Here is a 144,179-nt window from a genome sequence, read left to right as displayed (position 1 = left end):
ACACACACACACACACACACACACACACACACACACACACACACACACACACACAGTATCTTGTAGTTCCAAGCAATCGAGGCACTTATTTTATAAATGAGGCCTGTCTCAGATTGTTCACGGAGGCTTTGCAGCAAAACCACAATCTGCCTAAAGCGAAAAGCCAAAGAGGTAAAGAGCTCTGGCTGCAATATTTATTTTTCCCTGCTTTTGTTCTTCCTTTTTTGTCTTCAGAGGCAAAAGCTTACATAAAAGAAATATTAAGTTTCACATGTTCTTCTTTCATTGTAACGCTTCTACCATACAGGACTCTCAATTTTGGAAAACAGATATATTTAATGGGTAAATAATGTCAACAATTTAAAGTTCTGTATAGGCATAAATACTTTAGGTATTTAAGGCTTAACTTGCATTTTACCAATCCTTTAAGGTTTTGAATGCATACAATCTACTTCTTCTTTAACTTAAAGGGCCCATGTCATGCTTTTCTGGTTATTACCCGTCCCCTTGTGTGTTATGAAGGTTTGTCTGCATGTAAACGGTCTGCAGAGTCACAAACCCTCAAAGTACACCCTGTAGCGAGTAAAACTCTAACACAGAAAAGACCTGTCTATGCTGCCCCAGAACGCCTCGTTGGAGATTTCTCTTTTTCCATTTGTTTCTTCCGGGAACCAAAATGGACCAATCCGCGGAGCTCCTCACACACCAGGACCTTTAGCGTACATTTTCAACTAACAGGGAGTCTCATTGACTTGACCTGGTTGGTAATAGACGAGTTGGGATCGTGGAGAAATGCTCTCCGCAGACCCATTCTCACAGCGTTATAAACCTTTTTCTTACTCAATATCAAGCCACACTTATTGTTTTTACTTTGGCTGTGAGTGTTTGTGTGTGCTCACCAGGAAATCACACCAGTAAGCCAGATAATTGAGCAGCGAGCCTCGCAACGTCCCGACCAATCAGAGCACACTGGGCTCACAGGGAGGGGGGGGGGGCAGGAGCTCCAACAAGCCGTTTAGGACAGAGAGTGAATACACATACTATACAGAGATGCTGTATGAGAAACCAATGTGAGTTTGGAAAATTGCACAATATACATCTATTTTAGTAGACCTCAACAATGGAATTATGATCAATAGAAATGGCCATGACATGGGACCTTTAAACGTAGATGTTATCTTCAAAAGTCTGCACAAATAATTGCTTGAGTTTCAGACCAAATTATATTGAAGATTCATAATGTTTGTAATGTTTGTATGTTGATCCACAAATAGTGGTGGTTCAAAAAGGCGGGGTAATGCTTGATTATGACATTTTAGGTTTGAAAAATAATGTAAAACAAAGACCAGATATATTATTTTTGCCGCACTCATGCACATAAGAGTTACAAAAAAAGAGACTTAATGAGCCAATCACTTGACATTACCTAACTAGAATTCTGGGTTATGAAACTCTTAATGCTACCGTCTCGTTTAAAGACCCTTAAAATGACAAGAGCCATTCCTGGAGTCATGAGGATGAAAGTTAGCAGAACATTTGGAGTATAGACGGCCCACCGGTCAACCAGAGACCCATTAGTACTCAGCACAACAATGGAGAGAAGGCGAGTGATGATGAAAAATGGATGTGTGTAGTGGATGCGTTCCATATGCTCTCTCCTCTCAGACGGGAACACCAGGCCTGGATCAGGTTCCCAAATCCAAATCCTAGACCATCAGCGAGAAAAACAGGAAAACTGACCACAAATCAGCTTCGAGGGTTTCTTTCTGCGCCGCCATCAAGCGTTTATGTATTGCATTTATGCATGGGCTTCATGTTTTTATTCAACGTGACATACAAAGAGAATTAGTGCACCAGGGTTTTTCTCAATGGCAATCTGACACTGCTAACTGCTAGGGTAAGAGGTCCAGCTTTTTCAAATAAAAAGAGATATTATTCACAACGTTGTCTCCTAATTCCAGCTCATCCCTACTATTGTAATGTACTTTTCAGCATCTGTCTTCGTTTCTCATGAATGCTGAAAAATTACTTGAACCGTGTGCACAGATTTCTTCGCTATTTTGAGCTTCACATAAAAAATGTTTTAGAAAGGTCGGTAACTCAGGGTAACATTTTTGTTCCATTATTCACATACATTTGCTTGAACATAAATAGACCCATACATTGTTGAATGCCAATGAAACAGCCATTTTAAAACAATCACAAGTATATTTCATGCTTACGAGATGCAAGATGCTCCAGCTAAGATGTACAAGTGAGTGAAGCAATCCCCCCTAATGTCATAGATTGGAAAGAGTTGGAAAGCTGGAATATGCAAAAACAATTATTTGACATGCATTAGCAGGAAAAGCACGGAAAACATGGATAAACGATGGAAGTGCTTCCTTAATGTTTATCTGTTAGATTCCTTAGATCTGGGACAGCTTGAATAGATCAAACATCATGAATGAATGCAGTAAAATACACCTGTTATTTTCCAGTGTGAGGTTTATCCCAGTGTCCACGTTAGCAGACTGACGCTAGATTACAGTATGACTGAAAACCCTCTGTACTGTGATGTGTTTTTTGTAATCTGCAGCGTATCCCAGCCCCAGGGTTTGGTCCGGAGTGGGGGTTTTTTGGGGCCGTGTTTGGACAGAAACAGAGTGTCTTTTTTCCAGTGTTTTTCCTCCGACTGAAGTCTCAGATACTGCAGCTTTGCGGTGAATAAAATGGAAAGAACAAATTGGAGCAGATAGGCAAAGCTCCAGGTTTTCCTCGCACCATTTGTGATCAACGATTTTCCAAGCCATTGACCAGTTTATGCAAATAAAGAACATGAAAATGGAACAGGAGATGTGTGGTGGAGATAGCAGACCTCAGTAATAATGGGCTGGAGGTATGAGCCAATTTAAATAACAGAAAAACTCTTTTCATCTGGAAACTTTGGACACACACACACACATATATATAAGCATGCACATAATATTTAAGTATGTGCACACAGTGGTGCAGCACATATAGCATCAACAAACATTTGCTACTTCACTTGACTGGTTCCCTGGAGCCACTGGAGCCAAGCTACAACAACTGGGCTACTTCAGTAAATTTGGCGAGTCAAAGTTAATCTGCATCAGTCGAGCTGCAGGAGCCAAAGGATGTTGGCACAAACTAAAAAAGAGAAAGTAGTGCAGAAATGTCCCTGCTGCTAACCGTCCCTTCAACACTCGATCAATTCATCGGTTAAACGTCCTTATCCTTCTCACTGAAAAATGATGATTAATCCCATTTAATGATGCATTTATTTATGTTTTGGGGCACATGGGTATTGGTAAATGCTGAAAACACCACATTGAGTTATTGTTAGCTTATAAAACTTGTATTGCGAGCCGAACTGTTGACTATTCATGCATTCAGCAGTCATGTAGCAACGTTAGCGTTAATTTAGTGTCAGGTTTCTGTACGCTTGAGAGACAAACCCAATATGAATTCTCATTTTGCGTGTGTTGGCTCTAATATGTTTGCCAGCAGTGGGATTATTAGTTTTTTTAACTGAATACAATGCTCGTTGCTCCAAAACTGGGTTGTTGGGAGCTGAGTTTTTTGGCCCAAGAACCAAAACAATGACACTAAAAGACATGTAAGCGCTAAGGAGGGGAACTGAGTGGTAATTAACTTTGCTAGTGTGTTATTTTTTAAGCTATTTGTCATCATAGTGTATGGCTTGATATTAATGAAACTTGCGTAAGTGGCATGATGAAGCACTGGCCAAGGAAAAATTATTTAAATGATGGCCTTGGTGTAGTTTGAAATAGGAAACTGTCAGATTGTAAAGTGGTATAGCAGACTGATTTAAATGCAAATGACTTTTTACTGTCTTACCTTCAGTTTCAGAAATACTTACAGACTTAGCATTTCCTTAGGGATTCATTTCTCTCTGGCTCCATGTGTACAATCTGTTGCTGTTGTGAAAATAAAAGTGTTTGGACACTGATAGTCCTGCCAGGCTTTAACCACTTTATTCTGCCCTTCAACTACACCCTCACTCCTTCCTTTCACCCTTCTTCCAGCGATGTAGTTATTGTTGGCCTCCATTCCTCCATCACTGGCACCAAGCTGACTGAACATACTGGCATTGGACTATCTACAGTTGTCAACACCCTTGTTATTTTGTTGTTTTGGTGGGTTTCTTCTGACAAACAAGAAGTATTTCAAGTTTGGAGACAGAGGAAGAAGAGAGCTAAAAAGACACCTGCTTGGATTCAAACCTCATTATCCAAATATTAGGTTCTTGAAAGAAATGAAACTCAGCTTAGCAACAGAAATGGAGACAAAACACAACACATAAAGAACTCAAGGGCCTCTTTAACAGACACGCACACACACACACACACACACACATACACACACACACACACACACACACACACACACACACACACACACACACACACACACACACACACACTCTCATAACTAGCTAGACACACTTATGCAATCAAATATGAATGTAGTCCTACAAGCAAACCCTCACACACACACACACACACACACACACACACACACACACACACACACACACACACACACACACACACACACACACACACACACACACACACATACAGAGACCATGCAGGTGGCCGACCATGATAACAAACAGCATAATTAGGAACAGGTGAATGTTATAAAGGCCATTTCTACTGCACATATTGGACAAAATGAACCCAGAGTAAGTTGCAGTGATCAGGAATATCATCTAAACCGCAACAATTTGCTTGATGAAGTAGCGTCTGGCTGAGTTAATGACAGAAAGGTGAGGTCGGGGGGGAAATGGGATCTGAAAGAAAAAATAATAACTGGTCCAAAGCCACATTCAATACCACTGCGTCCGGAGCGAGAGCCAAAACTAAATGATCTTTCAGTTTCTCAAAATAAAAGCTTGAATGAGATGATGGATGGAATTCAGACTCTCGCTTAAAAAATGTAAAAGAAATAAATGAAAACGGAACGAGATGTTATCAACTATCGTCCGTATTTTTGTGGAATGTCCCAAATTCATCTTGTGGTTTAACATTTTAGGACATACTTTTTTTCACTGCACTTTTTATACAAGATTTAAGTGTACTCTAAATACTGAACAAGAGCCACAAGGAGCGATTAGCTTAGCCTAGCATATAGCCTAGCATAAAGACTGGAAACGGGATAATAGCTATTTTCTCTACTTAATTCTACATGTTAGTACAAATTAAACAATCAAATGACAGGGGGTTTAATACATTAGCCTTAAAACTTACTGTTAAATGTATTCTTACACTTCAGAAAGAGACAAATTAGCTGTTTCCTGCTTCTTTTAGTCCTTGTGTTAAGCTAGGCTAATCACTCTCTAGCTTTAGCTCGATTTTTCGATTTAAAGGTTGAGATCACCTAAACTTTTTACTTCAAAGTAGTCGGTTTTATTTGAATAATATATATATATATTTATTTTTTTCAGTGGCCTTATAGTCTTGCACTCTTCTGTGTAGACAGTTATCATGCACACACATAATGATGCATGCTTGAACACAAAGTATGCATTAGCACACAGTTAAACATTGTGGACATCCTTTTACCATTCAAATATGATATAGTAAAAGGGAAGCCAATTCTTAATGTATGGAAAGACGAAGCAGGGAGTCCTTTAGTCTTCACCTGAGCAGCAAATAGTCTCATGAGCTCTATTGGAGCTGATGAGGATATCCTCTAGTGATCGTAATGGCTCCAGTGAGCATTAATGTAATACTCCTGTCTCAAATATGGCCATGAAGGCTTAGTGAAACCTCGCTGCCTCAGTCTAAATCTTCACTTTTCTGTCTCGCTCTGTCGTTTCTTTCCTTTTCACTCTCTCTTTTCTGTCATCCCCTATCAAAGTATTTCATTTCTCTCATTAGTCCTTTTTCAGTGTGAACACTTATTCTCAGCCCGCCCTACTTTAAAATGTACTTCACTATATTCTGACTGTTTTATGAAGCAGAGATTTAAGAGAAGCTATGTCAAGATTGACCTTAAAGGGAGTAAAGGAGGGAAAGGGTTAGGATAAAAAGGCAGACAAAGAAGTTACATATTTGGAAACACCCAAGGTTTTTTTTCTCATTCTCTATATCGATAGATGTGAAACCAAATATACACATTTTAGGAAAATGCAAATGTGCCCTCATACTGGACAAAGTACACTGATAATATTGTCTACAATGCGTGTTAATCTGGTAATTTGCCTAAACAAATTTGGCAGAAATACCAAGTTAGGAAGTCACATTTTTGGGCTGTGTGCTCAAATGTGCACTCAGTCAGTAGGGGCTTGGACTGTGAGCCGCAGGGTCGCCGGCTCAAGTCCCCGACCAGACCTAAATATGGGGTGTTTCTCAATGTCGAGCTTGCTTGCACATGTCTTCCGAGTCACTTGCTTCAGAAGCGAGGCAAGAATACTTTCTGGCATTCGGAAAACGAAGAGTGGAAGTGTGCAGGTGTGCGTCACATGAGAGGCCCCGCCTTACATTTTCTGCCACCGATTTGGGGAAATTGGTCCATGCGCAAAGCATTTTAAGACCTACACATGTGCAGCCTCGAAATTTCTCGCTACGAAGTACGCCGGGCTCGGTATAATTCCAAGTATGCTGGGCATTGGAACAGTACTTCGGCGGCACTCGATGCCGTAGTATGCTTGAAATAGTGGCTCTGGAGCAGCTTTACTCGACATTGAGAAACACCCTGTGTGTGTGGACTGCTACTTGGAGAGGTCCCAGTCCACCTCCTGGGCCCTGCCGTATGGTAGACTAGACTAGTGTTTGAATACAACTAGATTAAGAGACTGAGCATTAACATTATTAAAGGTCACCTATTATGCAAAATCCTCTTCTTCATGTCTCTTCTACATCAACATGTATCCCCTCTTCTTCATGTCTCTTCGACATCAACATGTGTCCCCTCTTCTTCATGTCTCTTCTACATCAACATGTGTCCCCTCTTCTTCATGTCTCTTCTACATCAACATGTATCCCCTCTTCTTCATGTCTTTTCTACATCAACATGTGTCCCCTCTTCTTCATGTCTCTTCTACATCAACATGTGTCACCTCTTCTCCATGTCTCTTCTACATCAACATGTGTCCCCTCTTCTTCATGTCTCTTCTACATCAACATGTGTCCCCTCTTCTTCATGTCTCTTCTACATCAACATGTGTCCCCTCTTCTTCATGTCTCTTCTACATCAACATGTGTCCCCTCTTCTTCATGTCTCTTCTACATCAACATGTGTCCCCTCTTCTTCATGTCTCTTCTCAACATGTGTCCCCTCTTCTTCATGTCTCTTCTACATCAACATGTGTCCCCTCTTCTTCATGTCTCTTCTACATCAACATGTGTCCCCTCTTCTTCATGTCTCTTCTACATCAACATGTGTCCCCTCTTCTTCATGTCTCTTCTACATCAACATGTGTCCCCTCTTCTTCATGTCTCTTCTCAACATGTGTCCCCTCTTCTTCATGTCTCTTCTACATCAACATGTGTCCCCTCTTCTTCATGTCTCTTCTACATCAACATGTGTCCTCTCTTCTTCATGTCTCTTCTACATCAACATGTGTCCCCTCTTCTTCATGTCTCTTCTCAACATGTGTCCCCTCTTCTTCATGTCTCTTCTACATCAACATGTGTCCCCTCTTCTTCATGTCTCTTCTACATCAACATGTGTCCCCTCTTCTTCATGTCTCTTCTACATCAACATGTGTCCCCTCTTCTTCATGTCTCTTCTCAACATGTGTCCCCTCTTCTTCATGTCTCTTCTACATCAACATGTGTCCCCTCTTCTTCATGTCTCTTCTTCATCAACATGTGTCCCCTCTTCTTCATGTCTCTTCTTCATCAACATGTGTCCCCTCTTCTTCATGTCTCTTCTACATCAACATGTGTCCCCTCTTCTTCATGTCTCTTCTACATCAACATGTGTCCCCTCTTCTTCATGTCTCTTCTACATCAACATGTGTCCCCTCTTCTTCATGTCTCTTCTACATCAACATGTGTCCCCTCTTCTTCACGTCTCTTCTACATCAACATGTGTCCCCTCTTCTTCATGTCTCTTCTACATCAACATGTGTCCCCTCTTCTTCATGTCTCTTCTACATCAACATGTGTCCCCTCTTCTTCATGTCTCTTCTACATCAACATGTGTCCCCTCTTCTTCATGTCTCTTCTACATAACATGTGTCCCCTCTTCTTCATGTCTCTTCTACATCAACATGTGTCCCCTCTTCTTCACGTCTCTTCTACATCAACATGTGTCCCCTCTTCCTTATGTCTCTTCTACATCAACATGTGTCCCCTCTTCTTCATGTCTCTTCTACATCAACATGTGTCCCCTCTTCTTCATGTCTCTTCTACATCAACATGTGTCCCCTCTTCTTCATGTCTCTTCTTCATCAACATGTGTCCCCTCTGTGGAAAGAGACTCTGAAAGTTTCAGGAACAAAGATTCTCTCTCTTTTTGTCCTGATCCATTTATATAAAAACCTGTCTGAAAATGAGCTGATCAGATTTTGGCCACTTTGTGATGTCATAACGATGTTTTGGCTTGTGTAACCATCAGCCAATCACCAACCAAGGTAACCCCCCCCCCCCCCCCACCTTATCACCTGAATCTCCTCCTAGAGCACCATTGTGTTCTTTGTAACCAAATCTCCCTCAGAGGGGCGTGGGGAGGGGCTCCTTATTTTCATCTAAAGTAACAGACAGAGAATCAGCACTTTGGAAACAGGGCTGAAACAGAGGGGATTATGGGATGCTGCAATGATCTGTTTGGTGTTTCAGCCAATCAGAGACAGGCTCTGTATATATCTGAGACCTGTGATATATTGATGAAGAACAGGATAATAGGGGACCTTTAATAAAATCAGAGGAACATTTCCCTAAACACACACCTTTGTAATAAGCCACCTAGCAGCTCTTACTGATCTGAAACACAGAGCTATGTGCAGAAAGATCACGATGATGATGATGATGATGTACTCAGACTTTTTTTGAGTTCTGGCTTTTCTGGTTTGGGCAGGTTGCAACAAAAGCTTTGCAGCATGTGATGATGATGATGATGTTGTTCCTGGACACGTGATGGGAAAAACCTTTCTTGATGATGTGCCTCTACAAAATCTATCTGTGTGGTTCTGTTGTAATTGCACTCGCCATAACTAGAAATAATAATCACTAAAAGAGGAAAGATTTCTTGTTTGACCGATGTTTAATTATCCAAGCACCCTTGAGGCTTCGTTGTACCAATAATCCAGAACAATGGAGACTTGAGGCTTTGCATTTCAAGATCCATTGTCTAATTGTGGAGCATATAGTACAATAAACCCAGTAGATGAGAAAAGGTATCAAAATGATCAAAACTTTTCACTTTTGAGGGTCATTTAGACTGGAAATGAAACATGTTTCAATCTTATAGACTAATGTAGAGCTTTGTATCTGTTATGTGTCTCGTGTTTTTCATGTACTGTATGCATGTGTTGCTCAGTAATACTTGATATTAAAAGTTGAAAAAGTTCTAAAACAACACATCTTCAATATCTCATAAGGCGCTTTCACACAGCAGTACTTTTCCCACAAAGGTTCATCAGAACTTAGTTCATGAGAACTCTTTAGTTCTCATGAACTAAGTACTGGGACTGGGAACTGGGACTCCCAGCAGCTACTTTTTGGGAGTTTTACGGGGCGTGGTTTGCAATCCGCCCAGCCAATCAGAAATAGGAACCTTTTTCTCCCACGAAAGTCCCTGCTCTCTAGCATGGGGGTAAAAAGGTTCTCATGAACTCATTTTAGTTCCGGATTTTTTTGGTGTGAACGCGACATTTCGGAACTATATCAGAACTAAATTGGGAAAAGTACTGCGGTGTGAACGCGCCTATAGAAGTCAGTGTTTATGAGTTGAATTTGTATCTATGCAAAGTGTACTTCTGCAGGTCTCCCTTGAAAAAGAGATCATTGATCTCAATGGGATTTCACCTGGATAAATAAAGGTTTTTAATTGACTTCATGCTAAAAAAAATTGTTTTTCATTTTAGTTTCACTTATAAGTTCAGGCTCTGATATCAATTTCGGTTTAGTTTTCTCAGATATGGATTTCCTTCAGGTAAACAAACCTGACTGACAGATAGCAACCCCAATGTTTACTTTCTCTTTAATATTTAAAGTGCGTTTGAATGACAGATGAATGCTGGAATGTTTGACGAGAGTCCCATGTGACTGAAGTTCTCTTTAACAGGAACAAGCATCGGACCAAAGAGACAGAGCACTTTGCATTTTGTGAAAAGACACAGACAACGGAGAGGATGAACCATCATGTAAGTCATTTTAAATGAAATACATTCATATGTTTCAATTTTCTACTAACTTACTCAATTTCCTTCAGTTTAATGTGTAGTGACGTCTTGTTTTTTTATAGATGTCAATTTAATACTATAATATATAGTAATAATAAAAAGTAATGCCCTGAACAGCCGATTAAATCCTTTGAAAATATGATTAAATTACATTTTCTTAAAATATGAAACTGGCTGAAGTTACGTTTGTTTTATATATTATGTGATGTTAAGTTAAAATGTTATGTTTAAGATTGCATGATCATATTGTAAACGACTCTTTTGTTAATTTACTTATCTCCTTATGTTATTTCAATTTCTGCCACAGAAACGACCGCGTACTGCGCTGAAGACGTCTACTTTTAACCTCAAAAGACAAAAAGGCAATATTTACTGCTAGTTAGCACATAGCCACAGAATAATTGATAAATGTTAGCGTGTCTAAAGGAAACAAATGGATAATGAAATGTTCTGTATTTTATCTTTCAGTGATTCAAGGTGACAGAAAGAAGAACTTCTAAAGCGACAGTGAATATCCTATGTGACATAACCTTCATGTGTAAGTAGCCCCATTTAAACAGCTCAACACACACACACACACACACACACACACACACACACACACACACACACACACACACACACACACACACACACACACACACATTATCATTGATGTCACTTCTGTTTTCGCCTTTGGGTCGCTGTTGAATTGGGTTTTATTTAAAGGAGTCCAGATATGTAGTAAAACAATTTTTTTAAATGGTTTTCTGGTAGATGTTGTATCTTGATGAAATTGTAACTAATAAACCTCCTATATAATTACAGGTACTGTGAAGGATCTGAACGACAATCAACACAAAACACCCACTAAATATTGAAGTCTATCACCTGTAGGCCACATAAATCAGCTTTAAAAAGACACATCCAAGCAGATTGAATTGGTCGGAGTCATTCTAAAAAATGCCCGGACAGCTTCCACCCCAGTTGTCCGGTCTGCTAATCAAACTCTCTGAAACTGGGAGACTATTAGTTGAGGAGTATGAAGGTAAGAAAACAAGAATGCAAGCCATTGCAGATGAACTTGTATGGATATCTAACAATTTCAAAGTTGTGCAGGACACAACCAAGACAACCATACTACATGGGGCAGCTTTAGGAGGACTTGGAGTAGTAACCGTGGGCGTGGGGTTAGCTCTACCTTTTCTACCTGTTCCTGGAAAACTGGCATTATGCCTCGCAGGAAGCATAGTAACAGGCTGTGGGGGGTGGTTTGTTGGTACAGCAAATGCTACCAAGGCCATGACAGAGAAGAGCAGTAGGGATACGGTTAAAGATTTGGGGAAAGAATTCATGCAAATCATTGAGGTGCAAAAGGGTCTCCTGGTGGACATTAAGACGGTGTCTGAGGAGTTGGAGGAAAAGTCCTCCTCCTTAAGGACCACAACGGGGAACCAGGCAAAGATAGGACTGAAGAAAACGGAAGACCTTCAGCAGCTTCTGAGGCAAACGGCTACACTGTCAGAGAAAAGCAGGTAAGTCATGGACGGGACTCTCAACATGCTGAGGCAAGTGAAGAAACTGTTAGACTTCATTATCACTCTCACCAGAATCACTCTTACGGCTGAGGAGGACGCGAAGCTCAGAGACTTCATCACAGAGGCAGCTCTGCTGTGCAAGAACACCGTGCTGGAGTTTGCAGAGATGAGGAACACGCTCAGGGACTACGAGGAGATGCAGGCATAGTAGGAACGTGCTACAGGCAGATCACGCAGACTGTGTGGGGCCTTACCTCGCGGAGGGGGCCTCATCTTGGGGAGGGTGCTTCATTTTGCGGAGGGCGCCTCATCTGAAGTGCAAATACGGCGCACCTACACTGTAAGCGCGCCACAGCTTCGCCGCTGCGAGGCTCCACTAGCACCCCCCCGTCAACGCTCACGACACAGAGGGCCTCATCATATAACTTTGCATGGAGCCACAAATTGACCAGGGACGACCCTGAACGTGCACCTCCATCGTTGAAGTAAAACACAGTGCTGCACCACAACTGCAAGGAAAAGTCCTTCAATGAAATGACAATTAATCTCAATTTGCACTCAAATATAATACTACCATGATCATAAATACACTGTTAAAAGGTTTATATCCGAATGTAGGAATACAAATACTTGGAGTCAAATTGCATTTTTATATTTTTTGGATTGTTAAGGTTTTTTTATTTATATAAACCATTACATGTTCGTAACCACGACTGTGTTTACTGTATATGTCATCTGTGATTGTTTTTTGTGAGTGTAATAAGTACAAGTTGAAGTAATAATATGTTAAAATAAATATCTGAAATGTTCTTTCTGTCTAAAGCATCTGAAGACGTATTGCATTGCAGGCTGAGCACAGGCAGGAGAGATAGTTGACGCTGTATTCTACATATTTTACAGACAGGTTTGTACGTGGTGTTCAAAAAGTAAAGACCACACTCTCAACCAGAGCAAGGACAAACTCCAGGTCTGAAAAGTGAAGACAAAGTGGAAGTGCCTTTCTCTCTAGTAGTCCGGATGGAGGCGACACTTATACAGTGATATCGTATAGAAGTCTATGAAAGGACTTCTTTGACCTATTACCTTAGTAAACATTGTCCTAATGGGTTTATAGTTTAGATTACTGATCAATCATTTAAAGACTTCTTGAATACTGTTTTGAGTTCATTTTGTCAAGATTCAGAGATTTCATGTGAAGGAACCAAGTGTTAAAATCTCTGAAGAATGTTTTTACCACCAACCTTTTTCAATATACTGCTTTTTGGATATGAATGAACTGACCAATCCACTGATACATTATGCTTTGTTAGCTGTGATCAAGACTTAAACAGGGCGGCAACATTTTAGGATTATTGCCAAATACTTTCACTGCTTACTTAGTCATACCTGGAAATTACTGTCCTTTCATTTTCACTTCGGTAAACAATACATTCAATGACTAAGATAGCTAAGAATACATCACATGAATGCTAGCACAATAGAGCTAGTTGCTGCTAGCATTCCCACTTGCTGCCTTTCAGTAACAATTGCATTCTGCCTCCATAGCCCGATATATTTGAGCAGATGTAATGTAGATAAGAAATGGCAAAATGTAATAAATAATACACGCTGTCACTCTTATGTCTTGAGTTAAAAAGAGAGTATTGGCCCCATTCCAGTCGTTATGCTAAACTTACAAAGTGTACTTCATGCAAATGTTAGGTTTTTTTTCATTTTAGTTCACAATCTGATATTACTTTCAGTTTAGTTTTCTCAGATATGGATTTCCTTCAGGTAAACAAACCTGACTGACAGATAGCAACCCCAATGTTTACTTTCTCTTTAATATTTAAAGTGCGTTTGAAGGACGGATGAATGCTTGAATGTTTGACGAGAGTGCCATGTGACTGAAGTTCTCTTTAACAGGAACAAGCCTCGGACCAAAGAGACAGAGCACTTTGCATTTTGTGAAAAGACACAGACAACGGAGAGGATGAACCATCATGTAAGTCATTTTAAATGAAATACATTCATATGTTTCAATTTTCTACTAACTTACTCAATTTCCTTCAGTTTAATGTGTAGTGACGTCTTGTTTTTTTATAGATGTCAATTTAATACTATAATATATAGTAATAAAAGCAATAATATTAGTCCTCATTTCAAGAATAATTCATCATTCACATTATGCAGATGAGATTTTGTTTTTGTTTGTAGTAATAAAAAGTAATGCCCTGAACAGCCAATTAGATCCTTTGAAAATATGTTTAAATTACATTTTCTTTAAATATTAAACTGGCTTAAGTTAAGTTTGTTTCGGTATAGATTATGTAATTTTAAATGAACATTTTAGATCATATTAGATGAACAGGACTCAAATATTTATGTTAGACAATACTTTTTTGTTAATATACTTATCTCCTTGTGTTATTTAGACTGCAGATGTTGTCATCTAGTTGGCACATAACCACAGATTTATTGATTTATTAAATGTTAGCTTGTTTAAAGGAAATAAATGAAAAATAAAATGTTCTGTATTTTATCTTTCAGTGATTCAAGGTGACAGAAACAAGAACATCTTAAGCGACAGAGCGAATATTCTATGTGACATAACCTTCATGTGTAAGTAGCCCCATTTAAACAGCTCAACACACACACACACACACACACACACACACACACACACATACATACATACATACATACATACACACACACATATTATCATTAATGTCACTTCTGTTTTTGCCTTTGGGTTTCTGTTGAATTGGGTTCTATTTAAAGTAGTCCAGATATGTGGAAAATTATTTTTTAAATGGTTTTCTGGTAGATGGTGTATCTGGTGAAGTGTAACTAATAAACCTCCGATCAAATTACAGGTACTGTGAAGGATCTGAAAGACAATCAACACAAAACACACTGAAGTCTATCCAAGCAGATTGATCGGAGTCATTCTTAAAAATGCCCAAACAGCTTCCACCTCCGTTGTCCGGTCTGCTAATCAAACTCTCTGAAACTGGGATACTATTTATTGAGCAGTATGATAGAAAGAAACCAAGAATGCAAGCCATTGCAGATGAACTTGTAGGGATAGCTAACAATATAAAAGGCGTGCAGAACACAATGAACACATCCAGACTAGCTGGGGCAGCTTTAGGAGGACTTGGACTAACTGTGGGGTTAGCTGCAGCTTTTTTACCAGCTACTGGAAAACTGACATTATGCACCATAGGAGGCATAGCAGCAGTCTGTGGGGGGGGGACTGTTGTTGCAGCAAATGCTACCAAGGCAGCGACAGAGATCCTCAGTAGGGATAGGGTTAAAGATTTGGGGAAAGAATTCATGCAAATCATTGAGCTGCTAAAGGGTCTCCTGGTGGACATTAAGACGGTGTCCCAGGAGTTTGAGGAAAAGTCCTCCTCCTTAATGACAACAACGGGGAACCAGGCAAAGATAGGACTGAAGAAAACGGAAGAACTTCAGCAGCTTCTGAAGCAAACTGCTAAACTGTCAGAAAAAAGCAGGGAAGTCGTGGACGGGACTCTCAACATGCTGAGGCAAGTGAAGGAACTGTTAGACTTCATTATCACTCTCACCAGAATCACTCCTACGGCTGAGGAGGACGAGAAGCTCAGAGACTTAATCACAGAGGCAGCTCTGCAGTGCGAGAAAACCGTGCTGGAGTTTGCAAAGATGAGGAACTTGCTCAGGGACTACGAAGAGATGCAGGCATAGTAGGGACGTGCAACTCCATCGTTGAAGTAAAGCACAGTGTTGCATCACAACTGCAAGCAAAAGTCATTCAATGAAATCACAATTAATCTCTACTTGCAGTCAAATATAATATTCACATGATCATAAATACATTGTTATAAGGTTTATATCCAAATATATATATATATATATAAAACAATTGCAGGTTTCTGACCACGACTGTGTATACTGTATATGTCGTCTGTGATTGTTTTTTGTAGTACAAGTACAAGTTCAAGTTATAATATAATAAAATAAATATCTGAAATGTTCTTTCTGTCTAAGGCATCTGAAGACGTATCTGAGTATTTGTTTTCATGTCAAGGAACCAAGTGTTAAAATCATAGACAGGGCGGAAACATTTTAGGACTATAGCCAAATACTTTCACTGCTGAGTCATACCTTGAAATGACTGTGCTTTCATTTTCACTTCGGTATACAATACATCCATTTATTAAAAGTTCAGAAATGTAGCTAAAAATACATCACATTAAGGCTAGCACCGTCGAGCTAGTTGCTGCTAGCATTCCCACTTGCTGCCTTTCAGTAACAAGTGCATTCTGCCTCCATAGCCCGATATATTTGAGCAGATGTAATAAGTAATGGCAAAATTGAATAAATAATACACGTTGTCACTCTTATGTCTTGAGTTAAGACCAGAGTATTGGCACCATTCCCATCTCAGTGTACCTTCTCTATGATTGCATGTTTCCAGTTGTTATTCTAAACTACATATACAGGTCAAATACACTATTTCCTTGCAATGCAGACTTTCCTCCAGTCCTCTAACAGCTCCGGTAACCTCGACACCAGCTCTCAGAGCCCGGCTGACCCTGCTTGTTTGTGGTCAGAGCCGATAGAGATGCATTTCTAAAAGCTCACGCTGCTTCGGGCTGACTTTCGACACCCTCGTCATGTGTTTCCACTTTTGCTGCGATTGTATTCCTCTTCATTATTCATTCAAACAGCGCAGCAGCAGCAGTGGCCAGCACTTGTAGCAAATGCTTTCCATGTGTTTCTAATTGCCTCAGTCGAGGTGTTTTTAACACAAGGTGAAGTCATTAACACATGGGCACACTCTTCAGATGTAGAGCCAGGCGGCCGCGGGTGAGAGGGTCGACAACAGCTAATGCACCGATACAGAAACACATGCAACGTGCCGTGCAGAAACTCTAAGGAAATACTGCAGATGACTCAAATTAGATGTAGAACATGTAGAGAAGACTGGACTAAAAGATCTGGAAGACAAATATCCATCTATGCCATGAAGAGAAAAGGCATCCTGATAAATAACATGTGTCTTCAGAGGGAAATCAAAGATGTGTCAAGGAAATATTTGACACTTTTATGCAATTCTTGGAAAGTTTGCAAGCACTTTTAATACAAATGTGCTATGTATTAATATTACATTTAATTTATGATGTAAAATGTGTTTTTCCCTCACTATTTAAGGGTCGGAGGAGAGCATCTTCACAAATTGCATTGTATGTATGACGGCTCTTTCTAGATCTTCAAAAACAAAACAAATAATTTTACAATACATAAAAAAATATATTAATCCACATTCAGGATTCTTAATTTCCTTTAAATGATGTACTTGAGACATCACATAGCCTCACTTTGAAATAAAACGATTGGCTTCTGCTATTTAGCGTAAACGTATTTATGAGTTAATCCAAACTCTGCTGTGCAGAAACTCTTAGGGAAAATACTGCAAATGACTCAAATGAGATATAGAAAATGTAGAGAAGACTGGACTAAAACATCTGGAGGACAAATTTCCATCAATGCCACAAATACAAAAAATAAATCGTGATAATTAACATGTGTCTTCAGAGGGAAATCAAAGATGTGTCAAAGAAATATTGGACACTTTTATGCACTTCTTGGAAAGTTAGCAAGCACCTTTAAAAATGTTTACTATATCTCTTAATAGTACATTCAATTTATCATGAATTCAGAATGTGTTTTTCCCAGTATTTTAAGGGTCGGAGGACGGCATCTTTACAAATGGCATTGTATGTATGGCGGTATATGTTATTTTTCATATGTCATATTATAATCCACATTCAGGATGTTCAATTTACTTTGATGCTATATACTTTAGTATAGACATCATATAGCATCATTAAAGAAAAATGCAATACAAGCAACATGTATTTATGAGTTCATCCAAACTCTGCTCAGGATATCATATCATAAGGTTTGCTTATGGACACAATTATAAGGTTCATTTAAAGTTATGAGAGGCTTACACTTAAATATTACATGGCATTTAAAACCACTTAACTAAATATGATCATAGTTATTTATTAATCATCAGGTACTGAGTGTAGATGGATCCAGCTCAGATTGTTTTCACCAAACATAATCCAACAGCTCCATCTAGTGTTCAGTGGAGAGTACTGCATGCATACAGGAGCAACCTGAGGAAGAGATGAAAGCAGAAGACATCCATCCATTAGTGTTGAGTCTCATAAAGCACTGACACAGTTCTGCTTATACAGTAACATAAGGGGAAATGTTCATATCTAATGTTTTCAGAGAAGACATATTGATATTTCACAGTAAAATCACAAATAAAGTTATTGATTATTGATGGCTGTCCTCCCTAAAGGCAAGTCAAATTGTATTACAAAACATACCAAACATTAACAGAAACTAGTACACACACAATGCCTTCAATAAGAACAATAGCAGATATTTAGAATAAAATGTAATAAAAAGATTTTAAATTAAGTTCAAGTTACAATGTGCAATAAATACAATCAAATAAAAATGTTTCTATAAACATCTTTAATACATTAAAATATAATAAAATGTAACCTAGATAAATAATTAAAAATACATCTGTATATAAATAAAAAATTATAAAATACTCAGCCACTGCTGGTGAAGCCCTGGATCTACGTCAGAGGGCTTCCCTTTAAGTCTATCTGCATCAGCACATGGGCAGGGTAAACATTTGAGGACACCCCACACCCCACACCCCACACACACACACACACACACACACACACACACACACTGCCTCATATACGTTCACATGTCGCACGTCATACAAAAAACACACAGACGGCACACGTGTAAAATCCCATACATCACAGGCAGAAGAAGAAGGGATATCTTTACTGTCATCATAATGGGTTCAACAACATTTTGTAGGCTTCTCTCAATGCAGTAAAATAAATAAAAGCAGTAGTAAAAGTGGTAGTGAAGCTAAGAGAAGGCCCTAGTTTGCTCATACATACAAATAGTACAAAACTACACAAAGCCAAAATGTAGTTTTATTTTATAATAAAACATTCAAATGTGCTACAGCTTGAATGTCTTCCTTAGCATCTCATTTCCTTAGTTTGTTGCACCCCCACACACACACTGTTTCCCCTCCTGTTACAGTCCATATCCTCTTGTTTGTCATTCGCATTTAATCACATATATCGGTAGTTATTTTCCCACTGATAACAAAGTTGAAAGGTTAATATTTTAACATAAAAAGACAGATACAATGCAGATAACATCACATATAAGTACTTATTTGTTCCCATGATAACAAAGGCAAAGTGTTGACATAAAAAAGGACTTGAAACAAATGAAAAACAGATACAAATACAGTTTTTAAAGCAAATCCAATCATCATCTGCTGCTGCTGGTATCTTGCTGTTTGCAGAGTGTATGTCCTGTGCTCATCTGACATTGAGGCTGCTCAGTGATCTCAGAAAAAGGGAACAATTCACAAAACGTTGAGTAATGGCCCCTAAATGAGGGGATCATCATTCCTGTGTAATTTGATCAACAATAGTGTTAGTGTTGTTGATCAGTGTGATCATCTTGGGAATCTGATCCCTTTTGTTCCAGCTGATTGATTGGAGATCATCTTTAACGGAGGAATAAACACTGATCTGCGTGTTAACTCTGAGTCACTTGACAAACAGTAATGGAGGGGGTGGGGGGGGGGGGTAAGTGGTAGTTTTGTGGTAAATGTGCGCATTAACAAGCAGAGTAACGCGCTGCATCTGCGTCACAGCTCTGCTCTTCGTTTGCTCTCTCGCGACTGGCCTCGTGCTGATAACAGGCAGAACCACATGATGACAAAACATCAACACGGGACAACTTTATTTGGTCTGGCCCCGTTTTATGAAACACTGTAATGCAGCAGTGACAAAACACCGGTTTCTCTATATTAAAGTCCTTCATATTTCATATTAGGAAGATATATTTAAACGTGTATAATTACCGATATTACATATTTATCTAACCTTTCTTGCTTGTTTTGTACATTATGTAATCTCTAATTCTTATTCCTCGTTCTTTTTGTGGTTTATAGCTACTTTTAAATATAAGCAGATTTAGTGTTTTTGCAACTAAATGTGCTCAATAAATAACGCTGATTTACCCAAAAGTGCATCGATGTTAAACATACATTTATTATGTTGTGTGCCAAACTGTCACATATTTGTATCCTGTATATTACAATTGATAAACAGATAAAGGTTTTTTATTAATTATTATAAGTTGGGTGAAATAAGACAAATGGCTTTTTCTTTACCCTAGAAATACAAATAAAGAGGAATTAGTCATTTATGTATTGTTTATTTATCTGTATGGGCTGACTCTCGGGTGATTTTCACCTTTCCTTTGTCTTGTCCTCGCTCCATCATCAATCACCAATCATGTCCCGGTGTTAAAGCTGAATACAGGGGGGGGTGGGGGGGTCATCAAAGGCATCGGGGTGGCCGTTATCACCCGGAGTCCCGCAAACCTCACTTCACTTTCTCTGACAATGACAGCAGGAGCTCTGCACCTCTGGGTGCTCCTCGCGCTCCGGATGAGGTGCGTCACCCTCCTCGCGCTCCCTCTGGACAGGGAGACGGCACCGGGGAGGGAGCACGGGGTAGATACTACGGAAACGGTGAGCAAAAAGCTGGATGGGTTGTTACATTTGAAGGATTTACCGCGAGGACCGGCCTTGGCTCCGAACAAAAAGGCGCCTCAGTTCATGTTGGATCTTTTTAACGCGGTGACGGTTTCCGAAGGGAGACCCAAGAGCCAGAAGGAGATTCTGGAAGGAAATATAGTGCGGAGTTTTGAAGATAAAGGTGAGTCAAACTGACATACGTGCCTGGTTCTTCCGTGTATTTGAAAAACAAGTTAAGTCGTGTAACAACAGCATAAACGGTGCGTAATTGTGACCCATATGTGCTTTTACGCACGTTTACGCATGACAAATGTCGAATTTAAACAGCTAAAATTAAGGACTTTGCTACATTTCTTATCAGAACAGTATTTAAGCTGTGTTTGCTATTTTTTCCTGCAGGTAATTCTGGAGAGAGGTTTCACTTCTTCAATCTGTCCTCTGTGGGCAGAGAGGAGAGAATGATCAAAGCAGAGTTTCGTTGGTTCAGAAAGAAACAGAAGTTTTACCTCGGAAAGTCATTTGGGCCTCATTTCTACAAGGTAAAAGTTGTTTTGCTGACATTATTTCATCTGTTTTAATGTAGATATTTCATTTCATGAGTATGGAAACATCACCAGAGAGTCATGTGACATATATATTTAGTGAGCAATATTTTAGTGAGTAATCATAACTATGACCAAAAAGAACCATCATCTTGCTTCATAGTCTGCAGGTTTTTGTAGATACAGTGACTGGCTTTTTAAGGTGACAATTTAGTGAACTACTGTAACAGCTCCATGTTGTGACTCTCAGGTGGATCTGTACGAGGTTCTGGACAGCCGAGTGAAGCCATGGAGAGGAAACCTCATCACCTCCAGACTGGTGCCTCTGCACACGCAGGGATGGGAAGTCTTCAATGTCACTCAAACGGTAAAAAACCCTTTCTTGTTCAAGACGAGACCATGCTGGCAAAACAAATGTTGTAATGCACTTATCATGTCTGAGAGTTCTTTTGTTTCCATAACATGACTTCTGTCAGACAAGTGTAAAGAAAGCATCCAATAGAAACATTAAAGGGTTTTTTTCAATATCATGTTGTATATTTGACTGCAAATTTCTCCTTAATTCACCAAAATATTCTCATTTGCATCTTTATATGTAAAATACAGAAAACTTGTAATATCTAAAAAAATATCTTAATGTAAGTAATCAAAGTGGGAAGTTTTATGATGATATGTATCAGTTTTAAAAAATATATTTTATAATACATATCACTGGGTAAGGTACGTTTCCCCAAAACAAATGTTCACGTACTCTGAGCCCGAGTAGTTATTCTTTAAATGTATTTATTTATCTATCTAGAGAGTTATACAAAGATATATCTCCCAGTGATTTCCTTGAATGTATGCATAGATGAATTAAGATCAATGTGAAAGCATTGACATGTACACTAAATAATAAAATATAATACAACGTTTATGAAGTATTTTTGTGTGTAACCCGTCCATTGTGCTCTGAATGTCAGGTGTCAAAATGGATCCGCAACAGCCAGGAGAATAACGGCATCCTGGTGGTGACCACGCTGCCCTCTGGGAGCTGGATGCAGTCAGCGAGGTCTCCGTCATCCAAGAGAAGCGGAGAGCTGACGGACACCAACGCCTACCTCGTCCTCTTCTCCGACGACGGGAGGACAGGAGCGTCAAACCAGTCGTTCCTGGGTAAGAAAGAGTGTGTGTGAGACAAGCTGATATTTAATAAGCAGTTCAGCATAGTCATAACATATGGAACTCAAAAATGATCATTATTAAATGATTACAAAATCTAAGATAAGAAGTACTTGTAAATGTTTGTATATATACAAATATTAAAAACATTTTTTTAAATATAATAATTTTGGGGGGTCCAAAAAGACAAGACAGTCAAACATTCAAATTAGTTTTGTGACAGTTGCTCTGATTTCAAATGAAATACAAATAGAAAAAATGCAATAAAATGGCTCATCTATGAATATCTAAAATGCCAAAAATGTAATACTTTATATAAATATTGCTCTTCTAACCCGATATGCCCCCTCCTCTCTCTACAGGTCAGCCTCACCCTGCGGCCCCTGAGTTAAACGATCATCACAGCAGGAGGCGGAGAGCGTCTCCAGGTAAAAATATACGATAAGAAGTACTTTATTGATCCCAATTTGGGAAATGTGTGTATGTACAGTATACAAATATAAAAAAATATATTTTAATTATAATAATTAAAGACAGTCAAACATTCAAATTAGTTATGTGACAGTTGCTCTGTTTTAAAATCAAATACAAATTGAAAAAAACAAAAAAAACAGCTCATCTATGAATATCTAAAATGCCAAAAATGTAATATTTTATATCAGGGGTGTCTAACCCATATAACCCCTCCTCTCTCTACAGGTCAGCCTCACCCTGCGGCTCCTGAGCTCCAGGACCCTCACAACAGGAGGCGGCGAGCGTCTCCAGGTTTCCCCCCCCACTCCCGCTCTCAGTCCTGCCAGCGAGTTCCTCTCTTCGTTGACTTCGAGGAGATCGGCTGGTCCGGCTGGATCATCTCTCCCCGCGGATACAACGCCTACCACTGCAAAGGATCCTGCCCCTTCCCTCTGGGGGGCAGCCTCAAAGCCACCAACCACGCCACGGTGCGCTCCATCATGCACGCCCTCAAACTGTCCAGCGACGAGGTGGAGGCCCCCTGCTGTGTGCCCGACAAACTGCAGTCCATCAGCCTGTTGTACTTCGACGACGACGAGAACGTGGTTTTGAAGCAGTACGACGACATGGTGGCGTTAAGCTGCGGCTGTCACTGACACACTGACTCCTTCACACTGAGACAATGAGACCACGCTTTGAGTAAAACACTGTATTTTTTCGTGCATATGTGTAGATATTGTATAACGTTGAGAAATAAAACGATTATTCCTCAGATTTTAATCGGCGATCCAGTTTAGTTTAGTCCTGGGATTCCAAAACCGTCTCCTGGAGTATTACCAAATAGATTTGGAATGAAAAACTATCCATACTTGAGATGATCTTTTGCTCTTAGTAATTATATATTGAAGGTACTAACTAACATCATTTACTCGGGTTCCCATGCACCTTAAAGTCTCTAATGTGCACCGGACTTTGATTTGTTGATCGCTTAGCCTATATGTTAAGGTGTTTATAAATCACCTAATCTCATAATCTTCTCTAGGACTAATCTTTTTAGTTGTCTCGGATGTCATTACTTGGATTTGGTTACATCTGAGCAATAGTTGTTGTTGTTTAGACGTCCTTAACCTAAACAAGGGTATGGATCGGTTAATTGCATTTGATCACGTTGTCAAGTTGTGACGCTGCAAGCCAAAAAGATGTCGTAAGGCAACATTTAAATAGCATGAAATGAACAGAAATGTAAATAGTCCGAATGAATACCCAATGCACAGGCGAGCGAAAAATGTTGAAACATAGGTTAGAAACATTAATTAGTGTTCAGATGTTCTAACATTTACAATAAAAAACAGAGCTGGAAGAGTAGCTGGAGTGTGGATAAGAATCTGGCTTTTTTTTAAAGGTCCCATGTCATGCTTTTCTGGTTATTCCCCGTCCCCTTGTGTGTTATGAAGGTTTTTCTGCATGTAAACGGTCTGCAGTCACAAACCCTCAAAGTACACCCTGTAGCGAGTAAAACTCTAACACAGAAAAGACCTGTCTATGCTGCCCCAGAACGCCTCGTTGGACATTTCTCTTTTTCTTCCTGGGTACAGTGACGTGACCATACCCAAATGGACCCATTGGCACGCTTACACTGTAGGGGCGCCGCGTTTGGGGGTGCGGGTGCGGGTGCTAGTGGAGCCTCGCAGATGGGGGTGCTGCAGCCCCCTCAGCACCCCCCCCTTCCCGCGTCCATTCGCAATGTCTCGCTGTCTCGCAGACCCCACGCAGCAAGCAGGAAATGAACCCAGCTCACACTGTCCGCTCCTCGCTGCAGCGAGGCGCGCAACGTCCCGCCAACACGGCCCCCAGACCCCACGCAGCATTCTCATCTGTTTGTCATTACTGGTGTCATTTTCTGGTTGCTAACGCCATTGTAACACATAAACACTGATGTTCCGCTGTAACGGTGGTGGACTCATCAGAACAGAGTGGGCGAGCTGACCAATCAGAGCACAGTGGGCTCATAGGGAGGGGGGAGGGGGGGGGCAGGAGCTCCAACAAGCCGTTTAGGACAGAGAGTGAATACACATACTATACAGAGATGCTGTATGAGAAACCAATGTGAGTTTGGAACATTGAACAATATAAATCTATTCTAGTAGACCTCAACAATGGAATTTTGATCAGTAGAAATGGCCATGACATGGGACCGTTAACCTTTTTTTCTCTAAAATTGTATTTGTGTTGGTATTTGGACAGGCCCATATTCACTTTCTTATCTATTTACTGCAGTTACTGACCAGCAGATGGCGAAATAGAGGTCTGGTTGTAGATCTCAAATCACTCCATTCCTGTACATTTACAGAATCTGGATCAGATTATATTTAGAAAAACAATCTGAAAATACACAACAGATAAGGCAAGGGAAATTATAGAACCACATTAAACCTGTTCCACATTGTCCACTCAATGAATTTGCATTATCTTATTAATTAAAAATGAAAATACCCAATGGTTTGCAAACATTTGGGTTCAATAGCCCGCCAAGATAATTATAAAATAATAATGACCTCTACTTTAAAGGTGGGGGAGGTAAGTTTGAGAAACCGGCTCGAGATACACTTTTTGTTATATTCCATGGAATGCTCTTAACATCCCGATAGCAATGAATATCTGAAGTGCTTTGACAAAAAATCCATAAAAAAATGTCATCTGTGGAAGCCGTGGCGCTGTGAAAAGCACGACCAATCATCTGAGCCGGCCCGGCTAAAGTAACTGGATGGCCTACCTGCCTGTCAGCCTTCCATCTGTGCACAAACTTATCTCGTGCCCTCATTGGTCATGTGCGCGTTCGTGTGTGTTGGAGGAGGGGCTGTGTAAGGAAGTGGCAGATTTTCTCCGGTTGTGTATTTTCAAATTCTAGCGATCTCGAGCTGGTTTCTCCAAAATGACCTACCCCACCTTTAATTTGACTCTAATTAAAACACCAATAACACCAACTTCAATCAATTATATTTAAAATATGTTAGATGAAGAATAACAGTGAAATGAAAGACAACATAAGAATAAAACTCTGTAACAACAGTTGTTTTTTATTGGAATGGATCACAGACACAATACAGCCCTGCTTTATTCTAGGTTAGAAAAATGCCAATGCAACAAACGTGCAAATCCAAATTCTCCGTCATGTCTTCTGCATATTAAAAATTGCACAAATGCCAGTTCAAGCTTTTAGGCAATATAAACAAAAAAAATAGTTTTGTATCAAACACAACTGTAACTGCAATTTCAACTTTAGCATGCAAAATGATTTGAGTGTTTAGTCGTGTTGACATGATCAGTTCAATTCATTTGTTGAGCCAGTTCTGTTTGTTTCAAGTATCTCTAATGATAACTTAAGTGACTGCAAACTGTGGTGAAAAAGGAAATCTCAAGGCAGGTAATAAAACAAAATACCTGAAAAGAGGTGGAGACCCCAAAAAACACTGTAGCAATTAAAATAAATATTCCACATTTACATAAAAGCTTTCCATCTCTGTTTACACTTTAATACATTATGCACCCATGTCCCGTATGTTTGTCAAAAATTGTACATTATCCTTAAACTTGCATTCAAACAACAGCATACGACAACAACTATCAATAATTTACAATTCTGTCAGTTCACAATCAAGTCAAAATCCTCACAAACCAACCGGGGCCTGCACAGCTTCTTTGTCTCGTGTAATTCAAGGCAAGAAAAGAAATGCAAGGATCAGAAACTTAACCTAAAGGAGAGAATCCACCCTTTAACTGTTCAAAAATGATTGGCAAAAGAGCATAAGCGGAGGGTGGATTTCTCCTTTCATATCTCATGGCCTATCAGCTTGGACAGTCAAGCTCCTCTGTGCCTAGAAACTCTCCTAACATGTGGTCGGGTTGACCATAAACAGGCTCTAAATATTGATGTCCCTCATTACAGTGCATTTGCCTCATCCTTGGCTCCATGTGAGAGGCTTGGATGGTAGATGCATGAGTCATTGGAGACAGTGGCACCGGTACGAAGCTGTGGTAAACGACCATAGGCTGGGTCAAAACCTCCAAGGTGGATGCCTGAGGAACAGCGCCCTCTGGTGGCTGGACTGGAAGCTGCACATAGCTTCCTGTTTCTGGATCAAAGAAGGTTTTTGTCTTGACTTGTACGGGCATGTCTACAAAGAAGTACTGCCCGGTGTCAGGGTCCTGGAGGATCTTACGTTGGGTCATTGGAAAGGATTGTGTAACAATGGCGTGCTCGATGCTAGACTGGCGAGAAAGCTGGCTGGTGTGGCTGCTGTAGCTCGATTGACGCGAGAGATTTGCGGGATTAGGGTTAGGGTTAGGGTTAGGGTTGGGGTTAGGGTTGGGGTTAGGGTTGGGGTTGGGGTTGGGGTTGGGGTTGGGGTTGGGGTTGGGGTTGGGGTTGGGGTTGGGGTTGGGGTTGGGGTTGGGGTTGGGGTTGGGGTTGGGGTTGGGGTTGGAGTTGGAGTACACATCAATACTGTGACTCCTCCTGGTTGGGTTATCTCTGCTCGGCTTTTCTTTGGCTCTGCCTCTCTGCTGAAGCTCGTCCATGATGGATTTTTCGATGCGTTGGGTCCTCGTATCAAGCTTCTCGTTCATAGACGTATCGTTGCTAAGCCTGCGCTCCACTTTTCCCCCTAAGTACCTGTCAATGCTTTGTGATCGGTTGAATGGCCTGTCCGTCGTGGGTCTATCGCTTTGCTGAGTTTTGTACACAGGTACGTTACTGATGACCCTATCACTACTGTAGTGTCTTTGCTCCGGTTTATCTCGAATGTGCTTATTGCTGCTGCGACCTGGCCTTTCTGCTTCCACATTGGGAAGTGCTTCATTGTTCTGGCTACTGCTTTCCACAGCATCATGGCTCTGTCTCCGAGTCTTTTGGCGCACGTCTGTTTGATTTTGATGGCGGTTTTCACTTCTGTCGCCTCTTCTATCACGGGGTGGTTGCTCACTCTGATCTTGACTGTGTTTGCCGTGGTTACTTTCATTGTGACGATGACCATCTTCAGTCTTTTCTCCGTGGTTTCTCTCACTGCTCTTGCTACTTCTACTGCTTTTGTGCTCAGACTTGTCGCTCTTGTGTCTCTCCGCTCTGTGTTTGCTGCTGCTTTGAGACGGCTTGTGGGAGGTCTTCTGTGCCGCCTCCTCCTTCTTAATTCTTCTAGTTGTGATCTTAATGGCTTTGAGAACAGCCTTTTCCGATTTGGGTAAGACAACTGGTGGTTTAGGAAACCCTGTTTGGCTTTCACTTCCACTGCAGGTGGACCCAGACCGCTCGCTGGGAAGCTTCAACACCACAGCGCTCATTCCCATCTCATCAGCGGTGTCTGCTGCGCTGGTTGAGAAGCTCTCCACGCCTTCAGATAACGGACTTACCCCAGACAATCTGTCCTCCTCCGGTGGGACAGTGAGGAACCCTCCAACCTGTGGTGTCTGTGGGCTTTCGCTTTGTAGATCTGACGGAGAAAGCGGCATGGGAGATGAAATCTGTAATTGAATTTCTTCAGGTTTGAAGATTTCATCTGGTATTGGTGTGCAGCCCCTGGTGTCAGGTTCCTTAGCCAGAAGAAGGTCTAGATTTTCATTTACTTGATGTACCTCCTCTCCCTTCTCTGAACCACTCAGACTCCCTCTTGGTGACCATGGTTGAACTGTCTTTGACCTCATCTTATTGGTGAAAGTGTTGTCTTTGACCTTAAATAGGGCAGGGATCCCCAACGTCGGTGAGATAATATTGAAAGGTGACATTGGGGTCTGATTATTTTCATCATCATCGAAGGTTTCTGTAGTAGTGTCTCTTTCCTTGCTGTCGGTGAACAGTACTTCTGTCTCTTTTTGAGGAGATTGTGTTGCTGCTTTTACAAGCTCCGGCTCGTTTTCATGATCACTCAAAGAATAATATTCCAAGTCCATCCTATCCGAATCTTCTTTTGTGTTTCGTGAAATATTCCGCGTGTCTTCATCAACCTCATCCTCCTCTCCAATCAAGTTCTCCAGAGAGTGGTAGACATTTGATTCTGTCTCAGTATTTCTGTGCAGTGCACTCTCCACAGAGAAGTAAGATGACTTTGAAGACAAGCTGCCTTGATCAGGTGGGCTCTGATTGATGCTAACACCATTTACAAGCAGTAAGGGTGATATTATATCCCTGGGAATGTCTCCAATAGCCTCTGCATGCCCATTTGTTTCCTTCGCTAGCTCTATTTGTCTTTTCAGGTTCTTCTGCCACTAAATTATTAGTTACGTTGTCATCTGGTGTGTTTAAATGATCTGGTCTTAAAGGAGCTTTTCGCTTAACTTTCTGTTTTTCCTGTGCCCTGGCATTTCTGTTCTCAAATGTGGCGTCCCTTGTTGGACTCATATCTACTTGCAAGTTTATTGGATTATTTTCTTTAACAGGACTAGTTTCACTTTGAACAGGATCTCTTTTGAATAAGTCACTGTCTACTTCTTGTTTTACCAAGCCCGTACTCCTCAGCTCATTAAATTGTGCCTCTTCATATTCATACTTTAAATCTTTGTCGAAGATATCCACATCTTTCAAACTATCCGTGTCCTTTGTAACACTTCCTCCGCCACTCCCTCCCCTTTTGATTCTAGGAGGAACAGGGGGGGCATCTGTCTTTTTACCTTCATTGTTGCTCATCAGACTATCTCCACTCTCTTCAGATATCTGTCTCGAAATGTCTCTCAAATTCACCTCTTCTGATTCATAGCTAGGGTCTTCACATTTTTCGATGCCAGGGAGAGCAAACCTACCACCTGATCTGTGACTGTCACCGAGTCCTGGTTCTGTTTGTGAAAGGATCTGTCTCATGTTATTATGGTCTCTGAGATCACCTAACCTCTCTTTTAGTGCAACAGTGCTGCCATTTTGTTTTCCTGTCACCTCTGTCGTAGATTCGCTCATTGCTTTTTTACGTAGCTCTGCCCTTGTTACATAACTTTCATCAGCGTCCTCATCAAACATTGAATTTGCATCTTGTTCTGCGGGTCTATATTTTCTCTTCTGCCTGTCTGAAATAATCTCTTCGAGTGCCATTTTTGCTCTGTCATAATTGTCATTTATAAGTACTTTATTTACTTTGACGTTATTGTCAATCTTTGTGAAAGTGTCTTCCTTGCTCTGATCCTTTTCTTTCTGTAAAAAGATGTCTCTCTTAGACATCGTGTTACCTCTCATAGACAGCATACCCTTCTTAATATTTCTTAGCTCCCTTGAAATCAAATCATTCTTAGTTTTCGTCTCCTCATCTAATCTAAAGGCACTTAATTTCTTCTTTGCGTTCTCCAGAACACGATCGCCAAGCCTTACTCTCCCCAGCTCTTTCAAAGCATGCAAATCACTAATGATATGCTCACTGTCCCTCATTTCTCTGGGTGAAATGGCTTCCTCCTCCACTTCCCTCCCATTGTTCACTTTCAGATTACTTTCCTCAAACTCCCCTCCTTGTTCTTCATCAGTCACTGCATATCTTTGATTTTTTATGTAGTTGTTTTGTCTAGCTGAGAATACATGTTTGGGTTTACGCTGTTTCTCGGTAGTTTCCTTTTCATTAAAAGCTAAATCTAATTTTGCATCACCTGAATCGCCATTAGTGAGCCTGTCAACGTTATATGTTAGCTGGTTATCAAGAGAGAGTTGGATATCAGATATAGCAAAGTTTCTCTTTGGAACCGGCGGGGGCTCTTTTTTGACAAAACCTTTTATGTCTACCGGTGTTGTTTCATTTCTACTTTGAGATAAAACGTTGTTGTTTTCTGGTACTGAACTCTCTCTATTGCTGCTGAACATTTCTTTAGAATATGACCTCCTATCCATGTCTCTCTCCCTCAGTTCTTCTATATCTGAAACAGGCTTATTGATGCTATCTGACTGAGCTGAAGACAGAGCTTTATTTTTGGCTGCATTAATTGCTTCCCTTGCTGCTCTGATCACATCCTTTGTACTGAGTTGGCTACTAGAAACCTTTTCTTTAGAGCTTTCTTTGATGTCTTTTGCAGGTCGCTTGGCTTTTTCTGGTACATTTGGTGTTCTTTTCCCTACTGATGCATTTGATGACAACCCCTCTTTCTCAAGTGCAAGAGGGGAAATTTTAGGTGAACGATCTTTGTTGACATTTAAAGTATTCGGTGAAAGCCCTGTGTTTGTTGGCAGTGCTTTTGGAGAGAGCCCTTCGTTTAGCGAGAGTGGTGAAAGGTGATTTGTTTCACTTGGTTCGTCTATTTGAAGTGGAGCACCAGGGCTCGGAGGGACTACAAGATATTTCACATCACTGTCAATAGGGTTGGCTTTCTTGTACAAATTCAGGGACGGATAGTTTTGCTTTTTAGCTTTGGGACTCCTTTTTGATTGTATAAAGGGGGATATTGGGTTATCCTCACCAAGACCACCTGATGCATCCTTTTTGCTTAGCAGTAGATTTGCTAACAAATAATCGTCTGAAAGAGGTCCATCTGTATCTTGCTTAGTATGACCAACTATTGGGGTGCTGTTAGATTCCAAAATGGGAGTGCAGACTGTCAGTCCATCTTTGAAAATGGCAGGAGTGCTTAATCCTGACGCGTAACCCTCAGAGCCAGCTTGTGGATATTTCAGATTATCAGAGCGTGGGGATTGGGTGCCACTCTCAGGCACTTCTAATGTTTTGAATTTAGGAGGGCTGTAACGGCTTTTCACCCTTTTCCTGTTGTCTTTGAGGTTGAAGAGGATGCTAGAGGCGAGTGATTTGTAGCTGTCCCGTTTGACTGCAGGTTCAGGGGTCATTTTGGCCTCAGAGTGCGGTCTTAGTGGGAGGTCTAGTGCAGATGGCGAGAGGACCATTTGAAGGATTTCTGATGTTTCTGTAGCTTGTCTGGAGGGAATAAGGGGAGTCATCAGCTGGCAGATGCTGAACGGAGTAGATGCCAAAGAGCTGACTTCCTCAACTGCTTTCACCTCCACAGATCTAGTTTCTTTCTTTGCCAACCAAAGACTTTCCTCCAATGTTTTTAAGCTGTGTTCCTGGATGGGTGGCCCAAGCTGGTTGCCTGGAATCACACTCGTTGCCCTGGATCTGTTGCGCCTCCAGGGGGCAGTACATCCCTCCCCTCCTTCTGATGAGCACCTCTTGCCAGCAGGAGTGGCTGTTGGCTTTGGCAGGACTTTTGGAGGAGGAGGGGGAGGGATGGGTTTAGGAGCAGTGGGAGGAGGGGGGTCCGGGGCTGCTTTATGGCATGACTGCACCTCCTCTTCATGCAGAGTCTCTTTTCTGTGGGCCTCTGTGAGCTCCTTGTAAAAAGACAGGTCGCACCATTTTGGGATATTGTCTGTGGGGAGAATAGAAGTGTCCTCTTGGCCAAAAGGGAACTGGTTAAAATCCCTCCAAGCTTGAAAAGGGCTAAACTCGCTGTGGAGGAAAAAGTTCTTGATGTTAAGTTTCCTTATTTTGACAGTAGACTTCCCATTTTTGCTCTTTGAGTACAGGCTAGCATCCTTGCCTGTTGTGTTAGATGATCCATCTCCAGACTGATGCGTCTTGTTATGTCCATCTGGAAAATTGGTGTGATAATCCGTGGAGAAATCCGATAACTCTCTCTGTATGCTGCGAAGTGCAGACTTATCCCATGATTCCCCCTTAGTGTCCGTCAAACCTCCATTTTTGATCAACATCCCATCACAGCTTCCCTCTGTTGCACTTAATGCCTTGAGGAAAGACGACATGTTGGATATGTTCTTCTGTTGCTGCTGTTTCCATGGCTGGGCAGTTTTGTTTTGCTCTTGCTTTGCAGGTTCCTTGTGATGACTCTTTTTATGAGGATCCCCCACCAAAGGTTTGTGGCAGCTGAAAGGTGAGAATCCATACAATAACTCGTCATTGTAAACCGCGTCATCTCCAACGCAGAGACTTCGAAAGGCCCGATCGGTGAGAGTGCTGACCTCTCGATCGGTCTCGTCCATGAACAAGTCGGTGAAGCCATTTGGGAAGCGATGGTGGAGCATGCTCCCCGTCCGATGGCTCACGTGTCGCTTATCCACACAGGTCATGATGCCAACAACCTTCGTTCTGTCTCATTCATCACCTGTCCTGCAGCCCCTACAGCTCCTGCAGCTCTGTAGATCCTTTGGTTTTCGTCCAGCTCAGGTTAACATTGGGGGAGTGGTGGGATATGTAAACTTTCTAAAACGAGAGAAAGTGAAATCAGTGTCAGTTGCAAACATTTAACTCACACATTGTAAACAGTTATCAATCTAGAATTTGTGCATTTAGAAAATCCCCGATATAATGAATGATCTTTATGAACGTTTTTGAACTCTGTGATGACCTTTATATACCCGACATGTGTCTTCGTTGCCCGTGCTGTCATTATCCAGGCAGCAGACAAACACTTCAAGCCATGCGCTTTGCTATTTTAAGCCCTGTATAGTTCCTAAAGCTGTGAGCACTAATCATACTGTGGGTAACACAGTATGATATGAGAACAGTCCATGTATTCAACATTGTCATTGAACGTATCCTTTGCAAATGCAATCATATCTGTTTCATGTTTAATTGGCTGATAAATAGACAGGTTATGTTGAGCTCCAAGACAATATTCATGTCTACAGGTTGACACCACGGAGAGCAGGAAACGTAAATCAGCACATCAGTCACACAGCAGCTGCTCTACTGTAGCTTACTTTAGCTATCTGGGTGAGGTCTTAGAATAGCTCATTAACCCATTGATGTGCCCTGACCTGGGAGCATTGCTACTGGCATATAACTCAACTGTTCAACAATCGGCATAAACATGACTCTCCTTATAAGCAGATGATGTTGAGACAAATATAAACACGGACGTTCAAAGAAAATTGTGTATTTGTATCTGTACACCGAAACTTCATTTTCACTGTCAAGGGTAAAAGGAAGTGCAAGAAGGTATGTTTACAACAGCCATAAGACAAAGGATTATTATTATTTGTATTATTAATATTGCAAACCATCAAATCAGGTAAAATTGCTAGAAGTAAGAGGCGTTACTGCATCTTAAGCCTGACTCGCAGAATGTTTTGGCTTTCCAGGAGACTTTGTTTGCCAAAAGTCTACCAGCTCTCATAACCAGATATCAGTTAGTAACCGCGGTACTTTCCCAGCATCTGCTCGTATATTTATACCCGAGGAATGAGGAGCCCAGATAACTGCACTGTATATAGGCGTGAGCATTGGAATATGGTCATAAATCCTCCTCATAGACGTTTAAATAGTGTGGTATTGATTTTATAGCAATGAAATAGAGTGGTCTTTGTGCTATAAGTCCTTTTTGACACTAATGTCAAAAGTAACTTCTTATAACTTATATTCTGTAGGCTGGCCTGAAGTATGATTCATGTCTTTGTGAATAGCTTTATTATTACACTGCTTCCTTACCTTGGTGATGAGTCGTTCATGCTGATGGTAACCGTCCAATCTAGACTGTGGTATCAAACGCAAATCCTCAAAGTAGAATCCAGTGCGAAAACACCTGCTGAAAGTAAGCTCTCGTTACCGCTTGTCATTAATGGTTAACAGAGTCCTTCACTTAAAGTTGAAGAAACAAAGAAAACTCACCAAAGTGAGTCAAGCACTCAGATCCATGTTCAAATGTAGTGGTGTGGCCGGGGTCCTGATAGCCAGCTCAGAAGATACCAAAATAGACGCACAAGTCGGTGTGGCCAAACTGAGCAGCAACACAGCTAGCTAGCTCACATTGGAATAACCAGTGGGTGTCGAGTGGCAGGGCAAGGCAGGCCAGCCGGATGAAATGGACACTGTCATTGGTTATTTTTGTAGCCAAGCAGTAAAGGCTGATAAGCTCCCTCATGGACCATTTTTTTAGGAACCTTTAAAATATTACATGTCAATGAGGATGAGACAATGTTTGTCTTGTTGGAGACGATACAGACGGTTCGGAGTATACTGACCATTGGCTAATAATATGCTTGTCTCCCAGGGAAACAGCATTCTGATATAGACCATTGCCTCACACACATTAGCCTGACAGTCCCTAAGGAGGAGATTATTATCCGTATGTCTGCTGCCTGACTATAGCTGGGCAGGGCTAACACTTGTTGCCCAAGCTCTGTTTACAAGACTGTGATGTGGAAATGAAAGTGTATGACTGGGTAGTCTAGTTTTAGGACCAAAGCAGCTGTTGTTGCTGTGAGATTAAGCTAAAATGGAGGGAAGCGTTTTGTTGATTTGTCACCACATGTGAGTCAGAGAAAGTCAATGGATGAGGTCATATGTGAAGGTTGACCTTGTGGATTACCTAAATGGAGAAAGTGGAAAGTTAAATAAATACTGCATGGTTAAACTTGGTTTTATACCTCATGAGACATCACAATATGCAAAGCCCACATCCTGTATTAAGCATCACTGTCATCTGTATAATCTGTTTCAATACAGTGTTGCCCACAAATGAGATCTAAAACCATGAAATGACAATAGCTGTTGAGCCCTCTTTGGCCCCAACAACAACTCCATGGCCTCTGCATCCACAGGGAAGCTGTGCCCCATCAAGGTGCCATATATAAACTGGTCTATTTCTGTCATGTTGTATTTCAAAAGGTAACAGCCTGCCTCTCTGACAACTGCCCCTTACACACTTGAGCTTAGCAGTTGCATGTTAACCTTGCACATGTTAGTTGACTAGCTTCAAGCAGTAATGTACAGTTTTTCTGCAAAAATGTCTTCAGATTGGCGAACTAGGTTTACTTTAAAGGGGACCTATCATGCAAAATGCACTTTTGTACGTCTTTTATACATGAATATGTGTCCCCGGTGTTCCAGGGAACTCATCAAGTGTCAGAAAACACAACCCTCTCTATTTTCCTCCATACCCAAATCTCTAAAAAAGGGGCTGCAACGGATCTGATAAAAACTGATCCAGATTTGAACACTGTCCTGACGTCAGTAAAGTGGCGCTACGGCTATTGGGCCAACTCTCCACCTATCAGGGGAATGTGGGGTTGGGCCACGGCCGGCCATTGCCGCTCGAAAGCGCTGGAGACGCTGTAGTACATATGCTAGGCCTGTAAGTGGCGCTGTAGTCTGCCACAAAAGCAGCGAAGAAGACTTCCCGCCCATAGTTACCATGGTTACCCTTCTGTTTATTCTCCGCTGTGGCTTTTTTTCTCCCTCCCAGAGGCAAGCGTTTGCTCCCGCTGCTTTAATTCAATGCAATCCCTCCCCGTCGAGGCAAGCACTGTAATTCTCTCCGGTTAGTCCACCAGCAGATGACAAACACCCACCTCTCCGCCTCTTCCAAGGAACGAGGGGACCGTGCGGCAAAGTTTCAGTTTCAGTTTCTTTCGCCGGTCAAGATGTCCGTTAAAGTTTAAATCTTCCGGACAAAATTAGAAAAGTGCCGGTCAAAGGTCTTCTTTGTTATTTATTGAGCTTTAAAACAAATGAATAACGACTCTATATAATAAAACACGGAGGACGGAGATCTTTTTTTCTCCCCCTCTTGACTTCATCAGAGCACGGCTCCCCTCTCCTGCAGGGGGGCGTGGTCAGCAGAATCAGCCCCGTAGACAGCAAACAGCACATAAAGCGAAATGAGGCATGGCTAAAATGCATGATCTGTTTGGTATTTTGAAAACAGAAACGTATAAATATACCTTATATAGGTATGGCCCTACAATATATCATTTAAATATAGCATGATAGGTGTCCTTTAAACTGATGCATACTGTATGAATAAGGTTAGAAGGTTCACTCGAACTGGATATAAACACTCAATGATTTCACTCGCAAATAATGTTGTGGGGAAAAGTCCCTGCCTTATTTTGGAGAGATAGACTTACTTGCTGTTCAGAGTTCAAATACCATGTAGTGAGCACGGATACTGAGGGGGCATTTCCCTTTTAATGTCTGCACAAGAGTCTTGCCTAGAATAAGGCCTTACATGGACCTGCCCCTTCCTCATTTCTTTTGCCAGCTACACAGTTAGCTAATAATCAAAGATAAAAGTTAACCATTTACAATTCATGCTTTGTCCCATTGGAGGGTCGGTTTGTTGTTTTTATTATATTGTGTCTTCTTAGCAAGCTAACCAGCTAGCTACCTACGTAAGAACTGACTACAAAAACCAAAACAGGCATTTCCTTGCTACTGTAGCTTAACAGATTCAGTTATGAGAGTTAAGGATGAAGACTTTTGGCTCCGAGCATATATGTGCACAGCAGAGAATAAGGTTATGATATACAATTAGCTAGCAAACTTTCAACAGGCTAATGTGTATAGCTCACTAGCTAAGTTGTCAGAATGCAAAACAATGAACAGAACATGAACAGGCCAACATGACAGTCCACCTCATTCATAAAAGATTTGACAAACATTTCTCATTGTCTGTCATTTCATTTAATTTGATTTGTTCCGTTCATGGTATGCACAATGTATAACAATTATTTATGTCTCTGTAAACACACCATACCCGAAAATGAGCAGGGAGAAGAAAATAATCTTGTATTACTGTACCTGCCTTCTCAAAATCAAAATAGAAATAGATAGTCTGTCGTTCACATGTTCTTATTCACAGCCAATCATTGGGGGGGGGGGGGGGGGGTTACCTTGGTTGGTGATTGGCTAATGGTTACACAAGCCAAAACATCGTTATGACATCATAAAGTGGCCAAAATCTGATCAGCTCATTTTCAGACAGGTTTTTATATAAATGGATCAGGACAAAAAGAGAGAGAATCTTTGTTCCTGAAACTTTCAGAATCTCTTTCCACAGAGGGGACACATGTTGATGTAGAAGAGACATGAAGAAGAGGGGACACATGTTGATGTAGAAGAGACATGAAGAAGTGGATTTTGCATAATAGGTGACCTTTAAGTGTACTTTAAAAGCAGAACGAACACAGAATTAACACACAGACCCCCCAGAGTGAAGTCCAGATCACCGGGGTCAAGATTCAGTCTTTGTTTGTACCCTATGACTGACACCCACATGTGTTCTGGTTGGCTGTGAAACCAAAGGGAGCTGGCAGGCAGCCCTGATCATGCTCATTCATGTCCACTGAGAAAGACTGGCCTTCAGGACTGACAGGCTAGTAAACCACAGTATGGTAACTCTAGAAGGCAGCTTTGGAAGATCATAAACAGAAGAATATTGAAGATGTGGTGAAAGATAAACATTGTAACTAGGGAGGCTGTGGCTCAGTGGATAGTGTGCTGGACTTCGAATTGGTGGGTAGCAAGTTCGAGTCCCACTGCAGTCAGCATGTCGTTGTGTCCCTGGGCAAGACACTTCACCTCAAATTGCTTCTGTGGAGATTGTCCATTGAACTGAATGTATGTAAGTCGCTTTGGATAAAAGCGTCTAACAAATTACATGTAATGTAACGTAAATGCATGCAGATAAGTGTGCAGTATTATTACATGTCACTTGGTAGACGCTTTTATCCAAAGCGACTTACATACTCAATACTGTGGGCAATCCCCACAGGAGCAATTTGGGTTGAAGTGTCTCAGGGACACAACGACATGCTGACTGCAGTGGGGTTTGAACCTGTGACCCCCTGATCCGAACACCAACGCACAACGCACTGCACCACACACCTCCCAGTATAGTCAACATAAAGGCTACGTGCTAAGTGAGCTAACGTTGTGTTTTAGATGACCTGTATTATCTATCACACTGTCGTGGACTCAGATATTTTATATATATATATATATATATATATATATCCTTTATTTAACCAGGTAAAAGTCTCATTGAGATTAAAATCTTATTTGACTTAAAGCAGAAATCCCACATTGGAAAGATACTCTGTTACAGGTAAAAGTATTCCTAAGTTAAAATTATCAAAATGAACTTTATATTAAGGAAAATCAAGGTTTTAAAAATTGGTAGATGGGACAAAAATGTCCACGTTAGAGAATGGAAGTAAAACTAAATGTTACATTAGTTATCAAACGTAAAGCCAAGGTGCGCGATCTTTGGTTGGGGAGATACAGTAGTTTTGGGTCATGTTAACTGATTTTATGTTCAGGAAATGCTATAGAGTTGTATTTGGTTTAGTCCAATAAAATAAAATAATGTCCAACAGCAATAATAATAATTTCTTTGCCCAATGGTTAAGTGTCAATTAGATCAAATAACATAATCATGATCCAATAGGTGTGAAAAAGAATATGAGGACTTAATAACAATATTGTTCTTGATTACTAAGTTGCTGTCTACGAATGCAAAAAACATCACAGGGCCGGCTGTTATTTGTATAGTGTGAGGGGAGTGATGACAGCAATGCAATAACTGATACCATGAGGGCAGATATGGCAGGTGCCGGACCAATCAAAGCAGAGCAATAACACGTTGCAAATTCAGATACAACATCAGCGCGTGAAAACGGTAAGATGTTAAACATGGTGGCAGAAACCTACTGCCAGACACACAATCACAAGAACTATAAATTGAGCCTAAACCGTGACCTTGAGATTTTATTGTGAGTAATAAATCTGAGAAGCATCGTGTCTGCCGTGGAAACATCTGGCCTACAAATCTTTCCAAACCACAACAACACCAGTAACCTATTTCTAGTTTTCTATGTCAACAAGTATCAGTTCAAACCATTTAATGCTGTTCGTCGGTCAGAAGGGGCAGGTTGAAAATACATCAGAGAATACTTAAATTCAAAATTGTGCTTAAATTCTTGAAGTGTTTTTCTTACTTATTCAGACCTAAAACGCACCCCATTAAATGTGAGGGGCCATGTGTTACAGCGGTAGTTTCAGAAAGGTCTGATAGGCTCATTATCTTTTCATCAGCAAAACCTTTGAGCCCACAAGGTTCAGGAAATTGCTCAGCGTTATGTAGAATAAAAGGACTAGCAGTGCATCAAAAAGTCAGTAAACTGCGCAAAACCCCCCGAGAGATGTGTGGGTGTTGGTCTGCTGTCATCAGGGCTGTCCTCGTCACCGGTGAGTACAATTCACAGAAGTATGCTGTAGTAAATATGATTTCTTAGGCTAATATGAGGTAAGTACACCATGTTTTGTATTAGCAGGATCTCAAAAGTGACATGTCAGCCTTTTAATTGTTAAAAATGATGAAGGTAAAGACCATTAGATGTCAGAAAGGTCGTAAGGATACATACACTGCACTATGAATCCATCTGTAAGACCATTTTTATATCTGTTTCACTTGATAAACTTCATAGAAATCAAACAGCACAGACAACTACATATCAGAGCTAAAAAAAAACTAACTATACTGAAGGTTATGAAGCTAGTATTTCTAGTGAACAGCCAAAGCTAGCCCTAGCTGATGCCTGGAAAGTCAAATTGCTTATTTTTTCTCTCCAGCTATTGTGGGTATATGGTCCATTTTCATGAGAAGTTATTTTGGTTATTCAGATATAGCTCTGTCACACAGATAATAAGGGTCAGACCGGGGTTATCTGACATGTGTTCAACCGTCTTTTGTTGTTTCAGGCAAGCCAGTAAACACATGTTTATTTGTGTTCATGATAATTCATCAGCGAAGCAATGTATACAAATTAGCTCAGTTGCTGGAAATGTGCGAAGTGATTTACACATCTGGAGTATTACAGAGAGAGGGAGTGAAAGTGTGTGCAAAAACATATAATGCTCAAATAGAACTAATGAGTATAAGGGCCAAAAGCAGAGGTCCAACAAAAACCTGTGTATGCAGATTGATGTGTGTGAAAGCGAGTACTTTCATGCCTGTAAGGGGCGGACTGGCCATCGGGACGTTCGGGACGAAGCCCGATGTGCCGTTACTGAAGTGGGCACGATGTGGGCCGGTCAGAGAAGTCACTAGCAAACCCCCCCCCCCGTTGACAATTTACTAGCGGTAATTACTTGCGGTACCGAGGTGGGCCGGCGGTACCGAAGTGGGCCGGTCGAGAGTCCCGGGCTGATTTGTAGTCCCAGTCCGCCCCTGCCTGTAAGTGTGTGTGTGCAATCACTTTTTACCTATTCAGCTGCTCCTGAAGGTCTCTGCGTTTGTAGGGAAGAATTACAATTGAAGAAATAAAAGCATTCAACTGAATATGTCAAAGAACTCAGGTTATTTGTACCAAAGCGGCAACAATTTCATATATTTTAGCGCTGTAAAAGTTGTAATAATCTCTGTGTGCAGGACATGTATTGCTGGATTGGTGGATGATTTAATGAGGCCCTATTCAGAAATGTAGGGTTTTTCCCATTCCTGTAGTGTGTTATATGGGTTTTTGTGCATGTTAATGGTTTGCAAAGGCTAAAATCCATGTGTTCCCTCCAAGAGAAGTTTCTCTCTCACACACACAATAACCCCTTCAGGTTATTTGTACCAAAGCGTAACAATTGGATATATCTTAGTGCTGTAAAAGTTGTTATATTGTCTGTGTGCAGGACTTGTATTGCTATCTTGACCTGTGTTGTGCATCGGAGCGGCAGAGAGACTGCCTCGCTCTGCTTGCTGGACTTGACACATTATGTAAAAGGTCGTGCTCTGGTCACTGGAAACTTTATCTCTCCCAACACTCTGCTAGGCTGAAATTAGCATAGACTGATACATAACACATAGATTGTCCCATGACTGGTCACAGGTTCAATCTCAGCCACAGTCAACACTTTGAACTACTATTTATGACCTTCAGCAATATACTTGTAAATGCATGTTTCTAATCCTGCAAGGAAATCTAACCCTTCACTATGCTGGCAGTAGAATGAATGATTGTAGTTATTTAGTTCCTCGTTATTGAAAAGCTGATTACTTCTGAAGCTGTATTTAATTTAGGTTATTTTATAGTCTCACGTACAGTAACAACAGAGCTGGTCCCAGAGCTGTCAGAGGTATGCGTCTGAGGTTGTTAAAATGTAAGATAGCCTCTTGCTGAGTGTGTATGCTCTGTTTCAGTAACACCCTGCCCTACTTTCAGTAACAGTCAGACCTCACCACCCAAAGTAAAACTCCTCTGTCTCTTGAGGTCTGAACAGGAGTAGCCTGGCTCAAGGGTAGCTTGGCATACATGGAAACTTACTAGAGTGGTGCTGGAGTTAGCATCGCAAGGGTTCCCTCGATAAAAAGCAATGGGATTTTTCCAGTGGATTTCAGAGTAGTGCAGAAAATAAGATCCTTGGTCTATGATACTCACACATTTTGTTCAGCAGGATAATCTGCACATATTGACACCACTTTAGGATTTTTGAAGTAAAAAGCTAACTTTAGGCTATAAAGGAACTACAGCACGGTCACATGACTTCACGTCACCACCGCTAAGCTAAAGGTGGCTAATGTTGGGCTATAAAGGAACTACAGCACGGTCACATGACTTCACGTCACCACCGCTAAGCTAAAGGTGGCTAATGTTGGGCTATAAAGGAACTACAGCACGGTCACATGACTTCACGTCACCACCGCTAAGCTAAAGGTGGCTAATGTTGGGCTATAAAGGAACTACAGCACGGTCACATGACTTCACGTCACCACCGCTAAGCTAAAGGTGGCTAATGTTGGGCTATAAAGGAACTACAGCACGGTCACATGACTTCACGTCACCACCGCTAAGCTAAAGGCGGCTAATGTTGGGCTATAAAGGAACTACAGCACGGTCACATGACTTTACTGGGTTCCTGGGTTTTTTAACTAATTCCTGCACCACTCTATTGCTGTCTGTTTCATTTGTGTGTCAATGGTTATGGGAAGAAATTTGAATGGCCTTTGTGTCTGAAATGTGCTCTGAACTAACCCAGAACATATTGTACTAGCAAGAAATCCGTAACAATACAGCATGCGCTCGAAAGCATCACTCCGTGTGCAAGTGTAAAGGAAGTGCAGTGTGCAGAGCGCTGACACTGATCTCTGTGTAATCTGATTGACGACTCTGTGGTGTTGACTGCTTCCTGTCGGTTTACGTGACCTGAAAATAATAATTCAGTGAAAACAATGTGTTTCAGAGTATCTGCTGCTGGCTGTGAGAGGAGATGGATCCGACCCTGCAGAGGAACTAGGTGGGTCAACAGGTTTCGCTGAACACACAACAATTTAGAGGTTAGTTTTAAAGAGTCCATATACGGGTTACGTGTTGAAACACCCACAGCATGACCCAAAATACCAGGGTAGAAACATTTTGAAATACAACCATGCAACTTTAAGGACTTGTTTGTCCTTAAGTCATGTGTAAAAGTATTACATTTCAGAGCAAAATCTTAAAGGGTAATTTCAGTTAAATTACAAAATGTATTTATTCATCTAACCCTATTGTTATCCAACCATTAAGATGGGTTTGGTTTTTATGTTTCGGTGTTTTTCGGGTCTGTGAATATTAACATTGTTCAAGAGAAAAATATATGTGTTTTAAATTGGTTCATGAATCTAAGGCTTTGTCCACATCGAGATGTTTTTTTTTTACGTTGCTTTTCAATCCGTTTAGGCCTTTTTTTTGTATATTCCTTATCTATTTTCAACATGGCTGCCAGGTCATACCCTTCCTCATTTAAAAAAATAAATGATACACATATATGGGGAGATATAGACACTGCAGTAAATTCATCTTGAATGTGATTGTTTTATTTTTATTCAGGCACAAAGGAATCTTTCAAAGGTCATTAGGTCAAAATTTCTCGAATATTTTCCAACCACTTATTTGAAGTGAATATGCTTCATACAGTATGCAGAAATATGTCTATACTATACTGCCATTGTTTTGTTAAAGAACACAAACACTCACATTGACAAACACTGACCCCCCCCCCCCCTCTCACTGATTCCTGGTTGTTCTGGATTCATATTGCAAACACACTTGATGCAATGAAGTTTTCAGAAAGCAGCGTGATACCATGACTGAGGATTTAATCTGCCATGGAGTAAACAAGTTGTGAAATCAGACATATTCTCTTCCCCGTCTCTTCACGTCTCGGGTGTCACGTTCCATCTTGTTTGTTGATGTCTGCCGCTTGTTTTCCTTCCAGATATAAAGTACGCTCTGATCGGAGCTGGGACCGGCGTGTTCCTAGTGGCCGGATGTATTATTCTCATGGTCTGCAGGGAGAAACTCTGTGATGGATCCACAGGTGAGGTGATCATATCATACATTACTGTTTAGACGACCTATTTCTTCCTCTTATATTTACCTTTTTAAGAGTCTCACATAGTAAACAGTTTGTAACTTGTGTTTAGAATCAACAAATCAACTAAAACTCACTTTGAAGATGGGTTAATGTTGCCTGTTGTGGCTAGAATTAGTATTACAACAACAACGAAACGTTTTTTTACGTGTCTCAGGGCTTCCATACACTGTGCTTTGTATGATACTGTATATTTACATCATGGTGTACTTATCAAACAGTTTGAACCTACATATGGTAGCCTAAAGCTAACCTAAAGAGTTAAGATATTAACCTTGAAAACTGGTGGATGATTTAAAAGAGGCCCTATTCTGCTTTTTGGGCATGTCCCTTTCCCAAAGTGTGTTATATAGGTTTGTATGCAAGTAAATGGTCTGAAAAGACTAAAATCCCAAAGTCCTTTTGTTTACTTTCTAACATCATTATGTATCAGTTGCACCTCTATTGGCCAGCGCTCCAACACATTGTACGTGATAGGCTAAGGGGCGGGACATCTCTAAGTGGTTGACCAATCACAACAGAGCCAGCCAGCTAACCAATCAGAGCAAACTGGGCTCTGGTTTCAGACAGAGGGTGAAAAGAGGTGCTGCAGCACAGGCAGTATGAGAAAAATAAAGAGCTTTTTGAACATTAAAGCATGGAGACATGTCCCAGTTGAGACACTAAATACTGATATGAACCTGGAAATGAGCAGAATTTTCACTAGTTTCCACAAAAGAACCTTCTCTTCCTCTCCACCACAGCCCCACAAATTCACTCTCAGCACTCTAATCGCTCCAGAACATCGCGGGAAGGCAGCGTGACGGGGGGGGAGCTGAGTGACTTCACGAAGCTGTGAACCTTGCCAAAGTGACGTCTGGGTGAACGGACAACCATGCTGCTTCATGTTCTATGACACACACACACACACACACACACACACACACACACACACACACACACACACACACACACACACATACCATGTATACATCACTTCAGGGGACATTACATTGACTTACATGCATTTCCTGGAGACTTATCCTAACCTTAACCATAACCAACACATGCCTAACCCTAACCCTTACCCTAACCCTAACCCTTACCCTAACCCTAGCCTTAACCAAGTCTTCACCCTAAAATTAATGATTCCCCTCATGGGGACCTCCATTATGTCCCCATAAGGGGGGCGAGTCCCCACACGTGACTGTGTAAACAGATGTAGGTCCCCACAAGGATGGTAATGCTAGGCCACACACACACACACACACACACACACACACACACACACACACACACACACACACAATTGTAATTAAACCTCAATAGAATATGTGTCAATATTCAAAAGTTGTGTTGCTTAACAATGTATGTAAATAGTAAATATGGTTGGTGTATTTGTGTTTTTTTCCTCACTCTTACTTAGAAAATAACTTCCTTTCCCAACTCATGGGAGGGCTACCATCTGTGTTTCCTTGTGCCTTGACTGTACATGTTAATCTTGGATTTGTTGAATTAAAAAAATAAGAATAAATACATTTAAAAAATCACATGAATCTGCACACAGATGATTAAGCACAACTCAGCAGAAAACCTGTGGAATAATAAGTATTTCATGCATTTCCCACAAGGGGGCAATACTTACCTTCTGGAGACAAACAAGTCCACTTTTCAATCAAATCTGTGTAAATTAAAAAGCTCTTTATTCGTTTGTAGCACTTTTACTACGTAGGTGTCATATTGAATCATAAGGTAATTATCATCCAACTCTGCATTTTCTATCATTTTAGCTTCCTCTTGCTGGGAAAATATCTGTAAAAATACCATTCTGGATTAAATATTGAGATGTCCTGCCAACAAATTGTTGCTCGCACAACCCACCTTGAACATTTTTGGATCAAAACCAGAATAATGAAGCATGCAATCCCTATGTCATTCAAAATAATCTAAATGTAATGTTTCACCCCTTTTTTTAACGCTACAACTCATGACTCATGTACTTAATTCGCTCCTTATTTGGACTTGTTGGTTTAGGAAAAATTGTCTAAGACTGGGTGTAGAATCTCACGCACCGCTTGCAGCTCTTGTGACAACTTAATGTGAAACGTCTTATTTTTAGTTCCACATTTTGGTTCTAAATACATTCTTTAGCATAAGAAGTAAGTACATTTTCTACACCTGCATATAGACATTTTAGTTGTTCTGAAAACCCTAACCCTAACCCTTACGTGAGGTTGACTCACAATTACGGATTTGCAGTTTTCCTTAGGTTTCTTAGGTTTATGCAAATGTGCAAGACCGGCTCTTTCAGGTTAGAAATTAGGAATGTTAGGGATTAGGGTTTGTGAAAAAGGGTTAGTCTATTGGCTTTTATTCTGACGCACAAGAATCAGAAAATATCTGTTTACAGAACTGATAATAAGCAAAAATAGTGTTTAGAGTCCTAATTCATTGAATCCCATATAACACGTTGCCCTGCATGCTGAAGGTAAAGAGGTTTGGTTAAGTGGACTTCTTTGTCCGGGGAACATCCATGTCCATCAAACTGTCACCAGACTAAAAGCACTTCTGAGGCCCCGCAGACCGTCTGCTTTATTATCTGTTCATCACAAGTGTCCCAGATCCTCGCAGCGCCGCTCTCTGAGGTTTAATAAAAGCCAGAAGAGTGTCCCAAAAACCCCGAGCTGACAAAGATTCACTGTGGGGTCCTGTTACAGGAGAGGGGAGAGAAATGGAGACACACTGTAGAGACATGAGTTATATATTATGGGGTAAAAGCAGGATGAGCAACCGCACCAGTTTAACACTTGAAGGTCATTTAGTAACTTTAACACTTAACAAACCCAAAAGAAGTCTCTCTGATGTCTGTAGAGGTGGAACGAAAGTCTACCTGTGTCAAACAACTGCCCTACTATCTTATATATTAATATTATTTCCCGGTTCCACTGAGTGTATCTCTTTCTTTTAATCATCCTGATGATGACTTACACATATTTATTAACTTTCTGAATGGTCTTAAACCCTTTAAATGCCAGTTTATTTACATAATGCAACTGTTTTTAAAAACCCAACAAAAGCTGAATTATTTTATGTAAACTAAATGCTTAGGTGTTTTTTTCTTCTCACAGTCTGGGATATAAGTATTGATTTGAGGCATTTTTTTTTTTTAATACACATAGCTGGTAAAATAGCGTGTATTTGGCAAACGTGAGAAAAATGGCACAATTTGGTGAAAAATCCTTAAAAATACACATTTTCTCTCTAGATTGAAAGGCTGATATAATAAAATGTTGTGCTATAATGCCAGAGTATTAAACATGGTTGGTTTAATGGGTTATTATGTGGAAATGATTTATTTAAGGGTCTTAATATTTGTCATTTGACTCCACAGTTTATTATTATAAGTGTTTTTATTATACATACTTGTACCTTTTTGGTATATAAACTCTAATAATTCAATATTATAGTGTGTGTGTGTGTGTGTGTTCCTGGTGTTGCTCTGCACCCGCTGTCCTCCACAGCTGGAAGTGTGATTTTCTCGGCGTCAATCTCAACAACACCACCCCTCCCTCCTCCTCCCTCCCCCCATCCTGCACAGGAAATTACATTTCCCACTCACTCGCCAAAAGCAGATGTGTGTGTGTGTGTGTGTGTCTGTGTGTGTGTGCGTGCGTGCGTGCGTGCGTGCGTGTGTGCGTGTGTGTGTGCATGCGTGTGTGTGTGTGTGTGTGTGTGTGCCTGCCCAAATGTGTTGTGTGTGACATGAGTGGAGGGAGGGGCAGAGGGAGGTTCTGAGTAGAAACAGAGCGTCCAATGTTTCATATTACACTCCTCAGCTGGGGGAAGAAAAAAAGAGTAGAACAAGAAGAAGAAGAAGAAGAAGAAGAAGAAGAGGAGGAAACCTGGGGCTTCTTTTCTTCAGAGGCATTTAACTGGGAGTGTATGGAGGCTGCAGCCGTGGAAAATGAAGATCTCCTCTGTGGTCTTCGCTCTCCTCACTCGAGCTCTGCTTGGAGGTAGGAAAAGTTTATTCTGTTTGTACCAAAGTGGATGTGGTGGTGGAGACAAAATGTTTTCCAATGTTCTTCTGAGAAACTTTGCAGAAAATGTGAAAATGTTGGGTGAGGAGACGGAGAAAAGTGTTTTTTTAACATAGGATTGTCTGTCAACTGACATTACATTACATGTTAGACGCTTTTATCCAAAGCGACATACATACATTCAGTACTGTGGACAATCCCCACAGGAGCAATCTGGGGTGAAGTGTCTCAGGGACACAACGACATGCTGACTGCAGTGGGACTTGAACTTTCTATCCCCTGATTTGGAGTCCAGCACACTAACCACTGAGCCACAGCCTCTCTGACATTTCTTTACATACTTTACTAGTTTCTGCTAAAATAAGTTGGGTTGCAGGGTGTTGGCAAGTTTCTTTTAAAAAGTTGCATGTGTTTGAGAAGATGAGAGTCAATTCCAAAGTGAAAATTGGTGGTTTTCAAAGTAAAACAGAGCACTTCTAAATTAATTTATGGGAATTTGAGTGAGTTTCTGTCAAAAGAGATTATTTAATTGAGCAGTTTAAGAGTTCAAAGTCAACAAACAACACTTTTCTGCCACTCAATTATCCTTTCATTGTTTTGTTCTGTCGCTCTTAATGAAAGACAAAACTGTAAAAAATGTTTTAATTACATACTGAGCTGTAAAACAGTAAAATGTGTGTCACAGGGAAATGCCTATGTGTGAAGTGTGCATTGTGAAAGAACAGATGTGTGATATATTGTAACACATGCAGCAGTAAAGTTTGTTCCTCAAAATTCATCCAACGTATGTCGTCACCGTCCAAAAACAATACGGCTGTCAGCGAGACGGGAAAAGACTGTTGAGCAACAATGGCCCCATTACAGATGAGGACTGTATGGATATCAGAGATTACTTTTATTCGTAGAACAACCTTTAACTTTATTTGTCAGGCTGGTTATTTTACCTTGTTTTCTTAAGCATTTCAAGCAGGCCTTCGGGTTGTGATACCAACTTTAATGCAAATCCTCATAGTACTATTTCTATTTTGGGAACTGTTAATTGGTCAGTACTTGAGTCTGAAACTCAGCTCAAGCTTTAAATATCTATCAACTAATTTTTCAGTTGCATTAATATGTTGGGAATCCTGAACTTAGCCCCATGATTGGACAAACAAACGTTGATGTATTTCTCTCAGAACCCTTGAGGACTTTTCCTCCATGTTGGATAAAAAGTGTAATCGTAGCATGAATGAACAGATCATTATTGACTGGGACAAAAACTGAGGTGAGGCCTGTCACAATATCATGCTTTTACTACACGATTATCTTTGAAACCTGGCATCAGTATGTGTTAGGTGTCTTTAGGCATGTTCGAGCATACGTCTACTTAAATTATCTTTGAAAATGACTCAAAGCAGAGTATTTTCTTCAGGTCATTTTCGAAACCATCCCTGTCCACAATGAAACACTTGGAAAGACAGGAACTACCTTGGTTGGTGATTGGCTAATGGTTACACAAGCCAACAAATCGTTATGACATCACAAAGTGGCCAAAATCTGATCAGCTCATTTTCAGACAGGTTCTTATATAAATGGATCAGGACAAAAAGAGAGAGAATCTTTGTTCCTGAAACTTTCAGAGTCTCTTTACACAGAGGGGACACATGTTGATGTAGAAGAGACATGAAGAAGAGGGGACACATGTTGATGTAGAAGAGACATGAAGAAGAGGGGACACATGTTCATGTATAAAAGACATGAAAAAGTGCCTTTTGCACAATAGGTGACCTTTAAGTGTACTTTAAAAGCAGAACGTACACAGAATTAACACACAGACCCCCCAGAGTGAAGTCCAGACCACCGGGGTCAGGATTCAGTCTTTGTTTGTACCTTATGACTTTAAATAACTTGTGTACGTCTTCTCCAGATTGGTGTTTGGCCATTAACGTCACCATCACCCCTTACCCCTTCACGGTGGCCCAGGAGGGTCAAAACATCACGCTCTCCTGTGTTGTGTCTCAGCGGAGACGAAACGCCGCTCTACCGGTGGTGAAATGGACGTTCCTGCCCGAGGGCACGGACCGACCGGAAGACGAACTCCTGATCGCCCGCGTCAACATGAGGAAGGCACGCTTCTACGGGAACTACACGAAGAGCTTCACGTGGCCCAAACTGAAGCTGACGGTGGTGAAGCAGGGGAAGATCTTTGACCTGGTGATCCTGAACGTGTCCGAGGGGGATCGAGGACTCTACATGTGCCGGGTGCAGGAGTTTAAAAAGCACCAGGACCGCTGGAAGGCCTCGTCGAACTGCACCGCCGCTACTGAGCTCAGAGGTGAGGCTGAACCTATGGTTTTTACTTTTACCTGGAATATTTGCCAAGCAAGAGCTCTAGAGCATCACCATTCTTCACATTTGTAGATTAACAGATACAAAAATGTATGACAGGCAAGAAGCATTGGACTTAACTTGTAAAAAAAAACATTCTCATAGGGTTTCTTAAGGGTTTCATTTACCAAAAGGGTTTTTATGAAAAATGTTTTAAAGAGTGACCTTCAACTACAGTTTATAGTTTGCTCGCTTCGACTTGAATTTGTATGGTTTTCCATCCGAAAAAGTTTTGGATAGAACCTCGTACTTTTTTGGTACTGTATATACAATATGTATATATAATGATGACGTATTGGTATGTACAATTGAGCGGCTTCTTCGGATTTCATTAGAAATGATTCAACAGAAAATCATGAAGTACAGATATCTCTGAACTTATCATTAATAATAATAACTTGAATTTATATAGCGCCTTTCATAACCTCAAGGTTGCTTTACAAATAAACATACAAGGACAAGACATAAAACATTAGTTACAACTAAACACAACTTCTAGCCACCCGTTATCAAAAATACATACAATTTAAGTTTTTCAGATACTACTTGTTAGCTAGTAGATTTATTCCACATCTTTTTGCCCTATTCCAGAACGTTTATTTGACTATTAGGACATAGTTTCTCAACCCTGGAGGTGGAACCCATTGTTGAGTTTCTCGTAGGGTTTTCTTTCATTTCAAGTATGCAAATAAAGTGGAGTTAGATCAGAAATTGGGGTCTTAAGCCAAAATACGATGGGGAACCTCTGCTCTTAATCCCTCGTTGGAAGAAGAAACCAGTAGCTGATGCCTAGTTTCTCTCAGAATGACATCACTGCGTTTGATGGTGCAGGGCGGTGACTTAACAGCTATGTCTGAAACCACAACAGAAGCAATTACAGATGCTGTTTTGATAATAGTTTTTGCACCGATGCCAGGTTTGTCTGCAGAGATCTTTCAACTGAGACTGCTGATGATGAGCTCATGAAACTGTTGGAGGCTTTAGTTGAATAATCGGTGATTTAGACCGCAAGAATATGACTGGAAAGGAAAGGGGCATGACATCTGTTTGTGCCAACTCTGCCAATATCAGTTTAAAGCAAATTAGGCGATGTTCACAGACTTGCAGACCTAAAGAAGACCCCCAAATAATCCAAAATTGTGATAACTCGAGACTGAAAACAGCAGAAACAGTGTGTCCTTGGGGAGCAGTTCTGCATCTTCAGTAGTTTCTCTTACCACATCTGCATGATCTAATCCATCTGTCTGAAGAGCTGAAGAGGCAGTGAAGAGGGTTCGCTGAGCCCTGTCCTGCTTTTGATTTGGGACGGGAAATGTCATTGGTTAGGAGCAAGTCTGGGGTTAAAAGGATCCTCCATCTCAATAAGTTGTGGCTTTGAGTTGGAATACTTGATCTTGGAGACAGAGCAGAGAGTGTGAGGTTTCAATGCCACCGCTGACACAGGAGACGCTCACACAACGGAACGAATGACAAATCCACGGCTACCAGATACTGCAGAGAAATCTCTTTACTTTTATAAAAGCCAGAGACATACTTTAAAAGCTTTCTGAGTTTTTCCTCTTCGTCCTCGCAAAATAATATTTGATTTGCAGTTATAATTAGTGCACATTTACCACGCAATCTGTCAAACACCAATTAGAGTAAGAGCTTAGTACACATGAGCAGCTAGTCTTCGCATTTACTGTATAGCAAGCAAGTATCACTTGGACGGCTGAAATCTAAATTGTGGCTAGCAGATCATGTTAGCTGTAGCTACCTAGCTAGCCAAATGAGCTAACGTCGCTAGTTCATAAGAGGGAAGAACGTTATCTCATACTAACTTTCTAGTGTTTCCATCTAACAGTTTTTTAGCTAGACACGTAATGCTGCACAATATGATGCTGAACAATATGATGTTTTACTGTCATCAACTTGTGGGATAAACCATTGAGATTTAGTTGAAAGAGAGTATCAGTTTAAAAAAAAAAGGCAATTTCAAATGTAGTATTTTTTGTGTGTCCTTCAATGTCAAATGTGTTCAATCAAATATTGTTGGAAGTAATTTCCTTTCATTTTTTTATTGAACGGGCAATTTGTTGTATTTTAGCGGTACACTTCGAGTAGCAGAAAGACAATACTGAATACACATTAATATCTGTGTATTTGTTCAAAGTAATATTGCGATATTGAACAACGTTATTGCATACCTGAGTTGATAGAACTGGGATGTTGTCTGTTTTTAGAGGAAGAAGATTGGGTTTTTGTGAATAGTGATGCTAATCTTAATCAATATTACTTTTATTTACTCCTAACAGATTGGAAATGTGTCACTTTCTGTTAACCCTTGTGTTGTGTTCGAAAGCTGTTACCGTTCATGGTGTTCGCGGGTCAATTTTGACCCATGATTTATCTCAGTCCAAAACACTCAAAAATAATGACTATCATCCAATATTGTTTTAACTACATCATAACTAACTTATTATGCATTCATAATCGTACAATCCTGTTGTTATTTAATGTTATGGCCCCAAAACACATTACACCACGTGCATGTGTGAGTTCAGGTTCAAGTGTTAGTGTACATATTCTTTGTGAAAGGTGGAGTTCCCGTGGGGGGAGGGGGGGCAGAGGGATGGGAGACCAGGTGCATGTTGCGAAAAATTATTGTTACAGTGTATGAAGGGGGTGGGGGAGGGGTGTCTAATGTCAAAGATGAATCTTGATTGGGCCAAATTTGACCCCTAGTGACCAACAACAATGCTGCTGGGTCTCCCCAGACCCCAACACCAAATGATACACTTTTTTTTTTAGAGACCTTCAGACTTGGCTAAAATGGTCAAAATCTGTTTTGTAGTGTTTATATAGCTGTTGTGGAGGATATCATGAAGCCTCGTTCCGATGAAAAAAACTAGAGCTTAGTTATTATATAATTTTAACTTGAAACGGGTCACGGGAGACCCAAACACAACATAAGGGTTAAAGCTTTTTTCAAGAGAAAGAGAGCTTTACTCACAGTCAATGCAGAAACCTTCATGAGTTGGATGTGTGTTTAGTCAGTGTTGTGTTGCGTCAAATATCAGCAGAAAACTGGTTGAGAGGATTTTCTTTGAAGTTGATGCTTGAAAGTAAGAAATGAAGGCATCAAAACGTCCTCTTTGCAACAATCTAGAGACAATTCTTTTGTTTTTAAATTCAATGCTTTATAACTGAGAGTTCAACAACACAAGACGTTGCTCACCACTTTTTCCATGGATGTGTTCCTACCGGTTTTGTGACTTTTCGGGGTGTCCGGAGCCAAGTCTGGGCCCAGAGTGTTGACATTGGCTCTGACAAAGAGTTTCCCTCCCAGAAGTAGAGCAGACCGAGTGCGGAGAGACTCAGCAGAACTGGAACAAGAGATAGTTGTGCTGAAGGAAGGTGAAGCTGGAGTGTTTGTCTGCAGTGACAGTAGAGTGGACGCTGTCTGGCTCTTCTGAGGTCGAGGATGTGGAGAGTTATTTTCATCCGAGGAAGCGCCGGTCCATTGTGGTTTCTGAGATATTAATAAATAAGGCTACTGCAATTATGACATGAATGGCAATACATGTACAGAGGAAAATAAAGGAAGCCCAAAATACCTCCCTTGTTTACTCCAAACACAGATCTTGTAATTTGGATTTCCTATTGGTTATAAATGGATTTCCTTTATAAGCAACCCTACTTTGGTGCTTTCAAATTTGACCAAATGCTTTATTTCTACCTATACGCACCTATGCCTTTGTTACAGACAGACAACATCTGTACGTCACGTCTGTAAATCCCTTTGTTTTTTAATTAAATGGATAAATAAGTATTTGTGGTCAATTAAAGCTAGGACTACATTCATTTTATCCAAATCTGACATTTCATCATCGGTTTTCCGGTAGTACAAGTTTCAAAAGCCAATTTTGTGTGACTGATAAGAAGTAAATAAGACGTTTTTTGTGAAAGTACAACTTTTTTGGTAAGTAAGGGATGTCATATCCAGGTAAAAATCTGTTAATAGGTGCACTTCACTCATTATATATTGCACTTCCAAAAGTTGTGAGATATTCTGATATCTGGAGTCTGAGTTTAGCTCAAATGAAATGCAGTATATCCTACAGACCCCTTGTCAAAATATGCAACCTTTGTTAGATAGTTCCTTTTGTTAGAAGCTTTTTACCCCCAATTTGTCTTACAGGTCATTGTCAACTTGTCCATTTAAGTCTAAATTAAAGTATAATAAATTCAGGAGAAACAAAATGATCTCCAAGCTAGACTCATGTATAAAATGAATGGTCAACATTGAAGGAAAACAGCCTGAGATATGAGTGAGTTTAGGGTCTTAGTTGGTGTTTAGCTTAAAAAATGCTGGATCCTACATTTCCCTCAATGCAACTGATTAGCATCTCTTAATAGACCATTTCTCCCATCTCTCAGACTTCACACTCCCAGTTTGTCATGCAAGCTTTTTGGTTACCCTACCCATGTCGATTTAAATCCATTAAAGGGGAAACTCAAAGCTAAAATATTCATTTTTGTCACCCGATGAGTTCCCTATAGAAAACAATCTCCAGGATCTAGATTGAGTAATTGTAATGGCTCCAACAACACTGGAAAACTGCACTATTTCTATCCAGCAGAGCAGCAGGCGGTGGTTTTCCCTCCCAGTATCAACACCACCGGTTGACAGCCATGATAAACATCAGCTTCAGTTAAAACCCCTGTGGGACCGTTGCTCCTGGACCCCACTTCACATGAGAAACAGCAGATCACTGGGACTTTCTGTGCACAAATGTGTGTCTTTGTGACGTCTAAGAAGTGGAATTCCTGTGGTCGGATAACATTAGGTGACCAGGTGTTTCCACAATCGCACAGAACTCCCATTACTCTCCCGACTGCTGCTATAACAAACACATGCTGAGGGGTCACAGGGTTCGGCAGGGAAAGTGAGGGCAGAGTGGACTCAGCCTCCTCCTGGCATAAACAAACTGGATCGCTGGGTATTTCTTTAGCACATGTGGGCGACTGCAAGTTAACAAGAGTGCCTGGAGAGAGCAGGAAGAGGTGAACAAATTACGGATGTGGCGTGGGTTTAAGTATAGTATTGTTTTGGCAGTTTTACAAGAAGAAGAAATCTGAAATATTGCCGTTCTGGGGGTCACAAACATCTCTGAAGTTTTCTTTAAAGGTCCCATGTCATGGCCATTTCTACTGATCATAATTCCATTGTTGAGGTCTACTAGAATAGATTACATTTAGTACATTGGTTTCTCATACAGCATCTCTGTATAGTATGTGTATTCACTCTCTGTCCTAAACGGCTTGTTGGAGCTCTTGCCCCCCCCTCCCTGTGAGCCCAGTGGCCGTCTGCGAGACAGCGAGACACAGCGAAACCCAGCCTGAAACACACACACACCTGCAGCCTGGCTGGGAGTTTGTGTGTGTGTCTCGCTGTCTCGCCGACCCCACACCAGTCTGTCCCGCTCCTCGCAGCAGCGAGCCTCGCAACGTCCCGCCGAGTGTGTGTGTGTGAGGAAGTCCGCGGATTGGTCCAAACGTAACGGCTCCGCGGACGTAACGTCACTATACCCAAATACGTCACTATACCCAAGAAGTAAACAATGGAAAAAGAGAAATGTCCAACGAGGCGTTCTGGGGCAGCATAGACAGGTATTTTCTGTGTTAGAGTTGTACTCGCTACAGGGTGTACTTTGAGGGTTTGTGACTCTGCAGACCGTTTACATGCAGACAAACCTTCATAACACAAGGGGACGGGTAATAACCAGAAAAGCATGACATGGGACCTTTAAAAGCCAACAAAAATAGGCCTATGTAGATTGCCATTATAGTGACATATTGAGCAAATGTTGGAAGTAATTTCCTTTCATTTTTTGTATTGAACGAGCATTTTGTTATATTTTAGAGCTATACTGAGAGCAGCAGAAAAAAGCAGAACTGAATGCACTTTAATATCTGTTTATTTAGTCCAAGTAATATTACAATATTCAACGTTATAGCATAATGAATAGTAATTGGATGGATCGGCAGCTTTACAATGAAAAAGGAATCTGAAATATTGCTGTTTTGGGGTCACAAACATCTCTGTAGTACGTTTTTTTTAGAAGCCAACGTTAATAGACGTATGTAAATTGCCATTAGAGTGACATATTGAGTATTTGTATATTATATATGCTACTTATAAATTATGTTATTAGCATCTTTACAAGAAAATAACAACAAATATTGCCGTTTTGGGGTCACAGACATGAGTTTTTTTTTAAAAAGGCAACAAACTAGGCTTATGTAAATCACCATTATAGGGGAACAAAATGTACTAATATAATCAAATTCTTTGAAGAAAAGAAGCAACAGGAAGTTAAAGGGTGAACCATTGAAAGCTTTGTAAAGACACACAACATCCCGTCGAGATAGACACAGAGGATCATTATACACTCCAGAACATTTCTGTGTATTCATGTTTACAGTGTTGGGTTTGTTGGGGCACAAAAAAGAAAAGAGCCACCAATCTGAAACTCAGTCTCTGTGGATCTGATGAACAAAAAGATGTGTGTGTGTGAATGTTTCCACTGTAGTCCGATGCAGCCATTCAGTGTAGTAGCTTTTAAAAAGAAGCCATTCTCTAGATAAGAATGAAAGACAGTTTTATGGCACACAGAAGAACCAGATTCATCCCATTTCTGATTATTCCAAGATGTACAGCTGCCTCACTGACAGAGCAGAGCAGAATCTGAGGCAAAAACACCACATAAACGTCACGGATGTTATCGGGAGTTACGCTGTGAATAATTTACTGTGGAGGCAGGGCGGGGTTTTTAAATTAAATCTGTCATTTCAAACAAGTAGGAGAAAGTCTGACTCTAACCTAACTGTGCAGGGAGAGAGGGTTTTAAGATAAGATAAGAGGAGGCGTGTGGTGCAGTGGGTTGTGCGTTGGTGTTCACAGGTTCAAACCCCACTGCAGTCAGCATGTCGTTGTGTCCCTGAGACACTTCACCCCAAATTGCTCCTGTGGGGATTGTCCACAGTATTGAGTATGTAAGTCGCTTTAGATAAAAGCGTCTTACAAGTGACATGTAATGTAATGTAATGTAATGTAATGTAATGTAATGTAATGTAAGATAAGATAAGATAGAACTTTATTGATTACAATAAAAATTAAAAGACAAGAAATAAACAAGAAACTAGAAAATATACATGTTGAGTTACCACAGATACTCCGATGATCTAATGTATATTTACAACATTCACGCTCCAAGTTTCCATCCAAATCTATGAAATATTTTAACAGAATCTCTAGAAAATCAGCATTTAAAAAAGTCAATGAATGCATGTTGTATGTATCTACTAGTATAATGCATTTACTAGGAGTTTGTTGATTAAGATAGGCAGTAGTTTGCATCTTTTCTCCAGTGGGAAAATGTTTATACCGTTGCATAAGAAGATAGCGAAACAAATGACGTAATTAAGAGTGCCAATCTAACGTCAAACGGTGGAAAACAATGTCGAAAACTGGATGTAAATATGGATTTTGTCTTTATTTCATAATGTTAGGTAGGTCACATCCTGGAGCGATGAGTAGACGGATTAAATATACCTCTTATCTAGTTACTTCTGCAAATCCCATGCTTGAGTTGAGGTTAAAATTACCATTTATTCGCTAAAATAACTTACTTTGGCCAATTCTATTTCGAACGATACATCAAATTTACCTCCACAGCCATTATTTTGAAATAGTTTTGACCACTTTAAATGTCTTATTTGTTAAATAGCGCATTTGCTTATATACTGCAACAGGAAATCAATCTCAAAAGGAACTGATTTGAAGATTCTGGCTACTTCGTTTTTAGAGTTTATGCTTTAGTTTTGTACACAAGAACTGTCCATGGAGGATCCACTTAATCGCTGCTACTTTGTAGAAGCTCCTCCAGTCAGCACAGACAGTCTTCCTGTGGGAAAGTCTCCTGTCGTCAGCTCCTGGTGGTTTGGGGTATTTTAAGATGCCCTGCTGGGTGTCACTTCACAAGCTTCCTGCCACCAGCACAGCGAGAGAACAGCCGTGTTAAGACTACCGTGGTCACATGGGGTGACGAAATGTGTGTGTGTGTGTGTGTGTGTGTGTGTGTGTGTGTGTGTGTGTGTGTGTGTGTGTGTGTGTGTGTGTGTGGTGTGTGTGTGTGTGTGTGTGTGTGTGTGTGTGTGTGTGTGTGTGTGTGTGTGTGTGTGTGTGTGGGAAGAGATTCAGGGAAACACATTTTCTCAGACACTTTGGACACGAGAAGCACATAACTGGGATTCTCATTACACAGATTAAGGCTGCGTTCACATGCCTTTGATTCCCCACCGGTGATAAAATTGGGTTTTTGTGGTGTCGCCGTTATCTGCTTCATGCTGAGATTTACATTAAGACATTTAAGATATGATGACATTGAAAAGACTAAGTAACATACAAAATACCACCATGAAACAACTATTTGATCACTCAAAATCTCACTACATTTTTGGGGGATTTCAAGTTTTAAGAAATGTGTTCAAATATGAATACTTAGCATTACTTTATGCCACCTTTTGTGTGATTTAGGATTTAATTTGACAGACCAAAGGATAGAGTTTCTCAAATAAAAATCGTAACGTGTATTTTTGAGGTTTTCTTTCCACTTGTATGAAAGAAGATGTTATGGAAGCAGAAAAGGGTCAAATCTTGTGTATGAAAAACAATGTTTTTTAAGTCATGGAAACATCCCGAGTTTGAATCCTGGGCCATTTGTTTTAGTTCAACTTATTTTTCACCAATTTACTGTGTTCTGTCATTTTATTCTTGCAGATAATAATTAGCTAATGAGATAGCTTTGACTTACTGCCATTCATGGTTAACTGGGAACCTCAGTTTCCGAATTCAACAATCTGAATGATAGTAAATCAAATGGACTGGGATCTCAATGTTCTTGGCAAACGTTTAATGTGCATGTTGTTGATGTCACAAAAGAATAAATTCTGAGGTGGTACATCGCCAAAAGTGGTCACAGGTTGTCCTGTTAGTCATGAGGAGGGAAGAAGAAAAAGTGGGACCGCCATGCATCGGTGGATGTGAGGAGAAGGTTTACTATGATGCATAACTCCAAACCAACTGCATTATTTCATCCTCCAAATGTTGAAGTTGAGCCCTCTGGACAGTGATTCAGAGATGCAGGGAGGAGGCTACAATTAGCTTTATTTAAACTCCAGCCAGTGTGTAATCAGGCGACAGGGAGGCCACAGTGATGACTATGGACCTGACATACTTATCTTCTCTTTCTCCATGTAGTGCATGTCCTACCGGCCACCAAAACCAAAGAAAGCCTGTGGAGCTTGTTTGAAGGTAAGTCGTCATTTTGTATGTGTGTGTGTGGATGTTTGTGGCGGACATGCACTGTATCGTCCTTGGCATGCAGACATATTCCAACCCAAAGGACAAAGTAGAGTGTCTTGAAATAGCTCAGCAAAACATGTCCTTGTGATTTTCCTTCAGACCTTTGTGCATCGTAAAGTGATAAACATCAGGATGTACATGTTTTTGTGTTTCAGATGTGTACCTGTGTGCAGTGCTGATCTGCTCAGTTGGTTTGCTGTGTATGTGCATGTTCACGGTGACAGTAACATGTCAGTACATACAGAGGAAGCAGAGGTTAAAAGGTTAGCAGCAACGTCAAGTTTACTCCAGGACCGACTATTGTTCCCATGGCCCAATAACTCGAAAAGTATCTAATTGGATCAATAGCCCATTTGTACAATAGCCCACAAAAAAACGGCCATTGCTCCAAAAAATGCTCATTGTCCTTTCAATAAACAGTAGGGAAAGGTTAATTATTATAAAGAATGATGTGTGGACCAATCGGATGTTTGTTTTTCTGGATTACGGGCCATTGGACAAATGCTCTTTTTGCCTCGTCCATTGGGAAACAAATTTAAACTTTTGCAGTTTGGGAAAAATGGGCCATCGGAATAATAAGTACTGACTTTTGATTTTTCTGATGTCTCCATTTTACCTTTTGCCCTGTTTCTATATGATTTTCTTTGTCTGTATCTTCATTCCTTTACCCACCTCTCGTTTCTTTCGATGCATTTTGCTAGTTCAGTCTCAGTTATTATATTTTGTAAATGACATGTGTTGTGTTTTATATCTGCAGATAATTACCTCTTGGTCAAAAGCTCTCAGAACAGGTAAGATGTTAGGGCGACAAAAGCCTCTTCACACATAGCCATAGAAGTATACAGACGCTCAAATGTTCTTATTGACACTTAACCTCTTGTATTCTGGTCTCACTACAGCTCAGGAGAGACCGTCACCAGCATGATCAATATGTCTCCTGCTCTGCCTAAGAAAGAGAGGAGGTACAGAAAGAAGAGAAGCAGAGACTACCAAGAGGAGATACCTCCAGAGATACCAGCAAAAGGTGAATAAGAGTCTATCAATGTTGTCAGTGAGGAACAGAGATGGCAAAAGTACACACATCCTTTCCTCAAGTAGAAGTACAGATACTCGTGTTTAAAAATACTCTGGTGAAAGTAGAAGTACTGACTAAACTTCTTTACTCAAGTAAAAGTAAAGAGGGCTTTGAAATGTACTTCAGTAAAAAGTACCCATAACTAGCAGCTGTTTTAAAGAGTACCTGACCTCCCTTTATATTAATAGAACAATAATGTCATTGTTAGCTAATGAATGTTTCCATGCTGAACAACGGCAACATGACAACGTTTTCATTGGTCCCTCTTCTTTAGAGAAGACCAGGAAATGATGGATACACGGATCGTGTTCAAATCAATAGGCACGCAATGACTCTAAATAATAATGATCACGCCACCAAACACACATTCAAACTAAAGGAACCAGCCTGTTTGGGAAATGTGAGAAGTAGAAAGTTCAGGTATTTGGGTTCAACATGTAAGAAGTAGAAAGTACAGGTATTTGTGTTCAACATGTAAGAAGTAGAAAGTACAGGTATTTGTGTTCAACATGTAAGAAGTAGAAAGTACAGGTATTTGTGTTCAACATGTAAGAAGTAGAAAGTACAGGTATTTGTGTTCAACATGTAAGAAGTAGAAAGTACAGGTATTTGTGTTCAACATGTAAGAAGTAGAAAGTACAGGTATTTGTGTTCAAAATGTAAGAAGTAGAAAGTACAGGTATTTGTGTTCAACATGTAAGAAGTAGAAAGTACAGGTATTTGTGTTCAACATGTAAGAAGTAGAAAGTACAGGTATTTGTGTTCAAAATGTAAGAAGTAGAAAGTACAGGTCTTTGTGTTCAACATGTAAGAAGTAGAAAGTACAGGTATTTGTGTTCAACATGTAAGAAGTAGAAAGTACAGGTATTTGTGTTCAAAATGTAAGAAGTCAAAGTAAAAAGTCGTCAGAAAAATAAGTAGTGGAGTAAAGTACTGATACCAGAGAAATGTACTTAAGTACAGTAACGAAGTATTTGTACTCCACTACTTCCCACGTCTGGGGAGGAACACCAGCAGAAAAGCATGAGTCCAAATTGAGGTGTTGCTCTGCTTTGCTTTCTAAACACGAATACATTCTGGCGTTTGAGGTCAACATCCGCCCCTTCCACTTATAAACTCTTGAGTTATGGAGCACCATGGGGAATGTAATGGATCATTTTTATCCACCCAAGTCAAAAACCTTTCGGGAGTTATTTCGAATTCAGTACCATCTTCATGATTGTCGTGATGTGGTAGAGTTTCCAAATTCCTAAATTCCCTACTGTTGAAGGGCAGACGTTTATTTTTGCTGTTATTTGCAACTTCTGTTCCTTTTTATCCAATAACAATCTGTTTGAAACACTTTGTAAAGAGGGAAGCTGCCTCTCAAGTGTGTGGTTATGAATGGGGGTCTGGTTCTTGTTTCACACATAAATATGATAGGAGGTCTGGTTGTAGTTCGACACATAAATATATACAATAAATCTTCAGACCCCTGCAAAAACCACTGAATTTTGTTTTGTCCCTGCAGCTCCCATTGGAGACAAAACACGGAAACCCAAACTTTTAAAACCACAACCAAGAAAAGTAGTCCTGGTGAGTTCTGCATGCCATTTTCATACAACGTTCATAACTGCCCAGTGATAAAGGAAACTACCAAGTACTTATTTCTGCATGTTTTAACCTACTGTATATGGGAGGCATTGGCTTATATCACTTCGGAGAAATTATTTGTAATAGTTCATGAATGCATTGCTTCAAACTGTACCAAGCAAGGCATTGTTGTTGTGTCACATTGAATGGAGAGCAACTAGAATGTGCCTCTAATCAAAAGTACCAGAAAGTGTCATAAAATGTGCCACATACCCAAGGTTTAATTTGGTTTAAATTGTCACTTGACTAAAGTGGCAGCTTGGCATTTTAATGGCAAAAACTGCGGCAATAGAAGATTGACCTAAACCCAAGACTCTTGTTAGGTGGCCTCTGGGTCCAATCAGCTAAAATGTTACGAAACCAAACCTATAAAGCTTTGGGAAACCAAAAAGAGGAGACACTTTTAACTGTTTGGAGTCTCTGCTTGCTAACTTCAGTTTTAAAAGATGTTCTGTCTGTACTCATGTTCTGTTCAAGATGAATGTTAGAGTTTGACATCCCTGCTTATTTTCTAACCACCAATACCACTTCCTTTCCCTCTGCCCCCTTCTCCTCCATCATTATTTCTTCTCTGTTGCTTTTTCCTCCACCTCCAGCCGAAGATAGTGGAGGAGAATCTGACCTACGCTGAGCTGGATCTCGTGAAACCAATTCCTGAACCCAAGGCGTCGTGTAACGGCACTGTTTACGCTCAGATACTGTTTGGGGATCAGCAGCTATGAGACAAACACACACACCACTACTAACTGTGCCTTATGTAAAAAGCATTGTCTATTTATAGTCTGTATTATTTTGTATTCAAACGGTTTTTGAACGGCAAAATGTGTCATGTGTCAAAATGATGACGTAATGTGTACATAGGATTTTATATGTTCTTTGATAATACTTGCTTTTCTGATTCAAAGGGACATTTTTTGCAACAATGTTTGAATTCTGCGTTGCTTAAACTTGCACAGATTTAGACCAGATTTGTCCATCGTGACAGTCGGAGTGGAGGATACTCAAATGTGAACAGATTAAATATTTACTTGTTGATTTAGTGGGCAGTGTTCCCAGCATTATCGGTGTGTTTCTGTGTGTCAGCCTGCAGTTCATAACGACCACATCTCCACAGAGTTGATATTTAAATAGCTATTAGCCCACCGACCTCACCCAGAGTCAAGTACGCAAGACCATGCGAGCTCTTTCATCTGGTGCCAACATCAACTAAACAGGCCGTTAGCGAGAGCGTTGTTTACATCCGAGGGTGGAGTCACGTGCAGGCGTGATATCCATGTAGACTTACTCCTAAAAAGGCTCAGACTATACATTCAATGTGCTTCAAACTATGCAGCACCTGATCTATAAACAGGGACACACTTTAGAAACTGTGCCTGGACTATTTCACGTTAATGTCTACTTCAAATCTAAAGCTGATTTCGTTGTTTGAGATAAGAATTCATATCAGCTGCAGTCTCTCATGCCTTCATACGATCTCCTCTCTTCCTCACTTTCCGTGAATCTGAGAGTGAAAGTGCTTAGTGCTTCTTTTTCCATTGAATGATCCTTTGGATTCAGGCATGGAAAAGCAAAGGAGAGCTTTTTTAACACTGAACTTGATACCCAGACATAAAGGCACCCTCCCTTCCCCCAAGACCTCCACTATCTCACGTGGAATAATCCATGCATATGAAGCCCTCCGCAGATATAAGTCTCACTTTTCGCTGCATGCCATCGGAAGACCACCCTTTACGTCAAACTTTAGCTAAACCAGCTACTTATCTGGTAACCAATATTTAGAGTAGTCAGTCACCAACTAAAATTATTTGTCTCTTCAGTAAAACATTTAAAAATCAATTTATATGTGGTATTTTAAGTCATATAAACTATGTTTAAGTAGCTGGGGATTGTTTGATGGCCCATTATTCTGAAATGACCAAAAACCGTCCCCACAATAGCGCCGTCATGATCCGCCCTACTCTGGCTCTGATTGGCTGTTTCTTGTTGTCTTAGTTGGTTGGATATATTTCGGATCAATGGCCGGAATAACAGGCTGTAGGACAAATGGAAATTGGACATTTAAAAATTGTTATCGGCCATCAGAACAACTGCATGGCACCAGGTAGCTAACAGCTGACATGTATTGATTTACTAAAAAAGTCAGTATACCATCACGAAAAGACAGCTCTCTATATCTTTGAAAATGTCAACTAAGTCGAGTTGTTGTTCTCTCAATCAGCAGTAGAACAAAAGCCTACTTCTAACATGGCTGCCAACCAGTGGACACCAACAAATACAGATTTCTAACTATTACCGCAAATGTTTAAATGTATTAGCCGCTTTCACACCAAGTACTTTGCCGTACTTAGTTCCCAGCACTTAGTTCCCAGCACTTAGTTCCCAGCACTTAGTTCCCGGCACTTAGTACCCCCATGGAACTAAAGAGCAGATCGCGTTCACACCGGAATAAGTTCCCTGAGGGAAGATTACGCAAATGAAGCCGCTGACGTCACTTCGTCTTCTTCTGCTTGTGGTTTACTGGCAGGCCGCAAACCACTTCACGGCGTATACTGCCACCCGAAGTCCCCGGCCGGAAGTCCCCGGAGTTGGGGACTGGCTTCAGTAGAAGCTGCTGGGACTCCCAGCAGCTTCTACTGAAGCCTTCAGAGTAAATCGCCAGAACGCCGACACCTCCTCATCTCTCCACCGCTCCCATGTCATAAGTTATTCTCTCTCCGTTGGTGCGCGGAGCTAATGCTAATGCTAATAATGCTAATGCCAGCAAATACAATGGCGGCTTCAAAAAACTTTTCAGAGTTTTACAGGGCGTGGTTTGCAATTCGCCCAGCCAATCAGAAATTGGTACTTTCTTCTCCCCAGGATAGTCCCACCTCTCTAGCAGGCACTAAAAATGGGGGTACAAGTTCTCTGAACTAAGTTCTCTTTTTGGTGTGAACGCAAACAGAACTAAACGGGAAACGTACGAGTAAAAGTACTCCGGTGTGAAAGTGCCTATTGTTCCCTGTGTATACATTACATTTTTATTTAAACCACTATCAATGTCCCTTTTTCACCATACCAATTTGCTATTGTTGTATTCTCTTATGCATATTTTCAGTTGCACAGTGTGTTTTATTCGTATATGAAATGACTGAAAGTGACTTTTCAGTGGCGGGCAGAAGTGTCTTAAAATGCCCTTAGACTGTGAAATGTAAAGTTTCTTCCAGACCACATTGTCCTTAATGGGAGTCCACTAACTAGAACCATGTGTGTGAATTTAGCCTCTCCTTCTCCCTCTCTCCTTTCCCTTTCCCTGCCCACACTGACCTCTGCATTCATTAACTCCCCAGTTTGTTCTGTACATTTCGTCTGTATCAGTAAGTGAAATAAATATAAAAATGGACGTGAGCAGTTTGCTGCCAGAGAGGTGTTTTTAACGATGCGTTTTAGCATGTGGAAATGATTTAACATTGGAAAAATGTGACTGCTTTTCTCTGTAAAAAATGTTCTACTTACATTTTGTGATATTCTCTGTCTGGTCACGTCACCTGGCTTTGTAAAATGTGATTTAACAGACGACAAGTTGATCCTCTTCATCTCTAGTAGGCTTAAAACCTGCAGGACAGCTGTCTCTTCTCTCATTGAAAAAAGGCTCATATAATAGGGTTGTTTTTAAAGTTATATGGCTAGGTCCCTTCTTCTACCATGCTCTATTAACTCGTAAGATATGTATGCTCCTAGTTCAACGAATCAGATCTAATGTTATGAGTAACACTTCCGGACTGAACTTTACAACAAGAGATTATAAACTTTCTCCTCAACCCTTCTCACGTACTAAAATGCATTTATTGTAACTCGCGATATGTATTCTGTTATCAAACCTCAGTTATCTTTCACTCCATGTAGACTTTAGGAGGAGACATGAGGGGCGTCAGCTCCTCCTGTGGTGGTGTAGGCGCTGTAATGAGAGAGGGGGACATTTAAACGTTGGGTTTAGTTTTCCTCCAACCTCCAAATTATTTTCGAAAGGAAAAAGAGAGAGGAAGCCCACTGTGTGCGTGGGACAAAAGGAACCCCAACGGTCTTATAAAAATGTTTCGCCCACAAAGAAAACACACCGTTGACACAAAGGCTCAGGTCAGTCGTTGACTTTGTTTGGAGGGAAGTGGTTTAATATTAAGAAAATATGATCAGTAAGGTAAATAAAACGATGTTTAAGTAGGTGGGATTTTTGGAAAGGAATGAGAAGGACGAAAGGAGAGATGAAAGGCAATACACTACAGGCAAAAACATAATTTAAAAAAGGTATTCTGCTTCTACAACATGTACTCTTTCAGGCTTTTGGTAGGAAAACATGCAAAATACAAAACGTTTATTTGACTAATATGTTCGAATTGTGTCTTGATTTCTCCCCAAATCACCACAATGTTCCATTATATAATGCTTCATTTATATAGAATTTCGCAAAACTTTATTCAAGTTTATTTATGTGAAAATGATTGTCTTAATGTAGGTAATGAACTAGGGAAGTTTCATAGTAATATATTTAGTTGATTCCCCTATTCCCCTGTTGTTAATCTCCCTACAAATTGAGAAAAGGGTTTAAATAAATCCCATGTTTGGAGAAAGACATGTAGAATAAACCGACTGTTAGTTTCCTGTCTGAAAACAATTCATCAGGCATTGCAGACGCTCCCTTAAAAAGACCTGATGTCACCAGCAACACATCCAGACCAAACCTATTGTTAAAGCTTGCGTGTGTCTGCGCTTGTTGTGTTTAATGCATGCCATCATCTCAATCCATATAAATACAATGCATAGTTAACACACAGTCTACAACCAAGCATGTCCTCTGTGGTTACAGTAATGCATGGCTACACTGGCCTGGAGGCAACCAAAAAAAAAAAGAATAATGAAAGAGTTTAGCGAGTGGAAATCACAGGAAGTAGGAATTAAATTAAGACCAGGATCTACATGTCCTGTAAGAATCTGGATCTGGTGTCCGGTGTTGTGCGGTCAAGTCCGCGAGAACCTCTTCCCCCTTCGTCCTCTCTGTAAATATACAGCTCTCTACTCTTAGGCAGAGATGGCAAAAGTACACACATCCTTTACTCAAGTAGAAGTACAGATACTCGTGTTTAAAAATACTCTGGTAAAAGTAGAAGTACTGACTAAACTTCTTTACTCAAGTCAAAGTAAAGAGGGCTTTGAAATGTACTTCAGTAAAAAGTACCCATAACTAGCAGCTGTTTTAAAGAGTACCTGACCTCCCTTTATATTAATAGAACAATAATGTCATTGTTAGCTAATGAATGTTTCCATGCTGAACAACGGCAACATGACAACGTTTTCATTGGTCCCTCTTCTTTAGAGAAGACCAGGAAATGATGGATACACGGATCGTGTTCAAATCAATAGGCACGCAATGACTCTAAATAATAATGATCACGCCACCAAACACACATTCAAACTAAAGGAACCAGCCTGTTTGGAAAATGTAAGAAGTAGAAAGTACAGGTATTTGGGTTCAACATGTAAGAAGTAGAAAGTACAGGTATTTGTGTTCAAAATGTAAGAAGTAGAAAGTACAGGTATTTGGGTTCAACATGTAAGAAGTAGAAAGTACAGGTATTTGTGTTCAACATGTAAGAAGTAGAAAGTACAGGTATTTGTGTTCAACATGTGAGAAGTAAAAGTTAGAAGTCATTAGAAAAATAAGTAGTGGAGTAAAGTACTGATACCAGAAAAATGTACTTAAGTACAGTTACGAAGTATTTGTACTCCACTACTTCCCACCTCTACTCTTAGGTCACCAAACCATAGAGTCTTCAACCCTCTTGGATATCACCCTCCAAAACAGAAAAGAAATGGACAACTAACAATGGAATACACACAAAAAGTATCGGACTAAATTGGTGTCTAAAAAGGACATTTTCCATAAAGACAATTAGTTTTAAATAGTGTGTTCGGTCATACATTTAAAGAAAAAACTTGTTATGTTTTTAGAGGAAGTAAAGAATATTCCACAGCTGTTTACTTGCAGTGTCCCGCTTTTCCAGGTCAACTAAACTGTTCATCTTTACATTTTTTAACTCAAAAATAGTGGTGAAGTTCTTTAGCTCCAACAGCTTTTCCACATTAGTCTCAGCCTTGGATTTGTTTGACAGACACACGGTAACTGATGAGGCATTTCTCTACAGGATTTATTAGTGTGCAGCAGGAGCGACCGTCACCTCTCGCTGCTATGATTCACTCGGTTGTTGTTGTGTGGCCCAGCAGGACTAATGAGAAACAGCCTCAGTTTGGTAAGATCACCAGCTGGCTGCCTTTCAGCCATTTAGGATCCCCAAAATGATGACATTATACTACAATAGCTTTTAAGATCGTTAACAGTGAGTGAGGACGGTGATGTGCGTGCCAGGTAAATAATTAAGTCAGGATGAAGTTTCCCCGTTACAATGGATTGGGACGTTTTGCTTTTAAGTGTGACTGTAAGCATAACAATGTATTGTGCTTTTCTTAAAGCTGATCCTACTTTTATATTAATGTATCAAAAGACAGAATCACTGCCACGTCACTGTTTGGTTTTCTGGATTACTGATTTTAGGCTTATATTTTGGCATTTTGGTTGTAAATACCTTGGTTATTTGTATCAAGAAGTATCCATATTTGGTGACAAAAGGTGGAGCTTACGCAAAGACTAGCTAGCTAGCTTAGCTTAGTTAGCAGGGCACATCCGTAATTAATGTTAATTGTGATATTATGCTTATTTTAGCTCGTTAAAAACAGGTTTTTGTAATATACTTAGCAGAAAAAGTGAACAGACAACTTCTTAGTGTATTTTAGTAAACCCTGAGTTGTAAGGATTTAATTCATTGCAAACGACTATGGCGAAATGACCATAAAGAACCTTCAAATTGAAATGTTGGACCATGTACTCACAATGTGTCTGCGGTGAGTGTATAGTAGATGCTAAAGACTGGTTATTATTAGGTTAATAGAAATGTGTTTTTACTTATGTTGTCATACAGTTTTCTGAATGAATTTCCTCTGGCAAGTGGAAACGATTAAGAGTACTCATGAGTAATGACTTATCACGTTATGTCTTATAATTAACTCAAATACACACAGACTAATCCTGACCCGGTAATTAAACATATTAAATGCAATCAACGACCACATAAACCACCCAAAAACACTTTCTCATTTGCCTGGTGAATGTCCTGTCAAGACCATGTTAAACTTCCCTGAATGAAACGTGGACAAACATTTACAGAAAGGAAGAGAGCTCTTTGAACTAGAAGCCCTGAAGCAAAGACAACACAACAGTAACATAGTTAGAGGGAAGGAAAGCCACATCCAGTCAGAGCTTAGATAAACACATGGAAGCCTCTGCCCCCGCGGTGCCAGCTTTCCTAAACATGTCCAGCAAGCTATCACTCATCTCTGTACAAAAAGCAGCTTGTTTTGCATTAGAAAAACTAAACAATGGTTCATGAAGACGACAACGTTTGGAAGTTGGAAAGAAAGACAAACTCTGGAGCCATGTCTCTGATCATGAGCGCGATAAAGCCACTTCCGTCTGGCACCACTTATACTTTCCTTTTAAAACGTTATATATCATAGGTTGATATAATCTTTTGAAATGCACACAATCCATATACAGTCTTGTATGTTTACACCTGGGAGCTGCACGCTATTTTTAGTATTTTATTATAGGCTATTGTGCAGCTTTACGTGACTTTCCTCTGCTCATCACAAAATGTCCTAAGAAAGCAAAATTCAAAGGGAAGTGAGAGCTTGTCACGAGAATAAAACTGGGAAGTGGTCAGTGACAATAACCACCATGTATGTCATGTGATGCGCTTAAAGGTCACCTATTATGCATGTCTTTTATACATAAACATGTGTCCCCTCTGTGCAGACCCGGCGCCAGAACAAATCTATAGAGAGGGCATATGATTTTCATGGGAGGGCACAGAAAACCGTCAAGTGCCACGGCCCGAGATTTTTTGTTTTGGGGGTGCTGTGGGGTAGCTTGACGTTTCTTAGAGGGTGCTCAAACATTTAGGATTTCCCATTAATGTCCCGGGTGCTACAGCTGAATTTTCTACTGCAACACTCGCACATACACAGTACACCCGCGACTGTTACAATGAAGGCTCGAGAATCAGCCCACGGCATATAGGTGTAAGCAGGGGTAAAGTGCTATTTTTATAAGTGGGGGGTGGACCTAACCTCTTCTAGGGGGGTCCTCACCTCTTCTAGGGGGGTCCTCACCTCCTCTAGGGGGGTCCGGGGGCATTCTCTCCCGGGAAGATTTATTTTTAAATATTGAAGTTAAATGCATCAATCTGGTGCACTTTGAGAGCAACATGAAGAGATCTATGGATACATCTCTCAACACGATATGAAACAGAACTGTAAACAGATTGACTTTTTCTTTATGGATATTTTACAAATCACTCCCCTTTTAAACTGTATTCTTGTTTTACTGTCATATAGTATTTCATACCTGTTTTTCATGTATTACTCTTATATTACTATCTGACATCACATACACATAGCATTAAAGTTCACAGTTTATTTATAATTAAAAAAATTAAAATCATTTTCTTTTTAATTTTTATAAATAATAAAAAACGTGTTTATTGGTGGAGGGCAGGCATGTCAAATGGGCGCCGAGTCTGCCTCTGTGTGAAGAGATTCTGAAAGTTTGGGTTAGGGTTTTTGCTGTGTGTTGCGTTTTTATGTCAAAACGTACTCAGAAACTTAAGAGAAATGAATAAAAAAATTTATCTATATAAATGAACAACAACAACAACACAGGTTGTCATATGTTTGTGTTAATACATGTGGTAGTGAATTGCAGGAAAAGCTTCACAATGCTGTCAGGCAGCTGTGAAAGACGACAGGAAGGAAGGAAACGAGTGAGTAAAAGAGAGGAAATCCTTTCTGGCATGTTAGTAAACTAAATACACGGATGATAATGTAAATCACATCTGTGCTGGCTTTGTCTCTTATGTATTGTGTCTTTATCTGTTTGATTATCTGCTATTTGTGTCACTCACATTGCATGTTTGGTTCTTGGTCACTATCCAACACAGTCTCACGGCATCTCGTGTTATAGTCACAAAATTAATCTATTGATTGGTGTTCACCAACACGATTTCGCAATTTTTTTCGTGTCACACAGAACGATTTTTAAAGCAATGTAAATAATAACAAATTAGAAGGAAAATCAGATAAAAAAAAATACAGATTTCAGTATTCTGAGGCTCTGAGCCCCATTTATTTTCCTCGCGGACGGCAAAAAAACTCCGACATTATACAATTTAAAATAAAAGGGGCTAGGCTTAGGGTAAGATATTGAGTAAGAACATGTTTTTATGAACCACACAGCTTCTGGTATTCCAAGACCCGACCGGAAAAACGTGGTGCAGGCACGAAACATAGGCCTTTACCCAGGGGCGGACTGGCCATCGTGACGTTCGGGACGAATCCCGATGGGCCGGTACTGAAGTGGTACTGAAGTCACTAGCACCCCCCGTTGACAATTTACTAGCGGTAATTACTAGCGGTAATTACTCGCGGTACCGAGGTGGGCCGGCGGTACCGAAGTGGGCCGGTCGAGAGTCCCGGGCTGATTTGTAGTCCCAGTCCGCCCCTGCTACTACCTATGGAAATACATTGCTTTTAAAATCGTTCTGTGTGACACGAATCAATAGATTCAATTAATTTCGTGGCTATAACACAAAATGCCCGTGAGACTGGGTTGCACTATCTGGATGATTGATTGATTATTTACAGGCCTGGATTATCTTGAACAAGCCACTAGCGATGTTCGATGTCCAACAGTAAAGTGATTTAGTTCCTAAACTGTATTGCTATTAGCTTGTTTGTTTATAAAAGTTATAGCTAACCCTAGCAGACCAGGGTTTTATGTGTAGCATATTAGCTACAGTAGGTTAGCTTGTATGATCGTTAGTTAGCTTATTCGTTTACTATAGCCAGCAAAAGCAAACTAGCAGTTGTTGTGTAGCTTGTTAGCTACAGGTAACCTTGTATCAATGCTGTTACCTTGTTAGCTACAGTAGGTTAGCTTGTATGATTGTTATTTAGCTATTTAGTTTACAATAGCCAACCCAAGCTAACTAGCATTTGTTTGATAGTTAGGTAACCTTGTATGAGTGCAGTTTGCTTGTTTGCTACACTCTATAAGATTTAACTAACCCCTGTTAACCTTGTATGAGTGTTATTTAGCATATATAGCTAAGCCAAGCTATGTTGTTTAGCTTGTTAGACTAGTAGCCAACCTTGTATGACAGTATGCATTGTGAGCTACAGAGTAGATTAGCCTAGTTTACCTGTTGTGTGTTTGTGTCTGCTAGTCCACATATGATTGAAATGCTAGTTAATGTTTGTGGAAGATAGCAGTCTAATGTTGAATGTATTGTTAAAAAAGAACGAAACAGTTTAATTGTATTTCCATACATTGCAGCCCTCTCCCTCACAAATGCTTCGATGCACACACACTCTCTCTACTCACATGTCTAATCATTAAATGTAATCTGAGCTGCTGCGTGCAGTGCCTCGCTCATTTAGGTCAGCACCATTCCCTCCACTGTGAACTGCATTTCTCCTGACCTGTGTTTCACACTGCTGAGGGAAATGACTCAGGCCTATAGACCAAATTAATCTGTCGCCTGCTGTGTCAGGAGAATTATAAAGGAAGAAATAACACAAAAAAACCTAATCCAACCCCAATAAAACAGCAGGTCTGGTCTAAGAGGGTTTGTAATTAGGTTTGGGTTGTGTGTGTAGCGTAACATTACAAAACATATGGCATTGTGTGGCTGCTTTTTCCACTGTCTACAACACAATGGCTGCTTTTCCTTTGACAGACACAGTGAAACGAATATTTACCCAAGCAGATTTTCTCCTTTCTGTGGTGATTGTGTGTGTTTACATGCACATGATATTCCCTTTTTAATGTGGCATTGTTAAGTGACTGTTTTTAGGTTCATGCTTGTGGACTTCCATTTAATAACCCATTTCTAATAATGCTTTCTCACCAAAAATCTGATTATATAGGGAAACTTGGTTAGATTAACATTTAGTAATCTAACTAAAGAGATGCTTCACCTGGCAAAGTTTAGGGATATCTGACTGGAAAGTTTACTGATTTAAAGGTAGTGACATGATACTGCAACTTGTACAAATACAGCACCATCTACTGGAAGGTAAGACGTACTGTACGGCATTCATTTCAGGTGAATGCATCAGGCTAAATTTAGGCAAATGAGTAATGTCTGAAGTGAGACTACAGTATGTGATACGTTAGACTCAAAGCTGGCAGACGTCTGTGTGTGTGTTTGTGTGTGTGTGTGTGTGTGTGTGTGTGTGTGTGTGTGTGTGTGTGTGTGTGTGTGTGTGTAAACTTTTTTCTTATTTTATCGTCTTGACCTGAATAAAAAAAAACTCACATTACAGTTATACATAAATGTCCTTATTTGGGAGTTTTGGATTTTTCTAGATACAATGATTTATACGTTTGGTATACAACATGTCATATCTTTAAAGGTCTTGTTATTAGTCCAAAAAAAAACACCAATATTCACTTTAAATTGAAATAAGAGAGAGAAATACAGTAAACCTACATATATTAGAGGCTAAAACTGCATTTACTTAAACAATTAATCCATTCTCAATATAGTTGCCGATTATTATTCTGTAGCTCGACTAGATCAAGATCATGTCTCACTGCTTTTTTTTTTACACCAGCTCTTTATTTCCCTTGAAATCAGAGATTAACATGGACACACCTTCATATGTGGTTTACATTTGAAAGAGAATAATCCTGGAGACAGTTACCGTGATGTTTTAAAATGTCTTCCAAACACAGACACAAACAAAGAGTCCTGCTGAAGCTGCTCAAAGCCTTAAAACCTCAGTTGCCTGGGAACAGAAGGAAACAAATCCCATGTCCGGCAAAGTGTGTGTGTCCGACACAACACTGAACAACATGTCAGCTTTCTCCTCCTCTGACTTCAACAATCTATCTAGTTTTGATGAACACATCTCCTAATGGCACCTTGATGCAGAGTGTCATTTTAAGTCTGGATAAAGATATACAGAGGTCAAGAGAAATCGTGTTTCCGGAGTCCCTTTTGTCTTTTTCCTGGTTTTCAATGTGCTGGATCTAAGGAAGCAGTCGCCTTTAATGCTAGTAAGTAATCAAAGAGTTTCTTATGCAGTAATATGTGTAAAAATACACCTGACCGTTGACTTATTCTGAACATTTTTCTCTGTATTTATTCTAAAAAGATCTTTTTTTTATTACTTTCAAGACATTTATTAGAATATTAAGTTTTCTGAATTTTTTTTTTCTTTTTAAATTATCTAATTAAGCATCCACTTATTAAATGTGTGCCAATTTGCATACATTCCCAGAAGAGAAATGTGAAAATTGTTCTAAATCCAGGTTTAAATGTTTTGTTGACATGTTGTAGTCAAATGAATAATGCATATGTCTTTGTATTCTGTCCGTAATTCCGAAAATATGGTCAAAAAAATCTATTTGATCAGGAAATGTATGATATTCCAATGCTAACTTTGGTGAAATTAGGAGAAATACAGACTCAAATAGTCAAAGCTAGTGTAGTAAGTACCTAAAAGTATGTTTAGGATATTTCTTTGGACATGTTATGTAAGCAAAATAGCCCAAACTCTTAAAATGGACCTGTTGAATAATGTAGTACCTCTCCTAACACTCATTACTTATTGTAAATACTCTAGATTACAACGCCTTCTGTTAATCTGCTTTGTCATGGAACAATAGGTGATGGTGTTGAGGATATTTAAGAGGAAAGGTAAAACTCTGTCTTCAGTTTCAGGTGACTGAACTGTGCTGCGTAACTTTATCGCTCTCACAATGTCAACTCCTCTGTCAGAGTGCATCCTGTACAGACTGCATCTCTTCCCTGTGTCTCCTGCAGCACGATGGCCAAAGGGAAGAAAGGCAAAGCAGCTAAAAGTCAAACCATCACCCTGAAAGTGGCCAAAGAGTGTCTTCAGTTGACTCTGGATGGCAAACGTCGTCTGGATCTGAGTTTTAAGGAGGTTTCTGTGATGCCGAAGTGCCTCCCGAAGCTGTGTGAGGTGGAAGAAGTGGACCTGAGCAGGAACCTGATCAGAAAGATCCCGGACTTCATCGATTATTTCATCAGCCTCCGCCTTCTGGATCTGCACAGCAACTATGTGAGTGCGACAATTCACAAAACATTTCAGAAAACTTAAAATAATGGTCTTAATGTAAGATATCAAAAGGGGAAGTTTCATGCGTATATTTGTTATCCCTGCAGTGGTGTGCAAATGTATGGACTTTTACCATACCTGTACACAGTGGCGTTTTTATATGTACAAAAGTGGTGGGGCACAAAAAACTTAGATGTCTATATATAAGCTTCTGCAGTGACGTGCAGTGAGGTTCATGGCTGGCGAGGCACTGGCACTGACTCTTCAGGTTTACAAATATTATATTTTGACCTAAACCAAAATATAATATTATTTTCAAAAGCTTTTTTTGTCTGATGCTTCGATTAATTTTAAACAGACAGTTCAACAAAAGGATACCCAAAAAATGTCATTTTATCATTTAAATATTGAATTGTTCTCTCTTAGTAAGATCCCATTTTCAATAAAATGGCGGTCTTACCTTGACTTGAAGATGAAGTCCATTTTCCTATCCTTCTGGACAAACATTTCTATTACTTTTTTGTAAAAGTCCTCCTTATGTTCTTGTAGTTTCAAAAGTCTATCATAAATCTAATCCATAGATTTATGATAAAAAAATTATATAAGTAGGGTAGACATGTGGATGTTATCCGGCTAATCAAAACGTGCATTTATCTAACAGGTACGTTTCCCACAGATCTTATTTCGAGCTATTTTCTAAAATCCTCTGGAGAAATCTCATTGCTTTTTTGTGCTTACTTCCTGGTTTTAGGACGCGCCACTGCAGCTCTCTCGTCTCCTCTTCACACAGCACACTTTTCGCGGCACACATACTTACAGCCAATCAGCTCTGAATGATTTGAGATGACGTATGGTGGGGATGGTAGCTCCATGCCCCTCTGGTCATTATTTTTTTGCCACACACATTTCATTACAAAATACTCTGAGCATGCGCAGTGAAGTTTTTACAGTCACCGTTGACTTCACAGCGAGAGGAAGGGGCATAATCAGGTTTTGTCCCACATGGCTCTAAACAGCTCAATAGGCACACACTGTGACTGTAGACACACTAATTAGAAGAACACAGACTAAAACAGCAATGTACAGACGAATCAGATGATTAAACATGATCTTAAAATATATTTTATATATTTTTTTATTTTTTTTTTGCATTTTTGTAATCATTATTTGTAATACTTTCTGCTGACACTAGGTGGGGCTGTGCCCCACCTGCCCCTAATGACCAGTCGCCACTGCCTGTACATAAGACTGGTTTCTCTAAATTCGCCTTTTTTAATACTGTGAGCCAGAAATCTCCACTTTAGAATCATTTACATACACCAAACTTTCCATTTTGATTTACATAAGGATATTTTTCATTATTTCATTCAAAGCCTGATTTATAGAGCATTTTATTTTTATTTTAAAAAGGACAAATATGTGAGGTTTTTGGGGCGTGTTGATAGTATTTTGTTATTTTGAGTAATCCAATGTCTATGTGTTGTTGCGTGACCTGTCCATGTTACAGTGTTTAATGAGAAACTGAATAACTTTTTGAAATGGATAGGTGTCTGATTAGATGCCATGGTGTCTTCTTTTTTAGTCACAACATTTTTGGTAGAAATGTTTATGTTACAACATAAAAGAACAGAAAAAGTAGATCACAAAGCCCAGGAAATAGCTGTAACTGATACAAGTTTAATTGGAATGTAATACAGAATGTGTTATTGCTCTGACTTCAGCTGGAGGAGCTCCCTGCGTCTGTCGGCCGTCTCCAGAACCTTCTGGTCCTGAACCTGTGTAACAACCGTCTGTCCAGCCTCCCCAGTGCCATGGGTCTCCTGAAGAAGCTTCTGACTCTCAGCCTGGGGATGAACCAGCTGAACGACCTGCCCTCCTCCATCTCCGCCCTGCAGGAGCTGCGGCACATCGGCCTCTCCGACAACAAGTTCACCCGCGTCCCCTTCTGCATCTCCAGGATGGACAAACTGGAGCGGGTCAACCTGGACAGGAACCCCATCGTCACCGAGGATAAATCCAATCAGTCCAATAATACGGAGAAGCTCTACCTGGTGAAGGAGAGCGTCCTGTGTGAAGACTGCCTCAATAAGTGCCAGACTGACAGGAAGACGATGGAGGATAATGAAAACTGGAATGAGACAAATTGACCGGGTAAACCCAACCTGTTGACCCAGGAAGGATAAGAAAAAAACACTTCTAGGAACTTTATATGTATAGTTTTGACTCATTTTATTTTACCACACTGTTTACTCAAGCATACTGTACTGTTTCCTTAAAAGGGGAGTGATTTGTAAAATATCCTTAAAGAAAAAAGTAAATCTGTTTACAGTTCTGTTTCATATCGTGTTGAGAGATATATCCATAGATCTCTTAATGTTGCTGTCAACGTGCACCAGATTGATGAATTTAACTTCAATATAAAAAGAAAAATCTTCCTGGGGGAGCATGAGGAGGTTAGGTCCACCCCCCTCTTATAAAAATAGCACTTTACCCCTGCTTACACCTATATACAAATAATAAATGAAGTCTGGTGCAACAAGCATTAGTAGTGTATACAATTGTTTTTTTTCTTTAAACTAATGTTTCATTTCACATTTGGGAGGAATAAAGCATATCTAATCCAATGTAATAATACAACATCACCAAGGAAGACAACACAGAGATCAATGAACGTAATAAACTTGCAGCCACAAACACATGTTAAATCAAAAAGAGAAATGCACATGACAGTTAGTTGTGTACTCACCCAATCTGCTGCAGGCTCACCTGACTCCAGGCAGTGGTGCCGGAAGTAAAGGGGCCAAGGGGCCAAGGGGCCAAGGGGCCAAGGGGCCATTGGCCCCCCCACTTTACAGCCCTGCCCCACATTTTCGCAGCGGCGTCTGCCGCGGAACACTACACCCCGTTTCAATAATTCCCCTCTACTCTAAAGTCGCATCCGACATGCTCAGAGCAGCAGACTTCAGATAAAGGTTAATGGTCCTGCCCTCAACAGCTCTACGTCAATTATGGGGTGTCATCATCATATGCCGAAGATCAAGAGGGCGATCAAGAGAAGAGAGAGGGCGATCAAGAGAAGAGAGAGAGGGTGAGCAAGAGAAGAGAGAGAGGGTGATCAAGAGAAGAGAGAGAGGGCGATAGAAGATTGAGAGGGGTGATCAAGAGATAAGAGAGGGCGATCAAGAGAAGAGAGAGAGTAATGTAACCTCCTAATGTAATGTATAACTCCTATGAAAATGTTCAAAAAGTGCTCAAACTTCACATGTGTGCTAACAGTCCAGCCAAGAAGACATCTACGGGACAGTTATGAGATTTCTTCAAATGCTGTTGCCATGGCAACACAATGCTCGCCTTGAAACATGGTTTTATCATAACTTCAGTGAAAATACTCCAAACAGCCCAAAACTTCACAGGTTTGGTAACGATGCAGCCATCAACGCATCTAAGCGTATTATGGGGTGTCATCAAATGCCGTTGCCATGGCGACAGACAACTCGCCATGAAACACGATGTCGCTGTAAGTCCAATGGACACGGTCCGATCGTCCTCCAAACTTTGCTTGTATATCACCGGTACAGCCCTCAACAGCTCTACGTCAATTATGGGGTTTCTTCAAATGCCGTTGCCATGGTAACACAAGGCTCGCCATGAAACACGGTTTTCTCATAACTTCAGTGAAAATGCTCCAAACGGCCCAAAACTTCACAGGTTTGGTAACAATGCAGCCATCCACACATCTAAGCGTATTATGAGATGTCATCAAATGCCGTTGGCATGGTGACAGATCATTCACCATCAAGTTAGTTCAAAAGTTTGCAGTTCACACATTCAAGCCCCCAGTGTTCATGTATCATTTCAATCTAAATTCTTCACTTTCTTCTTACACATTACATTTCAGCATAGCAGTTTAGCATCAGATTTTCAGCATAAAGCATTCCCACTAGCAATTTTTTCAGGAATTGCATTCTCTAGTTAATATTAATGCACAACTCTATTGTAACATACATGTTTTTATATATTCAAGTAGTGCACACATTATTTTATCTACACCAATATATATTTTACTTTATTATATATTCTAATTGTATTAAACGTCTTAGCTGAATACTCAATTCTGATTGGTCAAATTGGACGTTTAAGAGGTTGTTAATACTCGATAATACACTGCAGCCAAGAAATCAGTATTTTAGATTGAGATGAAATCCTTTAGAGTTTATAAACGTGTGCATTTGATAATCCACGCTGAACAGCAATGGGTCGTCCTCTGTTTAGGCTTCTCCTGTGAAAACTGGGTTTAACATTTACTCAGTTTTTAAATACTTAGAAATCTCTTTAAAACATTTATTTTATTCCCTGTCTGTCAGGGAGTTAATTTAAACCCAGTAACTCTGTATGTTTTATATGATTATACAAGTTTGAAATGTAAAGATTGCATGTAATAAAACTTTAATTTCAACGATTTAAAATCAATATTGTCTGGACTGGAAATTAAAATGCATTTTATTTTGGATCTGAGAAATGATTCGCTGCTCAAACTTGCAGTTGAATTAAACATATTATTTATTTATTTTCCCATCATGCACAAATCACAAATGAACAATTTATAACATAGTTTCAATAAAACAGAGAAGGTTAAACTATCACCTGACATAAAGGTCTGAATCTGGGTGAGATCATTTCAGATGTAAAGAATATATATCTCTTATTTCCTCTAAAGGAAGCAGTTCAGCATATTTGATGTTACTTGGATTAAAGTGTCAGCTAAATGCACGTGTTTCAATTTAATAAAGGTTGACAGTATGATCAAAAAGCAGATTATCAAACTCAATAACAACAACATTAGTGAAACTAAAATAAACACATGTTTAGAATAAAGAGACAGCAGAGTATTTCCCTTTAAGACAGGCATGTCCACGGTCCGTCCTGCATATGTTAGATTATTATTTGTCCGACCTGATTCTGACACACCATCGTCTGTTCAATGTTATCTGACTCTCCAGGTATGAATGAAAGAGCGTGTTTTTAGAGTTGTTCACGCCTGCATTAGTGGCTTATATTTAGTTATATAGCCATTTGAATAAAATAAAGATAATTGTGACAATAAGAATTGTGATATAATATTCACATTATCAAATCCGGTCCTCTTTGAAAAAAGTTTGCACACGCCTGCTTTAAGAGATAAACATCATGATATAATGATCCCATTGATCTCTACCTGCTCTGCTCCACTGTCACACACACCTTCAGCGGTAATATCTTCACTTCACCCACAGCGTTAAAGTATGGAAACATCTTCTCAGTGAAAGTGTGTGTGAAGGTGTGTATGCCTGTGTTAGTGTCAGGATCAGAGAACGACAACTCTCCTCTGTTCCAGTCCAGATTCACTCTGAGCCTCTGGAGCTCCTTCTTCAGGCTGAGAGGAGTGACTGGACCTGATGGTGACCGTGCTGAGTATTTACCTCCAGAGAATAATATTCCCCATGATCCAGACCACATGCTTCTCTTCCTCTGGACAGACTCTGCTGACACACCCAGTGCCCAGAATGTACTGTCTGTAACCTGGACATCCCAGCTGTGAGTCCCTGAGTTAAAGCCCTCAGAGCTCAGGACAGAGAAATCATAATCAAACCTCTCTGGATTATCAGGAAGTTTCTGTCTCTCTCCTCCTCGTCTCACTCTGGTCAGATCTTCAGACAGGACGAGTCCTCTATGAGCAGTGTTTGGGTCCAGGATGAGAGGAGAGTAGGACACCATGTCCTTCATCTTGCTCCAGATGTTGAAGCTGAGGTTGCCCAGGTGTGTGGCCTGGTCTATCAGAGCTCCTGAGGGCAGCTGAGGATCCTCCAGCAGGGGGCGCTGCAGCCTCTCCACTGCGGCCTTGTAGTTGAGCAGGAAGGAGACGTCTCCAGCTCTCAGCTCCTTCTCTGTGGCTCTGACTGTGTGTGAAAGAGCTGCTATCTCTCTGCTCACAGCCTCCATCTTCTCCTCCATCATCCTCCTCTTCTGCTCATCTTCCTCCCTCAGTGCAGCCATCCTGGCCTCCTCTTCCTCTTCTAGAAACTGGTGAAGCTTCTTAAACTGCTCCTTGATCTGCGTCTCTGTGTGTTGAGCCTGGACCTTCATGTGTCCTGCTGTTTGATCAAACTCCACTTTAACTTCTTCAAAGAGCTTCAGTTTCTCCTGAAAGGGCTGCAGAGCTTTCTGGAGCTCCTCCCTGAGATCCTGAACAGCTTCATCCATGGGTCTGAATCTGTGGTTTTGATCTCTCTCCTGTAAGAAGGTCTCACTCAGGTTCTTTAAAGCCAGGTTACAGGGAGGATTTCTTCTTGAAGATTCTGTCTTACAGACTGGACACTCCTTTACTTCTTTCCCCGTCCACCAGGTCTGCAGACAGGCTTTACAGAAGCTGTGGCAGCAGGGCAGGAAGACAGGATCTCTAAAGACGTCCTCACAGACCGGACAGCGGAGATCTTCCTCCAACCTGGAAGCCATGCTGTCTCTGAGTGAAGCTGAAACACAGCAGACAGGAAGTACAGTCAGTCATGGCTCCCCTCCCCCTCCTCTACTGACTTCACTGAAATTAACTTTGAGTGATGTTTGGAGACTCACCTTCAGGGGGTGGAGGGTCCTATTGATGAATTGTGATCTTCTCGCTCCCAGGAAAGAAACTTAAAATAATGAGACTAATGGAGTCTCTAAAAAGGTTCAAATTGGTACTTTAATTAAGTAACGTGGTTAAAGAACAAGCATAGGTAAAGAAGAGACAAAGCCGGTGATGTCTCTCGGGAGGCTGCAGCGAAGACAAGAGACCGTGTTGTGGTTTCCGATCTCCTTTATACTCTTCACGTTCTCTCCAGCTCCCACTTTACGATCAACTGTACCTTCATTTAATATTCAGCAGTAATAATATCTCGACGTCTATAGATGTAGTGTTAAAGTCCGTAGGTTTTGGTGTGCAACACTCCATGTAATTTTCACTTCACATTCAGAAAACGTAATACTAGCCACATCTTCTTCTTCTTCTTCTCTTTAATGGCGAATCGCTTCCAGTTGGAGCATATATCGCCACCTACTGTTGGTTTATTAAATGTTTATACTAAATCCTTGTCCTCAGACCAGTGCTTTTGAGGAATTTGAAGATCAACTTGTTTGCTTCATTTCTTGATTTACTTTCATATATTGACTTGAAATCCATGTCCTTGATGTTGAGTTGTTCCAGTGCAGTTTTCAGAATGAGTCTTTGTCCGTTATAATCCGGGCAGCTAAAAAATACATGATGTATTGTCTCTGGTTGTTGGCAACCATCACAATTGCCATTTGGATGTTTTCCAATCAGATGCAGTGATGAGTTTAATCCAGAGTGACCCACTTTTATCCTGCTGTTAATGCTCTGTTCTCTTCTACTACTCCCCCAAGTGCTTCCCGTTCCTACTTCCCTTTGTATCTGGTATAAATGTCTTCCTTTGGTGTTACTGTCCCATAGTTTTTGCCATTGTTGCTTGATAACAACTTTTGTAACAGATTTGACTTCTGCTCTACTGATGGGTACCATAATATCAATCTGGTTTGCTTTCAAACCACATTTTGCCAGTTGATCCACTACCTCATTCCCTCTAATACCCACATGCGCTGGAACCCACACAAATTGAACAACAATTCCCAGATGAACTAACCTAAACATGATGTGTAAAATTTCATGTAAAATATCCTGTCGACATTCTGAAGAGAAGTTGTTTATACTCTCCAGAGCTGCACTGGAGTCAGAGCAAATGACCACTCGCATTGGCTGTATTTCCTCTACCCACTGAAGTGCTAGTGAGATAGCCATCATCTCTACTGTATATACTGCGATGTGATCACTCGTCCGCTTTCCCACTTTTACTTTTAATTCAGGAACATAAAATGCACAACTAGTTTGACCATTTTCTGGATTTTTGGATCCATCAGTAAATATTTGTATAAAGTGCCCATATTGTTCATGTAGAACAGTATTCACATAAGCCTGTACATTAATTTTGTTTTTCATTGAATGTAACCTTTTCAATAAAGATAAATCTACTATAGGTTGAGGTAGCAACCATGGTGGAACAGCTGATAACAACACCGTCGGACTAATATTCCATTCTTTAACTTTGAATTCTTTACATAATTCCGAAACACAAACACAAAAACTTTCTTTTTTCATTTTGTTACTTTCCCAACTTGTTTTTACAGTTTGTTTAGTAGGGTGAGTATCTTTATGGCCCTGTAGATTTGCCCAGTAATTAACAATTAACTGTTTTCTCCTCAAAAAAATTGGTATTTCTCCGACCTCTACCTGAAGTGCCGACACTGGTGTAGATCTGACTGCCCCACAGCATATCCTTAGTGCTTGTGCCTGGACTCTATCTAATATTTGAAGAGAAGAGTATGCAGCTGAACCATACACTATTAGTCCGTATTCTATGGCTGATCTAATTAAGGCTGTGTATACGTTCCTCAAAGCAGCTTTATCAGCCCCCCACTTAGTGCCTGCCAAGCACCTCATAACATTTAAAACCCTTTTACATTTATCTACTACTTTATCAATGTGAGTACTCCATGTGACTCTCTCGTCCAACCATATTCCCAGAAATGTAAATGTCTTCACTTTCTTTAGTTCTTGTCCATAAAGTTTTAACCTAACCTCCTCACCTATCCTTTTCCTCGTAAAAAATAAAGTTTCAGTTTTTTCCACCGACAATCTAAACCCCCGTGTCAGAGACCAGCTTTCAATTTCCGTAATGGCTTCCTGAATCTTACCTACAATATCATTTACATTTCTGCCCCTTTTCCAAATAGCTCCATCATCTGCAAAAAGTGACTTACCGATATCAGATCCTACTTGTGTATATATATCATTTATCATGATAGAAAACAAAAGAGGACTAATTACACTCCCCTGTGGGGTTCCATTTTCAACTTCATGCCTTCGAGAATAAGAATTGCCAACTCGGACTCTGATGGCACGGCCAAACAAAAAAATCCATAATCCAATTGTATACATTACCTCCCAGACCCATAATGTCCATTTTTATTAATAATCCTTCCTTCCACATCATATCGTAAGCTTTTTCCACATCAAAGAATACAGCTACAACACACTCCTTATTCGCTTGGGCTTTCCTAACTTCAGATTCCAGGCACAGCAGTGGATCTAAAGTACTCCGCCCTCTTCTAAACCCACTCTGATAAGGAGTCATTAGTTCATTTTTCTCAACGTAGTATGTCAGCCTTTCTGTTATCATTCTTTCCATAACTTTACACAAGTGCGATGTCAGAGCTATAGGTCTATAACTGCCTGGACTAGTTGGATCTTTCCCAGGTTTTCTAATAGGAATAATGACAGACTCTTTCCATATTATTGGCAGCTTCCCTTTCTCCCAAATCTTATTATACATCTCCAACAGCTTTCCTAATGCAAACTCACTTAATTTGGTCAACATTATATAACATACATTATCTTTCCCAGGAGCAGTCATTTTACACTTACTTAATGCTCTTCTCAACTCTTGAATAGAAAAAGGTACATTTACAACACTCTGCGACGAATGTCTTTCTTCATATACATTAGGATGTTCATCTAACACTTCCTGCCTCCTGATCTTACCTTCTTCTGTCAAATTTTCCGAAGAATGAACTTTGACAAAATGTGTTGCTAGAATTTCTGCCTTCTCCATAGCACCAGTGGCAATTTCCCCTCCATGCTCTAACACAGGCAGGTTACTCTGCTGTCTAATTCCCCTCATCTTCTTAATCATTCCCCATACTTTATCTAATGGCGTAGTTCTCCCAATACTTGAACAGAATCCTCTCCAACACTCCCTTTTTGCTCTTTTAACAATTTTCCTTACCTGAGCCTGTGCCTTCTTATATTCTAATAAATTGTGTAATGAATGTGTCTTTCTTAGCTTTCCAAACAGCCTGTTTTTGTTTCGGATTGCATCATTACATTCTTGGTTCCACCACGGTACCATCTTAACACATTTACTAAGTTTACCAGTTTTATTCCCAATAGATTGATTAGCGCTTTTAATTATATTTGACGTAAATTGCTCATTTATATCATCAATACTTCCTGCCATATCAATCTGATCAAATTCATTATCACACAATTTAGCAAACATCTCCCAATTTGCTTTAGAAAAAGTCCATCTCATGATACCGTCTAGCTCAACCACATTACTTATATCAAACTTGATTATAATCGGAAGATGATCACTCCCAATACTGTTATTTGCCAATACTTCCCAACTGCTACCAGAAGCTAATTCACTTGTTACCAGAGTTAGATCGATCGCAGACTCTGTTCCATCTCTAAAATTGAGTCTTGTACCTTGCCCATTATTTAAACAAACTAATTCATTTGCCTCCATTAAGTCCTCCACCACCTGTCCGTTGTAATCTGTTGATCTCCCTCCCCACATTGTATTATGTGCATTAAAATCACCACACCATATTATTTCATTTCCTTGACAAAGACTGTCTAATTCCTCTATTTTGAGTTTATTACATGGATTATAAAAATTCAGGACACTAATATTCCTTTTATTAATCCAAACTTCTACACCCACTATTTCTAAATCATGACTGTTCTTAAATGTTAGCCTACTATAAGACATTATTTCTCTGATAAAGATTGCACATCCCCCTCCCTGACCATCATTTCTATCTTGTCTTATAGCACTATATCCCCCAATAATGAAGTCCAAATGATTCTTCAGCCATGTTTCTTGAATACAAATAACGTCTGGTTTTTCTTTTAACTGATATATATAGGTCTTGAATTCTTGTCCATTTGCAACATTCCACTGCAGAATGAGAAAAACCATCAATCTATTCACTAATCTGTGAATCATCATTATTGGGGGCTAGCATATCATGTATCATTTCAACCGTTATATCCTTTATCCCCAAAAATTCACCTGCTGCTTCCACTATTGTTTTCAGTCTTGACCTCTTTTTTGTTTGTTGCAAAGCAACATTCACCACTTTTCCAATAAAGGCCACAAATGTGTACTTATTAACAATCAATGCATCCTCTCCTATCACACACTTATGTGAACACTTTGTGGAGCTTTCCTTTGCCTGTGGGAGTTTGGGAAAATCTTTTGAAGAGAATATACTTGCTGCTACTTGGGATTTCCTAGCTATGTTTAGTGATACCTTTTCTGTTGCTTCAGAATATGAGACTTTATTTTGCACTTTGTATCTCTGCACCTCCTTGGCCTTTTTCTGCACTTCGCAGCCCTGATACGCAGCACTATGTTCCCCACCACAGTTACAACATTTCACCTTAGCACCTGCAGCACAACTACCATATTCATGTTCCCCCGCACATGTTGGACACCTGGGCTTAGTTGCTTTGCACTTGTCTGCCACATGCCCAAACCTTTGGCATTTAAAGCACCGCAAAGGTTTAGGGATGAATTCTCTTACTGGAAAGCTCATGCAACCGATCATAATCTTCTGTTGAATTGTTTCTTCAAACTGAAGAAGAACAGACAAACTATCCACTATCTTACCCTGATACCTAGTAGGAAGACGCTTAACTACAGACACTTTTCCCCCTTTCATTTCTTTCTTGAGTTCTTCTATGCCGATTTCTATCGGAACTCCACTGATAACTCCAAGTATTTTCCGATTTGCTCCAGGAACATGGCATTTAATCCGAACTTCATTCAGGGTCTTCATTTTCAGTAACTTTTCCTGTTGTTTTGCATTCCTCATTTCAACCAACATCCGTCCTTTGCTCAGAAATCTTGCTTGCTTTATCGATCCAATTTCTTTGTGAATCGCTTTAGTCAGGGCCACTGGATGTAGCTTAGCTGCGGATTGCTCACCAAACTCCACAATCACTTTCCACTCTTCATTCTCAATCCTTTTCTTTACTTTCTTCAATTCATTCTGCGAATCAGATTCACTAAGACTGTCACTTGACATGTCTATCTTCTTTCTTGAAGTCTTTTTCCTTACTTCATTCCATCCTCCATCTCCTTCAGATGCACTTTCCATACCCTCCCCTCCAGGGCTCAAAGACGCCATTCCACCAGCTGCTCTCAATCTCCTGTCCTCCATGAGCAGACTCACTCAGGGTGTTTCTCAATCGCGAGTAAAGCTGCTTCAGAGCCACTATTTCAAGCATACTACGTCATCGAGTGCAGCCGAAGTACTGTTCCAATCTCCAGTATACTTGGAAATCTACCGAGCCCGGCGTACTCCGTTTGGAGAAATATCGAGTGTGCACATGAGTAGACTTCGCGGTCTTAAAATCCCCACAATGCTTTGCGCACGGACCAATTTCCCCAAATCTGTGGCGGAAGATGTAAGGCGGGGCCTCTCATATGACGCACACCTGCACACTTGCTAGCCTGTTCCTCTCTTTGTTTTCCGAATGTCAGTAAGTATTCTTGACTCGCTTCTGAAGCAAGATGCTCGGCAGACATGTGCTACCAAGCAAGCGTACTCGCGATTGAGAAACACCCTCAGTCTACTAGCCACATGCTAGATACTAACCGGATATGAAGGATTTTCAGAATAAAAGCTTGGCATTGAGATTTCCTGAGAACTGCGTTTCACTTCGGTTAAATGGATTCCTTGCGTCCCTCACTTGCGTCGTTTCCCTGCGACTAGTCCCTCCCACCAGGGAAGCATGGAGAGACGCAAGGAAACCACGAGAAGCAGGGAAATGAGTTTTAAGAGCAATGGGACGTACTTTCCTCCGGAGCGTCACGTGAAGCGACGTCCGTTTGTGATGACGCCGCACAGCTGATCGTCTGACAGCAGCCAGCTCTGTCCCCGTTATTTTCACAAACACCCCCGCCTCTGTTAGTACACATTTACTGACACAAACATTTGTATCATCTGTTGTAGACCCAAATAAATAAAATCAAATAAGAACTAATTCTCAAAAAAGATAAACGCCATTCTTAAAATGTATAAACGAATATTAGTTTGATTAATATTGATTAGAGTGCACAATATAAATAAAAGAATTGAGAGAAGAAAAAGAGATATGTTATCTATCAAAACCCAGTCAGATTAACATTCATTGGATTGCACACTTAGTTTGTTTGTGTGGATATGTAGCAAATTAACATGTTAAATAGCACTTAATGACTGACTGAATGGAAATGACAATAAATTAAAATGTAAAACGAAAAAAGCAATCACGAAAATGTTTCCAATAAATGAATGAAATTATTTTTGTCCACTTTGTTGTTCAGATATATCACATATTTGTAACTGAATGATGCATTCATTGAAACAAAACACAATATGAACTGAGGAGTGAGTCCCGTGAGTTTCATGTGTTTTCTTCACTCAGCTGGGAAACTGCTCTCATGTCAAGAAGCATCAGATCATTGCATGCGCTGCATCGTCCAATCAGTGAGCGATACACAGTAAGGGGGCGGGGCGAGTGTCTGAGGATTTCATCGAAGGATGGTCTGGTGGTTCCTCGACTATAGCTCCTCCATTATCGCTCCTCGCTCCTCCGGCAAAAATAAGGCCATTGGGACGCTTCTCAAGATGGCGCAGACAAATCAACTTCCGGTAAGACCGAGACCGAGGAGCGAGGAAATGAAAAATAAGAGAAGTGAAACGCAGCCTTAGACTAAATTATGCTATTAAACATTGATTTTAATTTCTAACAGTCCGCAGGGTGAAGCAGCAGTGTTGTAGTTTCCACGTTTCTCTCCTGTAGCTGAACTCAGAGGAAGTTGTTAGTTTGGTCTGAAGGTGAATCTGAGCGTCTGTTTTTCAGTCCGTCTCTCTCTCTGCAGTGAGGGAGAAGAACAAACTGTTTCCTGGTTCGTCTCAGTGAGTCAGTGAGGGAGGAGCTCTGTCAGACCTCCTCTGCTGAACTCTGTTTCCTCTCATGTAACTCAGGGAGTGTCTCAGTCCAAAGGGCTGATTCATTGCTGGAATAAAGGTTATAGTGGGTGAGTTAAAATATTAACTAAGATGTTGTTGGAGAACTGAAGTAGGCTCCCTAATACCCCTTTCACACCAACGCGGTTCCAGGGCCGGTTCGGAGCTGGAGCTTGAAAAGCACCGGTTTTTCCTGTTCACACCGCAGCGGAGCCGCCTCTAAGCTCCGGAATCCGGTTCGTTTCGAGCACCAAAAAGTTGTCCGTCTAGAAGCAAGAACCACGTACGTCACGCTTACGTCGGAGGGGGGCGAGATTAACCTGAGCTAACAGTTAAGGCGAGTACGGCAAATAAAAGTTGTAACAAGCAGTAGCGCTGAGCAAAGTGACTAGAACCCACACACTTGTAAAAAAAAAAACACGCTTTATAAAGTCAGGCAACACTAACCAGGCTTCTTGTGATTCTGTTTATTTGTACCTTACTTTGACCATCCGTTCGCTGTTATTGATCATTGTGGAGAGCAGGCAGACGTTTTGTTTTGTATTATAGCAGCTATCGGATGGAATCAATACATGGGCTGCACAGGTTGTCATGTCCGACTATCACAAGTAGAATCATAATGAAAAATACGCCGGTAAAATGTGCCTGTAGAAAACAGCTTATGCCACAATAGGATAGCAACAAGTAGTCAAGTTATAGTCAGTTTAACTTCGGTTGCTATGCTAACATCACCCATTTTATATCAGAGACACTTTCATAACAGCGTTGTGATGCCAAACAGCGTCAATTCAGACTGACACACATTCACTTATGGGGAATTGGGGATATGTATCAGCTGCTTGTGTGACAGTCAGACAGTGAATACTTTAGAGCCGTGTGAGCTAACCCGGAGCTAACGGGAGAATACACTCCCGTGGAAGAGCAGCCAGCACTGCAGCGGTCGGTAAATGCCGCTGAAACACATTAATAAACAATGAACCACGGCACTCTGGATAAAAGTATAAGGTTGGAGAAGTCGTTATTTAACTTAATCTGGCTTCGTATGATTAAAAGCAACACGATCATCGACCCGACGCAGTCCCCGGCCCGTTGTTGTTGTTGTGAGCTCCGTTGGGGAGAAAATCAGCGACGTAAACTGTGACGTCATGACGCAGCAGCGGCAGCACCAGTCGGGCTCTGAGCGGTGTGAACAGAGCGGGAGCTGAACCGAAGAAACGGTTCTGAACCAGAAAAGCTCTAGCACGGAGCAAGAACGGGAAAAGCCTTGGTGTGAAAGGGGTAATAGTGTGAAGGTTTCACAAACCAAACTCAAATATCTGTTAAGTATAGGGGGGGGGGCTTCCATATCCGGCAGAGAAGGTGTTGTGGCTGGCTGCCGGATATGGAAGCCCCCCTATAATTTTTCACCTGCTGGGCCCAGAGTAACATGCTTTTGTGAGCACAAAGTAGAGGGGAACAGGCAACACCAGTATGATTTTGGTGAAGTTGTGACTATCCTGGACAAAGGTATAGGGGGGCTTCCAAATCCGGCAGCTACAACACCTGGTCTGCCAGATATGAAAGCCCCTCTTTAGTTCTTCACCTGCTGGGCCCAGAGTAAAATGCTTTTGCGAGCACAAACTAGAGGGGAACAGCAAACACCAGTGTGATTTTGGTGAGTCTATGACCATCCTGGACAAAATGATAGGGGGGCTTCCAAATCCGGCAGCTACAACACCTGGTCTGCCGGATATGGAAGCCCCTCTTTAGTTTTTCACTTGCTGGGCCCAGAGTAAAATGCTTTGGTGAGCACACACTAGAGGGGAACAGCAAACACCAGTGTGATTTTGGTGACAGTGTGACTGTCCTGGATAAAGTTGTAGGGGGGGTGCCATATCTGGCAGCACCTGGTCTGCCGGATTTGGAAGCCCCTCTTTAGTTTTTCACCTGCTGGGCCCAGAGTAAAATGCTTTTGCGAGCACAAACTAGAGGGGAACAGCAAACGCCAGTGTGATTTTGGTGAGTCTATGACCATCCTGGACAAAATGATAGGGGGGGTTCCAAATCTGGCAGGAGAAATACCTGTTCTGCTGAACATGTTATGTAGAGAACAGTGCAGATCTTCCCTATTGACACCAGGATTAACCTAGTCTAAAATAAGGAACATTAATAGTGTGATATAGGCACAGATATAAGATCAATAATACACTTTATTTTAGGGCACATTTCAAAGCATTCAATGTCACCTTAAAATACAATAAAAAATAAAATATGAGTGGCATTACAATACAAACATGTGTTGAGTAGGAAACCACAGAGGAACATTACATTCAAAGGAGCAATTAAAGCGAGTGAAGCCAGTTTGAACACATTATAATCTTTTAGGCTTGATTGAAAATAACACAGTGTCTGACATATGTTATATAATTACTGTTATATCATTGCTTATATTCGTGGTTATCAGACACTTAAACAACAGAGAAGGTTTTAAAAAATAGGACTATACTGACAAATGACATATTATCCTGTCATTGTCTGTTCTGTAGGAAGGAGGAACATAACAGAGTGGACTCAAAAACGGAAGTTTGTTCCAATACGAAGATTGTGACAGATCTGAAAAGTGTCCTTAAAACGAGCCTCCACGCAATTGTATGCACATTATTTATTCAGCCGTTTGCTGTTTAATCTGATGGGAAATATATCATTCAAAAGAGAGAAAGTAAATAGTATCTTTCGTTTTTCCGCTTAGAAAACGAAGCGAACGCTCAATACAGGCGATGACGTCACTTTGCTTGTCCCCGCGAACAGGGCTTCAATCTACGGCAAGGCTTCAATCTACGGCATAACACCGGTTCCGCGTTTGGAGGCAGGAGTCGCAGGACCAAACCATTACATGTAAATAGAAGGGGGTGTACAGAGGCTTTGGATAATTAACTTTTGGAAGAAAATAAGTTAAATGAATCGTACGTTTAGTGAGTAGCCTACTTTATCAATATAACGTTCTATTAATGTTAATTATTGATGAAAGGGTACTTATATTTTTTTTTCTTAATGTTCTAAACATTTTAGGGCCCCTGGTAGTCACGGGCCCTTAGAATCGTCCTAACTTTTCACCCCCTTACGGCGCCCCTGCATGTAACACGTTTTAAATTATTTATACAAATTAAAAATATATATATTTGTATTTTTTAAATTATAAATAAACTGTGAACTTTAATGCTATGTGTATGTGATGTCAGATAGTAATATAAGAGTAATAAATGAAAAACAGGTATGACATACTATATGACAGTAAAACAAGAATACAGTTTAAAAGGGGTGTGATTTGTAAAATATCCTTAAAGAAAAAAGTAAATCTGTTTACAGTTCTGTTTCATATCGTGTTGAGAGATATATCCATAGATCTCTTAATGTTGCTCTCAAAGTGCACCAGATTGATGAATTTAACTTCAATATAAAAAGAAAAATCTTCCTGGGGGAGCATGAGGAGGTTAGGTCCACCCCCCTCTTATAAAAATAGCACTTTACCCCTGCTTACACCTATATGCTGTGAGCTGATTATCGAGCCTTCATTGTAACAGTCGCGGGTACACTGTGTATATGCGTGGGGATTGTTGCAGTAGAACATTCCACTGTAGCGCCCGGTACATTAATGGGAAACCCTACATGTTTGAGCACCCTCTATGAAACGTCAAGCTACCCCACAGCACCCCCAAAACAAAATCTCAGGCCGCGGCACATGACGGTTTTGTGTGCCCTCCCATGAAAATCATATGCCCTCTCTATAGATTTGTTCTGGCGCCGGTTCTGGGCCTACAACTGATTATCAACAACCACCATTCACTGTGTAGAATTAACCAAAAACAGGACAAACCTTGTTACGTAACCCTGTTACATACAAATAATAAATGAAGTCTGGTGCAACAAGCATTAGTAGTGTATACAATTGTTTTTCTTCTTTCAACTAATGTTTCATTTCACACTGTAAAAATAAATACAGGGGATTTTACAGTAGATTACTGGCAGCAAAGTTGCCAACAAGTTACTGTATTTTTACTTTACAGTAGCGATCTTGTATTTTGTTTACAGTATCAAAATCAGTGCTGTATTTTTATATTACTGTATATTACTATAATTTTGTATGTTGCTGTAATCTCAAAAACAATATTTTACTGTGATTATACAATACTGGTATTGTGAAATAACAATACATTACTGTTCTGTATACAGTATAATTTTACAGTAGTGTATGCAATAAAACAGTATATTACTGCAGTTTTCTCTTTAACCAATTTTAGATCCTAGTCTCATTTGCAATAGGTGCTACCTGAAACGATAAACAAAAACTGGGATACAATTTAAATAAAATATGTTTATTGATTTCATTTCAATATTAAGTTCAATATGAAAAACATGGTAAAATAGGACAGTTCATAACAGATATAAATACAACAGTTCATAACAGATATAAATATAACAGTTCATAACTGATATAAATACAACAGTTTATGACAGATTCAAATACAACAGACCAATTAAAATACAAAATCACAAGTAGTGAGGTCACAACATTAGATCACAACAGTAAATCTTCTGTAATTATGTGAAAGTAAAAGGGTCCCCTGCAAGAGAAGGGGACAACATGGAAAAGGCAGCATACTGTATCATTGAAAATGTTTTCTACTTCAAAACTGAAAAATTAAATACTATAGAGATCATACATGTATGAAGCACACATACAAAACATGTGGAATTAAAATACATGTTCAGCTTTACATGTCAAAAGTAAAGTGTCTAACCAAATCCTTACCTAACATGATGAGCCTTGGTGTGCCTGGTAGGGTCAGTTGAGCCTCAATTTCATCCTTGGTTGCAGTCCTACACACACACACACACACACACACAATAATATGTTCAAATTAATGTACAATACAATGTAATATTTGAAAGGCATACATTATTACATTTTCATTGCACAAGATCATAATGTATAACTCCACTTACATCAGCCAAAAGGAAAAGAGCCTCTTCTTTTTCCTTGAAAAATTCCTCCTCGATTTGGGTGAGGACATTCTGAATCTCTGTCCTCCATTTGGTCAGCTGACTGTTGAAGCTGTTTAGCCATATAATACTGCTACTCAATCTCGAAATAAAATACGAACTTTTAGGGGAAAAAACCCAGCAATAATAACGTTTATAAACCTAAATAATCCGTTAAAGGTCACAGCGGTTCTCTCCTCTTGCTCCTGATATTTTCACCCCGAAATATTGTACAGTAACAACAAAATGATACTGTAACATGACAGCACTATTTACAGTATTGCTGTAATATTACAGTATCATTTTTTAATTGCTGTATACATTTCCCGCCTAAGGATAATATTCCCACAATGCAGCATAATGTACAGTATCACATTGTATTACAAATTCAAAGTAAATTACTGTGGGTAATACAGCAATTTACTGCCTAGATTACAGATTTTCTTTTACAGTGCACATTTGGGAGGAATAAAGCATATCTAATCCAATGTAATAATACAACATCACCAAGGAAGACAACACAGAGATCAATGAACGTAATAAACTTGCAGCCACAAACACATGTTAAATCAAAAAGAGAAATGCACATTACAGTTAGTTGTGTACTCACCCAATCTGCTGCAGGCTAACCTGACTCCAGGCAGTGGCGCCGGAAGTAAAGGGGCCAAGGGGCCATTGGCCCCCCCACTTTACAGCCCTGCCCCACATTTTCGCAGCGGCGTCTGCCGCGGAACACTACACCCCGTTTCAATAATTCCCCTCTACTCTAAAGTCGCATCTAAAAAGAATGCGATCTGAGAAGGACTGTTCTTGCTAGTAACGGTTTACGCAGAGTCCTTGTCATTCCACTGACCTGCACATTTGGACTAGTGATGTGTCGGTCGCGAACGAGCCGGCTCTTTTAAGTGAACGACGAGAGCCGGCTCGCGCCCACGAGCGAGCCATTTTGTTGTTGTTAAGTAATACAAGACAGAATGATATGATCAGGGCCGGTTCTGACCAATTTGCTGCCCTAGGCAAGATTTTTGCTGGCGCTATTATACTGTTTTTCATCAATATATTACAGGTTTCAGATATATACAGAACATGTCTCTGATTGGCTGAAACACCAAACAGATCATTGCAGCTTCCCATAATCCCCTCTGTTTCAGCCCTGTTTCAAAAGTGCTGATTCTCTGTCTGTTACTTTAGATGAAAATAAGGAGCCCCTCCCCACGCCCCTCTGAGAGAGATTTGGTTAAAAAGAACTCAATGGTGCTCTAGGAGGAGATTCAGGTGATAAGGTGGGGGGGGGTTACCTTGGTTGGTGATTGGCTAATGGTTACACAAGCCAACACATCGTTATGACATCATAAAGTGGCCAAAATCTAATCAGCTCATTTTCAGACAGGTTTTTATTAGGGCTATCAAGTTAACGCGTTAATAACGCGTTAACGCAAAAAAAAATTAACGCCACTAATTATTTTAACGTGATTAACGCATGTGTATTTTTTGTCCTCGGCCGCCCCGTAGTTTCAGAGCACATCGAGTTTAAAATACCATCTACATGCTGATGCTGACAGCCCCGCTCCTGCAGCCCGCTTGTGGCAGACCACACTTCCACGCTCACCGGCAGGCCCGGACTGGCCATCGGGAGGAACGGGAAGGAGTGTGTATGTGTGGCGCGACTCGCGCGAGCGAGGCACACCTTACGTGTTGTTGTTGTTGTTAGCATCTGGTGCTAGCTAGCTGCGCTAACGGATATAAGGAGCTGTTTCAATGACATTTCGCCGACAACTGCGCCGAGCACTTGACTTTATGCAGGTAGCCAGACAGTGGGACATTGTACGAAAAGTCAGCACACTCAGCACGGATAGTACGCGCTACATGATTGCAGCGTCCAGGCAGCACACGTTCGAGCATATATGCCTTGAGCGGCACATAGCTCCAACGATCCATCACAGTGTCTCCACATTCTCACACACACACACACACACACACACACACACACACACACACACACACACACACACACACACACAGTATTATTGTATGAGAGAGGTTCCAGGTTGAATTGAGGCGAATATTTGTAATGTTCAGAGGATGTTGTGTTTAATATTCATGAGAATATGTGTCATTGTTCAAATGATAATAAACAAACATATAAAGCATATTTGTCCACTCATATGTTGATAAGAGTATTAAAAACTTGAAAAAGAACCCTCTAAGGTACATTTAGAACAGATAAAAAATGTGCGATTAATTTGCGATTAATCGCGATTAACTATGGACAATCATGCGATTAATCGCGATTAAATATTTTAATCGACTGACAGCCCTAGTTTTTATATAAATGGATCAGGACAAAAAGAGAGAGAATCTTTGTTCCTGACACTTTCAGAGTCTCTTTACACAGAGGGGACACATGTTGATGAAGAAGAGACATGAAGAAGAGGGGACACATGTTGATGTAGAAGAGACATGAAGAAGAGGGGACACATGTTGATGTAGAAGAGACATGAAGAAGAGGGGACACATGTTGATGTAGAAGAGACATGAAGAAGAGGGGACACATGTTGATGTAGAAGAGACATGAAGAAGAGGGGACACATGTTGATGTAGAAGAGACATGAAGAAGAGGGGACACATGTTGATGTAGAAGAGACATGAAGAAGAGGGGACACATGTTGATGTAGAAGAGACATGAAGAAGAGGGGACACATGTTGATGTAGAAGAGACATGAAGACGAGGGGACACATGTTGATGTAGAAGAGACATGAAGAAGAGGGGACACATGTTGATGTAGAAGAGACATGAAGAAGAGGGGACACATGTTGATGAAGAAGAGACATGAAGAAGAGGGGACACATGTTGATGAAGAAGAGACATGAAGAAGAGGGGACACATGTTGATGATGAAGAGACATGAAGTGGATTTTGCATAATATGTGACCTTTAAGTCATGTGGTTACTACTGATAACATTAAAGTGCTGAAAAAGCCTTTGAAAGTAAAGAGATGCTGATTCGTTAAAGATGGCGCCCGCTGAAGTGAAGACGTGTCAGCTTTTTCTCATTAAATGTGATTGTTGCTGTGTTATGTCAAGTCTTGGACCTTCTCAATATAACTATAATTTAATTACAGTTTCCAGATATTGCAAGAGGCCCATGAGTCTCTTTGCTAATTATCAATGGTCTTTGCAATTAACAGCAGATGTACCCATGTTAAGTAAATTGGCAAAGGTCAGAGGAACTCCAAGAGAGGTCTTCCTCAGATAGAATACAGTTAAAGTCTTGTTAGTTAGTGGTTCATATTCAGCATGCATTAGCTAAGAAATGATAAGGATGTTGGTGTGTGACATCTGGAACTTACATGTTGCTCTGATGTTGGTGCGTCCAAGTTTAGGAGACCTGACAATGTGTGTGCGTTAAACATGATTAGGGAACATGTTCGTGTGTCATTTAGGAAACGTATATTTGGCCTGTGTTTTCTTGTGTTCGTGGGAGCATTTCTGCGATTGGTTGCTGTTGAAGCAAGGTAATGTTTCCCCATTGTTGTTTGGTGGTGCGCAACTAAATAATGATTATTCTCAACTATTTTCTGTGTTTGTGTTTCATTGATTCCTCTCTGTTTCATTCTTTCCTGTTGTGTGAGTACTGGATCTCCCCAACAGCTGCTTTAATAATCTGAGTGATATCATTAATATTAATGCACAACTCTATTGTAACATACATGTTTTTATATATTCAAGTAGTGCACACATTACTTTATCTACACCAATATATATTTTACTTTACTATATATTATAATTGTATTAAACGTCTTAGCTGAATACTCAATTCTGATTGGTCAAATTGGACGTTTAAGAGGTTGTTAATACTCGATAGCACACCGCTGCCAAGAAATCAGTATTTTAGATTGAGATTAAATCCTTTAGAGTTTATAAACGTGTGCATTTGATAATCCACACTGAACAGCAATGGGTCGTCCTCTCTGTTTAGGCTTCTCCTGGGAAAACTGGGTTTAACATTTACTCAGTTTTTAAATACTTAGAAATCTATTTAAAACATTTATTTTATTCCCTGTCTGTCAGGGAGTTAATTTAAACCCAGTAACTCTGTATGTTTTATATGATTAAACAAGTTTAAAATGTAAAAATTGCATGTAATAAAACTTTAATTTCAACGATTTAAAATCAATATTGTCTGGACTGGAAATTAAAATGCATTTTATTTTGGATCTGAGAAATGATTCGCTGCTCAAACTTGCAGTTGAATTAAACATATTATTTATTTATTTTCCCATCATGCACAAATCACAAATGAACAATTTATAACATAGTTTCAATAAAACAGAGAAGGTTAAACTATCACCTGACATAAAGGTCTGAATCTGGGTGAGATCATTTCAGATGTAAAGAATATATATCTCTTATTTCCTCTAAAGGAAGCAGTTCAGCATATTTGATGTTACTTGGATTAAAGTGTCAGCTAAATGCACGTGTTTCAATTTAATAAAGGTTGACAGTATGATCAAAAAGCAGATTATCAAACTCAAAAACAAAAACATTAGTGAAACAAAAATAAACACGTTTAGAATAAAGAGACAGCAGAGTATTTCCCTTTAAGACAGGCATGTCCACGGTCCGTCCTGCATGTTAGATTATTATTTGTCTGACCTGATTCTGACACACCATCGTCTGTTCAATGTTATCTGACTCTCCAGGTATGAATGAAAGAGCGTGTTTTTAGAGTTGTTCACGCCTGCATTAGTGGCTTATATTTAGTTATATAGCCATTTGAATAAAATAAAGATAATTGTGACAATAAGAATTGTGATATAATATTCACATTATCAAATCCGGTCCTCTTTGAAAAAAGTTTGCACACGCCTGCTTTAAGAGATAAACATCATAGATATAATGATCCCATTGATCTCTACCTGCTCTGCTCCACTGTCACACACACCTTCAGCGGTAATATCTTCACTTCACCCACAGTGTTAAAGTATGGAAACATCTTCTCAGTGAAAGTGTGTGAGAAGGTGTGTATGCCTGTGTTAGTGTCAGGATCAGAGAACGACAACTCTCCTCTGTTCCAGTCCAGATTCACTCTGAGCCTCTGGAGCTTCTGCTGCAGGCTGAGAGGAGTGGATAGATCTGAAGCTGACCATGCTGAGTATTCACCTTCAGAGAATAATATTCCCCATGATCCAGACCACATGCTTCTCTTCCTCTGGACAGACTCTGCCAACACACCCAGTGTCCAGAATGTACTGTCTGTAACCTGGACATCCCAGCTGTGAGTCCCTGAGTTAAAGCCCTCAGAGCCCAGGACAGACCAGTCAGAATCAAACCTCTCTGGATTATCAGGAAGTTTCTGTTCCTCCTCTTCCTCTTCCTCCTCTTCCTCTTCTTCCTCCTCCTCTCCTCCTCGTCTCACTCTGGTCAGATCTTCAGACAGGACGAGTCCTCTATGAGCAGTGTTTGGGTCCAGGATGAGAGGAGAGTAGGACACCAAGTCCTTCATCTTGCTCCAGATGTTGAAGCTGAGGTTGCCCAGGTGTTTGGCCTGGTCTATCAGAGCTCCTGAGGGCAGCTGAGGATCCTCCAGCAGGGGGCGCTGCAGCCTCTCCACTGCAGCCTTGTAGTTGAGTAGGAAGGAGACGTCTCCAGCTCTCAGCTCCTTCTCTGTGGCTCTGACTGTGTGTGAAAGAGCTGCTATCTCTCTGCTCACAGCCTCCATCTTCTCCTCCATCATCCTCCTCTTCTGCTCATCTTCCTCCCTCAGTGCAGCCATCCTGGCCTCCTCTTCCTCTTCTAGAAACTGGTGAAGCTTCTTAAACTGCTCCTTGATCTGCGTCTCTGTGTGTTGAGCCTGGACCTTCATGTGTCCTGCTGTTTGATCAAACTTCACTTTAACTTCTTCAAAGAGCTTCAGTTTCTCCTGAAAGGGCTGCAGAGCTTTCTGGAGCTCCTCTCTGAGATCCGGAGCAGCTTCATCCATGGGTCTGAATCTGTGGTTTTGATCTCTCTCCTGTAAGAAGGTCTCACTCAGGTTCTTTAAAGCCAGGTTACAGGGGGGATTTCTTCTTGAAGATTCTGTCTTACAGACTGGACACTCCTTTACTTCTTTCCCCGTCCACCAGGTCTGCATACAGGCTTTACAGAAGCTGTGGCAGCAGGACAGGAAGACAGGATCTCTAAAGACTTCCTTACAGACCGGACAGCAGAGATCTTCCTCTAACCTGGAAGCCATGCTGTCTCTGACTGAAGCTGCAACACAGCAGACAGGAAATGAAGCTCAGCGCAAGTTCTTTCAGGAAGACTGGTATATAGCCTACATTCAGTCCGCAGCTGCATATAATCAGCTCATCAAGGGCGTTGTCAATAACCTATTACATTCACCTCATTCTCCAGCAGCCAATCACCGTGCTGCAGCCAAACTTTAAAATGGTTCTCCTCTCACCTGCAGTCAGCTGTGATTTCAGGTTTTCATGCTGCCGCCATACCCGTTTCAGATCCTCGTAGCAGATATCAAGTCTCGTCCAGCCCTCGCAGCACCATTTAAAAAAAAACAGCGTGGGGCTAAACCGGGTCACCGTAAATGCTCTTATGCTCAATAACGTCCATGCGCAGCCAGCGCGGCTCCGGAAAATAATGGGGACAAGATACTCATCTCTAAGCTTCAGCAACTTCTCAAGAGCGAGAGGAGAAGACCTCCATCGGCAGAAACACAGGGTACAGTCCGGCCTCTCGGCATAAGTGAAACAAGCCGATCCGGCATCAGAACGGAGTCGAGGCCTCCTCGATCAGCTGATCCGCGAACACGGAAGTCGCATTACGCACAAGCCGACTGCGAGCAGGCCCTCTACGCCTCATTCAATCCCTCCCGGGAAAATTCAACCAGCAGATAAGTTACGTTTATCCGTTTTCACTGTAACGTTTAGGCATGATCGCCTCAGTTTCTCATCAGATCGTGTCTTGCCACCCCTTCATGGTTGGGACCATTCCGGATAAATACAAGTAGCCTACAGACATGTTTAAGTCTTGCTGTACCTCGTTAACAACTACCGTATCTCTGATAGAGGTGCATCGTCTCTCTGATTCCCTCTCTATATGGTAAAGGGCTCTAAAAGCGTCCCCTCCTCTCTCTTAGGTTATAAATAAAATAGATAATGTGGATAAAATAGATATAATGGATAAAATAGATCAAATGAATAAAATAAGATAATAATAATATATTTAAAAACGAATTAATATAAAGAAGGAAGTATGCACAGGTTCTCCTTCATACTTCATGCATATAACTGGTGGTGGTGCAAACCGTGCTCTTGCTTTATATGATCATACGATCCCTCTTCTGGTTCTTTAATATGTCTCAGTGCGCAGTTTCCCGTCAAGCACATAAGGATAGATGCAATATAACAACTCGGGTCAATATGGTCTCACAGTGCACGCTCACAGCATGAGTCACTCACTCAGCGTGCGTTTTAATCATCTGCAGAATACCTTCTTTGCATCACATTATTCATTAATCAGCACGTCTTCGAACGGTTTAATCTAATCGTAGCGATGGCGAGATGAAGCCTTATGAAGCTTTACAGCGATTGGGCTGCAAAAGGAAAAGGGTATCTCATGAGGCTTCATTTGAACACTAACCCCCTGCTGGTCAACGTGTGTAAAACAGGCAGATATATCTCAACAGCGTGATCTTTTGTACTAAGTTCCCAATGAGTTAAGCCTAGAATAACCCTTGACAATGAACACAAAATCATATTCACATGTGTATCATATCGAACGCATTTATTCGTCCATTTATTACTTTTATTTATTCATTGCCTTATTTATTCATCGCCTTATTATTTATTTATGTATTAATGTTGGTATTCATACATTCATTTATGCATTTATTTAGTCATACATAGGCTACGGCATGTTCCTTCCTCTTTACGTGAGGGTCTGAGCTCTACAGGAGGGGTAACATGAGCGTTTTAAAACGTGAAGTGTCAGTGGTTCAACAGATCTGAGCACTATCTGAAGCAGTCACGTGGCGTCGACGGACAGCGAGGCTTCTTCGTCATCGATGACGTCACTGGCCTAAAACGATACAAGCCTTGATACACGCTTCACTGGATTACTCGAACCACGCTCCGTGTGTGTGTGTGTGTGTGTGTGTGTGTGTGTGTGTGTGTGTGTGTGTGTGTGTGTGTGTGTGTGTGTGTGTGTGTGTGTGTGTGTGTGTGTGTGTGTGTGTGTGTGTGTGTGTGTGTGTGTGTGTGTGTGTGTGTGTGTGTGTGTGTGTGGTGTGTGTGTGTGTGTGTGTGTGTGTGTGTGTGTGTGTGTGTGTGTGTGTGTGTGTGTGGTGTGTGTGTGTGTGTGTGTGTGTGTGTGTGTGTGTGTGTGTGTGTGTGTGTGTGGTGTGTGTGTGTGGTGTGTGTGTGTGTGTGTGTGTGTGTGTGTGTGTGTGTGTGTGTGTGTGTGTGTGTGTGTGTGTGTGTGTGTGTGTCTATTCAGCATAAACACGTTTCTCTCAAACCGTACATGTTAATTTGTGATATTGTTGGACCAGGGGTTATTTTGTATAGATGTTGTGCCGTGTCCCCTCACATTTCACTGTACCATTGATCATTCTCACTATATGGCTGAGTCAATACCAGGCTGTTTGCTCATTAACGCCTCTATCTGCAGAGATCTTAATTCAGTCTACTCAGCACTCTGCAGATCAGCAGTGTGGAGAAAACTAGGTGACATCTCTGAGATAATTCACTGTTTTCAGATTGTATTGACTGTTTGTGTAGATGCAGCACACGGACACTATAGACACTGAGATCGGACTGGAAAAAAGAATGGATCCCAAGCTAGTGATAAGATCAGTAGGAATAAACAGAGGGCAGAAGGACATGTTCTTTAAGACAACAGCGGAGATTTTGGAGGTACAACTGGAGTCATTTCGTAACATAAAAGTTGCTTATTGGATCAAATTAGAGGATTTAGGAAGTCTAATAACAGAAAGGACTTTTTTTAATAATAAGCACAGTTATGCTCAGACCAAACTGTTGAACCAACATTATCTTAGGTTGAGTCTTCTGTCATTAGTTTAGTATGTGTGTATTTAGATGTGTACACGTGTGTCTTCAAAGGTTGAAAATTATCAACAAGGTGCATGCAATATACTGTAAGCTTTTTTTTTTTTTAAAGCAAATTTATAATAACAAAAGGTTGAGATTACCTGTGTTTTTTTCTTATCCTTCCTGGGTCAACAGGTTGGGTTTACCCGGTCAATTTGTCTCATTCCAGTTTTCATTATCCTCCATCGTCTTCCTGTCAGTCTGGCACTTATTGAGGCAGTCTTCACACAGGACGCTCTCCTTCACCAGGTAGAGCTTCTCCGTATTATTGGACTGATTGGATTTATCCTCGGTGACGATGGGGTTCCTGTCCAGGTTGACCCGCTCCAGTTTGTCCATCCTGGAGATGCAGAAGGGGACGCGGGTGAACTTGTTGTCGGAGAGGCCGATGTGCCGCAGCTCCTGCAGGGCGGAGATGGAGGAGGGCAGGTCGTTCAGCTGGTTCATTCCCAGGCTGAGAGTCAGAAGCTTCTTCAGGAGACCCATGGCACTGGGGAGGCTGGACAGACGGTTGTTACACAGGTTCAGGACCAGAAGGTTCTGGAGACGGCCGACAGACGCAGGGAGCTCCTCCAGCTGAAGTCAGAGCAATAACACATTCTGTATTACATCCCAAATAAACTTGTATCAGTTACAGCTATTTCCTGGGCTTTGTGATCTACTTTTTCTGTTCTTTTATGTTGTAACATAAACATTTCTACCAAAAATGTTGTGACTAAAAAAGAAGACACCATGGCATCTAATCAGACACCTATCCATTTCAAAAAGTTATTCAGTTTCTCATTAAACACTGTAACATGGACAGGTCACGCAACAACACATAGACATTGGATTACTCTATAAATAACAAAATACTATCAACACGCCCCAAAAACCTCACATGTTTGTCCTTTTTAAAATTAAAATAAAATGCTCTATAAATCAGGCTTTGAATGAAATAATGAAAAATATCCTTATGTAAATCAAAATGGAAAGTTTGCTGTATGTAAATGATTCTAAAGTGGAGATTTCTGGCTCACAGTATTAAAAAAGGCGAATTTAGAGAAACCAGTCTTATGTACAGGTATGGTAAAAGTCCATACATTTGCACACCACTGCAGGGATAACAAATATACGCATGAAACTTCCCCTTTTGATATCTTACATTAAGACCATTATTTTAAGTTTTCTGAAATGTTTTGTGAATTGTCGCACTCACATAGTTGCTGTGCAGATCCAGAAGGCGGAGGCTGATGAAATAATCGATGAAGTCCGGGATCTTTCTGATCAGGTTCCTGCTCAGGTCCACTTCTTCCACCTCACACAGCTTCGGGAGGCACTTCGGCATCACAGAAACCTCCTTAAAACTCAGATCCAGACGACGTTTGCCATCCAGAGTCAACTGAAGACACTCTTTGGCCACTTTCAGGGTGATGGTTTGACTTTTAGCTGCTTTGCCTTTCTTCCCTTTGGCCATCGTGCTGCAGGAGACACAGGGAAGAGATGCAGTCTGTACAGGATGCACTCTGACAGAGGAGTTGACATTGTGAGAGCGATAAAGTTACGCAGCACAGTTCAGTCACCTGAAACTGAAGACAGAGTTTTACCTTTCCTCTTAAATATCCTCAACACCATCACCTATTGTTCCATGACAAAGCAGATTAACAGAAGGTGTTGTAATCTAGAGTATTTACAATAAGTAATGAGTGTTAGGAGAGATACTACATTATTCAACAGGTCCATTTTAAGAGTTTGGGCTATTTTGCTTACATAACATGTCCAAAGAAATATCCTAAACATACTTTTAGGTACTTACTACACTAGCTTTGACTACTTGAGTCTGTATTTCTCCTAATTTCACCAAAGTTAGCATTGGAATATCATACATTTCCTGATCAAATTTTTTTGACCATATTTTCGGAATTACGGACAGAATACAAAGACATATGCATTATTCATTTGACTCCAATATGTCAACAAAACATTTAAACCTGGATTTAGAACAATTTTCACATTTCTCTTCTGGGAATGTATGCAAATTGGCACACATTTAATAAGTGGATGCTTAATTAGATAATTTAAAAAGAAAAAAAAAATTCAGAAAACTTAATATTCTAATAAATGTCTTGAAAGTAATAAAAAAAATATCTTTTTAGAATAAATACAGAGAAAAATGTTCAGAATAAGTCAACGGTCAGGTGTATTTTTACACATATTACTGCATAAGAAACTCTTTGATTACTTACTAGCATTAAAGGCGACTGCTTCCTTAGATCCAGCACATTGAAAACCAGGAAAAAGACAAAAGGGACTCCGGAAACACGATTTCTCTTGACCTCTGTATATCTTTATCCAGACTTAAAATGACACTCTGCATCAAGGTGCCATTAGGAGATGTGTTCATCAAAACTAGATAGATTGTTGAAGTCAGAGGAGGAGAAAGCTGACATGTTGTTCAGTGTTGTGTCGGACACACACACTTTGCCGGACATGGGATTTGTTTCCTTCTGTTCCCAGGCAACTGAGGTTTTAAGGCTTTGAGCAGCTTCAGCAGGACTCTTTGTTTGTGTCTGTGTTTGGAAGACATTTTAAAACATCATGGTAACTGTCTCCAGGATTATTCTCTTTCAAATGTAAACCACATATGAAGGTGTGTCCATGTTGATCTCTGATTTCAAGGGAAATAAAGGGTTGGTGTAAAAAAAAAAGTGAGACATGATCTTGATCTAGTCGAGCTACAGAATAATAATCGGCAACTATATTGAGAATGGATTAATTGTTTAAGTAAATGCAGTTTTAGCCTCTAATATATGTAGGTTTACTGTATTTCTCTCTCTTATTTCAATTTAAAGTGAATATTGGTGTTTTTTTTGGGACTAATAACAAGACCTTTAAAGATATGACATGTTGTATACCAAATGTATAAATCATTGAATCTAGAAAAATCCAAAACTCCCAAATAAGGACATTTATGGATAACTAATGTGAGTTTTTTTTATTCAGGTCAAGACGATAAAATAAGAAAAAAGTTTGCACACACACACACACACACACACACATACAGACGTCTGCCAGCTTTGAGTCTAACGTATCACATACTGTAGTCTCACTTCAGACATTACTCATTTGCCTAAATTTAGCCTGATGCATTCACCTGAAATGAATGCCGTACAGTACGTCTTACCTTCCAGTAGATGGTGCTGTATTTGTACAAGTTGCAGTATCATGTCACTACCTTTAAATCAGTAAACTTTCCAGTCAGATATCCCTAAACGTTGCCAGGTGAAGCATCTCTTTAGTTAGATCACTAAATGTTAATAAGGAGAATTTGAATATGGATGTTTGCCATGTAAACCAGTACTAGATGTTATATAACCAGCCCCTGGTTATGGTCCAATAAAGTGTTCTTCAGATTACTGACAGACTGACACCGTGACATGTCACAGGTGTAAATACTGAGATAATTTACACAAGCTGGGTGCTCATGTTAACAGATTTAGGATCAGATAAAGCCTTCCCCATAAAAACAAGTCTGCCCATTTTGTATTATTTTGTTGTTGACCTACAGAATAGCATAACTAAAACTATGCATGCTACTAAGGTTAGCTTAAACAGCACATTGTACACGTAAAAGCAGTACCCGAATAACTGGAAATCTAACCAAGTTTCCCTATAGAATCAGATCTTTGGTGAGAAAGCGTTATTAGAAACAGGTTATTAAATGGAAGTCCACAAGCATGAACCTAAAAACAGTCACTTAACAATGCCACATTAAAAAGGGAATATCATGTGCATGTAAACACACACAATCACCACAGAAAGGAGAAAATCTGCTTGGGTAAATTATTCGTTTCACTGTGTCTGTCAAAGGAAAAGCAGCCATAGTGTTGTAGACAGTGGAAAAAGCAGCCACACAATGCCATATGTTTGTAATGTTACGCTACACACACAACCCAAACCTAATTACAAACCCTCTTAGACCAGACCTGCTGTTTTATTGGGGTTGGATTAGGTTTTTTGTGTTATTTCTTCCTTTATAATTCTCCTGACACAGCAGGCGACAGATTCATTTGGTCTATAGGCCTGAGTCATTTCCCTCAGCAGTGTGAAACACAGGTCAGGAGAAATGCAGTTCACAGTGGAGGGAATGGTGCTGACCTAAATGAGCACCTTGGTTGCTGATTGGCTAATGGTTACACAAGCCAACACATCGTTATGACATCAAGTGGCCAACATCTGATCAGCTCATTTTCAGACAGGTTTTTATAAAAATGGATCAGGAGAAAAAGAGAGAGAATCTTTGTTCCTGAAACTTTCAGAGTCTCTTTACACAGAGGGGACACATGTTGATGTAGAAGAGACATGAAGAAGAGGGGACACATGTTGATGTAGAAGAGACATGAAGAAGAGGGGACACATGTTGATGTAGAAGAGACATGAAGAAGAGGGGACACATGTTGATGAAGAAGAGACATGAAGAAGAGGGGACACATGTTGATGTAGAAGAGACATGAAGAAGAGGGGACACATGTTGATGTAGAAGAGACATGAAGAAGAGGGGACACATGTTGATGTAGAAGAGACATGAAGAAGAGGGGACACAGGTTGATGTAGAAGAGACATGAAGAAGAGGGGACACATGTTGATGTAGAAGAGACATGAAGAAGAGGGGACACATGTTGATGTAGAAGAGACATGAAGAAGAGGGGACACATGTTGATGTAGAAGAGACATGAAGAAGAGGGGACACATGTTGATGTAGAAGAGACATGAAGAAGAGACATGAAGAAGAGGGGACACATGTTGATGTAGAAGAGACATGAAGAAGAGGGGACACATGTTGATGTAGAAGAGACATGAAGAAGAGGGGACACATGTTGATGTAGAAGAGACATGAAGAAGAGGGGACACAGGTTGATGTAGAAGAGACATGAAGAAGAGGGGACACAGGTTGATGAAGAAGAGACATGAAGAAGAGGGGACACATGTTGATGAAGAAGAGACATGAAGAAGAGGGGACACAGGTTGATGAAGAAGAGACATGAAGAAGAGGGGACACATGTTGATGTAGAAGAGACATGAAGAAGAGGGGACACATGTTGATGTAGAAGAGACATGAAGAAGAGGGGACACATGTTGATGTAGAAGAGACATGAAGAAGAGGGGACACAGGTTGATGTAGAAGAGACATGAAGAAGAGGGGACACAGGTTGATGAAGAAGAGACATGAAGAAGAGGGGACACATGTTGATGAAGAAGAGACATGAAGAAGAGGGGACACAGGTTGATGTAGAAGAGACATGAAGAAGAGGGGACACATGTTGATGTAGAAGAGACATGAAGAAGAGGGGACACATGTTGATGTAGAAGAGACATGAAGAAGAGGGGACACAGGTTGATGAAGAAGAGACATGAAGAAGAGGGGACACATGTTGATGTAGAAGAGACATGAAGAAGAGGGGACACATGTTGATGTAGAAGAGACATGAAGAAGAGGGGACACATGTTGATGTAGAAGAGACATGAAGAAGAGGGGACACAGGTTGATGTAGAAGAGACATGAAGAAGAGGGGACACAGGTTGATGAAGAAGAGACATGAAGAAGAGGGGACACATGTTGATGAAGAAGAGACATGAAGAAGAGGGGACACATGTTGATGTAGAAGAGACATGAAGAAGAGGGGACACATGTTGATGAAGAAGAGACATGAAGAAGAGGGGACACAGGTTGATGTAGAAGAGACATGAAGAAGAGGGGACACATGTTGATGTAGAAGAGACATGAAGAAGAGGGGACACATGTTGATGTAGAAGAGACATGAAGAAGAGGGGACACAGGTTGATGTAGAAGAGACATGAAGAAGAGGGGACACATGTTGATGTAGAAGAGACATGAAGAAGAGGGGACACATGTTGATGTAGAAGAGACATGAAGAAGAGGGGACACATGTTGATGTAGAAGAGACATGAAGAAGAGGGGACACATGTTGATGTAGAAGAGACATGAAGAAGAGGGGACACATGTTGATGTAGAAGTGACATGAAGAAGAGGGGACACATGTTGATGTAGAAGAGACATGAAGAAGAGGGGACACAGGTTGATGAAGAAGAGACATGAAGAAGAGGGGACACATGTTGATGTAGAAGAGACATGAAGAAGAGGGGACACATGTTGATGTAGAAGAGACATGAAGAAGAGGGGACACATGTTGATGTAGAAGAGACATGAAGAAGAGGGGACACAGGTTGATGTAGAAGAGACATGAAGAAGAGGGGACACATGTTGATGTAGAAGAGACATGAAGAAGAGGGGACACAGGTTGATGAAGAAGAGACATGAAGAAGAGGGGACACATGTTGATGTAGAAGAGACATGAAGAAGAGGGGACACATGTTGATGTAGAAGAGACATGAAGAAGAGGGGACACATGTTGATGTAGAAGAGACATGAAGAAGAGGGGACACAGGTTGATGTAGAAGAGACATGAAGAAGAGGGGACACAGGTTGATGAAGAAGAGACATGAAGAAGAGGGGACACATGTTGATGAAGAAGAGACATGAAGAAGAGGGGACACATGTTGATGTAGAAGAGACATGAAGAAGAGGGGACACATGTTGATGAAGAAGAGACATGAAGAAGAGGGGACACAGGTTGATGTAGAAGAGACATGAAGAAGAGGGGACACATGTTGATGTAGAAGAGACATGAAGAAGAGGGGACACATGTTGATGTAGAAGAGACATGAAGAAGAGGGGACACAGGTTGATGTAGAAGAGACATGAAGAAGAGGGGACACATGTTGATGTAGAAGAGACATGAAGAAGAGGGGACACATGTTGATGTAGAAGAGACATGAAGAAGAGGGGACACATGTTGATGTAGAAGAGACATGAAGAAGAGGGGACACATGTTGATGTAGAAGAGACATGAAGAAGAGGGGACACATGTTGATGTAGAAGTGACATGAAGAAGAGGGGACACATGTTGATGTAGAAGAGACATGAAGAAGAGGGGACACATGTTGATGTAGAAGAGACATGAAGAAGAGGGGACACATGTTGATGTAGAAGAGACATGAAGAAGAGGGGACACATGTTGATGTAGAAGAGACATGAAGAAGAGGGGACACATGTTGATGATGAAGAGACATGAAGTGGACTTTGCATAATATGTGACCTTTAAGTCATGTGGTTACTACTGATAACATTAAAGTGCTGAAAAAGCCTTTGAAAGTAAAGAGATGCTGATTGGTTAAAGATGGCGCCCGCTGAAGTGAAGACGTGTCAGCTTTTTCTCATTAAATGTGATTGTTGCTGCTTTAATAATCTGAGTGATATCATTATTAATATTAATGCACAACTCTATTGTAACATACATGTTTTTATATATTCAAGTAGTGCACACATTACTTTATCTACACCAATATATATTTGACTTTACTATATATTATAATTGTATTAAACGTCTTAGCTGAATACTCAATTCTGATTGGTCAAATTGGACGTTTAAGAGGTTGTTAATACTCGATAACACACCGCTGCCAAGAAATCAGTATTTTAGATTGAGATGAAATCCTTTAGAGTTTATAAACGTGTGCATTTGATAATCCACGCTGAACAGCAATGGGTCGTCCTCTCTGTTTAGGCTTCTCCTGGGAAAACTGGGTTTAACATTTACTCCGTTTTTAAATACTTAGAAATCTCTTTAAAACATTTATTTTATTCCCTGTCTGTCAGGGCGTTAATTTAAACCCAGTAACTCTGTATGTTTTATATGATTAAACAAGTTTAAAATGTAAAAATTGCATGTAATAAAACTTTAATTTCAACGATTTAAAATCAATATTGTCTGGACTGGAAATTAAAATGCATTTTATTTTGGATCTGAGAAATGATTCGCTGCTCAAACTTGCAGTTGGATTAAACATATTATTTCTTTATTTTCCCATCATGCACAAATCACAAATGAACAATTGATAACAACATAGTTTCAATAAAACAGAGAAGGTTAAACTATCACCTGACATAAAGGTCTGAATCTGGGTGAGATCATTTCAGATGTAAAGAATATATATCTCTTATTTCCTCTAAAGGAAGCAGTTCAGCATATTTGATGTTACTTGGATTAAAGTGTCAGCTAAATGCACGTGTTTCAATTTAATAAAGGTTGACAGTATGATCAAAAAGCAGATTATCAAACTCAATAATAACAACAAAAACATTAGTGAAACTAAAATAAACACATGTTTAGAATAAAGAGACAGCAGAGTATTTCCCTTTCAAACAGGCATGTCCACGGTCCGTCCTGCATGTTAGATTATTATTTGTCTGACCTGATTCTGACACACCATCGTCTGTTCAATGTTATCTGACTCTCCAGGTATGAATGAAAGAGCGTGTTTTTAGAGTTGTTCACGCCTGCATTAGTGGCTTATATTTAGTTATATAGCCATTTGAATAAAATAAAGATAATTGTGACAATAAGAATTGTGATATAATATTCACATTATCAAATCCGGTCCTCTTTGAAAAAAGTTTGCACACGCCTGCTTTAAGAGATAAACATCATAGATATAATGATCCCGTTCATCTCTACCTGCTCTGCTCCACTGTCACACACACCTTCAGCGGTAATATCTTCACTTCACCCACAGCGTTAAAGTATGGAAACATCTTCTCAGTGAAAGTGTGTGTGAAGGTGTGTATGCCTGTGTTAGTGTCAGGATCAGAGAACGACAACTCTCCTCTGTTCCAGTCCAGATTCACTCTGACCCTCTGGAGCTCCTTCTTCAGGCTGAGAGGAGTGACTGGACCTGATGGTGACCGTGCTGAGTATTCATCTCCAGAGAATAATATTCCCCATGATCCAGACCACATGCTTCTCTTCCTCTGGACAGACTCTGCTGACACACCCAGTGCCCAGAATGTACTGTCTGTAACCTGGACATCCCAGCTGTGAGTCCCTGAGTTAAAGCCCTCAGAGCTCAGGACAGAGAAATCATAATCAAACCTCTCTGGATTATCAGGAAGTTTCTGTCTCTCTCCTCCTCGTCTCACTCTGGTCAGATCTTCAGACAGGACGAGTCCTCTATGAGCAGTGTTTGGGTCCAGGATGAGAGGAGAGTAGGACACCATGTCCTTCATCTTGCTCCAGATGTTGAAGCTGAGGTTGCCCAGGTGTTTGGCCTGGTCTATCAGAGCTCCTGAGGGCAGCTGAGGATCCTCCAGCAGGGGGCGCTGCAGCCTCTCCACTGCAGCCTTGTAGTTGAGCAGGAAGGAGACGTCTCCAGCTCTCAGCTCCTTCTCTGTGGCTCTGACTGTGTGTGAAAGAGCTGCTATCTCTCTGCTCACAGCCTCCATCTTCTCCTCCATCATCCTCCTCTTCTGCTCATCTTCCTCCCTCAGTGCAGCCATCCTGGCCTCCTCTTCCTCTTCTAGAAACTGGTGAAGCTTCTTAAACTGCTCCTTGATCTGCGTCTCTGTGTGTTGAGCCTGGACCTTCATGTGTCCTGCTGTTAGATCAAACTCCACTTTAACTTCTTCAAAGAGCTTCAGTTTCTCCTGAAAGGGCTGCAGAGCTTTCTGGAGCTCCTCCCTGAGATCCTGAACAGCTTCATCCATGGGTCTGAATCTGTGGTTTTGATCTCTCTCCTGTAAGAAGGTCTCACTCAGGTTCTTTAAAGCCAGGTTACAGGGGGGATTTCTTCTTGAAGATTCTGTCTTACAGACTGGACACTCCTTTACTTCTTTCCCCGTCCACCAGGTCTGCAGACAGGCTTTACAGAAGCTGTGGCAGCACGACAGAATGACAGGATCTCTAAAGACGTCCTTACAGACCGGACAGCAGCGATCTTCCTCCAACCTGGAAGCCATGCTGTCTCTGAGTGAAGCTGCAACACAGCAGACAGGAAATGAAGCTCAGCGCAAGTTCTTCTTCTTCTTCTTCTTCTTTTCTTTAATGGCGAATCGCTTCCACTTGGAGCATATATCGCCACCTACTGTTGGTTTATTAAATGTTTATACTAAATCCTTGTCCTCAGACCAGTGCTTTTGAGGAATTTGAAGATCAACTTGTTTGCTTCATTTCTTGATTTACTTTCATATATTGACTTGAAATCCATGTCCTTGATGTTGAGTTGTTCCAGTGCAGTTTTCAGAATGAGTCTTTGTCTGTTATAATCCGGGCAGCTAAAAAATACATGATGTATTGTCTCTGGTTGTTGGCAACCATCACAATTGCCATTTGGATGTTTTCCAATCAGATGCAGTGATGAGTTTAATCCAGAGTGACCCACTTTTATCCTGCTGTTAATGCTCTGTTCTCTTCTACTACTCCCCCAAATGCTTCCCGTTCCTACTTCCCTTTGTATCTGGTATAAATGTCTTCCTTTGGTGTTACTGTCCCATAGTTTTTGCCATTGTTGCTTGATAACAACTTTTGTAACAGATTTGACTTCTGCTCTACTGATGGGTACCATAATATCAATCTGGTTTGCTTTCAAACCACATTTTGCCAGTTGATCCACTACTTCATTCCCTCTAATACCCACATGCGCTGGAACCCACACAAATTGAACAACAATTCCCAGATGAACTAACCTAAACATGATGTGTAAAATTTCATGTAAAATATCCTGTCGACATTCTGAAGAGAAGTTGTTTATACTCTCCAGAGCTGCACTGGAGTCAGAGCAAATGACCACTCGCATTGGCTGTATTTCCTCTACCCACTGAAGTGCTAGTGAGATAGCCATCATCTCTACTGTATATACTGCGATGTGATCACTCGTCCGCTTTCCCACTTTTACTTTTAATTCAGGAACATAAAATGCACAACTAGTTTGACCATTTTCTGGATTTTTGGATCCATCAGTAAATATTTGTATAAACTGCCCATATTGTTCATGTAGAACAGTATTCACATAAGCCTGCACATTGATTTTGTTTTTCATTGAATGTAACCTTTTCAATAAAGATACATCTACTATAGGTTGAGGTAGCAACCATGGTGGAACAGCTGATAACAACACCGTCGGACTAATATTCCATTCTTTAACTTTGAATTCTTTACATAATTCCGAAACACAAACACAAAAACTTTCTTTTTTCATTTTGTTACTTTCCCAACTTGTTTTTACAGTTTGTTTAGTAGGGTGAGTATCTTTATGGCCCTGTAGATTTGCCCAGTAATTAACAATTAACTGTTTTCTCCTCAAAGAAATTGGTATTTCTCCGACCTCTACCTGAAGTGCCGACACTGGTGTAGATCTGACTGCCCCACAGCATATCCTTAGTGCTTGTGCCTGGACTCTATCTAATATTTGAAGAGAAGAGTATGCAGCTGAACCATACACTATTAGTCCGTATTCTATGGCTGATCTAATTAAGGCTGTGTATACGTTCCTCAAAGCAGCTTTATCAGCCCCCCACTTAGTGCCTGCCAAGCACCTCATAACATTTAAAACCTTTTTACATTTATCTACTACTTTATCAATGTGAGTACTCCATGTGACTCTCTCGTCCAACCATATTCCCAGAAATTTAAATGTCTTCACTTTCTTTAGTTCTTGTCCATAAAGTTTTAACCTCCTCACCTATCCTTTTCCTCGTAAAAAATAAAGTTTCAGTTTTTTCCACCGACAATCTAAACCCCCATGTCAGAGACCAGCTTTCAATTTCCGTAATGGCTTCCTGAATCTTACCTACAATATAATTTACATTTCTGCCCCTTTTCCAAATAGCTCCATCATCTGCAAAAAGTGACTTACCGATATCAGATCCTACTTGTGTATATATATCATTTATCATGATAGAAAACAAAAGAGGACTAATTACACTCCCCTGTGGGGTTCCATTTTCAACTTCATGCCTTCGAGAATAAGAATTGCCAACTCGGACTCTGATGGCACGGCCAAACAAAAAATCCATAATCCAATTATATACATTACCTCCCAGACCCATAATGTCCAGTTTTATTAATAATCCTTCCTTCCACATCATATCGTAAGCTTTTTCCACATCAAAGAATACAGCTACAACACACTCCTTATTCGTTTGGGCTTTCCTAACTTCAGATTCCAGGCACAGCAGTGGATCTAAAGTACTCCGCCCTCTTCTAAACCCACTCTGATAAGGAGTCATTAGTTCATTTTTCTCAATGTAGTATGTCAGCCTTTCTGTTATCATTCTTTCCATAACTTTACACAAGTGCGATGTCAGAGCTATAGGTCTATAACTGCCTGGACTAGTTGGATCTTTCCCAGGTTTTCTAATAGGAATAATGACAGACTCTTTCCATATTATTGGCAGCTTCCCTTTCTCCCAAATCTTATTATACATCTCCAACAGCTTTCCTAATGCAAACTCACTTAATTTGGTCAACATTATATAACATACATTATCTTTCCCAGGAGCAGTCATTTTACACTTACTTAATGCTCTTCTCAACTCTTGAATAGAAAAAGGTACATTTACAACACTCTGCGACGAATGTCTTTCTTCATATACATTAGGATGTTCATCTAACACTTCCTGCCTCCTGATCTTACCTTCTTCTGTCAAATTTTCCGAAGAATGAACTTTGACAAAATGTGTTGCTAGAATTTCTGCCTTCTCCATAGCACCAGTGGCAATTTCCCCTCCATGCTCTAACACAGGCAGGTTACTCTGCTGTCTAATTCCCCTCATCTTCTTAATCATTCCCCATACTTTATCTAATGGCGTAGTTCTCCCAATACTTGAACAGAATCCTCTCCAACACTCCCTTTTTGCTCTTTTAACAATTTTCCTTACCTGAGCCTGTGCCTTCTTATATTCTAATAAATTGTGTAATGAATGTGTCTTTCTTAGCTTTCCAAACAGCCTGTTTTTGTTTCGGATTGCATCATTACATTCTTGGTTCCACCACGGTACCATCTTAACACATTTACTAAGTTTACCAGTTTTATTCCCAATAGATTGATTAGCGCTTTTAATTATATTTGAAGTAAATTGCTCATTTATATCATCAATACTTCCTGCCATATCAATCTGATCAAATTCATTATCACACAATTTAGCAAACATCTCCCAATTTGCTTTAGAAAAAGTCCATCTCATGATACCGTCTAGCTCAACCACATTACTTATATCAAACTTGATTATAATCGGAAGATGATCACTCCCAATACTGTTATTTGCCAATACTTCCCAACTGCTACCAGAAGCTAATTCACTTGTTACCAGAGTTAGATCGATCGCAGACTCTGTTCCATCTCTAAAATTGAGTCTTGTACCTTGCCCATTATTTAAACAAACTAATTCATTTGCCTCCATTAAGTCCTCCACCACCTGTCCGTTGTAATCTGTTGATCTCCCTCCCCACATTGTATTATGTGCATTCAAATCACCACACCATATTATTTCATTTCCTTGACAAAGACTGTCTAATTCCTCTATTTTGAGTTTATTACATGGATTATAAAAATTCAGGACACTAATATTCCTTTTATTAATCCAAACTTCTACACCCACTATTTCTAAATCATGACTGTTCTTAAATGTTAGCCTACTATAAGACATTATTTCTCTGATAAAGATTGCACATCCCCCTCCCTGACCATCATTTCTATCTTGTCTTATAGCACTATATCCCCCAATAATGAAGTCCAAATGATTCTTCAGCCATGTTTCTTGAATACAAATAACGTCTGGTTTTTCTTTTAACTGATATATATAGGTCTTGAATTCTTGTCCATTTGCAACATTCCACTGCAGAATGAGAAAAACCATCAATCTATTCACTAATCTGTGAATCATCATTATTGGGGGCTAGCATATCATGTATCATTTCAACCGTTATATCCTTTATCCCCAAAAATTCACCTGCTGCTTCCACTATTGTTTTCAGTCTTGACCTCTTTTTTGTTTGTTGCAAAGCAACATTCACCACTTTTCCAATAAAGGCCACAAATGTGTATTTATTAACAATCAATGCATCCTCTCCTATCACACACTTATGTGAACACTTTGTGGAGCTTTCCTTTGCCTGTGGGAGTTTGGGAAAATCTTTTGAAGAGAATATACTTGCTGCTACTTGGGATTTCCTAGCTATGTTTAGTGATACCTTTTCTGTTGCTTCAGAATATGAGACTTTATTTTGCACTTTGTATCTCTGCACCTCCTTGGCCTTTTTCTGCACTTCGCAGCCCTGATACGCAGCACTATGTTCCCCACCACAGTTACAACATTTCACCTTAGCACCTGCAGCACAACTACCATATTCATGTTCCCCCGCACATGTTGGACACCTGGGCTTATTTGCTTTGCACTTGTCTGCCACATGCCCAAACCTTTGGCATTTAAAGCACCGCAAAGGTTTAGGGATGAATTCTCTTACTGGAAAGCTCATGCAACCGATCATTATCTTCTGTTGAATTGTTTCTTCAAACTGAAGAAGAACAGACAAACTATCCACTATCTTACCCTGATACCTAGTAGGAAGACGCTTAACTACAGACACTTTTCCCCCTTTAATTTCTTTCTTGAGTTCTTCTATGCCGATTTCTATCGGAACTCCACTGATAACTCCAAGTATTTTCCGATTTGCTCCAGGAACATGGCATTTAATCCGAACTTCATTCAGGGTCTTCATTTTCAGTAACTTTTCCTGTTGTTTTGCATTCCTCATTTCAACCAACATCCGTCCTTTGCTCAGAAATCTTGCTTGTTTTATCGATCCAATTTCTTTGTGAATCGCTTTAGTCAGGGCCACTGAATGTAGCTTAGCTGCGGATTGCTCACCAAACTCCACAATCACTTTCCACTCTTCATTCTCAATCCTTTTCTTTACTTTCTTCAATTCATTCTGCGAATCAGATTCACTAAGACTGTCACTTGACATGTCTATCTTCTTTCTTGAAGTCTTTTTCCTTACTTCATTCCATCCTCCATCTCCTTCAGATGCACTTTCCATACCCTCCCCTCCAGGGCTCAAAGACGCCATTCCACCAGCTGCTCAGCGCAAGTTCTTTCAGGAAGACTGGTATATAGCCTACATTCAGTCCGCAGCTGCATATAATCAGCTCATCAAGGGCGTTGTCTATAACCTATTACATTCACCTCATTCTCCAGCAGCCAATCACCGTGCTGCAGCCAAACTTTAAAATGGTTCTCCTCTCTCCTTCAGTCAGCTGTGATTTCAGGTTTTCATGCTGCCGCCATACCCGTTTCAGATCCTCGTAGCAGATATCAAGTCTCGTCCAGCCCTCGCAGCACCATTAAAAAAAAAACAGCGTGGGGCTAAATCGGGTCACCATAAATGCTCTTATGCTCAATAACGTCCATGCGCAGTGCTGAAAAAGCCTTTGAAAGTAAAGAGATGCTGATTGGTTAAAGATGGCGCCCGCTGAAGTGAAGACGTGTCAGCTTTTTCTCATTAAATGTGATTGTTGCTGCTTTAATAATCTGAGTGATATCATTATTAATATTAATGCACAACTCTATTGTAACATACATGTTTTTATATATTCAATTAGTGCACACATTACTTTATCTACACCAATATATATATATTTTACTATATATTATAATTGTATTAAACATCTTAGCTGAATACTCAATTCTGATTGGTCAAATTGGACGTTTAAGAGGTTGTTAATACTCGATAACACACCGCTGCCAAGAAATCAGTATTTTAGATTGAGATGAAATCCTTTAGAGTTTATAAACGTGTGCATTTGATAATCCACGCTGAACAGCAATGGGTCGTCCTCTCTGTTTAGGCTTCTCCTGGGAAAACTGGGTTTAACATTTACTCCGTTTTTAAATACTTAGAAATCTCTTTAAAACATTTATTTTATTCCCTGTCTGTCAGGGAGTTAATTTAAACCCAGTAACTCTGTATGTTTTATATGATTATACAAGTTTAAAATGTAAAAATTGCATGTAATAAAACTTTAATTTCAACGATTTAAAATCAATATTGTCTGGACTGGAAATTAAAATGCATTTGATTTTGGATCTGATAAATGATTCGCTGCTCAAACTTGCAGTTGAATTAAACATATTATTTATTTATTTTCCCATCATGCACAAATCACAAATGAACAATTTATAACAAGGTCCTCTTTGAAAAAAAGTTTGCACACGCCTGCTTTAAGAGATAAACATCATAGATATAATGATCCCGTTGATCTCTACCTGCTCTGCTCCACTGTCACACACACCTTCAGCGGTAATATCTTCACTTCACCCACAGTGTTAAAGTATGGAAACATCTTCTCAGTGAAAGTGTGTGAGAAGGTGTGTATGTGTGTGTTAGTGTCAGGATCAGAGAACGACAACTCTCCTCTGTTCCAGTCCAGATTCACTCTGAGCCTCTGGAGCTCCTGCTGCAGGCTGAGAGGAGTGGATAGATCTGAAGCTGACCATGCTGAGTATTCACCTTCAGAGAATAATATTCCCCATGATCCAGACCACATGCTTCTCTTCCTCTGGACAGACTCTGCCAACACACCCAGTGTCCAGAATGTACTGTCTGTAACCTGGACATCCCAGCTGTGAGTCCCTGAGTTAAAGCCCTCAGAGCCCAGGACAGACCAGTCAGAATCAAACCTCTCTGGATTATCAGGAAGTTTCTGTTCCGCCTCTTCCTCTTCCTCCTCTTCCTCTTCTTCCTCCTCTCCCTCTTCTTCCTCCTCTACTCCTCGTCTCACTCTGGTCAGATCTTCAGACAGGACGAGTCCTCTATGAGCAGTGTTTGGGTCCAGGATGAGAGGAGAGTAGGACACCAAGTCCTTCATCTTGCTCCAGATGTTGAAGCTGAGGTTGCCCAGGTGTTTGGCCTGGTCTATCAGAGCTCCTGAGGGCAGCTGAGGATCCTCCAGCAGGGGGCGCTGCAGCCTCTCCACTGCAGCCTTGTAGTTGAGCAGGAAGGAGACGTCTCCAGCTCTCAGCTCCTTCTCTGTGGCTCTGACTGCGTGTGAAAGAGCTGCTATCTCTCTGCTCACAGCCTCCATCTTCTCCTCCATCATCCTCCTCTTCTGCTCATCTTCCTCCCTCAGTGCAGCCATCCTGGCCTCCTCTTCCTCTTCTAGAAACTGGTGAAGCTTCTTAAACTGCTCCTTGATCTGCATCTCTGTGTGTTGAGCCTGGACCTTCATGTGTCCTGCTGTTTGAACAAACTTCACTTTAACTTCTTCAAAGAGCTTCAGTTTCTCCTGAAAGGGCTGCAGAGCTTTCTGGAGCTCCTCCCTGAGATCCGGAGCAGCTTCATCCATGGGTCTGAATCTGTGGTTTTGATCTCTCTCCTGTAAGAAGGTCTCACTCAGGTTCTTTAAAGCCAGGTTACAGGGGGGATTTCTTCTTGAAGATTCTGTCTTACAGACTGGACACTCCTTTACTTCTTTCCCCGTCCACCAGGTCTGCATACAGGCTTTACAGAAGCTGTGGCAGCAGGACAGGAAGACAGGATCTCTAAAGACTTCCTTACAGACCGGACAGCAGAAATCTTCCTCTAACCTGGAAGCCATGCTGTCTCTGAGTGAAGCTGCAACACAGCAGACAGGAAATGAAGCTCAGCGCAAGTTCTTTCAGGAAGACTGGTATATAGCCTACATTCAGTCCGCAGCTGCATATAATCAGCTCATCAAGGGCGTTGTCAATAACCTATTACGTTCACCTCATTCTCCAGCAGCCAATCACCGTGCTGCAGCCAAACTTTAAAATGGTTCTCCTCTCTCCTGCAGTCAGCTGTGATTTCAGGTTTTCATGCTGCCGCCATACCCGTTTCAGATCCTCGTAGCAGATATCAAGTCTCGTCCAGCCCTCGCAGCACCATTTAAAAAAAAACAGCGTGGGGCTAAACCGGGTCACCGTAAATGCTCTTATGCTCAATAACGTCCATGCGCAGCCAGCGCGGCTCCGGAAAATAATGGGGAAAAGATACTCATCTCTAAGCTTCAGCAACTTCTCAAGAGCGAGAGGAGAAGACCTCCATCGGCAGAAACACAGGTACAGTCCGGCCTCTCGGCATAAGTGAAACAAGCCGATCCGGCATCAGAACGGAGTCGAGGCCTCCTCGATCAGCTGATCCACGAACACGGAAGTCGCATTACGCACAAGCCAACTACGAGCAGGCCCTCTACGCCTCATTCAGTCCCTCCCGGGAAAATTCAACCAGCAGATACGTTACGTTTATCCGTTTTCACTGTAACGTTTAGGCATGATCGCCTCAGTTTCTCATCAGATCGTGTCTTGCCACCCCTTCATGGTTGGGACCATTCCGGATAAATACAAGTAGCCTACAGACATGATTAAGTCTTGCTGTACCTCGTTAACAACTACCGTATCTCTGATAGAGGCGCATCGTCTCTCTGATTCCCTCTCTATATGGTAAAGGGCTCTAAAAGCGTCCCCTCCTCTCTCTTAGGTTATGAATAAATAGATAATATGGATAAAATAGATATAATGGATAAAATAGATCAAATGAATAAAATAAGATAATAATAATATATTTAAAAACGAATTAATATAAAAGGAAGTATGCACAGGTTCTCCTTCATACTTCATGCATATAACTGGTGGTGGTGCAAACCGTGCTCTTGCTTTATATGATCATACGATCCCTCTTCTGGTTCTTTAATATGTCTCAGTGCGCAGTTTTCCGTCAAGCACATAAGGATAGATGCAATATAACAACTCGGGTCAATATGGTCTCACAGTGCACGCTCACAGCATGAGTCACTCACTCTGCGTGCGTTTTAATCATCTGCAGAATACCTTCTTTGCATCACATTATTCATTAATCAGCACGTCTTCGAACGGTTTAATCTAATCGTAGCGATGGCGAGATGAAGCCTTATGAAGCTTTACAGCAATTGGGCTGCAAAAGGATCTCATGAGGCTTCATTTGAACACTAACCCCCTGCTGGTCAACGTGTGTAAAACAGGCAGATATATCTCAACAGCGTGATCTTTTGTACTAAGTTCCCAATGAGTTAAGCCTAGAATAACCCTTGACAATGAACACAAAATCATATTCACATGTGTATCATATCGCACGCATTTATTCGTCCATTTATTACTTCTTTTATTTATTCATTGCCTTATTTATTCATCGCCTTATTATTTATTTATGTATTAATGTTGGTATTCATACATTCATTTATGCATTTATTTAGTCATACATAGGCTACGGCATGTTCCTTCCACTTTACGTGAGGGTCTGAGCTCTACAGGAGGGGTAACATGAGCGTTTTAAAACGTGTAGTGTCAGTGGTTCAACCGGTGTGGTAGTGTCCGGCAGTGGCTCAGTCAGTAGGGGCTTGGACTGGGAGCTGTAGGGTCGCCGGTTCAAGTCCCCGACCAGACCTAAAAAAAAATGTGGAGTGTGGACTGCTACTTGGAGAGGTCCCAGTTCACCTCCTGCCCTGCCGTGGTGCCCTTGAGCAAGGCACCGGATACCCCCCTTCCCCCCTCACTCCCATTGCTCCCCGGGCGCTGTACAATAGCTGCCCACTGCTCCTAGTGCTAGACTCCTGGTACTAGGATGGGTTAAAAGCAGAGGCCAAATTTCACTGTGTGCTGTGTGCTCTGCATGTGTGACCATTAAAGAGGGTTTCATCCCTCCCCAATTCAATTCATTCTAATTCAACAGATCTGAGCACTATCTGAAGCAGTCACGTGGCGTCGACGGACAGCGAGGCTTCTTCGTCATCGATGACGTCACTGGCCTAAAACGATACAAGCCTTGATACACACTTCACTGGATTACTCGATAACGTCCGTGTGTGGTGTGTGTGGTGTGTGTGGTGTTGTGTGGGTGTGGTGGTGTGTGTGTGTGTGTGGGGTGTGTGTGTGTGTGTGTGTGTGTGTGTGTGGTGTGTGTGTGTGTGCGCTACTTCCGGTCCATGGGACCTTATTTCGGAAAAATAATGCATTGAAGTCAATGGAGAGAGAAAACTTATCTTTCGATCCCGTTTGAATTGTGCCATGAATTACACATATGATGTTTGTCAATCTTAAAAAATCATTCCATGTCAAAAAGTCAGTTTGTCGTAAAACTGTTGAAATATAAGACTATGAAAAATACGCAACTAGAAAGACTACAAATCCCAGAGTCGCGTAAGTGATGTCACAATTGTTTTCCTCCACCCCATTCACACCAACGGTGTAAGAGATAGCTAAGATCAGCGCCATATAGATAGAATCTATCTATATGGCGCTGGCTAAGATAACTTTAACAAGATGCCTGTGTGCTTAGTACCAGGTTGTTCATACCAGCAATGGGTCTTGCTCGTTCTTTCGCTTCCCGTCTGATGAAAGGACTAGGAGTGTCTGGATCAAGCTAGCTAGTAGCTAGCACGTTAGTTAGCATTACAGCCTTGTCATTTGTATTAGCCTTAACATGAAGTAACATTAAGTAACCCAAAATGTTAAACAGTAAGAGTAGTAGTCATATTTCGTGAACCTTTGAAGAGTACTGTCACACCGGTGTGTGATCATTCTATAATACACAATGTAAGCCCGGGGGAGAAATGCTAACGCTAACGCTAGCGATCTTCTCTACTTCATGCTATCTGCACAAATGGTTGACATTAAACATTAAAAAGACCAGGCAGTTCAGAGAGAATCAAAGGAAGGCAGGCAGGCAGCTTTGCATGACTTTCTTCAGGACGTGTTTCATTGTGGTGATAGTGAGGGTAGTCAATCGTTTTGTTGACAGTAGTGACGGCCATCTTGGTGACGTGTGTTGTTCTGAGAGACCAGAGATGTAGTTCATTGAGCGTTTCACACAAACAAATGTGTTACTTCACAGTTTTACGACACATTTTTTTTTTTTTGACTTGCAAAATTATCTTTTAAATTGACAAACATCATATGTGTAATTCGTGGCACAATTCAAACGGGATCGAAAGATAATCTTTCTCTCTCCATTGACTTCAATACATAATTTTTCCGAAATAAGGTCCCATGGAGGTCCACCGGAAGGGGAGGGACTTCGCCACTCTATAACACTGACTGTGTCCGGGAGCTGTGCCAAAAGAGCATCAAACTGTTCAGCTGTGACCGACCTTTAGCTTTGGCTGCACACTCGTATACCAAGCTATACACTCAAAAATAAATAAACAGATAACAAAACAATCATTGCTTTTAGGTATTTACTTGTTTTTGTAGTGGAAGAATTGATAAACCAGTTGAAAACCACTATAATACTATTTGTTACCATTGAGCAATTCAGCATAAACACGTTTCTCTCAAACCGTACATGTTAATTTGTGATATTGTTGGACCAGGGGTTATTTTGTATAGATGTTGTGCCGTGTCCCCTCACATTTCACTGTACCATTGATCATTCTCACTATATGGCTGAGTCAATACCAGGCTGTTTGCTCATTAACGCCTCTATCTGCAGAGATCTTAATTCAGTCTACTCAGCACTCTGCAGATCAGCAGTGTGGAGAAAACTAGGTGACATCTCTGAGATAATTCACTGTTTTCAGATTGTATTGACTGTTTGTGTAGATGCAGCACACGGACACTATAGACACTGAGATCGGGCTGGAAAAAAGAATGGATCCCAAGCTAGTGATAAGATCAGTAGGAATAAACAGAGGGCAGAAGGACATGTTCTTTAAGACAACAGCGGAGATTTTGGAGGTACAACTGGAGTCATTTCGCAACATAAAAGTTGCTTATTGGATCAAATTAGAGGATTTAGGAAGTCTAATAACAGAAAGGACTTTTTTTAATAATAAGCACAGTTATGCTCAGACCAAACTGTTGAACCAACATTATCTTAGGTTGAGTCTTCTGTCATTAGTTTAGTATGTGTGTATTTAGATGTGTACACGTGTGTCTTCAAAGGTTGAAAATTATCAACAAGGTGCATGCAATATACTGTAAGCTTTTTTTTTTTTTTTTTTTAAAGCAATTTATAATAACAAAAGGTTGAGATGACCTGTGTTTTTTTTTTATCCTTCCTGGGTCAACAGGTTGGGTTTACCCGGTCAATTTGTCTCATTCCAGTTTTCATTATCCTCCATCGTCTTCCTGTCAGTCTGGCACTTATTGAGGCAGTCTTCACACAGGACGCTCTCCTTCACCAGGTAGAGCTTCTCCGTATTATTGGACTGATTGGATTTATCCTCGGTGACGATGGGGTTCCTGTCCAGGTTGACCCGCTCCAGTTTGTCCATCCGGAGATGCAGAAGGGGACGCGGGTGAACTTGTTGTCGGAGAGGCCGATGTGCCGCAGCTCCTGCAGGGCGGAGATGGAGGAGGGCAGGTCGTTCAGCTGGTTCATCCCCAGGCTGAGAGTCAGAAGCTTCTTCAGGAGACCCATGGCACTGGGGAGGCTGGACAGACGGTTGTTACACAGGTTCAGGACCAGAAGTTCTGGAGACGGCCGACAGACGCAGGGAGCTCCTCCAGCTGAAGTCAGAGCAATAACACATTCTGTATTACATCCAATTAAACTTGTATCAGTTACAGCTATTTCCTGGGCTTTGTGATCTACTTTTTCTGTTCTTTTATGTTGTAACATAAACATTTCTACCAAAAATGTTGTGACTAAAAAAGAAGACACCATGGCATCTAATCAGACACCTATCCATTTCAAAAAGTTATTCAGTTTCTCATTAAACACTGTAACATGGACAGGTCACGCAACAACACATAGACATTGGATTACTCTATAAATAACAAAATACTATCAAACCGCCCAAAAACCTCACATGTTTGTCCTTTTTAAAATTAAATAAAATGCTCTATAAATCAGGCTTTGAATGAAATAAAAATATCCTTATGTAAATCAAAATGGAAAGTTTGGTATGTAAATGATTCTAAAGTGGAGATTTCTGGCTCACAGTATTAAAAAAGGCGAATTTAGAGAAACCAGTCTTATGTACAGGTATGGTAAAAGTCCATACATTTGCACACCACTGCAGGGATAACAAATATACGCATGAAACTTCCCCTTTTGATATCTTACATTAAGACTATTATTTTAAGTTTTCTGAAATGTTTTGTGAATTGTCGCACTCACATAGTTGCTGTGCAGATCCAGAAGGCGGAGGCTGATGAAATAATCGATGAAGTCCGGGATCTTTCTGATCAGGTTCCTGCTCAGGTCCACTTCTTCCACCTCACAGCTTCGGGAGGCACTTCGGCATCACAGAAACCTCCTTAAACTCAGATCCAGACGACGTTTGCCATCCAGAGTCAACTGAAGACACTCTTTGGCCACTTTCAGGGTGATGGTTGACTTTTAGCTGCTTTGCCTTTTTCCCTTTGGCCATCGTGCTGCAGGAGACCAGGGAAGAGATGCAGTCTGTACAGGATGCACTCTGACAGAGGAGTTGACATTGTGAGAGCGATAAAGTTACGCACACAGTTCAGTCACCTGAAACTGAAGACAGAGTTTTACCTTTCCTCTTAAATATCCTCAACACCATCACCTATTGTTCCATGACAAAGCATTAACAGAGGTGTTGTAATCTAGAGTATTTACAATAAGTAATGAGTGTTAGGAGAGATACTACATTATTCAACAGGTCCATTTAAGAGTTTGGGCTATTTTGCTTACATAACATGTCCAAGAAATATCCTAAACATACTTTTAGGTACTTACTACACTAGCTTTGACTACTTGAGTCTGTATTTCTCTAATTTCACACAAGAGTTAGCATTGGAATATCATACATTTCCTGATCAAATTTTTTTGACCATATTTCGGAATTACGGACAGAAAAAAAGACATATGCATTATTCATTTGACTCCAATATGTCAACAAAACATTTAAACCTGGATTTAGAACAATTTTCACATTTCTCTTCTGGGAATGTATGCAAATTGGCACACATTTAATAAGTGGATGCTTAATAGATAATTTAAAAGAAAAAAAAAATTCAGAAAACTTAATATTCTAATAAATGTCTTGAAAAGTAATAAAAAAATATCTTTTTAGAATAAATACAGAGAAAAAATGTTCAGAATAAGTCAAACGGTCAGGTGTATTTTTTACACATATTACTGCATAAGAAACTCTTTGATTACTTACTAGCATTAAAGGCGACTGCTTCCTTAGATCCAGCACATTGAAAACAGGAAAAAGACAAAGGGACTCCGGAAACACGATTTCTCTTGACCTCCCTGTTTATCTTTATCCAGACTTAAAATGACACTCGCATCAAGGTGCCATTAGGAGATGTGTTCATCAAAACTAGATAGATTGTTGAAGTCAGAGGAGGAGAAAGCTGACATGTGTTCAGTGTTGTGTCGGACACACACACTTTGCCGGACATGGGATTGTTTCCTTCTGTTCCCAGGCAACTGAGGTTTTAAGGCTTTGAGCAGCTTCAGCAGGACTCTTTGTTTGTGTCTGTGTTTGGAAGACATTTTAAAACATCATGGTAACTGTCTCCAGGATTATTCTCTTTCAATGTAAACCACATATGAAGGTGTGTCCATGTTGATCTCTGATTTCAAGGGAAATAAAGGGTTGGTTTTGTAAAAAAAAAAGTGAGACATGATCTTGATCTAGTCGAGCTACAGAATAATAATCGGCAACTATATTGAGAATGGATTAATTGTTTAAGTAAATGCAGTTTTAGCCTCTAATATATGTAGGTTTACTGTATTTCTCTCTCTTATTTCAATTTAAAGTGAATATTGGTGTTTTTTTGGGACTAATAACAAGACCTTTAAAGATATGACATGTTGTATACCAAATGTATAAATCATTGAATCTAGAAAAATCCAAAACTCCCAAATAAGGACATTTATGGATAACTAATGTGAGTTTTTTTTATTCAGGTCAAGACGATAAAATAAGAAAAAAGTTTACACACACACACACACACGCACGTCTGCCAGCTTTGAGTCTAACGTATCACATACTGTAGTCTCACTTCAGACATTACTCATTTGCCTAAATTTAGCCTGATGCATTCACCTGAAATGAATGCCGTACAGTACGTCTTACCTTCCAGTAGATGGTGCTGTATTTGTACAAGTTGCAGTATCATGTCACTACCTTTAAATCAGTAAACTTTCCAGTCAGATATCCCTAAACTTTGCCAGGTGAAGCATCTCTTTAGTTAGATCACTAAATGTTAATAAGGAGAATTTGAATATGGATGTTTGCCATGTAAACCAGTACTATATGTTATATAACCAGCCCCTGGTCATGGTCCAATAAAGTGTTCTTCAGATTACTGACAGACTGACACCGTGACATGTCACAGGTGTAAATACTGAGATAATTTACACAAGCTGGGTGCTCATGTTAACAGATTTAGGATCAGATAAAGCCTTCCCCATAAAAACAAGTCTGCCCATTTTGTATTATTTTGTTGTTGACCTACAGAATAGCATAACTAAAACTATGCATGCTACTAAGGTTAGCTTAAACAGCACATTGTACACGTAAAAGCAGTACCCGAATAACTGGAAATCTAACCAAGTTTCCCTATATAATCAGATTTTTGGTGAGAAAGCGTTATTAGAAACAGGTTATTAAATGGAAGTCCACAAGCATGAACCTAAAAACAGTCACTTAACAATGCCACATTAAAAAGGGAATATCATGTGCATGTAAACACACCCAATCACCACAGAAAGGAGAACATCTGCTTGGGTAAATTATTCGTTTCACTGTGTCTGTCAAAGGAAAAGCATCCATAGTGTTGTAGACAGTGGAAAAAGCAGCCACACAATGCCATATGTTTTGTAATGTTACGCTACACACACAACCCAAACCTAATTACAAACCCTCTTAGACCAGACCTGCTGTTTTATTGGGGTTGGATTAGGTTTTTTGTGTTATTTCTTCCTTTATAATTCTCCTGACACAGCAGGCGACAGATTCATTTGGTCTATAGGCCTGAGTCATTTCCCTCAGCAGTGTGAAACACAGGTCAGGAGAAATGCAGTTCACAGTGGAGGGAATGGTGCTGACCTAAATGAGCACCTTGGTTGCTGATTGGCTAATGGTTACACAAGCCAACACATCGTTATGACATCAAGTGGCCAAAATCTGATCAGCTCATTTTCAGACAGGTTTTTATATAAATGGATCAGGACAAAAAGAGAGAGAATCTTTGTTCCTGAAACTTTCAGAGTCTCTTTACACAGAGGGGACACATGTTGATGAAGAGGAGACATGAAGAAGAGGGGACACATGTTGATGAAGAGGAGACATGAAGAAGAGGGGACACATGTTGATGTAGAAGAGACATGAAGAAGAGGGGACACAGGTTGATGTAGAAGAGACATGAAGAAGAGGGGACACATGTTGATGTAGAAGAGACATGAAGAGAGGGGACACATGTTGATGTAGAAGAGACATGAAGAAGAGGGGACACATGTTGATGTAGAAGAGACATGAAGAAGAGGGGACACAGGTTGATGTAGAAGAGACATGAAGAAGAGGGGACACATGTTGATGTAGAAGAGACATGAAGAAGAGGGGACACATGTTGATGTAGAAGAGACATGAAGAAGAGGGGACACATGTTGATGTAGAAGAGACATGAAGAAGAGGGGACACATGTTGATGTAGAAGAGACATGAAGAAGAGGGGACACATGTTGATGTAGAAGAGACATGAAGAAGAGGGGACACATGTTGATGTAGAAGAGACATGAAGAAGAGGGGACACATGTTGATGTAGAAGAGACATGAAGAAGAGGGGACACATGTTGATGTAGAAGAGACATGAAGAAGAGGGGACACATGTTGATGATGAAGAGACATGAAGTGGACTTTGCATAATATGTGACCTTTAAGTCATGTGGTTACTACTGATAACATTAAAGTGCTGAAAAAGCCTTTGAAAGTAAAGAGATGCTGATTGGTTAAAGATGGCGCCCGCTGAAGTGAAGACGTGTCAGCTTTTTCTCATTAAATGTGATTGTTGCTGCTTTAATAATCTGAGTGATATCATTATTAATATTAATGCACAACTCTATTGTAACATACATGTTTTTATATATTCAAGTAGTGCACACATTACTTTATCTACACCAATAATATTTTACTATATATTATAATTGTATTAAACGTCTTAGCTGAATACTCAATTCTGATTGGTCAAATTGGACGTTGAAGAGGTTGTTAATACTCGATAACACACCGCTGCCAAGAAATCAGTATTTTAGATTGAGATGAAATCCTTTAGAGTTTATAAACGTGTGCATTTGATAATCCACGCTGAACAGCAATGGGTCGTCCTCTCTGTTTAGGCTTCTCCTGGGAAAACTGGGTTTAACATTTACTCCGTTTTTAAATACTTAGAAATCTCTTTAAAACATTTATTTTATTCCCTGTCTGTCAGGGCGTTAATTTAAACCAAGTAACTCTGTATGTTTTATATGATTATACAAGTTTAAAATGTAAAAATTGCATGTAATAAAACTTTAATTTCAACGATTTAAAATCAATATTGTCTGGACTGGAAATTAAAATGCATTTTATTTTGGATCTGAGAAATGATTCGCTGCTCAAACTTGCAGTTGAATTAAACATATTATTTCTTTATTTTCCCATCATGCACAAATCACAAATGAACAATTGATAACAACATAGTTTCAATAAAACAGAGAAGGTTAAACTATCACCTGACATAAAGGTCTGAATCTGGGTGAGATCATTTCAGATGTAAAGAATATATATCTCTTATTTCCTCTAAAGGAAGCAGTTCAGCATATTTGATGTTACTTGGATTAAAGTGTCAGCTAAATGCACGTGTTTCAATTTAATAAAGGTTGACAGTATGATCAAAAAGCAGATTATCAAACTCAATAACAAAAACATTAGTGAAACTAAAATAAACACATGTTTAGAATAAAGAGACAGCAGAGTATTTCCCTTTAAACAGGCATGTCCACGGTCCGTCCTGCATGTATGTTATTATTTGTCTGACCTGATTCTGACACACCATCGTCTGTTCAATGTTATCTGACTCTCCAGGTATGAATGAAAGAGCGTGTTTTTAGAGTTGTTCACGCCTGCATTAGTGGCTTATATTTAGTTATATAGCCATTTGAATAAAATAAAGATAATTGTGACAATAAGAATTGTGATATAATATTCACATTATCAAATCCGGTCCTCTTTGAAAAAAGTTTGCACACGCCTGCTTTAAGAGATAAACATCATAGATATAATGATCCCGTTCATCTCTACCTGCTCTGCTCCACTGTCACACACACCTTCAGCGGTAATATCTTCACTTCACCCACAGCGTTAAAGTATGGAAACATCTTCTCAGTGAAAGTGTGTGAGAAGGTGTGTATGCCTGTGTTAGTGTCAGGATCAGAGAACGACAACTCTCCTCTGTTCCAGTCCAGATTCACTCTGACCCTCTGGAGCTCCTTCTTCAGGCTGAGAGGAGTGACTGGACCTGATGGTGACCGTGCTGAGTATTCATCTCCAGAGAATAATATTCCCCATGATCCAGACCACATGCTTCTCTTCCTCTGGACAGACTCTGCTGACACACCCAGTGCCCAGAATGTACTGTCTGTAACCTGGACATCCCAGCTGTGAGTCCCTGAGTTAAAGCCCTCAGAGCTCAGGACAGAGAAATCATAATCAAACCTCTCTGGATTATCAGGAAGTTTCTGTCTCTCTCCTCTCGTCTCACTCTGGTCAGATCTTCAGACAGGACGAGTCCTCTATGAGCAGTGTTTGGGTCCAGGATGAGAGGAGAGTAGGACACCATGTCCTTCATCTTGCTCCAGATGTTGAAGCTGAGGTTGCCCAGGTGTGTGGCCTGGTCTATCAGAGCTCCTGAGGGCAGCTGAGGATCCTCCAGCAGGGGGCGCTGCAGCCTCTCCACTGCAGCCTTGTAGTTGAGCAGGAAGGAGACGTCTCCAGCTCTCAGCTCCTTCTCTGTGGCTCTGACTGTGTGTGAAAGAGCTGCTATCTCTCTGCTCACAGCCTCCATCTTCTCCTCCATCATCCTCCTCTTCTGCTCATCTTCCTCCCTCAGTGCAGCCATCCTGGCCTCCTCTTCCTCTTCTAGAAACTGGTGAAGCTTCTTAAACTGCTCCTTGATCTGCGTCTCTGTGTGTTGAGCCTGGACCTTCATGTGTCCTGCTGTTAGATCAAACTCCACTTTAACTTCTTCAAAGAGCTTCAGTTTCTCCTGAAAGGGCTGCAGAGCTTTCTGGAGCTCCTCCCTGAGATCCTGAACAGCTTCATCCATGGGTCTGAATCTGTGGTTTTGATCTCTCTCCTGTAAGAAGGTCTCACTCAGGTTCTTTAAAGCCAGGTTACAGGGGGGATTTCTTCTTGAAGATTCTGTTTTACAGACTGGACACTCCTGTACTTCTTTCCCCGTCCACCAGGTCTGCAGACAGGCTTTACAGAAGCTGTGGCAGCAGGGCAGGAAGACAGGATCTCTAAAGACGTCCTTACAGACCGGACAGCAGAGATCTTCCTCCAACCTGGAAGCCATGCTGTCTCTGAGTGAAGCTGCAACACAGCAGACAGGAAATGAAGCTCAGCGCAAGTTCTTCTTCTTCTTCTTCTTCTTTTCTTTAATGGCGAATCGCTTCCACTTGGAGCATATATCGCCACCTACTGTTGGTTTATTAAATGTTTATACTAAATCCTTGTCCTCAGACCAGTGCTTTTGAGGAATTTGAAGATCAACTTGTTTGCTTCATTTCTTGATTTACTTTCATATATTGACTTGAAATCCATGTCCTTGATGTTGAGTTGTTCCAGTGCAGTTTTCAGAATGAGTCTTTGTCTGTTATAATCCGGGCAGCTAAAAAATACATGATGTATTGTCTCTGGTTGTTGGCAACCATCACAATTGCCATTTGGATGTTTTCCAATCAGATGCAGTGATGAGTTTAATCCAGAGTGACCCACTTTTATCCTGCTGTTAATGCTCTGTTCTCTTCTACTACTCCCCCAAGTGCTTCCCGTTCCTACTTCCCTTTGTATCTGGTATAAATGTCTTCCTTTGGTGTTACTGTCCCATAGTTTTTGCCATTGTTGCTTGATAACAACTTTTGTAACAGATTTGACTTCTGCTCTACTGATGGGTACCATAATATCAATCTGGTTTGCTTTCAAACCACATTTTGCCAGTTGATCCACTACTTCATTCCCTCTAATACCCACATGCGCTGGAACCCACACAAATTGAACAACAATTCCCAGATGAACTAACCTAAACATGATGTGTAAAATTTCATGTAAAATATCCTGTCGACATTCTGAAGAGAAGTTGTTTATACTCTCCAGAGCTGCACTGGAGTCAGAGCAAATGACCACTCGCATTGGCTGTATTTCCTCTACCCACTGAAGTGCTAGTGAGATAGCCATCATCTCTACTGTATATACTGCGATGTGATCACTCGTCCGCTTTCCCACTTTTACTTTTAATTCAGGAACATAAAATGCACAACTAGTTTGACCATTTTCTGGATTTTTGGATCCATCAGTAAATATTTGTATAAACTGCCCATATTGTTCATGTAGAACAGTATTCACATAAGCCTGTACATTAATTTTGTTTTTCATTGAATGTAACCTTTTCAATAAAGATAAATCTACTATAGGTTGAGGTAGCAACCATGGTGGAACAGCTGATAACAACACCGTCGGACTAATATTCCATTCTTTAACTTTGAATTCTTTACATAATTCCGAAACACAAACACAAAAACTTTCTTTTTTCATTTTGTTACTTTCCCAACTTGTTTTTACAGTTTGTTTAGTAGGGTGAGTATCTTTATGGCCCTGTAGATTTGCCCAGTAATTAACAATTAACTGTTTTCTCCTCAAAGAAATTGGTATTTCTCCGACCTCTACCTGAAGTGCCGACACTGGTGTAGATCTGACTGCCCCACAGCATATCCTTAGTGCTTGTGCCTGGACTCTATCTAATATTTGAAGAGAAGAGTATGCAGCTGAACCATACACTATTAGTCCGTATTCTATGGCTGATCTAATTAAGGCTGTGTATACGTTCCTCAAAGCAGCTTTATCAGCCCCCCACTTAGTGCCTGCCAAGCACCTCATAACATTTAAAACCCTTTTACATTTATCTACTACTTTATCAATGTGAGTACTCCATGTGACTCTCTCGTCCAACCATATTCCCAGAAATGTAAATGTCTTCACTTTCTTTAGTTCTTGTCCATAAAGTTTTAACCTAACCTCCTCACCTATCCTTTTCCTCGTAAAAAATAAAGTTTCAGTTTTTTCCACCGACAATCTAAACCCCCATGTCAGAGACCAGCTTTCAATTTCCGTAATGGCTTCCTGAATCTTACCTACAATATAATTTACATTTCTGCCCCTTTTCCAAATAGCTCCATCATCTGCAAAAAGTGACTTACCGATATCAGATCCTACTTGTGTATATATATCATTTATCATGATAGAAAACAAAAGAGGACTAATTACACTCCCCTGTGGGGTTCCATTTTCAACTTCATGCCTTCGAGAATAAGAATTGCCAACTCGGACTCTGATGGCACGGCCAAACAAAAAATCCATAATCCAATTATATACATTACCCTCCCAGACCCATAATGTCCATTTTTATTAATAATCCTTCCTTCCACATTCATATCGTAAGCTTTTTCCACATCAAAGAATACAGCTACAACACACTCCTTATTCGCTTGGGCTTTCCTAACTTCAGATTCCAGGCACAGCAGTGGATCTAAAGTACTCCGCCCTCTTCTAAACCCACTCTGATAAGGAGTCATTAGTTCATTTTTCTCAACGTAGTATGTCAGCCTTTCTGTTATCATTCTTTCCATAACTTTACACAAGTGCGATGTCAGAGCTATAGGTCTATAACTGCCTGGACTAGTTGGATCTTTCCCAGGTTTTCTAATAGGAATAATGACAGACTCTTTCCATATTATTGGCAGCTTCCCTTTCTCCCAAATCTTATTATACATCTCCAACAGCTTTCCTAATGCAAACTCACTTAATTTGGTCAACATTATATAACATACATTATCTTTCCCAGGAGCAGTCATTTTACACTTACTTAATGCTCTTCTCAACTCTTGAATAGAAAAAGGTACATTTACAACACTCTGCGACGAATGTCTTTCTTCATATACATTAGGATGTTCATCTAACACTTCCTGCCTCCTGATCTTACCTTCTTCTGTCAAATTTTCCGAAGAATGAACTTTGACAAAATGTGTTGCTAGAATGTCTGCCTTCTCCATAGCACCAGTGGCAATTTCCCCTCCATGCTCTAACACAGGCAGGTTACTCTGCTGTCTAATTCCCCTCATCTTCTTAATCATTCCCCATACTTTATCTAATGGCGTAGTTCTCCCAATACTTGAACAGAATCCTCTCCAACACTCCCTTTTTGCTCTTTTAACAATTTTCCTTACCTGAGCCTGTGCCTTCTTATATTCTAATAAATTGTGTAATGAATGTGTCTTTCTTAGCTTTCCAAACAGCCTGTTTTTGTTTCGGATTGCATCATTACATTCTTGGTTCCACCACGGTACCATCTTAACACATTTACTAAGTTTACCAGTTTTATTCCCAATAGATTGATTAGCGCTTTTAATTATATTTGACGTAAATTGCTCATTTATATCATCAATACTTCCTGCCATATCAATCTGATCAAATTCATTATCACACAATTTAGCAAACATCTCCCAATTTGCTTTAGAAAAAGTCCATCTCATGATACCGTCTAGCTCAACCACATTACTTATATCAAACTTGATTATAATCGGAAGATGATCACTCCCAATACTGTTATTTGCCAATACTTCCCAACTGCTACCAGAAGCTAATTCACTTGTTACCAGAGTTAGATCGATCGCAGACTCTGTTCCATCTCTAAAATTGAGTCTTGTACCTTGCCCATTATTTAAACAAACTAATTCATTTGCCTCCATTAAGTCCTCCACCACCTGTCCGTTGTAATCTGTTGATCTCCCTCCCCACATTGTATTATGTGCATTAAAATCACCACACCATATTATTTCATTTCCTTGACAAAGACTGTCTAATTCCTCTATTTTGAGTTTATTACATGGATTATAAAAATTCAGGACACTAATATTCCTTTTATTAATCCAAACTTCTACACCCACTATTTCTAAATCACTGACTGTTCTTAATGTTAGCCTACTATAAGACATTATTTCTCTGATAAAGATTGCACATCCCCCTCCCTGACCATCATTTCTATCTTGTCTTATAGCACTATATCCCCCAATAAGAAGTCCAAATGATTCTTCAGCCATGTTTCTTGAATACCAAATAACGTCTGGTTTGTTCTTTTAAACTGATATATATAGGTCTTGAATTCTTGTCCTTTGCAAACATTCCACTGCAGAATGAGAAAAACCATCAATCATATTCACTAATCTGTGAATCATCATTATTGGGGCTAGCATATCAATGTATCATTTCAAACCGTTATATTCTTTCTCCCAAAATCACCTGCTGCTTCCACTATTGTTTTCAGATCTTGACCTCTTTTTTGTTTGTTGCAAAGCAAACATTCACCACTTTTCCAATAAAGGCCACAATTTGTAGTTTATAACAATCAATGCATCCTCTCCTATCACACACTATGTGAACACTTTGTGGAGCTTTCCTTTGCCTGTGGGAGTTGGGGAAAATCTTTTGAAAGAGAATATACTTGCTGCTACTTGGGATTTCCTAGCTATTTTTAGTGATACCTTTTCTGTTGCTGTCAGAATATGAGGACTTTATTTGCACTTTGTATCTCTGCCACCTCCTTGGCCTTTTTCTGCACTTCGCAGCCCTGATACGCAGCACTATGTTTCCCCCCCACAGTTACAACTTCACCTTAGCCCCTGCAGCACAACTACCATATTCAATGTTACACCTGGGCTTAGTTTGCTTTGCACTTGTCTGCCACATGCCCAAACCTTTGGCATTTAAAGCACCGCAAAGGTTGGGATGAATTCTCTTACTGGAAAGCTCATGCAACCGATCATAATCTTCTGTTGAATGTTTCTTCAAACTGAAGAAGAACAGACAAACTATCCACTAGCTTACCCTGATACCTAGTAGGAAGACGCTTAACTACAGACACTTTTCCCCCTTTCAATTTCTTTCTTGAGTTCTTCTATGCCGATATTTCTATCGGAACTCCACTGATAACTCCAAAGTATTGTTCCGATTTGCTCCAGGAACATGGCATTTAATCCGAACTTCATTCAGGGTCTTCATTTTCAGTACTTTTCCTGTTGTTTTGCATTCCTCATTTCAACCAACATCCGTCCTTTGCTCAGAAATCTTGCTTGCTTTATCGATCAATTTCTTTGTGAATCGCTTTAGTCAGGGCCACTGGATGTAGCTTAGCTGCGGATTGCTCACCAAACTCCACAATCACTTTCCACTCTTCATTCTCAATCCTTTTCTTTACTTTCTTCAATTCATTCTGCGAATCAGATTCACTAAGACTGTCACTTGATATGTCTATCTTCTTTCTTGAAGTCTTTTTCTTTACTTCATTCCATCCTCCATCTCCTTCAGATGCACTTTCCATACCCTCCTCTCCAGGCTCAAAGACGCCATTCCACCAGCTGCTCAGCGCAAGTTCTTTCAGGGAAGACTGTATATAGCCTACATTCAGTCCGCAGCTGCATATAATCAGCTCATCAAGGGCGTTGTCTATAACCTATTACATTCACCTCATTCTCCAGCAGCCAATCACCGTGCTGCAGCCAAACTTTAAAATGGTTCTCCTCTCTCCTTCAGTCAGCTGTGATTTCAGGTTTTCATGCTGCCGCCATACCCGTTTCAGATCCTCATAGCAGATATCAAGTCTCGTCCAGCCCTCGCAGCACCATTAAAAAAAAAACAGCGTGGGGCTAAACCGGGTCACCGTAAATGCTCTTATGCTCAATAACGTCCATGCGCAGTGCTGAAAAAGCCTTTGAAAGTAAAGAGATGCTGATTTGTTAAAGATGGCGCCCGCTGAAGTGAAGACGTGTCAGCTTTTTCTCATTAAATGTGATTGTTGCTGCTTTAATAATCTGAGTGATATCATTATTAATATTAATGCACAACTCTATTGTAACATACATGTTTTTATATATTCAATTAGTGCACACATTACTTTATCTACACCAATATATATATTTTACTATATATTATAATTGTATTAAACGTCTTAGCTGAATACTCAATTCTGATTGGTCAAATTGGACGTTTAAGAGGTTGTTAATACTCGATAACACACCGCTGCCAAGAAATCAGTATTTTAGATTGAGATGAAATCCTTTAGAGTTTATAAACGTGTGCATTTGATAATCCACGCTGAACAGCAATGGTCGTCCTCTCTGTTTAGGCTTCTCCTGGGAAAACTGGGTTTAACATTTACTCCGTTTTTAAATACTTAGAAATCTCTTTAAAACATTTATTTATTCCCTGTCTGTCAGGGAGTTAATTAAACCCAAGTAACTCTGTAGTTTTATATGATTATACAAGTTTGAAATGTAAAAATTGCATGTAATAAAACTTTAATTTCAACGATTTAAATCAATATTGTCTGGACTGGAATTTAAAATGCATTTGATTTGGATCTGATAATGATTCGCTGCTCAAACTTGCAGTTGAATTAAACATATTATTTATTTATTTTTCCCATCATGCACAAATGAACAATTTATAAACAAGGTCCCTCTTTGAAAAAAAGTTTGCACACGCTCTGCTTTAAGAGATAAACATCATAGATATAATGATCCCGTTGATCTCTACCTGCTCTGCTCCACTGTCACACACACCTTCAGCGGTAATATCTTCACTTCACCCACAGTGTTAAAGTATGGAAACATCTTCTCAGTGAAAGTGTGTGAGAAGGTGTGTATGTCTGTGTTAGTGTCAGGATCAGAGAACGACAACTCTCCTCTGTTCCAGTCCAGATTCACTCTGAGCCTCTGGAGCTCCTTCTTCAGGCTGAGAGGAGTGGATAGATCTGAAGCTGACCATGCTGAGTATTCACCTTCAGAGAATAATATTCCCCATGATCCAGACCACATGCTTCTCTTCCTCTGGACAGACTCTGCCAACACACCCAGTGTCCAGAATGTACTGTCTGTAACCTGGACATCCCAGCTGTGAGTCCCTGAGTTAAAGCCCTCAGAGCCCAGGACAGACCAGTCAGAATCAAACCTCTCTGGATTATCAGGAAGTTTCTGTTCCGCCTCTTCCTCTTCCTCCTCTTCCTCTTCTTCCTCTTCTTCCTCCTCTCCTCCTCGTCTCACTCTGGTCAGATCTTCAGACAGGACGAGTCCTCTATGAGCAGTGTTTGGGTCCAGGATGAGAGGAGAGTAGGACACCAAGTCCTTCATCTTGCTCCAGATGTTGAAGCTGAGGTTGCCCAGGTGTTTGGCCTGGTCTATCAGAGCTCCTGAGGGCAGCTGAGGATCCTCCAGCAGGGGGCGCTGCAGCCTCTCCACTGCAGCCTTGTAGTTGAGCAGGAAGGAGGACGTCTCCAGCTCTCAGCTCCTTCTCTGTGGCTCTGACTGCGTGTGAAAGAGCTGCTATCTCTCTGCTCACAGCCCTCCATCTTCTCCTCCATCATCCTCCTCTTCTGCTCATCTTCCTCCCTCAGTGCAGCCATCCTGGCCTCCTCTTCCTCTTCTAGAAACTGGTGTGAAGCTTCTTAAACTGCTCCTTGATCTGCGTCTCTGTGTGTGTGAGCCTGGACCTTCATGTGTCCTGCTGTTTGATCAAACTTCACTTTAACTTCTTCAAAGAGCTTCAGTTTCTCCTGAAAGGGCTGGCAGAGCTTTCTGGAGCTCCTCCCTGAGATCCGGGAGCAGCTTCATCCATGGGTCTGAATCTGTGGTTTTGATCTCTCTCCTGTAAGAAGGTCTCACTCAGGTTCTTTAAAAGCCAGGTTACAGGGGGGATTTCTTCTTGAAGATTCTGTCTTACAGACTGGACACTCCTTTACTTCTTTCCCCCGTCCACCAGGTCTGCATACAGGCTTTACAGAAGCTGTGGCAGCAGGACAGGAAGACAGGATCTCTAAAGACTTCCTTACAGACCGGACAGCAGAAATCTTCCTCCTAACCTGGAAGCCATGCTGTCTCTGACTGAAGCTGCAACACCAGCAGACAGGAAATGAAGCTCAGCGCAAGTTCTTTCAGGAAGACTGGTATATAGCCTACATTTCAGTCCGCAGCTGCATATAATCAGCTCATCAAGGGCGGTTGTCAATAACCTATTACGTTCACCTCATTCTCCAGCAGCCAATCACCGTGCTGCAGCCAAACTTTAAAATGGTTCTTCCTCTCTCCTGCAGTCAGCTGTGATTTCAGGTTTTCATGCTGCCGCCATATACCGCTTTCAGATCCTCGTAGCAGATAATCAAGTCTCGTCCAGCCCTCGCAGCACCATTTAAAAAAAAACAGCGTGGGGCTAAACCGGGTCACCGTAAATGCTCTTATGCTCAATAACGTCCATGCGCAGCCAGCGCGGCTCCGGAAAAAAATGGGGACAAGATACTCATCTCTAAGCTTCAGCAACTTCTCAAGAGCGAGAGGAGAAGACCTCCATCGGCAGAACACAGGTACAGTCCGGCTCTCGGATAAGTGAAAACAGCCGATCCGGCATCAGAACGGAGTCGAGGCCTCCTCGATCAGCTGATCCGCGAACACGGAAGTCGCATTACGCACAAGCCAACTGCGAGCAGGCCCTCTACGCCTCATTCAGTCCCTCCCGGGAAAATTCAACCAGCAGATAAGTTACGTTTATCCGTTTTCACTGTAACGTTTAGGCATGATCGCCTCAGTTTCTCATCAGATCGTGTCTTGCCACCCCTTCATGGTTGGGACCATTCCGGATAAATACAAGTAGCCTACAGACATGATTAAGTCTTGCTGTACCTCGTTAACAACTACCGTATCTCTGATAGAGGTGCATCGTCTCTCTGATTCCCTCTCTATATGGTAAAGGGCTCTAAAAGCGTCCCCTCCTCTCTCTTAGGTTATGAATAAAATAGATAATATGGATAAAATAGATATAATGGATAAAATAGATCAAATGAATAAGATAATAATAATATATTTAAAAACGAATTAATATAAAAGGAAGTATGCACAGGTTCTCCTTCATACTTCATGCATATAACTGGTGGTGGTGCAAACCGTGCTCTTTGCTTATATGATCATACGATCCCTCTTTCTGGTTCTTTAATATGTCTCAGTGCGCAGTTGTCCCGTCAAGCACATAAGGATAGATGCAATATAACAACTCGGGTAATATGGTCTCACAGTGCACGCTCACAGCATGAGTCACTCACTCAGCGTGCGTTTTAATCATCTGCAGAATACCTTCTTGCATCACATTATCATTAATCAGGGCACGTCTCCTCGAACGGTTTAACCTTAATCGAGCAGTATGCGCGATGATGAAGCCTTATGAAGCTTTGACAGCGAATTGGGCATTGCAAAGGAAAAGGGTATCTCATTGAGGGCTTCATTTGACAACTAACCCTGCTGCTGGTCTAAACGTTGTTAAAACAGGAAGATATATTCTCAACAGCGGTGATCTGATTTTTTAACTAAGTTCCCAATGAGTTAAGCCTAGAATAACCCTTGACAATGAACACAAAATCATATTCACATGTGTATCATATCGCACGCATTTATTCGTCCATTTATTACTTTTATTTATTCATTGCCTTATTTATTCATCGCCTTATTATTTATTTATGTATTAATGTTGGTATTCATACATTCATTTATGCATTTATTTAGTCATACATAGGCTACGGCATGTTCCTTGCTCTTTACGTGAGGGTCTGAGCTCTACAGGAGGGGTAACATGAGCGTTTTAAAACGTGAAGTGTCAGTGGTTCAACAGATCTGAGCACTATCTGAAGCAGTCACGTGGCGTCGACGGACAGCGAGGCTTCTTCGTCATCGATGACGTCACTGGCCTAAAACGATACAAGCCTTGATACACGCTTCACTGGATTACTCGAACACGCTGAAGTGTGTGTGTGTGTGTGTGTGTGTGTGTGTGGTGTGGTGTGTGTGTGTGTGTGTGTGTGTGTGTGTGTGTGTGGGGGTGTGTGTGTGTGTGTGTGTGTGTGTGTGTTGTGTGGGTGTGTGTGTGTGTGTGTGTGTGGTGTGTGTGTGTGTGTGTGTGTGTGTGTGGGTGTGTGTGGTGTGTGTGTGTGTTGTGGTGTGTGTGTGGTGTGTGTGTGTGTGTGTGTGTGTGTTGGTGTGTGTGTGTGTGTGTGTGTGGGTGTGTGTGTGTGTGGTGTGTGTGTGTGTGTGGTAAACCAGTGTTGAAAACCACTATAATACTATTTGTTACCATTGAGCAATTCAGCATGAACACTTTCTCTCAAACCGTACATGTTATTTGTGATATTGTTGGACCAGGGGTTATTTTGTATAGATGTTGTGCTGTGTCCCCTCACATTTCACTGTACCATTGATCATTCTCACTATATGGCTGAGTCAATACCAGGCTGTTTGCTCATTAACGCCTCTATCTGCAGAGATCTTCATTCAGTCTACTCAGCACTCTGCAGATCAGCAGTGTGGAGAAAACTAGGTGACATCTCTGAGATAATTCACTGTTTTCAGATTGTATTGACTGTTTGTGTAGATGCAGCACACGGACACTATAGACACTGAGATCGGACTGGAAAAAGAATGGATCCCAAGCTAGTGATAAGATCAGTAGGAATAAACAGAGGGCAGAAGGACATGTTCTTTAAGACAACAGCGGAGATTTTGGAGGTACAACTGGAGTCATTTCGTAACAAAAGTTGCTTATTGGATCAAATTAGAGGATTTAGGAAGTCTAATAACAGAAAGGACTTTTTTTAATAATAAGCACAGTTATGCTCAGACCAAACTGTTGAACCAACATTATCTTAGGTTGAGTCTTCTGTCATTAGTTTAGTATGTGTACACGTGTGTCTTCAAAGGTTGAAAATTATCAACAAGGTGCATGCAATATACTGTAAGCTTTTTTTTTTTTTAAAGCAAATTTATAATAACAAAAGGTTGAGATGACCTGTGTTTTTTTCTTATCCTTCCTGGGTCAACAGGTTGGGTTTACCCGGTCAATTTGTCTCATTCCAGTTTTCATTATCCTCCATCGTCTTCCTGTCAGTCTGGCACTTATTGAGGCAGTCTTCACACAGGACGCTCTCCTTCACCAGGTAGAGCTTCTCTGTATTATTGGACTATTGGATTTATCCTCGGTGACGATGGGGTTCCTGTCCAGGTTGACCCGCTCCAGTTTGTCCATCCTGGAGATGCAGAAGGGGACGCGGGTGAACTTGTTGTCGGAGAGGCCGATGTGCCGCAGCTCCTGCAGGGCGGAGATGGAGGAGGGCAGGTCGTTCAGCTGGTTCATCCCCAGGCTGAGAGTCAGAAGCTTCTTCAGGAGACCCATGGCACTGGGGAGGCTGGACAGACGGTTGTTACACAGGTTCAGGACCAGAAGGTTCTGGAGACGGCCGACAGACGCAGGGAGCTCCTCCAGCTGAAGTCAGAGCAATAACACATTCTGTATTACATCCCAATTAAACTTGTATCAGTTACAGCTATTTCCTGGGCTTTGTGATCTACTTTTTCTGTTCTTTTTGTTCAACACGCCCCAAAAACCTCACATGTTTGTCCTT

The 144,179-nt window shown here is 40.6% G+C and overlaps 7 protein-coding genes, 1 long non-coding RNA gene and 2 pseudogenes across 11 annotated transcripts; 4 read left to right on the top strand and 6 right to left on the bottom strand.

Annotated features, from left to right (window-relative positions):
• The first annotated feature begins 10,843 nt into the window (after positions 1 to 10,843).
• LOC117483978 lies at positions 10,844 to 15,902 on the top strand. 4 transcript variants are annotated; one of them, XR_004556063.1, is made up of 5 exons: positions 10,844 to 10,919; positions 11,189 to 11,895; positions 13,804 to 13,882; positions 14,428 to 14,499; positions 14,757 to 15,902. XR_004556063.1 is itself a non-coding variant. In XM_034132383.1 (4 exons), the coding sequence occupies exons 2-4, from the start codon at positions 11,324 to 11,326 to the stop codon at positions 15,610 to 15,612; spliced, it is 708 nt and encodes a 235-aa protein (XP_033988274.1). In that variant the 5' UTR covers positions 10,844 to 10,919; positions 11,189 to 11,323; the 3' UTR covers positions 15,613 to 15,902. The 4 variants fall into 4 exon arrangements, 3 of the variants coding, with proteins under 3 accessions (XP_033988274.1, XP_033988264.1, XP_033988257.1); XM_034132383.1 differs by lacking the exons at positions 13,804 to 13,882; positions 14,428 to 14,499 and adding an exon at positions 11,971 to 12,100 and having other exon boundaries at positions 15,607 to 15,902; XM_034132373.1 differs by lacking the exons at positions 13,804 to 13,882; positions 14,428 to 14,499; positions 14,757 to 15,902 and adding an exon at positions 11,971 to 13,795.
• Positions 15,903 to 20,413: 4,511 nt separating this feature from the next.
• Positions 20,414 to 23,466, top strand: LOC117484615 (bone morphogenetic protein 2-like). The gene is made up of 6 exons (XM_034133052.1): positions 20,414 to 20,729; positions 20,948 to 21,087; positions 21,341 to 21,457; positions 22,053 to 22,245; positions 22,614 to 22,679; positions 22,951 to 23,466. The coding sequence occupies exons 1-6, from the start codon at positions 20,414 to 20,416 to the stop codon at positions 23,358 to 23,360; spliced, it is 1,242 nt and encodes a 413-aa protein (XP_033988943.1). The 3' UTR covers positions 23,361 to 23,466.
• Positions 23,467 to 47,646: 24,180 nt separating this feature from the next.
• On the top strand, positions 47,647 to 64,685 carry vstm4b (V-set and transmembrane domain containing 4b). Its single transcript, XM_034133054.1, has 8 exons — positions 47,647 to 47,809; positions 49,740 to 50,147; positions 59,505 to 59,558; positions 59,765 to 59,872; positions 60,367 to 60,400; positions 60,509 to 60,633; positions 62,195 to 62,259; positions 62,913 to 64,685. Exons 1-8 carry the CDS (start codon positions 47,758 to 47,760, stop codon positions 63,036 to 63,038), a joined length of 972 nt encoding a protein of 323 aa, XP_033988945.1. The 5' UTR covers positions 47,647 to 47,757; the 3' UTR covers positions 63,039 to 64,685.
• A 9,412-nt stretch (positions 64,686 to 74,097) lies between these two features.
• On the top strand, positions 74,098 to 77,821 carry LOC117484433 (leucine-rich repeat-containing protein 18-like). The gene is made up of 3 exons (XM_034132905.1): positions 74,098 to 74,524; positions 75,294 to 75,555; positions 77,274 to 77,821. Exons 2-3 carry the CDS (start codon positions 75,298 to 75,300, stop codon positions 77,697 to 77,699), a joined length of 684 nt encoding a protein of 227 aa, XP_033988796.1. The 5' UTR covers positions 74,098 to 74,524; positions 75,294 to 75,297; the 3' UTR covers positions 77,700 to 77,821.
• Positions 77,822 to 80,763: 2,942 nt separating this feature from the next.
• On the bottom strand, positions 80,764 to 89,501 carry LOC117484293 (nuclear factor 7, brain-like). Its single transcript, XM_034132767.1, has 3 exons — positions 89,228 to 89,501; positions 82,162 to 82,180; positions 80,764 to 82,061 (listed from the first exon to the last, which is right to left on the bottom strand). Exon 3 carries the CDS (start codon positions 82,042 to 82,044, stop codon positions 80,764 to 80,766), a length of 1,281 nt encoding a protein of 426 aa, XP_033988658.1. The 5' UTR covers positions 82,045 to 82,061; positions 82,162 to 82,180; positions 89,228 to 89,501.
• A 4,508-nt stretch (positions 89,502 to 94,009) lies between these two features.
• LOC117484023 lies at positions 94,010 to 94,464 on the bottom strand. Its single transcript, XR_004556067.1, has 3 exons — positions 94,426 to 94,464; positions 94,232 to 94,299; positions 94,010 to 94,043 (listed from the first exon to the last, which is right to left on the bottom strand). It is a non-coding gene; the product is annotated as an uncharacterized LOC117484023 (long non-coding RNA).
• A 9,217-nt stretch (positions 94,465 to 103,681) lies between these two features.
• LOC117484007 (leucine-rich repeat-containing protein 18-like) lies at positions 103,682 to 106,132 on the bottom strand. The gene is made up of 3 exons (XM_034132408.1): positions 105,794 to 106,132; positions 104,767 to 105,028; positions 103,682 to 104,144 (listed from the first exon to the last, which is right to left on the bottom strand). Exons 2-3 carry the CDS (start codon positions 105,022 to 105,024, stop codon positions 103,719 to 103,721), a joined length of 684 nt encoding a protein of 227 aa, XP_033988299.1. The 5' UTR covers positions 105,025 to 105,028; positions 105,794 to 106,132; the 3' UTR covers positions 103,682 to 103,718.
• A 13,393-nt stretch (positions 106,133 to 119,525) lies between these two features.
• LOC117483997 (tripartite motif-containing protein 35-like) lies at positions 119,526 to 133,026 on the bottom strand. Its single transcript, XM_034132400.1, has 2 exons — positions 132,181 to 133,026; positions 119,526 to 120,246 (listed from the first exon to the last, which is right to left on the bottom strand). The coding sequence occupies exons 1-2, from the start codon at positions 132,990 to 132,992 to the stop codon at positions 119,724 to 119,726; spliced, it is 1,335 nt and encodes a 444-aa protein (XP_033988291.1). The 5' UTR covers positions 132,993 to 133,026; the 3' UTR covers positions 119,526 to 119,723.
• LOC117484017 lies at positions 125,512 to 126,827 on the bottom strand (annotated as a pseudogene).
• Positions 133,027 to 143,479: 10,453 nt separating the features above from the next.
• Positions 143,480 to 144,046, bottom strand: LOC117484680 (annotated as a pseudogene).
• Positions 144,047 to 144,179: the final 133 nt, after the last annotated feature.

Source organism: Trematomus bernacchii, unplaced genomic scaffold (assembly GCF_902827165.1).
Source record: "Trematomus bernacchii unplaced genomic scaffold, fTreBer1.1, whole genome shotgun sequence".
Classification (NCBI taxonomy): domain Eukaryota; kingdom Metazoa; phylum Chordata; class Actinopteri; order Perciformes; family Nototheniidae; genus Trematomus; species Trematomus bernacchii.
This window is presented reverse-complemented; position numbering and strand designations above follow the sequence as displayed.

Coding starts and splice junctions, on each gene's coding strand:
- LOC117483978 (XM_034132366.1), top strand. CDS start 14,839: ATGCCCAAACAGCTTCCACCTCCGTTGTCCGGTCTGCTAATCAAACTC.
- LOC117484615 (XM_034133052.1), top strand. CDS start 20,414: ATGACAGCAGGAGCTCTGCACCTCTGGGTGCTCCTCGCGCTCCGGATG. Junction 20,730..20,947: donor GCGGAGTTTTGAAGATAAAG/GTGAGTCAAACT, acceptor TTTTTCCTGCAG/GTAATTCTGGAGAGAGGTTT. Junction 21,458..22,052: donor TCTTCAATGTCACTCAAACG/GTAAAAAACCCT, acceptor TCTGAATGTCAG/GTGTCAAAATGGATCCGCAA.
- vstm4b (XM_034133054.1), top strand. CDS start 47,758: ATGAAGATCTCCTCTGTGGTCTTCGCTCTCCTCACTCGAGCTCTGCTT. Junction 59,559..59,764: donor CCTGTGGAGCTTGTTTGAAG/GTAAGTCGTCAT, acceptor TTTGTGTTTCAG/ATGTGTACCTGTGTGCAGTG. Junction 60,634..62,194: donor TCCAGAGATACCAGCAAAAG/GTGAATAAGAGT, acceptor TTGTCCCTGCAG/CTCCCATTGGAGACAAAACA.
- LOC117484433 (XM_034132905.1), top strand. CDS start 75,298: ATGGCCAAAGGGAAGAAAGGCAAAGCAGCTAAAAGTCAAACCATCACC. Junction 75,556..77,273: donor TGGATCTGCACAGCAACTAT/GTGAGTGCGACA, acceptor CTCTGACTTCAG/CTGGAGGAGCTCCCTGCGTC.
- LOC117484293 (XM_034132767.1), bottom strand. CDS start 82,044: ATGGCTTCCAGGTTGGAGGAAGATCTCCGCTGTCCGGTCTGTGAGGAC.
- LOC117484007 (XM_034132408.1), bottom strand. CDS start 105,024: ATGGCCAAAGGGAAGAAAGGCAAAGCAGCTAAAAGTCAAACCATCACC. Junction 104,145..104,766: donor TGGATCTGCACAGCAACTAT/GTGAGTGCGACA, acceptor CTCTGACTTCAG/CTGGAGGAGCTCCCTGCGTC.
- LOC117483997 (XM_034132400.1), bottom strand. CDS start 132,992: ATGGCTTCCAGGTTGGAGGAAGATCTCTGCTGTCCGGTCTGTAAGGAC. Junction 120,247..132,180: donor GTCCTGTCTGAAGATCTGAC/CAGAGTGAGACG, acceptor TGAAGATCTGAC/CAGAGTGAGACGAGGAGTAG.